The 129,004-nt window shown below is 42.4% G+C and overlaps 3 protein-coding genes and 1 pseudogene across 5 annotated transcripts; 3 read left to right on the top strand and 1 right to left on the bottom strand.

The window, feature by feature from the left end:
• Positions 1-29,712: 29,712 nt before the first annotated feature.
• On the bottom strand, positions 29,713-52,103 carry LOC110509856 (hamartin). Of its 3 annotated transcripts, none has more exons than XM_021591017.2 (22): positions 51,841-52,103; positions 46,017-46,230; positions 45,749-45,852; positions 45,439-45,591; positions 45,130-45,274; positions 44,821-44,975; positions 44,609-44,682; positions 44,282-44,460; positions 43,847-43,965; positions 43,031-43,196; positions 38,251-38,369; positions 38,037-38,127; positions 37,806-37,898; positions 35,822-36,455; positions 35,136-35,179; positions 33,890-34,056; positions 33,372-33,554; positions 33,165-33,275; positions 32,873-32,998; positions 32,413-32,600; positions 32,085-32,261; positions 29,713-31,936 (listed from the first exon to the last, which is right to left on the bottom strand). In XM_021591017.2, exons 2-22 carry the CDS (start codon positions 46,123-46,125, stop codon positions 31,252-31,254), a joined length of 3,822 nt encoding a protein of 1,273 aa, XP_021446692.2. In that variant the 5' UTR covers positions 46,126-46,230; positions 51,841-52,103; the 3' UTR covers positions 29,713-31,251. The 3 variants fall into 3 exon arrangements, with proteins under 3 accessions (XP_021446692.2, XP_021446690.2, XP_021446694.2); XM_021591015.2 differs by having other exon boundaries at positions 51,863-52,103; XM_021591019.2 differs by having other exon boundaries at positions 38,251-38,366; positions 51,863-52,101.
• A 3,184-nt stretch (positions 52,104-55,287) lies between these two features.
• Positions 55,288-61,646, top strand: LOC110509347 (annotated as a pseudogene).
• A 4,958-nt stretch (positions 61,647-66,604) lies between these two features.
• Positions 66,605-79,093, top strand: LOC110509855 (general transcription factor IIIC, polypeptide 5). The gene is made up of 11 exons (XM_021591014.2): positions 66,605-67,544; positions 67,823-68,021; positions 68,351-68,549; positions 68,829-69,024; positions 70,800-70,904; positions 71,404-71,518; positions 71,646-71,726; positions 71,827-71,912; positions 72,038-72,120; positions 74,494-74,636; positions 78,817-79,093. The coding sequence occupies exons 1-11, from the start codon at positions 67,323-67,325 to the stop codon at positions 78,966-78,968; spliced, it is 1,581 nt and encodes a 526-aa protein (XP_021446689.1). The 5' UTR covers positions 66,605-67,322; the 3' UTR covers positions 78,969-79,093.
• A 28,631-nt stretch (positions 79,094-107,724) lies between these two features.
• On the top strand, positions 107,725-114,561 carry LOC110509852 (bile salt-activated lipase). The gene is made up of 11 exons (XM_021591012.2): positions 107,725-107,838; positions 108,394-108,544; positions 108,735-108,854; positions 109,302-109,499; positions 110,405-110,535; positions 111,100-111,207; positions 111,305-111,419; positions 111,599-111,785; positions 113,631-113,831; positions 113,944-114,153; positions 114,300-114,561. Exons 1-11 carry the CDS (start codon positions 107,767-107,769, stop codon positions 114,472-114,474), a joined length of 1,668 nt encoding a protein of 555 aa, XP_021446687.1. The 5' UTR covers positions 107,725-107,766; the 3' UTR covers positions 114,475-114,561.
• The last annotated feature ends 14,443 nt before the right edge of the window (positions 114,562-129,004 follow it).

The following is a 129,004-nucleotide window of genomic DNA, read 5'->3' as shown; positions in this document are numbered from 1 at the left end:
AGTTCATATTAATAAATTCACATCAAATTATCTATGGTCATTTACAGACATGAATTAAAAATGAATTTGTGTCTGCCTCTTAACTTGATGCATGTTTAAAGTACAGTATTCATGTGTGTGTGCAACCCATCGGCGTGTGTCTATTTGTGTGAGCGCACGTGTATTTACACACACACACACACACACACGTTTATAAAGTCCACTCTCTTTGACTATGTCTGTTATGGACTTGTACACCGCTGCCCCCTAACCCCTTCAACCTTCCAACCCTATGAGGATCAGAGGGGGCTGCCCCCTAACCCCTTCAACCTTCCAACCCTATGAGGATCAGAGGGGGCTGCCCCTTAACCCCTCCAACCTTCCAACCCTATGAGGATCAGAGGGGGCTGCCCCTTAACCCCTCCAACCTTCCAACCCTATGAGGATCAGAGGGGGCTGCTCCTTAACCCCTCCAACCCTATGAGGTGCAGATCAGAGGGGGCTGCCCCCTAACCCCTCCAACCCTATGAGGTGCAGATCAGAGGGGGCTGCCCCCTAACCCCTCCAAACCTATGAGGTGCAGATCAAATGGGGCTTCCCCCTAACCCCTCCAACCTTCCAACCCTATGAGGATCAGAGGGGGCTGCCCCCCTAACCCCTCCAACCCTATGAGGTGCAGATCAAATGGGGCTTCCCCCTAACCCCTTAAACCTTCCAACCCTATGAGGATCAGAGGGGGCTGCCCCCCTAACCCCTCCAACCCTATGAGGTGCAGATCAGAGGGGGCTGCCCCCTAACCCCTCCAAACCTATGAGGTGCAGATCAAATGGGGCTGCCCCCTAACCCCTCCAACCTTCCAACCCTATGAGGTGCAGACCAGAGGGGGCTGGCCCCTAACCCCTCCAACCCTATGAGGTGTAGATCAGAGGGGGCCCCAGCTCTCCTCTCCTGACTGGGCCCTGGATCTGTGTGTGGAAGTAGCGATGCGTGGGTTAAATCACTGGGGAAGCCAAGCCAGGAAGAATATCCATATTACAACCTATGTATTGTGAAAATTGCGTTGTTTGCTCTACAACTTGTTAGTTCATATGCCTTGCGACCATGATATATACCTAAGGCCGAGGCAATAAGAAGACACAGTGGCAGAATAAATTTAACCACACCTTAGTTTCACCATAAAACCGAAGAGCAACATCTTTCCAGTGAAGTCCATAAAACATATTGAATGTAACAAACAGTTACATGACCTACAGCAAAGAGTTACTGCAAGTCTCAAACAAACAGGAGCTGACTCCACTATTCCAGCACCATTTCAACTTCAACAGTTCAACATCATCGAATCACCGATGCTTTAGTCTAATACAGTGACAACTAAAAGATACCAAAAACAATTTAGTCAAATCAACATCAGCTAAATATGATGTTGCTGTCCATGGTAATGATTTATGTGTGTGTGTGTGTGTGTGTGTGTGTGTGTGTGTGTGTGCAAGTAGAAATAATATGTTGACTCACCCTACTTGTAGAGAAACGCCAATGTCCTCCTCCTGTCTTTCATGTTTCCTAAACGGTCTTTGACTCTGTCATATAGTACACTCTTTTAGTTTTTGTTGTTCTAGGCTACCTGGCTAAAATGCTTGATCATATTGAACTGTCATCTTCTTAGGCCAGGAGCACAATGTATGAATTTATGATTGGATCAGAAGACTCGTTATAATCATTGGCCAGTACGGAGAATTAAGTAAAACCACAAATCCAAATCCCTAATTTTTTTGTTGTCAGTAATGACGTTTGGCTTTTGATGCGATGTGATTGGTGTGAAGCAAAATCCAAACTGACTTCCCTTGACACCTTTTTTTGATGCGCCAGCACCATTCACAGCTCAAGCTCACTCAGTTTAGCTCAACGCTGATTGTCTATTATTTAAGATTTTTATCAAGGGAGGCCAAATTCCTGCTGGCTTCCTTTGCATTCAATGGTGCCGGTAGCAACAATATCATATTATTTTTGATCAGACAGCATCAGATAGATGGGCTACACATATAGAGATGCTCGGATGCTATCAGCCTCTTGTGAAATGAAGGAAAATTATGAAACACAGGGAGAAAAAAAGGAAGATTGTTTTATGTTGTTTTTATTGGTCCATTTTTTAGGAGGCCTTGCTTCCCTTGGCATCCATGGATACACACCACTGGTGTGTGGCGCCTCTGGCATGACTCTCAGCAGGGGAAAACTACCTCCTTATCACTGCTGCTCAAACATTCATTACACCGCTCTCGTGCAGTGTGTTCCAAAGGGAGACAATGCTGCCTCTCCAGCTTTCAGCCTCTCTCACTTAAGCACCCTATTTACACAGAGATGGCAGGAAGGAAACCTCAAAGTTAGGGCCCCGGGTTCAGGTCCACATACATCACAGTGGAGGGACACACCGGGAGCAGCACTCTCTATTCAGCTGGGAGGTCATTACCGGGCTATGTTTACGTCTAAGCACTGATGTCTGTTGCTGTTTTAACATTTGGAATTCCCTGCTTCCATATACATCCCTTGCAGTCAAAATACCTTATGTTGTGGTGTGTGTTGTTGCTATAGCTGTGGTTTTTGTTGGTAGTATTGAGTGAGCCATCGTAGACACAGAGGATGACTGTGTGAGAGATGATTATGGTTTTTCCTCATGCAGGGCAGAGCAGTGGAGTGTCCATTCATGGAGAGTCAGGCTAAATGTCTCAAAGTTAGTGAGAATTGTACTTGAACAATGTCATACTATACAATGAAATGCAGGTATGGTAGTATTGCTCGATTAGGGATGCTATACACAGATCATTTACATCAATTAAATAGAGCCATTATTCTACAAGACACTTCAAATGGCGTATTTATCACAGACTTTCATCAAATACCTCCAATGTGTTTTAAGCGTGGTTGTGGACCTAGACCATCAAATGTTTATCTTTTTTCTATACAAAAAAAGTGTGATTTTGAGAGTGTAAATCTGAAAAATGTATAGGAAAACTAATAACAAACCAAAGGAAAACATGATTTTTGACACAGGTTGCCTTTGCTTTGCTGGGCAGGCCGTTTGGTAACTTTCTGGCAAAATTATAGTATACCCACTTCTCCAGGCACCACTAAACCACTCCATATGGCCGATGGAAAGACAGCAGTCACACACAGCATGGTGTTAAAGGATAAGCAGTTCATAAACTCTAACATAATGTAATGAGCCAGTAGGTCCCAATCATAAGAATACAAAAACACAACCATTAAGCATTTCCCAAATGAAATGTACAACTATTACTTCCTATTGCAAAAAAAACACTTCACGTTTAGCACAACAAGTAACCTGTGACCTAAAGTTTAAAGTGAAACTGACAGCGTTTTAACATACTTTGAGGATATGAAACAAACAGACAATCTTAATATCAATAAAAATATAAAATTCCCAGTTTATGCTAAAAAGAAAACTAATTTATAAGAGGGTTTAAAAATAGGTTATATTTGATTCAACATTCCATGACATACACTAAAGCATTGCTGGCAGAATAGATGGATGCAGTTCAATACATGATTAATATAATTCACCAATACATTTCTTGGCAGACCAATAAATATTACTATCAGGTTGTAAATCACAGCTGGCCTGGTACATTGTTTGCTGCCTCCATTTGGGATTCACTGTTTCAGTTTCAATTACTCAATATTCTGGACAAATACGGACGAATGTAACTAAGGCTGGGAATGTCAATACAATCAAACTAGCAAGAGCAATGATCACAAGTCAGCCATGATCACAAGTCAGCCGTGGCTAATAGGCTAGTATATATTTATATATTTATGCAGCAAGTTAAAAACACTGAACCTAATGTTAGCTGGCTAGCTGCTAGAAGGATGTCATGTCATGCCATTGAAGGGTGAGTGACTGACTTTTCCCCTCATATCGTTTTTTGGTGGCTACACAGCTAGAGATGCAGGTGTCATTTTATTAGCTAGTAAGAACTTGAACAACTGTTATCTAGTTAACATATCTCTTGCGTTTGCAAATTCAGTATGGCTATCTACCCCCGACATCAGAGCACTCTCGTCTGAGTGTGCCAGAGTGCAAAACAACTTGAATTTACAAACGTGCAACACCAGCTGAATATTTACAGTGTCAGTAAACGAAGGCAAAAAAAAGTACTAGTTAGTCAAGAACGCTCTAGATAACATGTAAACAGTCTAACCAGCTCTGTTACTGCGAGTAAAATGGTCAGAGTGAGGCGTTCTCTTATTTGTGTCTGAAAGTAACTAGCTAGAAAGCTAGGCAACTTTAGCCAGTTAGCTTGGGTGCTTGGTTGGGACAAGCATGCATTGGCAGGCAAGCTGCAGAAGGATAAGGAAGCTTCAATTCCCCATCATTTATCAATGCAATTTTGACGACCAACTAGCTGAAAAAGTTTCAGAGGTTCTTTCGTTAGATTTGAGCTCATCTTGCTCTGGCTAGCATTAGTTGTTCATCTTGTTGTTCCTGATGTGCATACTGTAACTGAGGGAGAGAGAGCCTACATTTTCATGTTTTGTAAGATGACCGTGGTGTTTACATATTTGCAGAAATCCATACAGGTTTATTTTGTGGCTTTTGTCAATTGCGTTCTAATGATCTAAAGTATTTAAGTGTCATATTCTTCCTGGGGGTGTATATGAACAGATTTGAATAATATTGCATGTTTCTAAAAAAGCTGCCAGTTAAATGCTACCATGTTTCACACACATAGGTAATTTTCAAAGAGATGGCTAACAACAGCAAGCGCACTGCATTTAAAAACAAAGTTTCACTCATGATGATCATTTGATGATGATCATTTGAAACTTAACTTCTTGTTGAAAGTTATTCTTGAAAAGGGAGAAGCTAACAAATTAGCAACAATATCCTTTGATAACTCCTGCTGCAGCTGCTACAAACAACCTGACAACAAAAGCTAGCTAGCTAGACCGTAGGAAAACTACTGACCTGTTGGCCTTCAAGAAGGCAATAGTTTCTGGGAGTCGAGGCAGCAGGCAGGGCACTCTGTCGTCAACCCAGGTGAGTCTGCACCACTCTCATCCAGAGTCCTCTGTTGTCCAACTGTTTGTACCTGTTTGTTTTCCTGATTTTTCCCCACATTACCAGCATAAGGTGCTAGTCGATTCAGGTGCAGCTGGGAATTTTATTGACAGAGCGCTCGCTTGTAGTCTTATGATCTTATGCTCTGGATAGTCAACCATTGGGGTCCGGGCTAATCTGGGAAGCCACCATCTCCCTGGCCATGGTGACGCAGGGGGGTCACGAGGAGAGAATCAGTCTCTTCCTCATTGACTCTCCTGCGTTTCCTGTGGTACTAGGCCTTCCCTGGTTAGCTCGTCATGACCCCACCATTTCATGGCAACAGAGGGCTCTCACAGGGTGGTCGCGAGAGTGTTCGGGGAGGTGTGTCCACCTGAGAGCTCTGTTTACCTAGGCTCCCGTGCTGGCCCATCCGGATCCCTCTTTGGCGTTCATGGTGGAGGTGGACGCGTCCGAGGCTGGGATAGGAGCCATGCTCCCTCAGTGCCTTGTGCTTTCTTCTCGAATAAACTCAGCCCGGCGGAGTGGAACTATGATGTGGGGGACCGGGAGCTGTTGGCTGTGGTTAAGGCTTTGAAGGCGTGGAGACATTGGCTTGAGGGGGCTAAACATCCTTTCCTCATCTGGACTGACCACCGCAACCTGGAGTACATCCAGGCAGTGAGGAGACTGAATCCTCGTCAGGCAAGGTGGGCCATGTTTTGTTTTTTTTACCCGTTTTGTGTTTACTCTGTCCTACAGACCAGGTTCCCAGAATATGAAGGCAGATGCATTGTCCCGGCTGTATGACACAGAGTAGCGGCCCATGAGTCAGACTCCCATACTCCCCGGCTTCCTGCCTGGTAGAGCCGGTCGCGTGGGAGCTGGATGCGGACATTGAGCAGGCGTTGCGTACAGAGCCCGCTCCCCTCCAGTGTCCCGTCGTGCATCTGTACGTTCCATCTGCTGTCCGTGACCAGTTGATCTATTGGGCCCACACGTCACCCTCCTCTGGTCATCAGGGGATCAATCGGACGGTGCGCTGTCTGACTGGGAAGTACTGGTGGCGTGAGGGTTTATGTTTCCTCCTGCTCGGTGTGCGCCCAGTGTAAGGCTCCTAGACACCTGCCCAGAGGTAAGCTACATCCCTTACCCGTTTCACAACGGCCTTGGTCACACCTGTTGGTGGATTTTCTGATGGATCTTCCTCCCTCACATGGAAACAACACGATCCTGGTCGTTGTGGATCGTTTCTCTAAGTTCTGTCATCTCCTCCCTCTGCCCGGTCTCCCTACGGCCCAACAGACTGCGGAGGCCCTGGCACTACGGGGTGCCTGAGGATATAGTGTCTGATCGAGGTCCCCAGTTCACTTCGAGAGTCTGGAGGGCGTTCATGGAACGTCTTGGGGTCTCGATCAGCCTCACCTCAGGTTTTCACCCCGAGAGTAATGGGCAGTTGGAAAGAGTGAACCAGGATGTGGGCAGGTTTCTGCGATCCTATTGCCAGGACTGGCCTAGGGAGTGGGCTGCATTCGTGCCCTGGGCAGAGATGGTGCAGAATTCGCTCCGCCACTCCTCCACTAACCTCTCTCCCTTTCAGTGTGTATTGGGGTACCAGCTGGTTCTTGCACCGTGGCATCAGAGTCAGACCGAGGCTCCTGCGGTGGACGATTGGTTCAGGCCGCCCATGGTCACTTCCAGCAGGCCGAGCTGCGCCAAAAGACAAGTTCGTACCGTCACCGCAGTGGAGTCTGCGAACACCGCAGGGGAACGGGTATGGCTCTCGACCCGAAACCTGGCCCGCCGCCTGCCCTGCCGGAAGCTAGGCCTGCAGTTTGTGGGGCCATTCAAAGTCCTGAGGAGAGTGAACGAGGTGTGTTACAGGTTACATCTTCCCCCTGATTACCATATTAACCCCTCGTTCCATGTGTCTCTCCTCAGGCCGGTGGTGGTTGGTCCACTCCAGGAGTCTGAGGTGCAGGAGGTTCCTCCGCACCCTCTGGGCGTCGAGGGGGCCCCAGCGTACTCCATCCATTCCATCCTGGACTCGAGGCGTCGGGCGAGGGGCCTTCAGTACCTTGTGGAGTGGGAGGGGTACGGTCCGGAGGAGAGGTGCTGGGTTCCGGTGGTGGATGTGTTGGACCCTGAACTGCTGAGGGAGTTCCACCATCGCCTGCCGGATCACCCTGCGCCTCGCCCTCCGGATCGTCCCCGAGGCCGGTGTTGGCGCGCCGCTGGAGCCGTGCGTCAAGGGGGGATACTGTCACGACTTCCGCCGAAGTCGGCTCCTCCCCTTGTTCGGGCGGCATTCGGTGGTCAACGTCACTTGCTTTCTAGCTAACGCTGCTCCATGTTTCATTGATCCATTTGGTTTGTCTTGTTCCCTGCGCACCTTGGTTTACATTCCCCAATCACACTGCATGTATTTATTCCTCTGTTCCCCCTCATGTCTTTGTGTGATATTGTTTGTGTTACGTGTTATTTTGTGACGCGCCAGACTGGTGTTCTTATATTCCGTGTTGTTCACGAGGTATGTTGATTTGTTAAACATATATTTTGTGACTGTTTGCTCATTTTTGCACTTTTGCCAATTGGCTGGAGGTTTTGATTCAGTTGTGTCCGTCTGTTGGGTTCTCCTGTTTCAATAAAGTGTGCGCCTGTTCACAACCCTCTGCTCTCCTGCACCTGACTTTGCTACCAGTGCGCTGACAGTGGCTCTATTTTCCTTCAGCATGCATTTATTCTGAATGTCTAAAGAATCCACATGTTGTTCTGAAATCTGAACACAGAAATAGTGGACATTTTGAACTATTATTGTGGTGGTGATTTGACAAAATAACAATCATCATCTTAGATTGGACTCGCATTTTCTGGTCTTGGTCTTGACCCGGTCTCGCATCCCTTGTCCCCCTCCCGATCTCGGTATAGACTCAGACCCCCCCCCCCCCCGATTTGCGAACACTGGACCTATGGGTTCAATCTCAGAAATCTTCCATTTCAACCCCAACAATAATATAGACAAACAATGACAAACTGTAATGATAATGACAACCTTATGCACTCACAGAGAAGACAGGATGCGAGTTAAATGAACAAAACCTAGTCTAATTCTCTAGCTCCTTCCTCAATTCTTGCAGTTACCCTTAGAAAGTACACAAGAAAAATGAAAATTGCATGCATATCATTCATTAGCAGCAAATAAAATAAATTCTTTCTAATAGTGTCCCCCAAATCCCCAACCTCCCTGCAACATGGAGTGGGAGATAAAGAAATGGGGGAGAAAGATGCAGAAGGAAACCGTCTCCCTCAAGTGCTTGTTAGGCCCAAATTATTATGGCGATGAATAACTTTAAAAATAAATAAGGGAATAAATAAAAAATAAAAAAAACATTTATAGATCTAAGTATTATCAGAGGAGCTGCAGGTTTGTTTCCAAGCTCTCCAGGCCCGTTTGAAATCTGCCTTTGTTTTTCACTTTGATATTTAACTCCTAACCTACCCATCGTTTCACCTGATCCCCTGATAACGCTTCACCCACTTCCTCCTATATCCAACTTTTTAGCATTGCTGCCCTAATTGGTAATCATTATCATCATCATTAACATTATTATTTTCCTTGCTTCAAAATTCATTAGCATACTGTATGTAGACCCAGGGAGATGCTGTTCTGCGTGTACAGACAGAAGAGGAGAGAGATGGAAGAGAAAGACTTCGGAGAGTCAGAGATGAAGAGCTCGAGAGAAGTAGAGTGGTGGCCAGCTCCTCTCCTCACACCTCTCTCTCGTCTTCTCCAGGGGGACCCAGGATCCTGACCTGCAGTGCAGGGACATCCCGACCCTGATTCCTAGTTTCAGTATCCCTCTACATCCCCATGTACCCCCGTCTCTCTCGCACAATTTCAACATGACTCTACACCCCCCACAGCTCCCTGAGCCTCTGAGCGGCTCGCTACATTCCGTTTCATCACACATCAAACAGGCCTGACGCTCTTTGCGCCGTGCGGGCCGGACCCAGGGACAACAACATCTGCACAGGGAGGTGTGTGGGGGACACCGGCCTCTGAAGGGGGGGTACGACGAGTGCAGAGCAGATGTCACAGGGACCTGAACAGCAGGTTAGGGGTAGGCCACAGGGACAGCAAGAGGGACTGTCACCACCCACCCACCTCTAGCTAAGTCTAGAGAAAGAGAGAGGAGAGAGAGAGGGGTAGAGCGAAACCCCCCAGTCCTGTCACATACACCCCTCCCCTACTGGCCCTCCAGCAAGGCCCCCCTCCCTCTGCCCCCTTTGACAGTCCAATTAGGTAATTAGTCACCCCAGTGATAATAAGCTAATCATTATCAGTGTGTTTTTTCTATTACAAAAGCCTTGTCCTCCATGGGTGCTCCCTGAGGGTGGGGGTCCTTTCCTTTTCCCATCGCGGAGCTGCGTTTTGGGGACACAGAGGTGGTGGGGTTCCTGTCGCAGAGCTGCACTGTGGGGACACAGAGGTGGTTGGGTTCCTGTCGCAGAGCTGCGGTGTGGGGACACAGAGGTAGCAGAGCAGAGATTGAGGTATGCAGGGCCTTTGTCTCAGCACTTCCTGTGGCACAGAGAGAGCCAGCACTCTGCTCCACCAGCACATATAAAGGCCACCCTTTAATTGTGACAGAGAGACTCATCTTTGGAAAGGGTCAGAGTGGCTCTCACATCCATTAACACCAGAACTGTTTCCTCTTCCTGGACTCAGCCCCAGAGCTGAGGTGGGTTGAATATGATCTGCCCTGTGCAACACTGGCGTTTCCCCAATTAGAACAAGTGGCAATCAGGAGCGCTCACTGTCAATGAGTCATCAAAGGGCTCTGTTGAAAATACAGTCAGTTCCAAAATTATTGGAACCCTTGATAAAGATGAGCAAAAAAGACTAGAAAATAAACAATACAAATACTGAGCTATATTGTATGCTCCAAAAAATGGAATTTGAAAAAGCTTGTTTTCCTTTTGAAGGCAACACTGTAGGCTTTACATTGGTTCAGATATATGACCAAATGTCGAACTTAAAAAACATTTTTTTTTTTACATTGTGTGTTCTTGGTCTTGCTGGAAGATCCACTTGCAGCTAAGTTTCTGTCTCCTGGCAGGCAACCAGGATTTGGGCAAAGATGTCCTAGTACTGGGTAAAGTCTTTTAGCAAACTCCAGGCATTTACATTTGTTGGATGACATGAAAAGATAGCTCTTATCCATGCACACCAGTGGTGAGTTTGACATTGTCAGTGCTAGTAAGAAAAGACAAGTGCAAGTGTTAGAGGAAGAAAGGCAAAGGTAGGTTCTAAGAGGTAGGCTTTCAGCCGTTTTGGGAAGATTGGCAGGGACTTCAGCTGTCCTGACGTTAGGGGAAAGCTTGTTCCACCATTTGGGACCCAGGACAGAGAAGACGTTTGACTGAGATGAGCGGGGGGTTTTGTTTTCAGAAATAACCACAAGCCTTTGGCCTGGAGTGAGTTTTTCTTTCTCTGCCTCTTCTACTGAACGAGTTCCCAAAATGTTCACACTTCTATAGCTGAACTAAATCTTTCGCAGCTACCATTTCTGGGCTCATGGTGGGAGTGCTCTGAGCCCACTTGTTTACAGAGGATAGTAGGCTACTGTATCTAATCCTGAAAGTTTGGGAAGCCTGGGCCAGGTTGCTCAATGGGAATGAAGGGCAAACCTGCTTGACTGACCTTTCCCCAAAGGTCTGAGCCAGAGAGACCAGCCAAATATCCCCCCTTCCCTTCTCTTTCCTCTATCCCTCCATCTCTCCTCATCTCTCCACCACAGATGAAATTACAAAGAATGTTCAACTTTGCCACAACACCATCCTCTATCCTCCTCTCTCGATTCTGTTCGTTTTGTTTTCTGTATTTGTCTGGGGGAGTTGTGGCCCCCCACGGCGCACGCAGAGACAGCCGTTGTGTTGTCCTCATTACCATTCACATTTATTTTGTCATACAGTGAAGCGCTGGCTCCAAACAGCTGTTTTCCGTGGCAGAATAAATAAGGGTTTGTTCTTCTCACACAGAGGAGAGGGATAGGAGGAGGACAGAGGTCTAGCATTTCCTCAGGTGAGATAACATATCAACAAGAGGACAGAGCACAGAGCACAATACTCGTGGTTGAAAGTACGGTGGTTGTTTGTCAAAAACATTGTTTCAGAGGAGGTTTAATTAGGAAAGATTGGCATGCAGTAAGGGTCTATATGCGTACACATTTGTATACATATTACATTTACCATTGAACCATGAATAAAACATTGAAGCAGTGATTCTTAACTATCTAGAAAAGCGTCAAACCTCAGAGAGAGATAATTCATGATAATTAATAGACACTATCTTTCTCCTCGATAACAAGCCAGCACATATGGTGAACAAGTGCAAGTAGATGTTTATTGTGGGCAGCAACCTTTATTAGAGACAGCAACATATAGCTAATAAGGGCACTAGGGCACATTATTGCAGTGTGGGTAATGAGAGATAACTTCCTCACAATGGAGGTAGCGAGTGCATTGCGAGTCAGTCCACCACCACTCCATGCGTTTTGTATCAGTCGCAATTACTCAGAGGCTGTTGATATTTCCCATTCACTTTATTTGTAAAAATGTACATTAAATTACCAGAGGCCAGCTGTAGGGGATAGTGGCTTGAAGCACCACACTAAATAACAGGTCCCTGACAACATTCTGGGGATTTACTAATAACTAGGCTGCTTGGGGCGGCAGGGTAGCCTAGTGGTTAGAGCGTTGGACTAGTAACCGGAAGGTTGCGAGTTCAAACCCCCGAGCTGACAAGGTACAAATCTGTCGTTCTGCCCCTGAACAGGCAGTTAACCCACTGTTCCCAGGCCGTCATTGAAAATAAGAATTTGTTCTTAACTGACTTGCCTGGTTAAATAAAGGTAAAAAAATAAAAAAATAAAATTGTCAGGAAGGAGGGCTAGTCAGTTACATTTAAGCTAATGTAAATCCTCCCCACTCCTCCTCATGTCGGAAGTTGGAAGACTTTCCTCAGTCAATATGTTCTCTAAGAGAGATTGACATTTACACAATAGTTACCTGTAGGAAAATGGGGGAGGGTGTAGTTTTTTAGTCCAGGGAGGTTCATGTAATTTGTCTCAACCGGTCTCAACCTTTAAGTCTTTACTGAAGACTCATCTCTTCAGTGGGTCATATGATTGAGTGTAGTCTGGCCCAGTAGTGTGAAGGTGAACGGAAAGGCTCTGGAGCAACGAACCGCCCTTGCTTTCTCTGCCTGGCCGGTTCCTCTCTCCACTGGGATTCTCTGCCTCTAACCCTATTACAGGGGCTGAGTCACTGGCTTACTGGGGCTCTCTCATACCGTCCCTGGAAGGGGTGCGTCACCTGAGTGGGTTGAGTCAATGACGTGATCTTCCTGTCTGGGTTGCCCCCCCCCCCCCCCCCCCCCCCCCCCCTTGGGTTGTGCCGTGGCGGAGATCTTTGTGGGCTATACTTGGCTTTGTCTCAGGATGGTAAGTTGGTGGTTGGAGATATCCCTCTAGTGGTGTGGGGGCTGTGCTTTGGCAAAGTGGGTGGGGTTATATCCTGCCTCTTTGGCCCTGTCCGGGGGTATCATTGGATGGGGCCACAGTGTCTCCTGACCCCTCCTGTCTCAGCCTCCAGTATTTATGCTGCAGTAGTTTATGTGTCGGGGAGCTAGGGTCAGTCTGTTATATCTGGAGTACTTCTCCTGTCTTATCCGGTGTCCTGTGTAAATTTAAGTGTGCTCTCTCTAATTCTCTCTTTCTCTCTCTTTCTTTCTTTCTTTCTCTCTCTCTCTGAGGACCTTAGCCCTAGGACCATGCCTCAGGACTACCTGGCATGATGACTCCTTGCTGTCCCCAGTCCACCTGGCCGTGCTGCTGCTCCAGTTTCAACTGTTCTGCCTGCGGCCATGGAACCCTGACCTGTTCACCGGACGTGCTACCTGTCCCAGCCCTGCTGTTTGCAATTCTCTAGAGACAGCAGGAGCGGTAGAGATACTCTTAATGATCGGCTATGAAAAGCCAACTGACATTTACTCCTGAGGTGCTGACCTGTTGCACCCTCGACAACTACTGTGATTATTATTATTTGACCATGCTGGTCATTTATGAACATTTGAACATCTTGGCCATGTTCCGTTATAATCTCCACCCGACACAGCCAGAAGAGGACTGGCCACCCCTCATAGCCTGGTTCCTCTCTAGGTTTCTTCCTAGGTTCTGGCCTTTCTAGGGAGGTTTTCCTAGCCACCGTGCTTCTACACCTGCATTGCTTGCTGTTTGGGGTTTTAGGCTGATGTAAGAAGGGCTATATAAATACATTTGATTTGATGTAATTTGTGATCGATTAAATATCATATTGATCCATAGCCTATACTACAGGCTATAGGTCTAGTTTATATGAAGAGCATGCTTGGAGAAGCATAGGGCAAAGTTAGATTTCTAAGAAAGATTATTCATACAGCACTTTTATTCGAATGGAAGTCTTTTCACCCCCCTTGTCTGCAGTGGTCTGCGAATCCACAACCTTCTGGTTACTTACAAAATGAAGAACAGTTTCTAAACTGCATATCTAAGGCTCTGGTCAGTCCTAAGAGTGAGGGTAAATGGTAGGCATGTTCTCTGCTATCCACTTTACGTTCTAATGGTTATTTTGGGTATGGGGGGATTGTCACTTTTTTTTAAAGCGTTCAGGGAGGGTTGGGTAAAAATACACTTTACTGGAGGGAGGGCCATCCATTTTAATTCCAGAGAGATTAGATTTTCTCCAGGTATCCCTCATTATAAATAATATACATTCCCTCAACTGAACATTGCTAAGAGCTTCTCTTAGATTCAGTTACTGGTACTTGTAGTGTATTAAGGTTGATTTATTGTGATAAGTTGGTGTTCAATCTCTCCCTCAGTGTGTGATAGGAAAGGGAGGAGGTGGATGGGTACTGTCAGGCAGACCTCTGCTCTGATAAGGCGATAACAGGTCAGATTCAGCCATCGCTCTGAGAGTTGCCTGTTGTGATTGACAAGTACAAAGAGACATCAGAGAGGTTTCCTGGTGGAGCTCCATGCTTTTATGTAGATAAAGACTTTAAAATGAAATAAACAGATAACTACTATCAGGCTTTTAGCCTGAGGCAATAGCATCACTACTAGATTTAACAAAACAACCATCTTCAAAAGTAGAAAAAGTCAATTGTCTTAACCGTCTTAATTATTTAACTCTGGGACAAAGCAATTCCCTGAATTCATTAGGGAACCACGAAAAGCATCATGGGCAGATTTGAATGACAGCAAATTCTTTAAACAGAAACAGTTAGACGCCAGACGGATGATGATTATTCTTGATGACAGATTAGTGCTACTGACAGAATACCTATCCATCATGCCATTACTGTGGTTTCAGGCGAGTCATATTTGAGGGGTGGACTACAAAACCTGCCCAAAACCTACCCACAAGGACAGCCCTTATTCCCTGAGCAGCCTACCAGTGAAGAAACCAGAGGTAGTATTCTGGAGGGAATTCTACAGAAGAATGCAAGAGAAAACAGACAGGGAATAAATTGAATCCCATACAGTGCGCAACATGTTCAAATAAAACCCATTTTCTTTGAAATTCAAATGAGCCGATAGTCTTCCATCCAATAACTAAGAGGTGTAGTAATCAAAACCAACTGAACTGCCGTTGGACTGCACTCGGATTGTAGTCCTTTCACACATGTTTTGCCTTTGAAACAGATCATGTATTGCAGTGAACGGCAGGACAGCGAGCCCAAGTCGCTGGCATGAAAGGAAAACAACACCACTGTCACGGCAACCCAGTTGGTGGGAATTGTAACGTGGCTTTTATAGCAAGGATTGCTACATTGCCCTCTGCGAACGGGAAGGCACGTCCCTGTGTTTTGACCTACCAAAGCCCCATCAGATGTCCAGACCGTACATTCCGATGGCCTCACGGCCGCCATCCCATTTCTGACACCAATGTAGTGAACAAAGTGGAAGGGAAGTGAACCTGGGTTGTTTTATTTTTATTTATTTATTTTTTTAACCCTTTTTCTCCCCAATTTCGTGGTATCCAATTGTTGTAGTAGCTACTATCTTGTCTCATTGCTACAACTCCCATACGGGCTCGGGAGAGACGAAGGCTGAATGTCATGCATCCTCCGATACACAACCCAACCAGCCGTACTGCTTCTTAACACAGCGCGCATCCAACCCGGAAGCCAGCCGCACCAATGTGTCGGAGGCTACACCGTGCACCTGGTAACCTTGGCTAGCGCGCACTGCGCCCGGCCCGCCACAGGAGTCGCTGGTGCGCGATGAGACAAGGAGATCCCTACCGACCAATCCCTCCCTAACCCAGACGACGCTAGGCCAATTGTGCGTCGCCCCACGGACCTCCCGGTTGCGGCCGGTTACGACAGAGCCTGGGCGAAAAACCCAGGGACACTGATGGCACAGCTGGCGCTGCAGTACAGCGCCCTTAACCACTGCACCACCCGGGAGGACAAACCTGGGTTGTTAACGTGAAAGGAAAACACCCTGCGCATCGCGCCATTAGAGTTAATCCACTTGGTGGAAACTGTAACGTGGTAGCTCGTATATATTTTTTCCCGCAATAAAGTGATCAGGAAAGCTTCAACTCTCCTATCTCTAAACCCAGTGCAGTTTCACTTAAACACATAACTCCCCCTAAATTGACTAGCAAATTGCCCTGGGCCTCCAGCCCTCTCCCCCCTCCCCTTTTGACCTTCACCCTTACTGCGGTCCCAAACATCCCATATTGATTCTGATAACTATCTGTTTACTCCTCGTAGGCCTCCACTACCTCCCAGCTGCAGGAGAGGAGCATTGTTTGCCCCGAGGCAATCAGCGGGGCCCAGCTTGTTCCAGACTTTGATCATCGTTCAGTCAGAGGATTAACATATGCACACTCTCTTCCTCCAGTTTGTCACCGTGCCTGATCATAAATCTATGGGCTCCCCTCTTTCCCTCCAATATGGGATGAGCCCCATGAATCAATGGCCGTAGTTTACGTCTCTTGCTCAACATAGATCCTAATGGTGGATGAATGTCTGTAGGTAAAACTGTGTTTATTCCAACTCCATGACTGATTCAGTATGCCGCCTCTCATCCACAAGCATGCCAGGTAGTAGAAAATCAAATCACGGATATGAATATTATCAAAATGTATATGGGGGACGATGAGAGAGAACAATCTGAAATGATTTCTGAGAACACAGCGTACTTTCAAAACAGACAAAGCAAAAAGCGAATTAAGTCAATGATTTTCTAAGTGTTCATGCTGGCTAAAATGGGACTACTATAAAAGACACTGTAGTGCAGGGGTGCATCTGGCTCTCTGTCATGCCAGCCCTAGCTGTGAAGTAAGTGTACTAATTGCAGTGATATGGGCCTGCTACAGTCTCCACTGTTTGTCTGCACTAGCTAGAGGAACTAATTTAAGGGCTGGGGAAGAGCTGAGAATGCAGCCTGATAGGCTGAATGGCTGTGGAAGTGGGACACGGTGCCCTAACGGGGCGGGGGGGGGGGGGGGGGGGGGGGGGGGGGGGTCTCCATTGGCCACTGTTGTGCTGTTGAGCTGGTATACCTACACTCCCAACTAACTGAGCCAATGTCACCACGCTTATTATGACCTAATTAGACATTAGCTAATAATATGCCCATCATCCTGCCCCAAATACCATAAATTATCTCATGGTCAACCTTTTGGTTATCATGTGAAAAGGCGGTCTCTATAGTCATGGGCAGATTGGCCATCTGGCATTTCGGTCAAATGTGTTAGAAATACCAGGGCCAATTTCCGGTCCCAGTCCGCCCCCGTCTATAGGTCATAACACAATTAACCATGGCTATTGATTCACATGAGCATCACTTCCATTGAGCCTTGCAATGGAGCCTCAAAAAATGCAATGAAATAAGAATTTCCAGGTAGCTGAGCTGCATGCAGTGAATAAAAACACAGTAATGACACGAGCCAAGGTTTGGCTGCAGATTCCAGGTTACAAGCAGCCCAAACTGTACAAGCTCTCATCCTCATCAACCTGCAGGTCTGAACTGAGCAATGAGCAGAGCGACCTGCAAGGTGTTGGAGCCCAGGCCCTAATAAACCTGGAGCGCAGCTTGCCGTAAGGATACATCTTTTCCTGTCATGGAAAAACCAATCCACCCGCCCCGACAGTAATACCATCAGCCGTGCTCTGGGCGGCGTGACACAGGGATGACCCGCTGTTTCCTGCGTGAGGCCGGCTCTACAGACTGATGAGCACAAACATCAAACAGGCTGTGACAGACCTCCCAGCGACGTCTCTCCACTGCCCTGTCTCATGCTCTCCCATTTTATTTGGGGTTGATGTAGGAGGACGGATCGTCAAATATCGATCATGGTGTGCTCCGTAAAATTCTCTCTCCAGGTTTGAGAGGTGATTATAGACCCAGGCCCAGCTGATGCAGACAGTGGTGTGTGTGTGTGTCTCTCTCAGATGCTGCTACCCAATATGTTCCAATCATCCAGACACAGACACCCCAAAGAGAATGACTAGAGGGAAATATATCTAAAATAGGCCATGGAAATACTGAGAATAATGCATATGAAATCCAATCATAAAAAGTATAATGATTTGGAGCCATCCCTCCAACCATCCCCCTTTCCCTTGCCTGCCTTCTGTTGAAGAGGCTCCAGAATTCCCAATAAGATGCAGCTAGATTCCAAGTGTTTGCAATAGGAATGGGCTGTTATTAATTAAGGTTGTGGGTAGAGTTTTTGACAGGGGCTCCAGAGTGCAAAGCGGTGTGATTCTTGGCGCTGACCTAGCCCAGCGGGGGTACTCGCTGCGTCTTTGAGGAGGGGGGAAGATAGAGGGTGGCAGAAAGGAGAGAGGCAAAGTCATGGGGGCTGGCTCCATGCCGGCAACCAGGCCTGCCACGTCTGTGTTCCTGCTTTGAAGTGTCACCTTGAGGGAAGAGCCGATGGCCGGGAAGCAGGGAGGGCGGGAGCCGTGGAAAGGAGTGGCACTGTTGGCATTGCTAGACACGGCGTTTTAATATTCCATGGGCTCCCGTCCATCTCTCTACACACATAGAAAATTCCTTCTGCTTGATTTAGTTTGAAAGTAGAACTTTGGGGTTTTTCTCCTCACCGTGCTGTGGCTCAACACCTGTGCTGGTTCTGTGTCCACCCTGGCCTGAACAAATGTCAAGCTCTCAAAACGGAATATATTTATTAAGGCAAAATATCATTCAGCATAACACCAAATGGTCAATAATGTATGACTAGGTGCTTATATTCTGATCAATTTGATGTACAGTATTTCTACAAGAAAGTAGGCTTGAACCAAACATGTAAGTTGGCAGCAGAGGCAATATAACGGACTATAAAACTATACTGAACAAAAATGTAAACACAACATCAATTCAAATCAAATCAAATGTTATTTGTCACATGCGCCGAATACAACAGGTATAGGTAGACCTTACCGTGAAATGCTTACTTACAAGCTCTTAACCAACAATGCAGTTCAATAAATAGAGTTAAGAAAATATTTACTAAATAAACTAAAGTATATATATTTTTAAGTAACACAAGAAAATTACATAACAATAAGAAGGTGATGCGGACACCAAGGAACTTGAAACTCTACCCGCTCCACTCTCTACCTGCTCCACTCTCTACCCGCTCCACTCTCTACCTGCCCCACTCTACCCGCTCCACTCTCTACCTGCCCCACTCTACCCGCCCCACTCTCTACCTGCTCCACTCTACCCGCTCCACTCTCTACCTGCCCCACTCTACCCGCTCCACTCTCTACCTGCCCCACTCTACCCGCTCCACTCTCTACCTGCCCCACTCTACCCTCTCCACTCTTTACTTGCCCCACTCTACCCGCTCCACTCTCTACCTGCTCCACTCTACCCTCTCCACTCTTTACTTGCCCCACTCTACCCGCTCCACTCTCTACCTGCCCCACTCTACCCTCTCCACTCTTTACTTGCCCCACTCTACCCGCTCCACTCTCTACCTGCCCCACTCTACCCTCTCCACTCTTTACTTGCCCCACTCTACCCGCTCCACTCTTTACCTGCCCCACTCTACCCTCTCCACTCTTTACTTGCCCCACTCTACCCTCTCCACTCTCTACCTGCCCCACTCTACCCTCTCCACTCTTTACTTGCCCCACTCTACCCGCTCCACTCTCTACCTGCTCCACTCTACCCTCTCCACTCTTTACTTGCCCCACTCTACCCGCTCCACTCTCTACCTGCCCCACTCTACCCGCTCCACTCTCTACCTGCCCCACTCTACCCTCTCCACTCTTTACTTGCCCCACTCTACCCGCTCCACTCTCTACCTGCCCCACTCTACCCGCTCCACTCTTTACTTGCCCCACTCTACCCGCTCCACTCTCTACCTGCCCCACTCTACCCGCTCCACTCTTTACTTGCCCCACTCTACCCGCTCCACTCTCTACCTGCCCCGTTTATGTTAATGGTGTCTGCTTGGTCCATGCAACAATTTCAAAGATTTTACTGAGTTACAGTTCATATAAGGAAATTAGTCAATTTAAATACATGTTTTAGGCCCTAATCAATGGATTTCAGATGACTGGGAATACAGATATGCATCTGTTTAATTTACCCTTTATTTAACCAGGAAGGGCTCATTGAGATTTAAAATCTCTTTTTCAAGAGCATCCTGGCCAAATTAGGCAGCACCAAGTCATTACAAAAATTACAGACAAACAACATGAAAAACTACAAGTAATCTAGTAAAAACCATAGAATTCACAAGAGTATAACAAAATCAAAAACAGGTCAGGGAATCAGTCTCAAAATCATTCATCAGTGATTTAAAAATACCAACCGGGACAAGTTCTTCCAGTTTAAAAGTATTTTGTAAGGCTTTCCAAGACGATGGCGCAGAGTACATAAAAGCCCTTTTACCAAATTCAGTTGGGACATTTGGAACAGTTAGCAGGATAAAGTCCAGCGAACGAAGAGAGTACCCACCACATTTCTGAACAATAGAAATGCCCAAATAAAAATGTAGTAAACCCAAAATGGCTTTGTAAATAAAAGTATACCAGTGACTGAGCCTACAAGTGACTAGAGAAGCCCAGCCAACCCTGGTATACAAAGTGCAGTGGTGAGTAAGGGTTTTGCAGTTTAAAATAAATCACAAAGTGCCATGGTAAAGGGTGTCAATTGATCTCAAACATTGAGGGGAAGCATTCATATATAAAATATCCCCATAGTCTAGTAAAGGCATAAATGTAGCTGGTACTAGCCTCCTTCTGGCTTCAAAAGAAAAACAGGCCTTATTCCTAAAATAAAATCTCAATTTCAGCTTCAATTTTTCTGTAAGTTGTTGAATATGCAATTTAAAAGAGGCCGTCATGAATTAAAATTCCAAGATATTTATATGAAGTTACAACCTCAATCTCCTTTCCCTGACAGGTAGTAATAGGTGAAATGTTCAGAGGTCTATTTTTTGCTTTAGAAAACACCATTAGTTTAGTTTTGTCAGTATTGAGGATAATCTTCAATTGACACAAGGTGTGTTGAACAGTATAAAAAGCAGTTTTCAAGTTCTGGAAAGCTTTTGTAAGAGACGAGGCACAACAGTAAATAACAGTATCATCAGCATAAAAATGAAGTTGCGCATTTTGGACATTTTGTTTATAAATAGTGAATAAGAGAGGACCAAGTACAGAGCCTTGGGGCACACCATTAAAGACATACAATTTAACAGACATAAGCCCATCAAATTGAGTGCACTGAGTTCTATCAGACAGATAGTTAGCAAACCATGCAACTGCATGCTCTGAAAGACCTACCCTCAACAATCTCTGCCTTAGCACAGCATGATCAACTGTATCAAAAGCCTTAGAGAGATCAATAAAAAGTGAGACACAATGCTGTTTTTTGTCAAGGGCTTCAGTGATATCATTTAAAACCTTCATGACTGCTGTAATTGTGCTATGCTTCTTCCTGAAGCCCGATTGGTACATGGATAAAATAGAGTTAGTAAATAAAAACTCTTTTAGCTGTTCACTCACAAGGGTTTCAAGTATTTTCACCAGGGGTGACAGCTTTGAGATTGGCCTATAATTTTTTTAAAGAGTTGGATCTCCCCCTTTTAAAAGTGGTAGGACAAATGCTGATTTCCAGATTTTCGGGATTTCATTACATTCCAAGGTTAAATTGAACAGATATGTAAGTGGTTCAGCGATGAAATCAGCTGCCAGATTTAAAACGCAGAGATCCAAAAGATCAAGACCTCTAGGCTTTCTCTGATCTAAGGATTTCAGGGCTTTTATGTACCACCTGCACTGAGAATGGCAAAAAGCTAAAAGTTTGACCAGCTCTCACTGGTTCATCCACACAGGGTTGTAGAGACAGAGGACACTGAATCAAACAGCCTACCAGATGATACAAAGTGCTCGTTGAAGCAATTCAGCATTTCAGTTTTGTCATATGCAGCAACAGAGTCCTTCAAAACACATGACGGTAATTCATTAACATTACTGTTACCAGACATAGACTTAATAGCCTTCTAAAACTTTCTAGGGTCATTCAGGTTATCAGTGGTAACAGACATAAAATATTCAGACTTGGCCTTCCTGAGAAGAAAATAACACTTGTTTCGTAACTGCCTAAAAATAAGCCAATCAGCATCAGAACATGATTTCCTTGCTTTAGCCCAGGCTAGATTACAGGTCGTGAATAATACAAGACAGCTCAGAAGAAAACCATAGATTATCCCGCCCTTTAACCCTGAATCTGCGGAATGGGGCATGTTTGTTTACTATTTGGAAAAAATCATCATGAAAGAATTTCCAGGCAGTTTCCACATCAGGGATAAACTCAATCTTGAAACAAAGCCTGCTCATTAAAACACTTCAAATTTCTCTTAAGAATTAAATGTGGGTTTGTCTTAGGAACCTTAATATTTCTAACAGCAACAACAACACAATGGTCATTTAAATCATTATAAAAAAAACACCAACCGCAGAATATTTATGTGGAACATTTGTCAATATCAAATCAATCAGGGTAGATTTATCTGGGCATTTCAGATTTGGGCGAGTGGGTGAGTTAATCAACTGGGTAAGATTCATAGAATTACAAAACATTTTTAAATCATCAGACACCAGCTTTAACCAACACCAGTTGAGATCACCAATCAAGATCATTTCACTGTAAAGAAGTTTAGACATGAGGTGCGTCAAAGAATAAAATGCATCACCGAGAGCAGAGGGGGGTCTATAACAGCCAATCACAGTTATAGAGCGCAGAGGGGGGTCTATAACAGCCAATCACAGTTATAGAGAGCAGAGGGGGGTCTATAACAGCCAATCACAGTTATAGAGAGGCCCATTGAAACCTCAATATTCAAAGCAAGAAATTCCAACTGTTTACAAATAGTTTCAGACTTTGCCACACTTACAGGGAATTTAGTTTTTACATATACAGCCACACCCCCACCTTTCTTAACTTGATCAGTGCGATAAATATTGTAACGACTTATGCAAATATCCTTATCAAAAACAGACTTGCTGAGCCAGGTTTCAGAAGACACAATTACATCAGCATCAGTTGATTTAGGCCAAATCCTAACCTCATCAATTTTTTGACAACAGGCTGCGTACATTTAAATGAAAAATACCAAAACCAGATCTTGATTTAAAATCAGAGGGGGTTTGGAGACATTGCATATCAGGGCCAGGGTTAGGTGGCACGTTACCTGATATCAACAAAAGAAGAATAACTAGGCACCTATGTTTAAAAACCTTGCACGGCTTCTCTTTTTTAAGAGACCTACTGCAAGCGAATTCTACAAGTGAGTTTCCAGACAATACAAAACATTCATTTAAAACCATTAGACTTTGGTAGTGACACAAATTCGTACTGTTCACATCATGCCACAAATACATCGGCACTTGGACGAGTGGACCGATTGAAAAAGAGCTATCTGTTGGTCACAGATACCTTAAAAAAAAGGTAGGGGCGTGGATAAAAAAAACAGTCCGTATCTGGTGTGCCCAAGCAGCGAGACATCTCCTTCTCATAGAGTTGATCAGGCTGTTGATTGTGGCATGTGGAATGTGGTCCCAATCCTCTTCAATGGCTGTACGAAGTTACTGAATATTGGCAGGAACTGGAACACGCTGTCAAACACGTTGATCCAGAGCATCCCAAACATGCTCAAAGGGTGACATGTCTGGTGAGTATGCAGGCCATGGAAGAACTGGGACATTTTCAGCTCCATGAATTGTGTACAGATCCTTGCGACGTGGGGTCATGCATTATCATGCTGAAACATGAGGTGATGGGGGCAAATTAATAGCACGACAATGGGCCTCAGGATTTCGTCAGGGTATCTCTGTGACATTGAAATTGCCATCGATAAAATGCAATTGTGTTCGTTGTCCGTAGCTTATGCCTGCCCATACCATAACCCCACCGCCACCATGGGGCACTCTGTTCACAACGTTGACATCAGCAAACCGCTCAACAACACAACGCCGCACACGTAGTCTGCGGTTGTGAGGCCGGTCGGACCTAATACCAAAAACTCTAAAACGATGTTGGAGGCGGCTTACGGTAGATAAATTAACATTCAATTATCTGGCAAAAGCTTTGGTGGACAGTCAGTATGCAGTCAGCATACGAATTGCACATTCCCTCAAAACTTGAGACATTTGTGGCATTGTGTTGTGTAACAAAACTGCACATTTTAGAGTGGCCAATAATTGTACCCAGCACAAGGTGCACCTGTGTAGTGATCATGCTGTTTAATCAGCTTCTTCATATGCCATACATGTCAGGTGAATGGATTATCTTGGCAAAGTAAAAATGCTCAGTAACAGAGATGTAAACACATTTTTGCACAAAATTTGAGAGAAATAAGCTTTTTGTGTGTTTATAAAATGTATTTTTTTTCAGCTCATGAAACACGGGACCAACACTTTACATGTTGCGTTTATATTTTTGTTCAGTGTACTTATTAGTTGGAGATTGAATTAAGGGGTGTACACTCCATTTGATAGTACTGCTATCATAAACTAAATCTATTTCAGTGATGCTAATTGCTAAGCTAATGTTACTCACTTGCCCATATAATTGCTTTTTTAATGAAAAGTCAGTATCATTAGGGGAAAAACACATCCTATCAAAATCTTTTAGCAATCTTCCCATGTCCCTCCCTCCTGCCAAGACTCAGTGTTGTAGAGCACACCAGAATATCAAGCACTGTGTCAGTCATTTCACTGGCAGTGTGCTGCGAGAGAATGAAGAGAGCTTCTCGGGTATGAGGGAAGTGTAACAGAGAATGAGGAAGGAGGTGTTTTGAAGTGAGGAAATAAAATAAAAAATCTTTCTACCCACTTTAAAAACCGTCCCAGTTCACAAATAGCAGTTTTAACTCCCCTGATTAGCTCTGACATCTACAGCCTTTCATCTTTCCCTCCATCTTGTTTTTTAAAATCACATTAACCCAAACGGGCATCCTTTAATGGCCTCTTTTTTAGGAAAGCTGAAAGAGGAAAGATAATTAAAATAATTAAACCATAGGGATTGGCCTGTGCATGCTCCTCTTCTCTCTCTCTCTCTCTTTTCTTTTCTTCTCTCATTTTTTAAGTTTTGAATCTGCTTTGCTTACTGATTCAAGAGAGAGAGAGAGAGAGAGAGCGAGTGAGACTCACCACCCTCATTTAATTGCATTAACTCTCCTCTCAGAGGTCCAATTTTTTCATCCAAAAACAGCAACCAATATAGTCTGATGTGGAGGTGCATGTCAGCTGTCTAAATGTGATAGTGGGGGAAGGGCACATGTTCTAAACAGACTTTATAGTGCATATTTATTTAGTCTATTTTAGGGTGTTTTGCATAAGGCCTCGTATTAAAAAAAGGAAAAAGTATATTCTTTAATGATTATTTATTCATGGACTTTTAAGCTTTTAATGAGGACAAATGAAGTCGTTTTCCACAGTGTCAGTATGTAGTATGCTTACCAAAAATGTTCTTGTTTTGCATTTTTCATCCAGTGTGTGACCATGTGGAATAAACACAAACATTTAAATAGAACTAGGCTTTTGAAAGGGAGACTTAGATAATCATGATTTTAACTTGATCCTGCAGAAATGCCTTATCTTAAATATTTCTCCCATAAATTCTTATCAAATTCAAATCATGATACTTAACAGCTGCACAGTATTTTCTGCCTCTAAATTAGATTTCAATTCATGTAGATTATTGCAATAATTTAAGGGAACATCTTGAATGAATAAAACTTTGAGTTTGATGTCCAGTGCAATGGACAGAAAGAACTATTTCAAACTCATTATATTAATGGGATAGAACGTTGTCAAGTGCCTATAGACTTTCAAACAAAGTCTTACTTCAGGAAACCCTTCTTCTGGGCAACTTCAAAGAACATTTCCTGGTCATTAAATATGTCATTATGATATTATTAGGAAAAGGAGGACATTAAGAATAAGGAGGACATTAAGTTTAAAACTTTACTGGCCACATGAATGTAACAGTTCATTGGAAAACGTGGATATTATTCAGGAGATAGTTGCTGTAAAAGAGAGGGATGTGTTCGCCTGTATTAAAATATTTTTTTTTCTTCTCACTAATACTTTTGACCAATCAGATCAGCTCTGAAAAAGATCTGATATGAAAAAATACCAACTAGTGGAAAAAATATCAGAATTGGGCTTCCCGTGTAAATGCAACTACGTCTGCTTGCAATTTTATACATAAATATCTTCTGTTGCTTAAACTAGCACCCCTGTATTAACCTATTTAGAAACATCTGTAATGTAGTGTATTAATTGAGGTTTGGAAATTAAGGGTGGCAGGTAGCCTAGCGGTTAAGTGCGTTGGGCCAGAAACCGAAAGGTCGCTGGTTACAATCCCCGAGCTGGCTAGCGGGAAAAACTGATGATGTACCCATGAGCAAGGCACTTAACCCTAATTGCTTTTGAAAGTCATTCTGGATAAGAGTGTCTGCTAAATGACTAAAATGTAACTGTGTAAGAATCAATGTAGCAAAGTAATATTCTGCATTACAGGTGTATTTCTGAAAATTGTTATGAAATAATTCAAACTTTACTATTTTTGTCTCTCAAAAAAAAATATTATCCACAGGGCTTTACTGTTGGTAAGAGATAGACATTCTCCTTAGAGCCCAATTCTAACTTTAACTTTTCCTCATTCAGATCATTTTCACAGGGCTTCATTTCAAGTTGGCAAAAAGAGAAGAATCCCTTTGCTGGAAATACTTTAGATGTATATTAAAATGTTCATGGAATCTATGAGAACATTGAGGAGCAATTTCACATTTGCACTGACATCGAATTTCTCAAGAAATGTTAAATCACAAATTGCCAAGGATTCCCTCTGTGCCCAATTATCCTGCATCAATTTCCCTGACCCCGTGGAGGACTGGTGAATTAATCATACCATCTTTTTTTTTTACTCACTCATGAAATACATAGGCACATGTTTGATAAACTAATCATACTTGCTCAGTTATACCCACAATGATTCCTTTCCTTTCACAGGCTGATATAGAACCAAGTAGTATTAACCCAGGGAACTCAGCTTTGTCGACGACACACACACACACACACACACACACACACACACACACACACACACACACACACACACACACACACACACACACACACACAAAAAAAAAAATATATCGGCATAAATCGGTCGCTATTCATTTTATGGCTTTGCCCAATATATTCATATATGATTAGAAATGTACTAAATAAAAACAGTTTCAGGTAATAGGAAGGAGAGGAATTTAGAATTATTTGATGCTTAGGAAATAGTCAGAATGGACAGACTACACTGAACAAAAATATAAACGCAACAAAATGTTGTTCCCATGATTCATGAGCTGAAATAAAAGAAACCAGAAATGTTCCACAAACACAAAAGCTTATTTCTCTTACATTTTGTGAACAAATTTGTTTACATCCCTGTTACTGAACATTTATACTTTGCCAAGATAATCCATCCACCTGACAAGTGTGGCATATGAAGAAGCTGATTAAAAAGCATGATCACTACACAGGTGCACCTTGTGCTGGGTACAATTAAAGGCCACTCTAAAATGTGCAGTTTTGTTACACAACACCACAGATGTCTCAAGTTGAGGGAGTGGGCAATTGGCATGCTGACTGCAAGAATGTCCACCAGAGCTGTTGCCAGATAATTGAATGTTAATTTATCTACCATAAGCTGCCTCCAACGTCATTTTAGAGAATTTGGCAGTACTTCCAAACGGCCTCACAACCGCAGACCATGTGTACAGCTTTGTGTGTTCGAGCGGTTTGCTTATGTCAAAGTTGTGAACAGAGTGCCGCATGGTGGCGGTAGGGTTATGGTATGGGCAGGCATAAGCTACGCACAACGAACACAATTGTGTTTTATCAATGGCAATTTGAATGCACAAAAATACCGTGATGAGACCCTGACACAAATTTTTTTTTTAAAGATATCTGTGCCCAACAAATGCATATCTGTATTCCCAGTCATTTGAAGTCAATAGATTAGGGCCTAATGAATGTATTTCATTTGACAGATTTTCTCAAACTGTAACCCAGTAAAAAAAGATTTGAAAAGTTGCATGTTGCATTTATATTTTTGATCAGTATATTTCAGCAAGGTTGAAGTGTTATGATTGAGCTAGTTTGATACATGACTATTACATTCTATGCTGTCTTTTTGTACCTCTAACCATTTCATATAGTTGACGAGTAATAATGCAACAGATGACATAATTGCATATATATATATATATACACACACAGTGAGGGAAAAAAGTATTTGATCCCCTGCTGATTTTGTACGTTTGCCTACTGACCAAGAAATGATCAGTCTATAATTTTAATGGTAGGTTTATTTGAACAAACAGAATAACAAAAAAATCCAGAACAACGCATGTCAAAAATGTTACAAACTGATTTGCCTTATGAGGGAAATAAGTATTTGACCCCTCTGCAACACGTTACTTAGTACTTGGTGGCAAAACCCTTGTTGGCAATCACAGAGTCATTCGTTTCTCGTAGTTGGCCACCAGGTTTGCACACATCTCAGGAGGGATTTTGTCCCACTCCTCTTTGCAGATCTTCTCCAAGTCATTAAGGTTGAGGTTGACGTTTGGCAACTTGAACCTTCAGCTACCTCCGCAGATTTTCTATGGAATTAAGGTCTGGAGACTGGCTAGGCCTCTCCAGGACCTTAATGTGCTTATTCTTGAGCCACTTCTTTGTTGCCTTGGCCTTGTGTTTGGGGTCATTGTCATGCTGGAATACCCATCCACGACCCATTTTCAATGCCCTGGCTGGGGGAAGGAGGTTCTCACCCAAGATTTGACGGTACATGGCCCCGTCCATTGTCCCTTTGATACGGTGAAGTTGTCCTTTCCCCTTAGCAGAAAAACACCCCCAAAGCATAATAATGTTTCCACCTCCATGTTTGACGTTGGGGACGATTCTTGGGGTCATAGGCAGCATTCCTCCTCCAAACACGGCGAGTTGAGTTGATGCCAAAGAGCTCCATTTTGGTCTCATCTGACCACAACACTTTCACCCAGTTGTCCTCTGAATCATTCAGATGTTCATTGGCAAACTTCAGACGGGCATGTATATGTGCTTTCTTGAGCAGGGGGACCTTGCGGGTGCTGCAGGATTTCAGTCCTTCACTTCTTTCATGTTTTCTTGGTGACTATGGTCCCAGCTGCCTTGAGATCATTGACAAGATCCTCCCGTGTAGTTCTGGGCTGATTCCTCAGCGTTCTCATGATCATTGCAACTCCACGAGGTGAGATCTTGCATGGAGCCCCAGGCCGAAGGAGATTGACAATTCTTGTGCGTTTTTCATTTGCGAATGGATTTGCAAATCGCTGTTGTCACTTTCTCACCAAGCTGCTTGGCGATGGTCTTGTAGCCCATTCCAGCCTTGTGTAGGTCTACAATCTTGTCCCTGACATCCTTGGAGAGCTCTTGGCCATGGTGGAGAGTTTGGAATCTGATTGATTGCTTCTGTGGACAGGTGTCTTTTATACAGGTAACAAACTGAGATTAGGAGCACTCCCTTTAAGAGTGTGCTCTTGATCTCAGCTCGTTACCTGTATAAAAGACACCTGGGGGCCAGAAATCTTTCTGATTGAGAGGGGGTCAAATACTTATTTCCCCTCATTAAAATGCAAATCAATTTAACATTTTTGACATGTGTTTTTCTGGATCTCTCACTGTTACAATAAACCTACCATTAAAATGATACTGATCATTTCTTTGTCAGTGGGCAAACGTACAAAATCAGCAGGGGATCCAATACTTTTTCCGCCTCGCATATACAAAAAAGTATATATAGTATTTACACAAATACATCCTGTAGCTCCCACTGACAGTATTTGACATTAACAATAATTGTCTATGGACTTGTTCGCTCCAATCTACCAGACTGGTTTACCTGTTGATTGAACCACTGCAGGAAAAGGCTGAGTATTTAGAACAACAGTGCTATCTAGTGGGGAATGAGACAAAAAAAATGTTTAGGGGTCAGTTTGAGCCTTGAAGTGGAGTTGTGTGACTATAGAAAATGAAAAACATTCAGAGGATCTGTAGTGCAAAACATTGAAGACGATTTTTATTGGTTCACAGTTAAACACAAGCAACTGCTTTTAAGAACTTAGTTTTTTCAAAATCTCCAGCTCCAAAAGGAATCCCAGTTCAAGCTTTACATTCAGTCCACGCTTGATTGTACCTTCTATCTTGGGTTTGTTGTAGCCCCTACTACTATACTGTTGGCATTAAAGTGGATTGTTGAACATGCTTTAGATAGCAAGGCAGAGGAAATAACAGCTGAAGTTCACAGTGGACAACAGGATTTATGACCATTTAAACACATGGAAGAACCCAAAAGAAAGAGGCAATTCTGACTGTCATTGGTCAGTAGGACCAATAAGAATCAATTGGCAGAGACTTGTTTTTTCTTTTCAGACTCACTGTAGCTATGACAAGAGGATGACACATGCAAACCTTTTATACAGCAATCAGCCCTTTTGAGAGACACCCAGATACCGAACTAGAATAGGAGCACTTGGTGAGGTCAATGAGTCATTTTGAAATGGTTGTATTCTATATCTGGTAAATGTTTGGCACCATCTTTCTGTACACTTTCGGTTAGTGAACTCAAACAGAAAATACTGCTGCACACAGGTTGATGTACTGCAAATGATTTGTCAGAATTAACATAACAAGTCTGATTTAAAGTCAAGATAAGTGGTTATCAGCAACATTAGTTGCAGAAAGTTACAAGTACTTTAAGTATCATATTTGTCACTACTCATAAAAAAACATTTCTAAATGATTGCAACATGACTTAAACAAACTTGCATGCATGCATACACACTCTCCCTCTTCAACGCATACTCAAGGTCATTTCTGTCAGGAACATAATGAAACCAGCATGGAAAAAAAGCAATCCTCCTCCTATATTTTATCTACAATGAAACAGTCAAACTCCCACGTTCCTCCCCAAGCATAGCAGAGGAGTTGGACTCATTGACAACAATCTCATACTTGGCACAGCTCCTCCCCAAGCCTGGAGGATCACACCACCCCAACCCACCTCCTTCACACATCATCAGTACAGGTGCTCAAGACAATAGCCAACCAAAACCAGGCTTTCATAACCATCCCTTTCTCACACTCTACAAGACTAATACATACGAATGAAAAGGCCCTCTCATACTTTTCTTAGTGTTTTATACTCGTCTAACTTGTTTTGAACCCAATATGGTGTATTCTTATAACTTCAAACAACAAATTTGGAACTAGGGTCTCTATTTATATGAAATTGTTTCCGGAAAAAATAACTCCCAGCTGTCTAAGTATATAAAATGCCTAAGTATAACTGCAGTCAGACCAGATAGATAATGTGGTCTCTGCTGGTAGATTGTAAAATGATCTTATTTAAACCTTCCTTCATTCCCATCTTTACATCTGGGATTAAATCAATCAGTGGTTCAAATCCTGTTGTCCACTTGAGGGAATGGGATAACACTGAATTTAACAGAGCTTTGTCTTCAACTCTTACGGTTCTACTGCTTGTAGCTCTTGCTCCAGACAACCTCTTCTCTCGCAGTTTGGTGTCTCTTTAACTGTGCTCTTGTTGTGTTTCGTTGTAGTCCATGATCCTAAATTGCTGTTGCTGTCTGGTTTGTGCTTCGCTGGCCACTGCCCCTCCCCTTGCTCCTCCCATTTCCCTCGTAGGACTCTCCTGCTTGATAGCCCTTTGCCTGGTTTCAGGTGGGTGCTCCTTGGCAGGCACAGTGAGAGGGGCCCCTACTATAGAGGCAGGGACAAGGGTAGGGGTAGGGGTTGGGACAGGGGCAGAGACAGGACATGTCAGAGCATTCCCCAGTGGGGGAAATAAGGGCTCCACACACAGCTCAGTCTTCAGGCCCTGTGAAAGGCCGGCCAGGTGGGGGGGCTTCTCGTCACACTGGCTTTCGCTCTTGTTCCGGAACAGCTCCCGCGCCCTCATGCCCAGGAAGCTGTTGGCGCTGGGGTAGGAGCCAACGGTGAGGGGGACGGCGCCAGGGGGCAGCGGGGTGGCCAGCGGGGCATGGGGATGGGAAAAAGAGGGCTCCACAAGGAGAGGCGGGGGGATGTCCTGGGTGCTGCTGGCAGAGTTGACAGGGGGAGCTTTAGGAGGGTTGTTCGCCTTTGGTTGCCCTGGCAATAAAGTGCTGCCGTTGCCCCGTGGGGACTGATATGGTCTGCTGTCATCAGACCACTCATTGGTCCCCAATGTGACAGGTCCATCTGGTTCCATGATACTGCCATTACCATAGCGACAGAGGAAAACATGGAGGGTGATTACTTTAATATACATTTGGCTTCCAATGGCACAAATACACATTTCTGCATGTGAATTCACAGCAATAAAATAAGAAAATGTAACTAACAGTTTGACTGCCATCTTACCAAGAGTCTATAGGAGGGCCAGGATCGGAACTGCTGCCCCCTGCTGCTGAGGGTGTGGCAAGGCAGGCATGACCCTCCATCTCTAGTCTGCTATAGAGGTGCAGCAGCTCCGTTTGCAGGAGCTGCGTCGCTCTCCTCTGGGCCTGGTACCTGCTCTCTGACGCCTGCAGCTCGCCCCTGCACAGACCGATGGATATGTTCATATCACACACTTACAGAGACAAGCTGCTATGCTAACACACACATTTGTACAGAAAAACACAATCCAACTGCTTTGATGCAAATAAGTCTGAGGCCTTTTCCACCTCTAAACCCAGAGCGCACATACTTGGCCTGGCCCTTGACATCCTCCAGGAACTTCTTCTGCTCCACGATGAGGTGTTCCTTCTTGGTGAGCTGAGTCTCCAGCTCGCCCACTCTCTGCTGCGCTGCCTCCAGCTTCTGGCCCTGCTGCAGCAGGCTTTGCCTCAGCCGCTCAACCTCCTTCCCCCAGGACGCCTGCACCATCTGGGCCTCCTGCAGGGATAAAGAGATGGTGGTGGCGACAGGGGACTGTAAACTAGTTTGGTATCTATAAGTTGTTGGTCTTTTCCAAATACATACATATGGGAACAGGCCTCAGACAACTTTTACTACAATGGAACACAATATGGAAGACAGGTATTCTCACATGGTGGTTACAGAAAGAGAAATCCATAGCAACTTTTCACTGATTCAGATTCTACACATGCTCTACTATCGAGTCGGTTATTTCCCCCCCCCCGTCGGTGGCCCTTGGCCCCCCCTACCTTGGTGTTGTCTGATCCCGTGTGCTGCTGCTGCTGCAGTACATCCAGCTTGTGGGCCTCCCCCAGGAGCAGCAGCTGCTTGTTCAAGAAACTCATCTGCTGCTGGGTGCTCTCACTGGTGCTCAGCTGAAGGACACACATAACCAATCAGAAGGGCGACAAACCCCACAAAGCCCTCTGTTTGGTTGATTTATGGAAACCAAAACACCAAGCTTCTTAGTCCTTTAATCTATGCACATAAAGACTGATACTTTACAGAGCAGAGCAAGTAGAGCTAGGTGAAGTGCCTCACCTTGATGGTCATCTGGTTGAGAAGGTGCCCTGTGTGACACACCTTGTTGTTGGCTCTCTGTAGATCTGCCTCCAGGTCATTCATCTTCTTCTGATACTCATTCAACAGACTCTGGAGAGGACATTCCAGAGCAGAGATAATTCAACACAGTGCATGGAAGACTTGATATACGGTATTGTGTGTGTGTAAATGTGGTCATGCGTCTACCTGCAGCTCCTGGTTCTTGGTGTAGTAGTCGTCCCGGCCCTGTTGTAGCTGGCGGACCTGGCTGTGTAGTCTGGTGACCACGGTCTCTCGGTCGTCCCACAGCTGTCTGCAGCGCTGCTGCTCCACCTGCAGACTCTCCTTCAGAGTCACCACGTCCACACGCTGCAGGTTTAGCTGGTCCTTCTGCAGGCATACACACAAAACAGGGAGCCAGGATGACACACCACTCACTGTTTCTGAAGTAATCTACAATGTCATATGATTTAATAAAACAGGTTCTCTCTCCACCATATGCAACAGAGGAAAACCTACAATACTCTACTGAACCCTCACATGCATGTGTGAGTGAGTATAACCAAGTCAGCGAGTGAAATGGGTCAAGAGCAGGCGCCTGATTCTTTCGGATTCTTTGAATGATAACCACTTTGGCAGTCAGGGAGGTTGGAATCTCCAAACAGATTTGTGCTGGTTCTGAGAAGCTACGGGACGAATCCAGGGAAGGGAGGAGTGTTCATTACCATAGCGTTGTTCTGCTCTTCCAGTGCAGTGGCGTTGATGACGCGGCGCAGTAGACGTCGGTTGCGGACGGCGTGCTGCTCCCTCTTGTAGCGCTCGTACAGCAGCTGGCTGTGCAGCAGGAGCAGCTGGCTACGCAACGTGTGCAGCTCGTCCAGCGGAGCAGAGCCTGGGGCAGGGAGGACAGGCACACAGAGGGTTAATGACCAGGAAAATGGTGTGGTCATAGACAGATAAATCAGGATAATAGACTATTTACACGGAGTGTACCAAACATTACGAACACTTAATATTGAGTTGCTTGATTGTATTGCTGAACTTATTTCTGATTATTCCTACTCACAGTTCCATCTCTCCCTCTACTGCTATTATGGGCTAAAATATCTTGGACATTGATTATTCATCATCTTTTAGTAAAGCTGTATGAGAAGTGCACTCTATGTAGTCAAACGAACAGAGGAAAGAGGGGACTGAGTAGGTGTACATAAAATAAACTGCCAGATAACATTATGAGAATTTTACACCGAGGCCTCAGTCCTCCCGGGAGCTCTTGGTGGAGTTGACTTCACAATCACTTATACATTACTTCTAGAAGTTGTATAACCAGGGGATCTTATTCAATTCCAATATTTGGCAAGCGGAGAGGTAGTTTTGGCCCAGACAAGGCTGTTATACAGTGATCAGCAGCTGGAGATGGTTAAGACAAAGCCCCTTGTACCCATCCAGGGAGGATCGGATTCTCATTTAGCATCATGTGAACTCTGCTTGTCTTTATTATTGCTATTCTACCTCCAAGGTACTTAATGAGTCCAGGTTTTTTCCAGGATCCAGGAAAAGGGGCTTAGCTGGATAGCGTGTTTTTGGAATATTTTATACAAAAATTCTCCATGACTGTCCAGCTTTTACTTTGGTGATTGTTAGTTCTCAAAGATGATATTAGAGAAGAAAAAAAAATGTCCATATCCTTTCTACATACTTTATATCAGGTTTTAGTGTTTAAGTTTACTGAAAGCGTTTCCATCCCGAAAATGTATAATAATAAAACAAACGTTTCAGAAGCCCACCAAAGGATTTCAATGGCAGAAAAGTGTGAGCATATTGTCAAATGCCCTCGGTTTCTGCATGATGTAGGAAAACTACATTGTAGTCATTGTATGGTAAACACATCATGAGGCCTAAATAGCCTGAAAGCTTTCAGAGATCCCCTGTTGCATTAGCTAGTCCAGTGCTCTGGTGCTGGTTCTATACCTCCAAAATGTGTCCAGTCAGCTGACTTGCTTGGCAAAGGTAATCTGTAAGAGAAAAAAAACAGGGGCAGCTCAACAGGGGCAGCATTGGGACAGTACATCAGACCCCATATAAAAAGACCCGAATGGTAGATCCCAGCCTTCTCGACCCATCTGGGCTTGGACACACTTGTGTGTGTGTGTGTGTGTGTGTGTAGGCCCTCTGTCCCAGTGAATTACATCCCTCAAACAGGGTATGGCCAGCCATTCATCTTTGGGGAAGATACTAAAGAGGTGGGGGGGGGAAACGTGCAAAGCCAGATAGTTCTGCACAGAACGCCAACTCTGCTGACACGGTCTCTGCTGTTGTATTATTGGTTTAGGAGCGAGGACTGTGTGTGTGTGTGTGTGTGTGTGTGTAGGAGGGGAGTGGAGTGTGTCAGACAAAGCCTGTAGTTCTCCACTGAGCATTTCCTGTGGGCTAGGGCAGTGGACTGGAAAGAACCCAGCCCAATTCCACACAGTGAGGTTCACATCACATCACATACACTCCATCTTCCCCTTGCGTCCAACACATACAGCACACAGAAACCCATGTTCTTGGACTAGGTACTAAGACAACCCATTAATGGTTTTGATAGAGACTGATTGGCATAAAATTGATCAGACAGTTGTGACCGGATAGATATTAAAAGCTGGGCCCCTCACCTCTTGAGCACCTTGTCGTGGGTGTCGCTGCCCTGCTGAACAAGGTGATCTAGCACCTCCAGGGGGGAAGCATTCACCATCCCCTCGCCCTCCTCCTCCTCCCTGTCCTCCAGTCCCTCCTGCTGCTGGCACATCCTCTCCAGGGCAGCTCTGCCCCGGGCTTCCGACGTCCTCCTCCCAACGAAGAGGGATGCAGCCCGGGGCAGAGCTAGGTCAAACAGGGCCTCGTAGGGCAGGGAGGGGTTCTTCATTGGGCGGCTTGGCGAGAAAAGGCCACTGAACTTGGCCACCTCGTCCTCCAGGGCAGAGAGGCTCTGGTGGAGAGGGTGTTGGATAGGGCTGAAAGGACACACGGGTTCAATAGACCAGGACTGGTCCAGGGCCGAGCCCCTACTACTGTCCCCACCTCCACCAATAGCCCCCTGGGTATTCTCCAATGCATTGTCTGAGGTCGACACAGCATTGTGGGGATCCTGGGGCGGCACGGGGCCGCCCAGTGGGGGGTTGGGCAGGGGCTTCTCCTGGGTACCTGTCAGGGTCTCGGTGGTGTGGTAGAACGGGGAATCAAAGACCCTCAGGCCGGCCAAGTCCTGCATGTCCTCCGTGATTTTCAGGAGCTCCTCTGAGATGGCAGCTGGTGAGTTTTTGGAGAAGTAAAACGGGAGACATGAGGCTTGTAGTGGAACAGGCTTTTGAGTCATTGGTGACTATTTCTATGAAATGTACACACACAAAAGTATATGGACACAGCTTCAAATTAGTGGATTCGGCTAGTTAAGCCACACCCGTTACTGACAGGTGTATAAAATCGAGCACACAGGCACGCAATCTCCATAGACAAACATTGGCAATAGAATGGCCTCACTGAAGAGCTTAGTGACTTTCAACATGACACCGTCATAGGATTCCACCTTTCCAACAGGTCAGTTCGTCAAATGTCTGCCCTGCTAGTGCTGCCCCGGTCAACTGTAAGTGCCGTTATTGTGAAGTGGAAATATCTAGAGGCAACAACGGCTCAGCCGCGAATTTGTTGGCCACACAAGCTCACAGAACGGGACCGCCGAGTGCTGAAGCGTGTAAAAATTGTCTGTCCTTGGTTACAACACACACACGAGTTCCAAAAGGCATCTGGAAGCAACGTCAGCACAAGAACTGCTCAAGAACTGCTCGTTGGGAGCAGACACACACAAGCCTAAGATAACCATGTGCAATGCCAAGCGTCAGCTGGAGTGGTGTAAAGCTTGGACTCTGGAGCAGTGAAAACGCGTTCTCTGGAGTGATGAATCACACTTCACCATCTGGCAGTCCAACAGATGAATCTGGGTTTGGCAGATGCCAGGAGAACGCTACCTTCCCCAATGCATAGTGCCAACTGTCAAGTTTGGTGGAGGAGGAATAATGGTCTGGGGCTGTTTTTCCAGGCCCCTTAGTTCCGGTAAAGAAAAATCTTAGCGCTACAGCACACAATGCCATTCTAGAAGATTGGACTCTGGAGCAACTTGGTGACAAAAGTTTGGGGAAGATTCTTTCCTGTTTCAGTATGACAATTCCCCTGTGCACGAAGCGAGTTCCATACAGAAATGGTTTGTTGAGTTCGGTGTGGAAGAACTTGACTGGCCTGCACAGAGTCCTGACCTTGGCTGCTTCTACAGGGTGGCCCCATCGAACATGGGGCCACCCATGAATTGGAATGCTAACTGCAAGCCAGGCCTAATATCAGTGCCCGACCTCATGACTGAATGGAAGCAAGTCCCCGCAGCAATGTCCCAACATCTAGTGGAAAGCCTTCCCATAAGAGTGGAGGCTGTTATAGCAAAGGGGAACGTCTCCATATCAATGCCCATGATTTTGGAATGAGATGGTCGACGAGCAGTGTCCACATACTTTTGGTCATGTAGTGTATATGGTTCACTCTCATTCAACTGAAATGTTATGTCAACCTCATTTAGACCAGCTCACTCCCATTCTCAATCATTGTACTCACTCTCTTCCCTCTCCTTCTCTGTCCTCTGCTGAAGCTCCTGATCCTTCATAAAGACTGACAGCGTCTTGGAAACGGTCTCACCACCACCACCATCTAGTATGCAAAAGACAGCCAATAAAAATAGTTTTATGTAAAACAGAGAACATGGACTGACAATGTTTAAAAACCAAGGACTTTGTAAAAAGCATACAAATTGTAATATCCATTTCCATTTTTTTCATGACGACTGACCTCTGTTGATGACTTCTCCCCCCTTTTCAGGATCTCTGATTGGTTCCTGCCTCACCAGGCTGGGTTTGGCTGCTTCTACAGGGTGACCATCCTGAAAATGAACAGTTGTGTTATTCAGAAGTTTTTATTTAACAAGGAAGTCCTCCCAAGTTCTCTACTTACTACACTACAAAAGGCCAGAATGCCCATTGTGGGAATTGATGTCATACTGTACCTTCTGTGGTGGACTGGTGGTGTTGGAGAGCAGGGGAGCAGGGATAGGGAAATCAGAGGGGGTGTGGTGCGGAGAGGAGGTGGCAGGAGTGCTGGAGGCAGGCGTGCCTTTGCCACCTGCTGACAGAGCCCAGCAATTAGAAGAAAATAACAACCAGAATGTCATGTAGGATTAACACTAGAACTGTTAAAGCAGTCATTTTCACTGCTCATTAATATATATATTTAACACTGTCATTTTTTAAGTTCCCCTCCATCCTGGACTTTTCCTGAATAAGTCTACATACGGTCAGTGTTAGAATATTAATATCAAAGTTAGAACCAGTTTTAGGACGGCATGCAATTTTTATTAAATGGTTTTCCCACGTTGACCCTGCAAAAAAAAGTTACAAAATAAAATAGGGCCTGCCCAGCTGATAATCGGCCCGTTAACGGCCTCGAAACTATAACGAAAATAATTTCACACATAACAGATGAAAAATATGAAGTAAAGTATGATGGGGGAGAATGGGTGACTTGATGAGAGAGAGAAAGCGAACAATGCCTAATTATGTAATCACCAATTGTGAATGAACAGGGCGGGCCATTCTATTGTATTGATCCATTGAAATTACACTGAACAAATATAAAACGCAACATGTTACAATAAAGACTTCTGAGTTACAGTTCATATGAAAGGAAATCAGTCAATTGACAAATTTATTGGGCCCTAATCTATGGATTTCACATGAATAAGAAACACAGATATGCATATGTTTTTTTTTGTTTTAAGTAGGGGCGTAAATCAGAAAAACAGTCAGTATTTGGTGTGACCACCATTTGCCTCATGCAGCATGACACATCACCTTCGCAGAGTTGATCAGGCTGTTGATTGTGGCCTGTGGAATGTTGTCCCACTCCTCTTCAAATGGCTGTGCGAAGTTGCTGGATATTGGCGGGAACAGGAACACGCTGTCGTACACGTCGATCCAGAGCATCCCAAACATGGTCAATGGGTGACATGTCTGGTGAGTATGCCAGGCCATGCAATAACTAACATTTTCAGCTTCCAGGAATTCTATACAGATCCTTGAAATGGGGTTATGCATTATCACGCTGAAACATGTGATGGCGGCAGATGAATGGCACAACAATGGGCCTCAGGATCTTGTCATGTGCATTGATTTTTATGTATTTGTTGTCCGTAGCTTATGCCTGCCCAGATCACAACCTCACCATGGGGCACTCGGTTCACAACGTTGACATCAGCAAACCGCTGGCCCACATGATGCCATTCACGCTGCCACAGTCAATAACCGGGATTCATCTGTGAAGAGCATACTTCACCCACGTGCCATCGAAGGTGAGCCTTAGCCCACTGAAGTTGGTTGTGATGCTGAACTGCAGTCAGGTAAAGACCCTGGTTAGGATGACGAGCACGCAGATGAGCTTCCCCGAGACGGTTTCTGACAGTTTGTACAGAAATTCTTTGATTGGGCAAACAGTTTCCTCAGCTGTCCGGGTGGCTGGTCTCAGACGATCCGCAGGTGAAGAAAGCCGGATGTGAAGGTCCTGGGCTGGCATGGTTATATGTGGTCTGCGCTTGTGAGGCCGGTTGGATATACTGCCAAATTCTCTAAAACAACATTGGGAGGTAGCTTATGGTAAAGAAATTAATATTCAATCCTTTGGACCGTTCATTTTGGTGTTTGGGGTATTTTATTTATAAAAAAAGTGTTACCGTGTTCCAACACCTATGCTTTCAAGTTGTAACTAAACACAGTCCACAGAAATGTTTTATTGAACACCTGATTAAAACTGTTTAGTTTTTACATAATCCTACTGTATTACTTTAAAAACAAATAAATGTATTCTAATGTTACCCAAGGCCTTCATAAACACAACCAAATTATTAATTTTGCAATAGCATATATGAAATATATTAATTACACTGTTAGAATGGTGCAGTCAGAATGACTGCTCATTAGCTTAGGGGGGGGGGGGGTCCAATCGAGGCGCAGCAGTTCTAGTGTTAATAACAAAAAAATCCCCCCCTATCAAATCTATTTAAAGCACACATGCGGTAATATGCCTTTTAGACTATTCCAGCTTTAAATCGGTTTAATAGAGAAACTGGTTCCACAACACATTTTTGAAGTGTAAAGAGACATTTCTGGTATCAAATCTGACATTCCCAAGCCACTTCGAGGTAGTGTGGGACACTTCTTCACCACATTACCCCCGCTGACTGGTATAGTATAAAGGCAATTGCTTTCCAATGCCAGTCTATTTCTATGGTGCAGACACGCATAAAGTGTGAAGGTGGCTAATTTAAGAGTACTGTCTAACAAAACAGAGGGTGTTATTTAATGGAAGCCAGGTAGAGTCTGGAATTCCCCTGGGCAGCCGTCTAGGCCCCTTACTTTTTTCAAACTTAACTAAATACATACCACTGGCATTGAGTAAATCCAGTGTGTCTACGTATGTAGATTACTACACAGCGAGTGAAATCACTGGAACACTTAAGAGCTGCAGTTAGTTTTAGAATGAGTGGCAAGGAATAAGTTAAACCTAAATATAAAAAAAATAAAAGCATTGTATTTGGGACAAATCATTCACTAAACCACAACAATCTTGTAATAAATCATTTGGAAATTGAGCAAGATGAGGTGACTGAACCACTTGGAGTAACCCTGGATTGTGTACTGTCATGGTCAAAACATGTTGATACAACAGTACCTGAGATGGGGAGAAATCTGTCCATATAAAGCCCTGCTCTGCCTTTTTAACGAGGCAGGACCAACAGGCTCTAGTTGTCACACCTGAACTACTGTTCAGTCGTGTGGTCAGGTGCCACAAAGAGGGACCTCGGAAAATTACAATTGGCTCAGAACAGGGCAGCATGGCTGGCCCTTAAATGTACACGGAAAGCTAACAATAATATACATTTAAAATCCCTCATGGCTCAAAGTGGCAGAGGGATTAACTTCATCACTACTTGTTTTTTGTAAGAAGTGTTGACATGCTGAATGCACTGAGGTGTCTGTATAAACTACTAGCACACAGCCATGCATACCCCACAAGACATGCCACCAGAGGTCTCTTCATAATCCCCAAGTCCAGAACAGACTATGGGAGGCACAGAGTACTACATAGAGCCATGACTACATGGAACTCTATTTCACATCAGGTAACTGATGCAAGCAGTAGAATCAGATTTTTTTTTAAACATAAAAATATACCTTATGGAAAAGCGGGAACTGTGGACACACACACACACGGATGTTGTATTGTAAATATGTGATCGTGGAGTATTTTATTTGACCTTTAACTAGATAAGAACAAATTCTTATTTTCAATGACGGCCTAGGAACAGTGAGTTAACTGCGTTGTTCAGGGGCAGAACGACAGATTTTTACCTCGTCAGCTCGGGGATTCAATCTTGCAACCTTTCGGTTACTAGTCCAATGCTCTAACCACTAGGCTACCTGCCACCCTATAGTAGTGGCCTGAGGGAACACATTAAATGTATTGGGTAAAATGTTAAAGTTTAAACTATTACGACATTTCATAACTGCCTTAACGTTGCAGAGTAGGTGCTGCCATGGCAGGAACTAATGGGGATCCATAATAAAACCCAGGAAGAGTGGGTGCTGCCATGGCAGGAACTAATGGGGATCCATAATAAAACCCAGGAAGAGTAGGTGCTGCCATGGCAGGAACTAATGGGGATCCATAATAAAATCCAGGAAGAGTAGGTGCTGCCATGGCAGGAACTAATGGGGATCCTTAATAAACCCCAGGAAGAGTAGGTGCTGCCATGGCAGGAACTAATGGGGATCCTTAATAAACCCCAGGAAGAGTAGGTGCTGCCATGGAAGGAACTAATGGGGATCCTTAATAAACCCCAGGAAGAGTAGGTGCTGCCATGGAAGGAACTAATGGGGATCCTTAATCAATAGAAATAGTGTAAACAGAAAAGACAGATTGTACGTCATAGTATAAAGCTGTAAAGACACATGTTGGGATCATTTTCTACAGCATATCATACAAATCAATATTGTTTATTCAATCTATATCAATCCCACAACACTTAATTCAGTCAAGGGAACCATTAGTTATCGACCTGATAAAGATCAGCAAAAAATAAATACTGAGCTATTTTGTATGCAAAAAAAGGGGGGGGAAATTATATTTTATGCTAACACAACTGCTCAGAGAAATATTTTGTAGTCAAACTTATTGGCACCCCTGTTTTCAACACACCCTGCGAGGGTAAAGACAAACCTTTTCTCAAATCTTTTATGAGATTGGAGAACACATTGGGAGGGATATTAGACTATTGGTCCTGCAGGGGCCCTTGTTAAGGTCAACAGCATCATGAACTTTACCAAGTAGCCAAAAAGCTGGTTGCCTCTTCCAGGAGGATGACACTTGGCCGCAAGTGAATCTTTCAACAAGACAATCATCCCAAGCACTAATCAAAATCCAAAGAAATGGTTAATTGTCCATAAAAAAATTAAATCTCAGTCTCCGGACTTGAACCCCATTGTAAACCTGTGGTTTGAATTGAAGAGGGCAGTCCATAAGAACAGAAGAAGGATATCAAGGATCTGGAAAGATTCTGTATGGAGGAATGGTCTAAGATCCCTCCCAATGTGTTCTCATATCTAATAAAACATTTATCGCAAGGGGAGGGTGTTAGTTTACTGAAAGCAGGAGAGGCAATCATTTCAACCCATATATTTTGTATTACTTGTTAATGGACCTGACTATGTTGTAGTTGAATGATCCCTTGTCACCTGATGTGCTGTGGACACGGGGGCCTGGGAGGTGAGAGGCACTGTGGGAGAGCTCTTGGTTGGGTGACATGCCCCTAGAGGAAGGGGGCGTGGCCATGCCACACTGGGAGGAAGGGCTCCAAAGTTCCTTTACCCCACAGGTGGAGTCGAGTTCACAGCTAGAGTTCTATAGGAAGACATTCAATGTTACAGGTTAAGTGATAATTACACATAATTATACTGAAATGTTTGATAATGACAGATGTAGTATACTACAAAATTGTATCTGTAAATTAGGTTAGTGTTTTCCAGGATCTCAGTTTCCTACCGACGAATCCTCAGACAGACCCAGAGGGCTGAACACCAGAACCCCCTGCGTGGGTGGCTCACAAAGAGAGGGACAGACAGTGTCGCCAGGGCAACCAGCTCCTGTGACAGACCATAGTAGAGTGGCAGGGCGGGGGCATGTTTTCCGCTTTCTAAGGCCTGACACCACCGCCCGCGCCGATGATTCAAAGCCCCACCCACCCACCCAGAAGCACTCCCTCCCACCACTCCTCTCTGAAATAAAGGGGGCGATTCATAGGCCCAGAGAGGGGGGGGGGGTGCAGTGGGATCAGGGACAATTGACTAACCAGCATCTGACACAGCCAATATATCAAGTGTAAACAAACTCTGCAAACCAAGAAGTGAATTAGAGAAGAAGCAGCAGATAGCAGTGGCTACCCACTCAGGCTGACAGTCTCCAACAAATCCTGTTTCCATCTAGGGACTAATCTGGACATAGGTCAGTGCAGTGAAATATTGTGCAACAGAAATGCTGTGTGACTTTGTTACCTGACTTCTGGAGGTCTGGGGGCTGCGATACAAGGACTGTGTCCCTGGGAGAGGGGCCAGGGACAGGGGAGGTGGCAGTGGCTGGCGGGGGGTAGAGAAAGGGGTTGAAGAGGAGCTTCCTGTGGGGAGGAGAGGAAAATAATAAAATCAGTCTGACTCACTGACTACCATATCCATGTGTTAAATCTTCCATTCATTCACCATTATTATCAACAACACCATCACCTCATGACAAGTCATAATTACACTCCAACTAACACGTCTGGCAGCCAAACAACATTAGACACATTTCAGATGATTAATAGTCTGAGCATTCACGTGACTCAGAAAAACAGAACACATTTTAGACATGAACAATGAACAGTGAGAACACCAATCAAACTTATGACATTCCTATCCACCAATGGGAGGTGAGGGAGGGGGGTGTGTTCTCACCGTAGCTGTTGTGGAAGTCTGTGTAGGGGCTGGAGACGGACTCTTGTGGCCGAAGCTCTGGGTGGGGGTAGAAGTTCCCGGGCATGGTCGCATAGCCCTCCTCACACGACGCCTCCTTGGGGTCCAGAGACACTTTGGCACACTCTATAACGATGTCATGAATCTCAAACTTTTTCCACCTGCAGAGGTCCAGCATGGTCAATCACATTGAGGAAAACTATGTAATAATATTAATCTCTAATTTGTCAGCAGATAAGATATTTTTTGGGTTGACAGAATATGGTGCAAAAACAAGTGAGTGAAGCTGGAGAGCTGTGATTGACTGACCTGGTGGGATCAAGCTCATGGTCTTTAGTTCCAGTCACTAGTTCTGGATGTATACGGACATGTTCCAGCATTGGCTGCAAAATACATTAAAAAAATATTGGGGAAAACACAAAGGATTAGATCAATTTCTATGGGTAGAACATCTTCCTGAAGCCAAAATCAATAGAATACAAATCTAAATTAAAGATTGCTCAAAATCTCAACTCTTTCACCTTCACCACTTCCTCAAAGGTGTCCACGTTCTCCTTCATGTTGTAGTGGGAGCGCAGGTAGGACACAAAGTTGCAGGGGTACATGCCGTAGAGACGGTGGAAGAGCGAGTAGATACTGGCGTGTAGGTGGATGAGGTACACCTCGGAGATGTGCCCTGGGGGAAGCAAGAGTAACATGATGTCAGGTCAGAGGCAGTGTGAACCAAAACAGTCCATCTAAAACCATGCCTGGCTCTCAACCATTTTCAATATTTTTATTGTCTTCTATCTTAATAAAATAGCTCCTCGGAGTCTTTTCTCAGGGATTACCTGGGTTCTTCAGGTTCCAGGAAGCTAGGCGACCAAAGATGTCAAAGAACTCATACAGGTGTTGTTTGCCAGCGTGGGGGATCATGGGGAGCAGAGTGATCAAGACCAGGACTCCAGTTATGAGGACCACCACGTCTAAATCCGTCTGTACACAACGGGAAGAAAAACACTCAACATTAGCATACATATGAAAGATGTCCAGGACACTCGATTTAATAAGCTTGTGCTTCCAGGTATTTTTTAAAATTTTTAACAAAAGCCATCTATATAGGAGACCTCTGTGGCCAATGGCCCATCTGTCCCTCTTACCTTGAGGCATTTAAGCAGTGAGAGAAGCAGCGGGTAGCGGGCGATCTTGTGGATCCAGGACGGCTGCTTGCGGACCACATGGCCTAGCAGGGTGAGGGTAGGCAGCCGGCAGGCCTGTTTGGTCATACACTCGTTCATCTTGTCCAGTAGGTGCTGTGGTGGGTAAATTAAAAACATTGAGCTATAAGACAATCATATGTATTCATTGTTTCACAATGCATGAGTTTAAGTTATTGAATTAACATCTGATGAAAAATGGGGTTACAGTCTCTTGCAATATAAGGTGATGGTGGGGTTCGGCAGATCTCACCTTATCATGTGGCTCTCTGACTGAGGAGAGAATATGAATGGCCTGGGCCGAATTAGTCTCCAGGAAGTAGTCCACCAGTCCATTCAGCAGCATGGCCCCTCGCTCTGCACAGAGAGGGAATAATTAACATAGTCCCAACATCCACATTATGGTCCACAATATGGCTGCATAATTGAAATGACCAGAGCCCTCTAAAACAATCAGAGTACAGGATACAAGGTTGACTGACCAAGTCCAAAAACAACTTATTAAAAAGCCAAGTTCTCACCAGTGCTGAGATGCTCATTGATAAGGCCTTTAATCTCCTCCAATTGGTGGATGTCGGAGGACTCCAGGAGAGGGAGGAGGTCCCCTACGTTGGGCTGCTCTCTCGCCATGGTGACAGTGGTGGAGGGGGAGGTGGTGGTAGGAGGGGGTGTCTCTCACAGTGTCCTGCCTGGAGGGCTCCCTGAGCCTCCGGCCAATACAGTCTCCAGGCACCACTACAGGACAGGGCAAGCAACAGGACAGGGTCAAACCTGACTCAACACAAGTCAGAGAACTTCAGTGATATGGAGGTTATTAGATACAACTTCACACTGCCGGGATTCTAGAAAAGCATCAATTGTATTAACATATGATTATGACCCTTGTAAAGCCTAAATCAAAAAAAAGTCACAGCGCACAGACAAAATTAAGGAAAATGTCAATGTTATTTATGACACTTATCCTACTGTAGCTAGATACATAATGGTATCATTAGGCTTGTTACAATGCATCTCCCAATTGCTAAGGGTATATACGTAAAAGGCCACCGATAGGTACACAGTGTGCTTTTGATATTGCCATGAGAAATCTAGCACAATAGTTGTTTCAAAGCAGTGAAACACTGACAAATTCTAATACATTTCTCAGACCCCACTTGGCCCAATGGAACAGACAAAAACACAATCTTAGTCATCTCTGTGCCCACAACTTAAACAACCATGCTTAATACAAGAGTCAGAGAAAATAATCTCCTCTCCAGCTAACAGCGGTTTGTCATAATATTCTGAGCGTTCACAGAATCTCTCTCCGTCTCAGTGACTCAACCTTTCAAAGGAAAAGAGGCCAAAGGAGGCATCCAAATCTCCAGCTGCAAGTGGGCATAAATATTTATGATAGGCAGGTCAATATCACCCGGATGTCAATCACCCATTAAAAGGTTGCTGGATCGAATCCCCGAGCTGACAAGGTACAAATCTGTTATTCTGCCCCTGAGCAAGGCAGTTAACCCACTGTTCCCCGGGCGCTGAAGATGTGGATGTCGATTAAGGCAGCCACCGCACCTCTGATTCCGAGGGGTTGGGTTAAATGCGGAAGACACAATTCAGTTGAAAAACAGCAAGCATGTTATTGTTTTCTTAAATCCTAGTCCCATTCCAATGCCTAGCCTATTTCTGACACTCCATCTTGAAACTAGGCTACTCCGTTTTAATCTTTATGGTGTCAGTGTGTGGCCCTGCTGAGAAGAAAGTTTGACAGGCAGGCACAACTGTTAGCCTATAGACTACTCTGTTACTGAGGCTCTCCCCCACTAGTCTCCAAAGGTATCAATTAGCTCCTTGGTCTTAGCATTGATCTAGGGTTTTAATATTTGTTTTACTTTATTTAACTAGGCAAGCCAATTAAGAACAAATTATTATTTATGTTGGCCTACACCGGCCAACTATGGGACTCCCAATCACAGCCGGTTGTGATAAAGCCTGGATTTGAACCAGGGTGTCTGTAGTGACGCCTCTAGCACAGAGATGCAGTGCCTTAGACCGCTGCACCACTCGGGAGCCTAACGGGTGTGTTGAATTGAATTAGGGTGTTTTCAGTCAGTGGCACAACCAGGAACAACCCTCGGAGTGACCTCAAGCAGCAGCAGCTCTGGAGAACACAAAGAGCCTTTATGCAGCCCCATGCACTTCCATGTAAACACTGGAAATTACATTTGGCTGTGTGCAAGCCGTTAAGCGCCACCCTCATTCTCTCACAAATCATTTCACAAACAAAATCAATTTGAAGCCTTAGGCTAGATCTATGGACTCAACTGGACTAGGATTTTATAATAATTCTGTCATTGATCCCTAGTCCTAACCACAATCTGCAACAATGGACCTGATTTTTTAAAATGTCACCTTTATTTAAACAGGTAGGAGAGTTGAGAACAAGTCCTCATTTACAACTGCGACCTGGCCAAGATAAAGCAAAGCAGTGTGACAAAAACAACACCGAGTTACACATGGAATTAACAAACGTACAGTCAATAACACAATAGAAAAATCTGTATACAGTGTTTGCAAATGAAGTAAGGAGGTAAAGCAATAAAATAGGCCATAGTGGCAAAGTAATTACAATTTAGCAATTTACACTGGAGTGATATGTGCAGATGAGGATGTGCAAGTAGATATACTGGTGTGCAAAAGAGCAGAACAACTAAAACAAATATGGGGATGAGGTAGGTAGTTGGATGGGCTATTTACAGATTGCAGCTGTACACAGCCAGCGATCGGTAAGCTGCTCAGGTCGCAGTGGTATATGGGGCTTTGGTGACAAAATGGATGGCACTGTGATAGCCTACATCCAATTTGCTGAATAGAGTGTTGGAGGCTATTTTGTAAATGACGTCGCCGAAGTCAAGGATCGGTAGGATAGTCAGTTTTACGAGGGTGTGTTTGGCAGCATGAGTGAAGGAGGCTTTGTTGCGGAATAGGAAGCAGAATCTGTTTAATTTTGGATGTCTGGAAGGAGAGTTTACAGTCTAACCAGTCACCTAGGTATTTGTAGTTGTCCACATATTCTAAGTCAGAACCGTCCAGAGTAGTGATGCTAGTCGGGCGGGTGCAGGCAGTGATCGGTTGAAGAGGATGCATTTCATTTTACTAGCATTTAAGAGCAGTTTGAGGCCCTCGGAAGGAATGTTGAATGGCATTGTAGCTTGTCTGGAGGTTTGTTAACAGTGTCCAAAGAAGGGCCAGATCTATATAGACTAGATGTCGACCGATTATGATTTTTCAACGCCGACACCGATTATTGGAGGACCAAAAAAGGCCGATATCCATTAAATCGGCCGATGTTTTGTATTTGTAATAATGACAATTACAACAATATTGAATGAACACTTATTTTAACTTAATATAATACATCAATAACATCAATTTAGCCTCAAATAAATAATGAAAAATGTTCAATTTGGTTTAAATAATGCAAAAACAAAGTGTTGGAGAAGAAAGTAAAAGTGCAATATGTGCTATGTAAGAAAGCTAACGTTTCAGTTCCTTGCTCAGAACATATGAAAGCTGGTGGTTCCTTTTAACATGAGTCTTCAATATTCCCAGGTAAGACGTTTTAGGTTGTAGTTATTATAGGACTACTTCCCTCTATACCATTTGTATTTCATTAACCTTTGACTATTGGATGTTCTTATAGGCACTTTAGTATTGCCAGTATAACAGTATAGCTTCCGTCCCTCTCCTCGCTCCTCCCTGGGCTCGAACCAGGAACACAACAGCCACCCTCGAAGCAGCGTTACCCATGCAGAGCAAGGGGAACAACCACTCCAAGTCTAAGAGCGACTGATGTTTGAAATGCTATTAGCGTGCACCACGGTAACTAGCTAGCCATTTCACATCGGTTACACCAGCCTCATCTCAGGAGTTGATAGGCTTGAAGTCATAAGCAGCGCAATGCTTGACGCACAACGAAGAGCTGCTGGCAAAATGCACAAAAGTGCTGTTTGAATGAATGCTTACGAGCCTGTGGCTGCCTACCACCACTCAGTCAGATACTTGTATGCTCAGTCAGATTATATGCAATGCAGGACACGCTAGATAAACTAGTAATATCATCAACCATGTGTAGTTAACTACTGATTATGATTGATTTTTATAAGTTAGGTTTAATGCTAGCTAGCAACTTACCTTGGCTTACTGCATTCGCGTAACAGGCAGTCTCCTTGTGGAGTGCAACAAGAGGCAGGTGGTTATAGCGTTGGACTAGTTAACTGTAAGGTTGCAAGATTGGATCCCCTGAGCTGACAAGGTGAAAATCTGTCGTTCTGCCCCTGAACGAGGCAGTTAGCCCACCATTCCGAGGCCGTCATTGAAAATAAGAATGTGTTCTTAACTGACTTGCCTAGTTAAATAAAGATTAAATAAGTGTTTAAAATAAAATAAACATTTTTTTTTTAAAGTCTGTGTCCAAAAATACCGATTGTTATGAAAACTTTGGCCCTAATTAATAGGCCATTCCGATTAATCGGTCAACCTCTAATACAGAATGGTGTCGTCTGCGTAGAGGTGGATCAAGGAATCATCCGCAGCAAGAGCGACATCATTGATGTATACAGAGAAGAGTCGGCCTGAGAATTGAACCCTGTGGCACCCCCAGAGACTGCCAGAGGTCCGGACAACAGGCCCACCGATTTGACACACTGAACTCAATTTGAGAAGTAGTTAGTGAACCAGACGAGGCAGTCATTAGATAAACCACGGTTGTTGAGTCTGCCAATAAGAATACGGGGATTGACCGAGTCGAAAGCCTTGGCCAGGTCGATGAAGACGGCTGCACAGTACTATCTTTTATCGATGGCAGTTATGATATCGGTTAGGACCTTGAGAGTGGATGAGGTGCACCCGTGACCAGCTCGGAAACTGGATTTGCATAGCGGAGAAGGTACGGAGGGATTTGAAATGATCAGTGATCTGTTTGTTCACTTGGCTTTCGAAGAATTTAGAAAAGGCAGGGCAGGATAGATATAGGTCTGTAACAGTTTGAGTCTAAAGTGTCTCCCCCTTTGAAGAGGGGGGGTGACTGCAGCCGCTTTCCAATCTTGAAAGTCTCAGACGATACAAAAGAAAGGATGGACAGACTAGTAATAGGAGTTGCAACAATGGCAGTGGATAATTTTAGGAAGAGAGGGTCCAGGTTGTCTAGCCCAGCTGATTTGTACAGGTCCAGGCTTTGCAGCTTTCTTAGAACATCAGCTGTCTGGATTTGGGTGAAGGGGGGGGGGGGGGGCTTAGGCCAGTTTATGCAGCGGGTGGACTTTAGTGTCCCAAAACTTTTGTAATTAGTGCTGCAGGATGCAAATTTCTGTTTGAAAAAGCTAGCCTTTGCTTTCCTAACTGACTGTGTATATTGGTTCCTGACTTCCCTGAAAAGTTGCATTGCAGGAACTATTCGATGCCAGTGCTCAGGAAGGAGGATAATGAGTTAGTCTATTGCACTAAATAGCCAACTGCAAAGGGACACCCTATCTAGCCTAGTAATGCAACTTGTATCATAATTTAGAGGTGTATAGTAGCTACATACCAAATACACTATGATATTCATTTTTATTTACGGTTGCATATGATGAATTACCTATGACCATCTAGTTATACAACAGAATATGCCTACAAGTAGGAATGTGCTGTAATATAAAATGCAATGAGATATAACGTTAGCTAGCTAAATTAGTACCTGACGCCTACGCCCCAAGCTTTTCTCAAAATGTGATACTGAAAGCAGCTGCAAGATTGCAAGAAGTTGCAGCTGAATACAACAAATATATCTAGCTAGCGAACGTTACATCATTCACCTGTAACTGGCCATGTAAAAATCACTCTGCAGTCAAAAGCAAACTAGCCAAGAATTCTCAACTACAGTATCGAGGAGTTGAGTATTATTGGCTAAACGCTAGCTAGTTGCGTCGCCAGCAAGCAGACTACTGTAGCTAGCTAACGTTATCTGGAATGACCACTTACTGTCGTAAACAACTCAGGGGGAACAATGGGCAGGGCTCGGTTTGTTGTATCCGAGTATCTTACATTAGTTAATCTTGGCAAGCTGAAAACTATTTCAAAAGATGCATGGTCATGAAAGTAGCTAACTAGCTATGACTCAAACCATTATTGTCATAGTCTACAGAAATAGAATTAACGTTAGCTGACAGTCCAAAAAAAGTCATTATAAACAGCTACGGCGAAGGGAAACTAAACATGCATTTGACAGTCATGAAAGAACATCAGAAACACATAATAATACCCACGCCTTATATTAATGACATTTTAACATCTGAAATTCAGCATTATATATTTAAGTACCTCAATACATGGACCTGTTTACCTGTCAGAGTCGCTGCACTCCACAGGGCGCCGCCATCTTGAACACCTCACAGCCCCTTCCTCTGCAAGCAGCCTCCGCTGACTCGCACGCAAAGTAATCCCTGAGACATTCAGACTCTGCAGTTGCACACTATTTATCTAAATAACGCTACAGCTACGCTTATTCAAATTGTTCCATTCTGCTGTAATCATATTTTAGTGCACCAAACGACTAATTTCCTCACTCTACGAGAAATTAAGCATTGTTTTTCTCAGGTGGAGGGATGAGTTTATATGTAATGCGTTTTCGCGTGACTCAGGTAGTGAGCGCATGCGCTCAACAGAATGGACACATTAGGCGTTATCTGTAGCACTATATTGAATAACTCCCATATCCCATACTCACCTCACAAATTGAAATATGCAACACAGAAATATTTTCTAAATGTTAGCTGATAGTGTTATTAGCCTACATAGGCATATTTATACAGATCAAACATTACCCAACATAAACCAAGCATTCCACTCAAAGCAGTTTAAACTACTTTTTGGGGCCCATCATTAGGATTTCCTTGACTACAGTTACTACAGATATGATTAAGAAAGACTTGTGAACATCAATCTAGTTCAGGAGTTCCCAACCTATTTCACACAGGGTCCCCTATTTCACAACCCAAAAAATAGCTGGAAAGAGAGAAGACATGGTTTTATGTTTAACTAGGCAAGTCAGTTAAGAACAAATTCTTATTTACAATGACAGCCTACCAGGGAACAGTAGGTTAACTGCCTTGTTCAGGGGGAGAAGGGCAGATTTTTATCTTGTCAGCTCTGGGATTCAATCCAGGAACCTTTTGGTTACTGGCACAACGCTCTAACCACTAGGCTACCTGCCGCCCGTAAACCATGCCTCCCCTCTTTCTATTAGCTTTTTATAGACACTTCATTTTATTAACTAAATTGTGTCCTGAAAAGTGCAAAGTAGGCAAGGGATAAAATACACAGTCCTGTTTACCTATTAGAGTTTCTGCAGTCCACACGTGTTATGGAACGAACAATGGCAGTATGAGATGACAGGTAGCCTAGCAGTTAGAGCTTTGGGCCAGTGATCGAAAGGTTATATATCCTAGCCGACAAGGTGAAAAATCTTTTGAGCTGCTCTTGGCCCTTTGAGCAACGCACTTAATCCAAATTTCTTCAGGTAGACTCTGGCTTTGACCCCACTGGGATATGTATAATACGTATATGTGTGATGTAGGAAAAACATAAGCAACCACAAACATTTTTGCTTGTAACCGTTGGGCAAGTAACCAAAAGGTTGCTGGTTCAAATCCTGGTGCTGACAAGATGAAAAAAATATGTCACTGTGCCCTTGAGCAAGGCATTAAACCCCAATTGCTCCAGGGGTGGTGGACAATGGGGACCCTGGCTGTGACCCCACTCTCTTTTGGTATCTCTGGGGGAGTTGGGATATGCAAGAAAGACATTTCCACTACACAATTATGTGTAACAAGACAAATGTAAGCACCCCCCAAATTATTATCATCATCTTAGGTACATTTTGTGGGGCCGTAATTGGATGACTTTTATTTTGATGATTTTTATTTTGATAGCGGATGCTGTTGAACCGGGACTGACCACAGGCACAACAGTCTCTTGCACTGACTCCCTGCATTTTACACACATGCACTCCCTCACATAAGCACGAACACACACACACCACATGAATGCTGCAACTGGACACCTATTTATTTTACAAAACTATGTCTATTTAATATCGCACAATCTATTACACAATTCCCTGGCACGTGTAAATATCTTAAATTCGTTTGAGTGCCATCTGGTATTATATTTGAGCTCATTTTAATCCTATTTCTATCCATTGAGCTTTAATTTTTTGTACTCTTTTATTCACTTAATTAGTCTACTACTCTACTGTTGCTGCATTGTCAAGAGGTAAAGATGCAAGTAAGCATTTCGTTGCACTGTGTATTCTACATATATCATATATGATTAATAATCCATCTTGAACTTGAACTGTTGCTTTGGCTATACATCGCAGGGGTTGCTGGGATAGCCCTTCAGTCTAGAGTTTGGTGCCATAGCTCTGCTGATTTTATTTCTCTTTATGTTTAATTTGTCCCCTGAAGTTGAGTGGTTGCTCTAATCAAACCATGATCTATATCGGAGTGCATTTACCCTGCCTGGGCTTATATTGGGTGGCAGCTGGCTGTTCTTTCAAGAATGAAAGCTAACAAACTATCACCACTGGTGATCTAGACGCTAGACTAGAGACTTGTGAAGGCTCTATAGAGTTAGATAGAGGACTTTAGATTAATAAAACCTATTCTGGCATAAACGTCGCCATTGAGGGCTTCAAAAATTGTAAAGTAGTTAAGTGGGTGGGACTTCCTTTGGGTTAAGGCAGGATCACATGATTCCATCCGGGTCATTAGGAGGGATTAGCCAATTAATTATACTAGTCAGCAAACACTAGGCACTCTTTTAGTTTATTTGCCAAATCAGAAGTAGTACAAAATTGACTAATTCGACATAGTGGGACAAAAACAAACATGATATCTGTGTAATTCTCTGTGAGGGTCCTGCATGAGAAAAATGTATTGACTAGAAACTGCCACGTGATGTCGCAAGTGTGCCTCTGCACTTCATTGCGGTGTGAGTTCATGCACTTAAATACTCGTCTTGGCAAGATTCAGTATATTAGTGTCGTTTACAAATCTTACATCCATTGTTTTACTGTTATTGTAACACAAAATAACTTCATTGTATTTGTTTTATTCAAAATAATATTTTCATTATTTTCAACGCACTGATCCATTAATATACATATTTATGACAGTTTGGATAGAGTAGACCTACTGTCTGACAAAAGTTATGAGAAACAAATCTAAGCTATGTCAGTAACTGATGGACAGGTACACCAAATACAGTCCAGTGCAAACAAGACTGTGTAAACATGAATAATCGGAGACTGGTTTGGTGTGTGTATCTATGGAGGAGCTGGTGTCTAGTTTTGCTTATTTAAATCTTAAATCACCCAAGACAATGTATTGCCAATTTTATTTACACAACACAGAGAATGTAACGACTACTGTAAATCTTGTAAATCAAATATTACAAGTTGTAGGCTAATGTGTTAAACTTTTGGATTGGATTTATTTTTATTTCTCTAATCGATTTTAATAGCTGTAAAGTATTCTGTAATTGGTGAAATTACCTTTGTTCCTTCCAATTTGAAAACCATTATATGCCAAACAAAATATAATCACGTGGGAGACATGATGTTCAATAATTATTTCAATTTATTTGTGAACTGTTTGAAACTTAAAATCGTTTGTAACAGTTTGAGGAGCTGTGTCTACGTTCATATGTGTTTTTCTACGCAAATTTCCACCTGTGAGTGGGGCTCTCATTGGTTGAAACCACAGTCAGATTCCACCACAACACTATCTGATTGAAAATCAGGGAGGGGAGGAAAAGAAAAGAGCAAAAAGTGCGATGTCTTACAGTGGTTTGGATTCTGAGTTTTGCGAAAGGATTTTAGGAAATATTTACAGTATATATACAGTAATATACAGTAATACGACCACTATCCTACCTAGCCTACTTGTTATGAACTAACGGTAAGTGCAGCAAGTGCATATTATTATAACGATTTTTTTCCTGTAGCATATCATTTATGTACATTTGTATTGATAATTCGAAAAAATAAAATTACGATAGATTAATTTAGGTTATAAATAAATTAATGCATTTTACAATTAGCCTATCCAAGTCAGTAATGTATTATTATTATTTAAACATCACAAGCCTATCTATCACATGCTTTTATTTCAGTCTTTTACAGCGTTATTTCATGATAAGCCTACATACTTAAATAGGTAACTCAAATACTGATTGATCATTCTGTTGTATTCGACTTGACAGCATATTTATTTGTGGCATATTCTGGGAATGAGTTGGTATCGCTTGGTAATTTAAATGTACAATTCATGTAGGACTACAGTTTATTTAGCCTACATTTAAAACATTCGTGTCAGCATAAAGTCAAACAACCTACCTAAACATATAATAATTTATTTAGCCCATTGTTTCCCTCGCTCAAACTCGCTCCTTCAAAATGTTTATATCAGCCCACCTAAAAATTGTGAAAGTTCACAGACTCGTAAACTGCATTATAACATGTTAGGCCTAGGCCTTCATAATACCTCAAATATTTGGAGTTGCCTATAAGCATTTGCCATAATTATTTTTTCCAACAGCGTTGTCATGCCACGATCCTTTTTGGTGAAAAACAAGAGGTGCTCATCTTATAATGTGCACCAATCTTACGAAGATGAAGCCGAACCGAGGGACCCTGCATTTACAGGTTAGTTAGAATGCCAAGATTATCATGGAGACACATCAATACCTTTACACGTGTATTTTGAGAAGTGTATAATTATTTGCCAGTTATTTCATGCATTGCCACAGTTTATAATTCATCAATTGACAATGACAAGTTTACATTTCCTTTACTCACATGTGCATCACAGACATCAGTATTTTTTTTAAATTATCTGCACCACTATAGGCTATTGCAAAAAAATGAAAAACAAATTACATTTATTTGACTTGAGGAAAATGAATCCATAATTATGAGTTGCAGCATGCAGTGGGACTTATATAAATGTATGTTTCATTAACATCATCATAGAAAATACATAAAATTGAGGACAGAGGCGAAGTATCGTCCAATTGAAACTGAGCGGTTAGGGCTGGTTTCACGGATATGCAAAATATACATTATTCTGAAGAATAGCCGTCAGAGTTTGCACTGTACATGTAACTGCCAAAATAAAGGAAACACAACATAAAGCGTTTTAATAGTGCGTTGGGCCACCACGAACCGCCAGAACAGCTTCAATGCGCCTTGGCATAGATGGTACACGTGTCTGGATCTCTATTGGAGGGATGCGACACCATTCCTTCACGAGAAATAACATAATTTTGTATTTTGTTTGTTGGTCTGTCTCAGGCGCCACTTCAGAATCTCCCATAGTGTTCCATTAGCTTGAGATCTGGCAACACACACACACACTTTAAACCCTTTGAGACCCCTGTTTCAAAGTCACTTGCCGTGTCCGAATACCCATACTAGTGTACTATATTGAAGAAAAAATATAAACGCAACATTTTCAAATGTTTTACTGAGTTTGTTAGTGTTCAAATACTGGAGAGTTGAGACCAAATCACGGACGCTGGACAGAGTGGATTTCAGTTGTAACGAAAGACAGTTTTAATGAGTCAGAGATATCTTGTCCCGCAGTTTTACGTGCACGGACCTAGTTCACATAACTCGGCAAGGAGCCAGGTGAAAAAGAGGCCTATACAATGGTTACATACATTTTTATACATAGAATAAAGTAGGTGGAGTCTTGTCGTTTCGGTCTTCTTGACTGGTCGGAGGGTTGGAGGCGGGCCTTGCTCTAGCCAGAGCGGGCCCCATTGGTGCACAGCAAAAGTTCTTTGCTCTTGGGACCGGCCAGTTAGAGGGAGATGAGATGTGTGTTTATATAAGGAAGAGGGGGTCAGTCTTATGGCTGGGTGTATGTGTTCTTACGACGGAATGTCTTTGTTTATATGAGCTATGTGTATGAATATTTATATAACAAATTACAGTTCATATAAGGAAATCAGTTCATTGAAATAATTTTCTAAATTTCGCACACTATAAAATTATTTTATTTTGCATACTATTTAGTATGCTAGTATGGTTATTAGGACATGACCACTGAGATGTCTTCTTCTAGCCATGATTGCCAACATAATGGGAAACTGGGAATTTGTATACATGAACGTAAGCATAATGGGATGTTTTAATTGCTCAATTAACTCCGGAACCACAGCCACATCTGTGTGGAAGAACCTGTTTTTAATATACCTTCTATCCATCACTTACTCAAGTGGTTCCTTTATTTTCGCAGTTACCTGTACATTTATGTACATTTTCACAGATAAACGTTTTTCATATAAAACATTTTATTGTATTACTTTTTAACTCTCCATTGTTGGAAAAGGGCTCCATGCCTGTTGTATTCGGTCCATGTGACAAAAAAAATACATTATATTTGATTTGATCTTGTCAGAACCAAAAAGTCCAGAGTCTCCAGTCAGGCCTCAGTCACTGGGTCAGCCCACTCATCCCGACCCTATTCTTACATGAAAAATGAACAGGAGCCTGAACGGCCAGTCCCCTTTCACCCTAACCCAACAGGACAACCTGTTACCCGTGCTCCACCACCATACTACTTATCAGGTGAGAGACCCTCCAACTGGGCTGGGATGTTGTGAAGAGACAAAAATCGTTGGGAATATAATATAATAGAACCTTATTGGTCCTAAATGGGACAACATATGATTCGGAATGTTTTTTCAGAGGAAGTGTTCATTGAGTCAATTTTCTTATTACTTCTACCCTCAGAGGCTCACATGGCAGAGCTCCCTGCATACTACAAGCCCTCCTACACCTGGGACTCTGTACCTATGACCTTTGTCCGATGGGTTTCCCCCACTCCCTCCTGCAGCACTCCAGCAGCCTGTTTGGGGCTAAAGTCAGCCAAAGCCCTGAACCCCAGCAACCTCTGGACTGCAGCACACACTACTACCCCACCTCGGGAACTTATCACTGCATCACCTGTGACAAGGTACAGTGCCTTGCGAAAGTATTCGGCCCCCTTGAACTTTGCGACCTTTTGCCACATTTCAGGCTTCAAACATAAAGATATAAAACTGTATTTTTTTGTGAAGAATCAACAACAAGTGGGACACAATCATGAAGTGGAACGACATTTATTGGATATTTCAAACTTTTTTAACAAATCAAAAACTGAAAAATTGGGCGTGCAAAATTATTCAGCCCCCTTAAGTTAATACTTTGTAGCGCCACCTTTTGCTGCGATTACAGCTGTAAGTCGCTTGGGGTATGTCTCTATCAGTTTTGCACATCGAGAGACTGACATTTTTTCCCATTCCTCCTTGCAAAACAGCTCGAGCTCAGTGAGGTTGGATGGAGAGCATTTGTGAACAGCAGTTTTCAGTTCTTTCCACAGATTCTTGATTGGATTCAGGTCTGGACTTTGACTTGGCCATTCTAACACCTGGATATGTTTATTTTTGGACGGCTCTGACTTAGAATACGTGGACAACTACAAAATACTTAGGTGTCTGGTTAGACTGTAAACTCTCCTTCCAGACCCATATCAAACATCTCCAATCCAAAGTTAAATCTAGAATTGGCTTCCTATTTCGCAACAAAGCATCCTTCACTCATGCTGCCAAACATACCCTTGTAAAACTGACCATCCTACCAATCCTCGACTTTGGCGATGTCATTTACAAAATAGCCTCCAATACCCTACTCAACAAATTGGATGCAGTCTATCACAGTGCAATCCGTTTTGTCACCAAAGCCCCATATACTACCCACCATTGCGACCTGTACGCTCTCGTTGGCTGGCCCTCGCTTCATACTCGTCGCCAAACCCACTGGCTCCATGTCATCAACAAGACCCTGCTAGGTAAAGTTCCCCCTTATCTCAGCTCGCTGGTCACCATTGCATCTCCCACCTGTAGCACACGCTCCAGCAGGTATATCTCTCTAGTCACCCCCAAAACCAATTCTTTCTTTGGCCGCCTCTCCTTCCAGTTCTCTGCTGCCAATGACTGGAACGAACTACAAAAATCTCTGAAACTGGAAACACTTATCTCCCTCACTGGCTTTAAGCACCAACTGTCAGAGCAGCTCACAGATTACTGCACCTGTACATAGCCCACCTATAATTTAGCCCAAACAACTACCTCTTTCCCTACTGTATTTTATTTATTTATTTATTTTGCTCCTTTGCACCCCCATTATTTTTATTTCTACTTTGCACATTCTCCCATTGCAAATCTACCATTCCAGTGTTTTACTTGCTATATTGTATCTACTTTGCCACCATGGCCTTTTTGCCTTTACCTCCCTTATCTCACCTCATTTGCTCACATCGTATATAGACTTGTTTATACTGTATTATTGACTGTATGTTTGTTTTACTCCATGTGTAACTCTGTGTCGTTGTATGTGTCGAACTGCTTTGCTTTATCTTGGCCAGGTCGCAATTGTAAATGAGAACTTGTTCTCAACTTGCCTACCTGGTTAAATAAAGGTGAAATAAAAATAAAATAAATAAATAAATAAAAGACTACACATTGACATTGTGACTTCATGGTAAGCTCCTCCTAGCCCTGTCCTCCTCTGCCACGGCAGGTGTTCTCAACCCCTCATGGTTTGGAGGTGCATGTCAGACGCTCCCACAGCGGGACCAGACCATTCGGCTGCAGCATCTGCAGGAAAACCTTTGGTCATGCTGTCAGTCTGGAGCAACACATGAACGTTCACTCACAGGTACCCACAATGCACAGTCTCCTGTTGGAGATGGTTAAGGAGACAAGACAGACAACCAGAGATGTGTACTCTGGCACATTGTCCAAATTGCCCTAAGTTATGTGTATACTTCCATAGAAAAGTAGCCTAAGGTACATACTTTCATGACAATGATATTTTAGAGGAGATGATAAATTAAGTACATGTTTCCTTAAACAAAGAAAATACGTTTTGAATGCAAGATGTGTGGAAAGACATTCAAGCGCTCCTCCACCCTCTCTACTCATCCACTCCGACACCAGGCCCTACCCCTGTCAGTACTGTGGAAAGAGGTTCCACCAGAAGTCGGACATGAAGAAACACACCTACATCCACACAGGTGAGGAGACAAGAGCATCCACAGAGCATCAACGTTAGGGATCCAACCACTGATTTGATTGTACTGTAATTTCTCAGAAAACTAAAAAGCAATGTTAGTGATTGCCTCACACTGTATTTCTCTGCTTTCTAGGTGCTGTTAACATGAATGGTTTCCTAGAGTAATATAACTGCCGACGAATCAGAAAAATAAACTTAAACAAATGTCCATCTGATTTGCATATCTGGTTTTCCTACTTTGCCAAGGCCTCTGTGAAAGGAGCTCTGTGCAGGTGGAATATGTCTACAATGAATGTTTGACAAATCTTAACAATGGCACGATTCTTTCCTCCCAGTCACTGATACTGACTTTACAGCACAGATATATGCATAACATGTACAGATATATACTACATGTACAGCAAGAGCATCAATACAAAATGAAACTGTGATATTTGATTCTGATAGATTTGATAATGCCACTGTTTAAACATGTCTTTGTATGTGTCTATTTAGGTGAGAAGCCCCACAAATGCCAGGTGTGCGGCAAGGCATTTAGCCAGAGCTCCAACCTCATCACACACAGTCGTAAACACACAGGCTTTAAGTCCTTTGGCTGTGAGATCTGTGCCAAGGGCTTCCAACGCAAGGTGGACCTCCGCAGACACCATGAGAGCCAGCATGGCCTGAAGTGACGAGGTTGAGAACAATGGATAGAGAAGAAGAGGAAAGAGTGCCTTAGCAAAACAACATAGCAAAGAAAGGGAAAGAAAGACCAAACATGTGCCTTAGTGGTGAGCATCATGGTGCATCATGACACAAAATGGCCACTACGGACACAATCATTTTGTTTTACACATATCGTATTGAATCTTATCCTTCTTGTGAAAATACATTTTTAAGTCAATCAGAGCCAGCAGCTAACCAGCATAAATTGGACAAGGCAAATTATGAAGATATTTTTTTCATAAAGTATTTGCTATCACTTGAGGAACAGCCCTTTGGAATAAAATATAATTCAACTGATATCCTTTGGGTGCATTATGATGTTGTATACTTATGACAGAGGCCTTTAAAGTCAAATGTGAAGAGAGATAGGTCTCGTGAATTTGTTGCATAATGTATTTAAGAAAAAGCTTCATATGTTCACAAAGAGTGCGTTTGCCATTCATACTATAGTTATAAATGAATCTTGTGTCAAATAAAAGGAAGCAATGGTACGAATGAACAAATGCTCTCCAAATAACGGTGAGATTTTATTATAATCCTCGTAATCACTGTGGTTTGCGGAGAAAAGACAACTCGCACTCCGCCCATATTTAACATAATCATGCATTCACTGTCGTGTGACAAGTTGACGAACATTGTGAAGAAAAGGGCAAAAAACAGTCAAAAGGTCAAATGCAAGCAGCATGTTAGCTTAGTAAGATGAGATGGCTCATGGTAAAGCCTTTATGTGTGACCGTTTACTCATGGCGCAGATTGCATGCAGACTGTCTTCCAACTGGCTCTGTAGCAGTCCTCTGCAAGGCTGAGCTCATGTTGTCTGGGGCTGAAATCTCTAGCATGACCAGTCAGAGATCATTCCAATCTATACCTGGAAAACCATGCAAATCTCAAGTCCACCGGGTTTTCAAATGTCACACAGAGGAATGGACTGTCCATGCATGCCATCATGCTCACCAAAGAGCGGAGAGGGAGGATCAATCCCCCTAATCCTTCCATAATCTCAATCACTAATATACAAACTGCTTAGGCCTTCCCCATGTATGATGCAGTTCTTCACACCCGTAAGCAAAGGTCTGCACATTCAACTTCATCTCTAGTTAGTCACACTGTTGGTCTTCAAGTGGGAAGAAGTGTATTCCCTCTGTGTTATGATATTGGATATACTGTATGACAACAGACAGACAGAGGATGGAGTACTCAGACAGCCTGTCCCCATACTGTACCACACCCATCCATTCTGACAGGTTTGCTTTGACATGCACATTGCACTTCTCATGAAGACACAACACCTTCCTCAAACACCAAATTCAGTTAGGCCATTTAAACTGTTACAGTCAAATCAGACCATTTCTTAGTAAAAATCTGTCATCAAATACTGTATACGTAGCTGGCCAAGTACAACTATGGGTTAAATCAGGTTGAGGTTTTAGACCTACCACTGTTTTCTAATTTCTAACAAAAATATATTCAATTCCCACTTTATGCTGCAGGGTAGCAGAATTCCATGAACTTCCAATAAATTCCCTGGTGTTCCGGAAATCCTGTTTGGAGGGTTCCAGATTTGAACCACCAAATTAACACTCACAGAGAAATTGGCAGGAAAGTCATTTCAGGGGGTGAAAAATACAACACCCATACATGGTCACAGCAGCAGTATGAGTTTGTTACAGAAATCAGTGTCTAGGTGCGGAATGAAACATACAGCCTGTCCACTGTCTGGTACAGTTGGTAAACAAATCTGTGGTGCCATGCAAATTAGTGTTTATATAACCCAGGCAACAGGTTCCGTTGTGCTCAGGAGAAACAGTTATGGTTGCATCCTGGTGTGAGGGTACAGAGCAAATCAAAATGCTGTACAGGCAGCCAATGGCAGAGAGAGGAGCAGGACGAGCGGGCCTAAACAAACAGGACATGGGTCCTGCATTGGAGGGGTGGAGCCCAGACTGTAGCCTGGGGGGAAACTGGGACAATTAGGGGACCAGGTCCACCCACACACACCTGAGCTGAACTTCCCTTTTCAACATTCGCATACAGGTGTGTGTGAGTGCTTTTTATCATTTAGTACAACACAACGCAGGGTTTTAATTAAAACAACACAATATAGTAACGTCTCAATAGCATATATTAATTATTGTATGCTTTTATGCTCTCTCTCTCCTCCCCCTCTTCATTTGCATCTCCTGTGCCGGCCTGGGGCACAGTGGCATCCTAATCCTTCAAAGCACTAAACTGTACGTTTCTCTGGAACTTCCATGTAAAACTGTCCACTCTAAGTAAAGCTAAAATTAACATCGTTAAACACTTCCAGCTCAACAACAAACTTAAGCTAAATCAAGACAAATTATTTTCCCCTCGTTTGATTTCTTTTTTTTTTAACTAAAAGATAATGAAACAAAAGGTGAAATCAACAAAGCAAACTACTTTCTTTTCAATTGTGCAGCACTAATTTGTCTAACGGCCCATGCCTACTGCCTTGCCAGCAAGCTTATGGAGGAATCAGATACCAGAAACCGACTTAACACTGACAAACACATTAACAGAAAACAAGAAAAAAACTCAAAATCTGTTCCACCCAGCCAAGAAAGACCCTGTAAAACACAAGAAAATCATGGCACACATCTGCACACACTCTTAACCTAACCACACACACACACACACACACACACACACAAACACACACACACACACACACACACACAGGTGGAGAGCCAGAAGATTAATTAAATTTGTCTTGCAAATGAGTATGCAAAATATCCCTGGTCTGTGCCCTGGTAAAGGGTTGGAAGGTGGAAAGGTGTGCGCGAAGAACGGATATCTTAAAAAATATGTACTATTTTATGTACTACTTTAATTAGCATACACTGAGTATTTACTCTGTTTCAAGCAATGGAAGCCATAACATCGATGTACAGTCATATAGTATTATATTTACAGTTAGCAATGCTTGACATAGAAAGTCCATGGAAAGTATGAATTGACAATATATATATATTTTTAAGTTACACATCCCTAGCTACATGAACTTCCCCACTCCAAATCAACTGAAGGACAAAGAACCCTATCATCCATGTTTATGACCTCAGAGCCAGGTACTGGATGATATGAGATAGAGAAGAGACAGAGAAGGAGAGGAGTGACCAGGCCAAGTCTAACACATGCAGATTACCAAAGAAGAGAAGATAAAAGGCAACCATTATTTAAATCCAGGGAGTGGATTATTTGTTTGTGTAAAGCATCAAATGAAGGTAAAGTCATGCTCTTCTCCAGAACCCAGCTGGGAAAGCTGAAGAGGTAAAACATTGAAGAGGCATGAAGTTTGATTTGATCTACTTTTGCTAATACAACATTCATATCATCCTTTTGCTAAATTTATTTGACTTGTACATGTTTATGTTTAGCCTTGACTCTCAATGCTATTGTACTAGTGTACTAAAGAATAAGCCAAACTGAGGCAGCTTTCTTCCATTTGCCTAGACACAGAACGTAGGTCTCTGATCATGAGAGTGGCGGACGGGTGATACCATTTGAATGACAGTTAGCAGGGGGAAGAGTGCAGTGGATCAGAATGACAATAATGGCAGCAGCCATCTTCGATGCAGCTCTGAGGCAGTTCATCATCCAAAAATGGCTTTGCCTTTCCAACCGCCACACAATCAGCTGCAAGGCATGGGCTTCTGACTGCACATGATGCATTGAGAGAGAGAAGATGAAAAAGGAGTGAGGACTGAGCAGGGTCAACAAGGAAAGAGTGAAAATTTAAAAGAGATAGAGAAAGAGGTGGAAAGAGAGAGGGTGAAATCTGGGGCTATGCAGCAGGCCTTGCTGGGCAATGGTGGGTGTGGGATAGTCTTATCATGGCTGCCCCACACTGTAACGGTCGGAAACATGCCAGCGGCTCGACAGGGAGGAATGCAGTCCCTCCACAGAGATAGCACCCAACACAGCCGTAATCTGGGAGACACAGGAGCACGGACCAATAGACAGAGGTGCTAGATCCCACTCCGTGTGACACCCCGGCTCCACCACACCACATGCCAAATTGTTTCTCCCAGCATGACCTCTTCTACCGTCTCATCTCACGCAAAGCACAGAACTTCATAATACGTCCTGACGCAGGAAGTACAAATGCCTTATCTGGCTCAACTCTAGAAAAGCATGGCACTAGGGTTCTTATTCAAACAGCCGTTACACACCAAAATCATCTCCATTTCAGGGGATGGAGTGAAATATAGTTATTTGTAATATACACTGTGACTGTGTTGGAATGAATCTGAAGTGGTAAAACTGAAACAGGACGTCAAAACAAAAGTTTCACGACTTGAATATCTATCAGAAGGCCACCAGCCATCATCAAGCCTACAAAAAAAACAAGAAGCCAATGGAAAACATATACTGTTTATCTTGAGTCACATCATATTAGCTTATATTGCCCTTAAGGCACAGAAGTCGGATTTTAAAAAAGTAAACAGAAATGTCTATCACTAAATAGAACATTGCTAAATTGTAGGCCTTTCCAACATATTTTAACACAACTTGCTTTGCTGATCTAATATTACTTCTCCTCTGTAGAATCAGATTCTCTCTTTCTGATGGAGGATGTGGGATTATACAGATTACACCACACTTGAGGGAGGAGGACATGAAACAAATGCACAAACCACTGTTTCAAAGTTTCTAACAGCAAGACCAGATCACTCCTTTTCTAAATAACAAGAAAACTCTGGGGGCAGGATCCCAAATTGGAGTTTAGCGTAAAGTAAACTTTTAAAATGGTGATACAACTGATATAGCATTTCAAGTTGGCAAGAGAAAATGTATCAATAGGGTGAGGAAAATTACAAGTGGCTTTATCAATCTGAGACAATATCCAAACATTTCAATTTTATGTGTAAGACCGAAGTATACATTAAAGGGAGATTTCAGGATTTTGACAGTGAGGCCCTTTATCTACTTCCCCAGAGTCAAATGAACTTGTGGATACCATTTTTACATCAGTGTTGCAAACGGAACCTTATTTGTCTTTTTACCAAAGTACAGTACTTGACACCGGAAGTGAGTACCAGATGGCCCACCTAAACACGAAAAAAAGTCACTTAATGGCAAAGTTGGGTTGGAGCTCGTAAGATATCGCCTTTCTCTGTCCGCGCCATCTTCTGTCCGAGGAATAGTGCAGTATGACTAACTCTTTAGCGCATATATATTAAAAGCATAATAACTGTTTATAAAGTGGTGGAAATGTCCGTTCGACTTGTAGCTAGTGTAACGCAATTAAGAACGTGCCATAAACTCACTCCACAGCCAACGTTAGCTTGAAATGTCCTGGATGGAGCCATCCAGTTGATAGCTTTCAGGTGGTTCAACCTGTTGGAATGTCAAGTAGAGGATCACTAGTTTAAGCCCAGTATGGGGAAGTTGGTAGGTGAAGGAAAGTTAGCAGCACGAGAGAGACCACAAGGACACACCTGATGCTTAAACCAAAACCTGACCTTAACTTAATTGTATAGCCTTTTTTCTTGCAGTACAGACTGACAATCGTTACACTAGTCTGTCTCTCTCCTGCCCCCTTCTGGCTTGAAATTGCTTAGACTTCAGATCTAATTTGAAAGTCTGTGCTATCAGGATACTTGGGCTGTTCCAAGGATCACGCATAATACTGACCGTAGTGAGAATTATTAGACCTGGCTGAATATAGCCTAAGAGGTTTATAGGGATAAACTAAATATTGGAGCTGACATCAAACATGCTTCTTCCATAGCCGATATTCGTCAAGTCTAATCATTCTCTCTGGTCGGAACGATAAACACGTCCGATTGTTTCCACCCGTAGGGATTTATTGGTCGAAATGTTTGAGCTTTTTACGAATCAGAAAACCACACTTCAATCTGTAAATTGTTTAGCTATTTAGTCAACTTAAAGGCATTCAAATAACGCAATCAACTCAAACTGTGACAGTTATTTATCCAAAGGTGAGATGGCAGCATCGGGGTTGGACGATTTGAATTTTACAATGAAAGAGATAACTGGCTCCGGCAGCACAAGTGATGAGACGTTCACTGCCAGTGTTGTGCCTGAGAGTTCGTCGACTCTTTCCCTATCAGAGGACAATAAACTCGTCTGTGTGGAATATCCAGGTATTATCTCCAATGTGGACAAGATGCTGGAAAGTATTGGGGGTATACAAGGGATGTCCAAGGTGAGCAAGCAATTCTAGCTAGCTACACACGCCGATCAGCGCATGCGCGACTTGTCACTAGCTTGCTACGTTACTCTGCTTGCAATGTTTATATAGCTAGCGACATATTTTAATGACACATTTTATAATTCACACCATATTAGTTTACTGTAGGTAACTGGTGTTAGCTATTTCAGACATACATACCTACTCACATGTTGTTGTTCCCATAATCACCACCACTATTTGTGTTGTTCATAATATTGATGATGAACTAAAAAGGAAGTGCTTCTCCACAGACCTATGCTGACCCCAGCAGACGGTTGGAACTTCGCTTTCGTCCCCAGGACCCGTTCTGTCACCCTGTCTGTGGAAACCGTTACCCCTCCACCAACCTGCTGCTGCGCATGAAAAGGAGGGTGCGTAAAGGCAACCCCAAGGAAGCCCAAATCAGCATGGACATCCTGGGTGTCATTGGGACAACATACAAATTCCAAGGTTCAACTTCTTAAACTTCAAACACTTGAGTGTCTGTGACCCCTTTATATCCCATTGCCTCCCTACTCTGCTCTGTGCTGTTATTACTCTTAATTGTGTATTTGTTGACATTAAGAACACCTGCTCTTTCCATGGCAGACTGACCAGGTGAATCCAGGCTAAAGCTATGATCCCTTATTGATGTCACTTGTTAAATCCACTTCAGTGAGTGTAGATGAAGAGGAGGAGATGGATTAAAGAAGGGTTCTTAATCCTTGATACTGCTGCTCAATATTAGGAAGGTGTTCTTAATGTTTTGTATACTCAGTGTATATTGTGAATTGTTGCAGGGATGGCAGACTTCCAGTATCTTGCGGTGCATTCAGCAAAGGACGGCTCACACACATCTCTCTACGATAAGATCATCTTGCGTAAACCAGAGAATAATGAGTTCTTTGAGCAGCCTGTGCCCCTCTTCCTTCCTCCACCCATCTTCTCTCGCCTGGACAGTGCTGTGGACTATAACTACCGACCTGAAATCCAACACAAGTAAGCAGGGGCATTGGAGCAGTGTTACACTACACAGTTTCACCCTCATCAGAGGAAGTGTGTTCAGCTCAGAAACAAATATGCCAATGGAAGTCAACATGTGTGTCAGAAATTATGCATAATAATTCCCAACAACAACAAAATGGTGTGTTCCACAACAGGAGCAAGACAGGAAGCCCCTTATTTAGTTATAAAGATGCAGGTGCTAATAGATTTGGCCATTGGCCAACCCGTAGGGGTTATTAGCTAAACCATTGTGGTCTTGTGTCTTCCGTGCAGAGAAGGCCATTGTCCCCCAACAGTCTCCAGGGATAATCTGATTGGTTTGAGTCGAGCCCGTCGGCCTCATAATGCCATCTTCCTCACTTTTAATGACCAGAACATCCCCACTGAGCCCCTGGAGGCTGCCAAGGTCAACTGGAAGAGAGTGTGTGTTCACCCCAGTGACATAAAGGCAGAGGAACAACTGAAGGAGGTTAGTATACTTTGCATTGGGCTACTGAGGTTTATTCACAAGCCATTGTGAAGACTGCATGAAGTCAAAAGCAGGGGGGCATGTTTTCATGTTTGAAACAATTTTTTATTATGTTAATCACATATGCATAGGAACATAGCTTTTTTTCAGTTTGAGCCTTTGTTTTTTTTATTCTACTGCTATTTCAAGACAGAAGTGTTTACTTAAGTGTTATTAGTCTGTAGGGTAGTTCGTATTTGGTCTCTCTGATTTAGATGCAATTACAATGGACACTCTCAGACCTTGATGACGATACCCAGTGTGCTAGTGGAGGGTGAACACAGTTGACCCAGTTTTTTGTTGTTGTTGCCCAACAGTTTACCCACCTTTTTGTTGAGAAATACAGTACCAGTCCAAAGTTTGGACACACCTACTGATTCAAGGGTTTTTCTTTATTTTTACTGTTTTCTACATTGTAGAATAATAATAATTTTTTATTTGTCAGTTAAGTCAGTTAAGAACACATTCTTATTTTCAATGATGGCCTAGGAACAGTGGGTTAACTGCCTGTTCAGGGGCAGAACAACAGATTTGTACCTTGTCAGCTCGGGGGTTTGAACTTGCAACCTTCCGGTTACTAGTCCAACGCTCTTAACAACTAGGCTACCCTGCCGCCCCTAATAACACACATGGAATCATGTAGTAACCAAAAAAGTGTTAAACAAATGTATTTTATGTTTAGATTCTCCAAAGTAGCCACCCGTTGCCTTGATGACAGCTTTGCATCTCTCAACCAGCTTCATGAGGTAGTCACCTGGAATGCATTTCAATTAACAGGTGTGCCTTATGTTCATTTGTGCAATTTCTTTCCTTAATGCGCTTGAGCCAATTAGTTGTGTTGTGACAAGGTAGGGGTGGTATACAGAAGATAGCCCTATTTGGTAAAAGACCATGTCCATATTATGGCAAGAACAGCTCAAATAAGCAAAGAGAAATAACAGTCCATCATCAAGAACATTGAGTTACTTCAAGTGCAGTCGCAAACACCATCAAGCACTATGATGAAACTGGCTCTCATGAGGACCGCCACAGGAAAGGAAGACCCAGAGTTACCTCTGCTGCAGAGGATACGTTCGTTAAAGTTACCAGCCTCTGAAATTTCAGCCCAAGTAAATGCTTCATAGAGTTCAAGTAACAGACACATCTCAATATTAACTGTTCAGAGGAGACTGCGTGAATCAGGCCTTTATGGTCTAATTGCTGCAAAGAAACCACTGCTAAAGGACACCAATAAGAAGAGACTTGCTTGGGCCAGGTAATAAGAACAATGGTCATTAGACCAGTGGAAATCTGTCCTTTGGTCTGATTTTTGGTTCAAACCATCGTGTCTTTGTGAGACGCAGAGTAGGTGAACGGATGATCTCCGCATGTGTAGTTTTGATGCTTCACTATTCTACAATGTAGAAAATACTAAAAATAAAGAAACCCTTGAATGAGTAGGTGTGTCAACTTTTGACTGGTACTGTACATTGAAAGTATAGGGAGCGTTACTTTTTTCACCACGACCGGTGATCAGAGTTTACCCGCTTATTTTCATTTTTACAACTACATCACTGGCATTACCTGTCCACCTATTTTTTTTAAAACTTTTTTTTTACAATTTTTTTTACACATCACCATGTATAAAGGATGTTCCTATGTGTACAATTTCCATAGAAAAATACCATCGGAAATGTTAAGTCTATTGCTTTGATATCCCATCTGTGTTAACTTTTCCCAAACCACACTGTGTGTAGATGTTTGAGAGCCGGCCCATCTGGTCCGGGTACGCGGTCAAGGCCAACCTGGACCTCCACCCTGATAAACTGAAGCTGCTGCTCCCTATCATGGCCTACTATATGGTGAGGAGACCTAGACCAGCCAATGGAAAAAGCAACAGGAAACACACCTCCACAAATAGCATATGTCTGCTATCTAACTGTCACCATGGATACTACAGCCCAAGCTCAAGGTCACATACCTGTATACCATTCATCAGGATGCCAATTGTTTGGCTGTCTGCATATTCTCTGACACCTAACTAATCTATATGGTGAGCAGACCCAGACCAGCAGGGGGTCAATAAAGGGAAATAGGGCATCTCTCTATTTACATGCCATGTCCTATTCAATTCACTTGACTTGAAATGAACCTCTTGAGAGAAGTAGAAGTGGATGGTGGCAAGAGAGAAAGAAGACGCAAACATGAACATCTATTTGGTCAATAGAATATTAAATAAAAGTGTAGTGGGAAAAACAGAACGAGTCCTCGCAATATAATCATTGAGTGAGTCAACAGAACAGCCCATTGTTCTTATTTGCCATACAAATTCCATTGAAATCTGATATGTGTATCCTCTAGGTGACAGGCCCCTGGAGGAGCCTCTGGGTGAGATTTGGCTACGACCCTTGCAAGACACCAGAGGCCAAGAAATACCAGGTGCTGGATTTCAGGATCCGCTGCAGTACCAAGCACGGTGAGGAGTGGGGGCAGGGTGGAGGTTTGGTTCAATCTAATCTGGAGGGACAATTTAATTCCACAGCCTTTGTTAATCATGCGTTGTTTTATGAGACTGTGTTTTCCCCCCCTGTGACTGTCTTCAGGATATACTATAAATGACATGCCAGTGAAGGCCAAGAGGAGCACTTTCAACTATACCCTGCCAATCACACTTAACAAAGCAGGTGGGTAACTGGGTATATGTCTGGTGTGTCTGTGCTTGCGTGTGTGTGTCCGTGTGTATTAGTGAGGATTGTCTCACTAATGTCCCTCTTTGCTGTTCAGTGCCCCAGGCTGCTAATGTGACAGATTTACCTCCTGAGGGCCCTGCTGGTGGACGTAGTGCAAATATAACCAGGTACCAGCTCAAGGTAAGAGACTATAGACTTCCCCACAACTTACTCACTCTATAAATATTATACTGTACTAACAAGAATGTCACAGTAATAAGACCTCAGAGACCGACCTCCTTTTACCCTGTCTCCTGTTTGTCCAGGATTCCTCATACATATTCCGAGATGGGACCCTGCCCCCCCACAGGCAGATGTTCTACCAGCTCTGTGATCTGGATGTGGAGAGGTAAAATCTAACATAGTATACGGGCGATTCCATTAGAGATTGGCCCAAATACATTTGTTTTCGATCTTCCTGAAATAGAATCAATAGAAAGGTCCTTTGGGGGAAGGATGTTTGGCATACCTTTTAAAAAATGATGTATAACATTTTAGCCTTACCAGGTCTTCTTTAAGACACTACAACAATGAGTCAGTAGATGCTACAAAGCCAGACGTAGTGTCATTTTAAACAGTACTGTGTGCTCTGAAATATGACTAGTGTTGAGATTAAGAATACCATTTCTGTACATTCGTTTATGGTTCTTTAAAAATATAAACCTACATTTCTTAAGTACCCTTTTTGATGTTCATTATTTGGCATATTGTTTTAAACAATATACTCTACAAGTACATAACATTTCCAGAGTTGGTGCTCTGCTACTTTTCAAGTTATGATACATTTTATGAGCAACACCAATATATTGAATGGGAAAATGGATTCAAAGGAACTCCTTCTGCTGGTGACTTACTAAATATGCAATCCTAAAGGAGGGCTGTGATTGGCCTTTCATTTCAATAATTAAACGGGTCAGAGCACACAGTAAGGTTTAACATGACACCAATAATGGCTTTTTAGCATCTATAGAGTCATTGTTGTAGTGTCTAAAATAAGGTGTGTGTGTAAGGCCAAAATGTGGAAAAATTGCCTAACTTTATTAATTATTCTAAGGTATGCCAAACATCCTTCCCCCAAGGGACCTTTCTTTGGATTTATTTAATAATACAGTCTAAACATAACTACAGTGCTTTCAGAAAGTAATCATACCCCTTGAATTATTCCACATTTTGTTGTTTTACAGCCTGAATTCAAAATGAATTAAATGTATTATTTTTCTCACCCATGTACACACAATACCCCATAATGACAGTCATACATTTTTTTTTTTTTTGAAAAATACAGAAATATCTCATTTACATAAGTATTCACAATTCTGGGTCTGTACTCTGTAGAAGCTTCTTTGGCATTGATTAATGCTGTGAGTCTTTCTGGGTAAGTCTCTAAGTGCTTTCCACACCTGGATTGTGCAACATTTCCTGATTTTATTGTTTTCAAAATTCTTCAAGCTCTGTCAAATTGGTTGTTGATTATTGCTAGATAAACATTTTCAGGTGTTGTCATAGATTTTCATGTAGATTTAAGTAAAAACTGTAACTCGGCCACACCATTCACATTCTTCTTGGGAAGCAACTCCAGTGTAGATTTGGCGTTGTGTTTTAGGTTATTGCCCTGTTGAAAGGTGATTTCATTTCCCACATGCCTCCTCCTTTTCACTCTGTCAATTAGGTTAGAATTGTAGAGTAACAACAATGTTGATCCATCTTCAGTTTTCTCGGAACACAGCCATTAAAACCTGTAAGTGTTTTAAAGTCACAATTGTCCACATGGTCAAATCCCTAAGCAGTTTCCTTCCCCTCTGGCAACTGAGTTAGGAACAATGCCTGTATCCTTGTAGTGACTGGGTGTTTTGATACACCATCAAAAGTGTAATTCATAACTTCACCATGCTCAAAAGGATATTCATTGTCTGCTTTTTTATTTTTTTTACCCATCTACCAATAGGTGCCCTTCCTCGAGAGGCTTTGGAAAACCTCCCTGATCTTTGTGGTTGAATCTGTTTGAAATTCACTGCTCGACTGAGGGACCTTACAATTATCTGTATGTTTTTTTATTTTTTTTATTTAACCTTTATTTAACTAGGCAAGTCAGTTAAGAACACATTTTTATTTACAATGACGGCCTACCCCGGCCAAACCCTAGCCCGAATGACGCTGGGCCAATTGTGTGTCCCCCTATGGGACTCCCAATCACGGCCAGTTGTGATACAGCCTGGAATCAAACCAGGGTATGTAGTGAAACCTCTAGCACTAAGATGCAGTGCCTTAGACCGCTGCGCCACTCGGGAGTGTGTGGGGTACAGAGATGAGGTAGTCATTAAAAAATCATGTTGAACACTATTACTGCACACAGTGAGTCCATGCTACTTATGTGACTTGTTAAACAAATGTTTACTCCTGAACTTATTTAGGCTTGCCATAACAAAGGGGTTGAATACTTATTGACTCAAGACATTTCAACTTTTCATTTGTAAACATTTTGAAAAACATAGTTCCACTTTGACATTATGGGTTTTGGTGTGTAGGCCAGTGACAAAAAACATCTTAAGCTTAATCAATTTTAAATTCCAGCTGTAACAACAAAATGTGGAAAAAGTCAAGGGGTGAGAATACTTTCTGAAGTCACTGTATATTTGGACCAATCTCCTTTGCAATTGCAGTGGCAAAGGTCTCTGCATGTTGTCTGTTTGTGTCAAATGTTATGACCCTGCTCCTGGCTCAGCATAAGGAACGTGATCAGTCGGAACGATGGCCAGGAGGAGGAGTGTGACGAGAGGGATGGCTGGTGTCTGTCCCACACCTCTGATGACCTCCGAGATATCATGTCCTCCATGATCAAGCAGGTTATCCGTGCCAAGAGGTCAGGTGAGACCTCTCTCTCTCTAACACTGGTGCAGCATTCACCTATGATCGACCTGGCAGAGTTTGACTTCATGGTGTTTAGGGGGTTTTGAGTGTGTGTGTTGAATTGCAGTTCTTTCATAAGAGTTGAAGGAGAACCCCCTGGTCAGGGATAGAACTGTTACTAAACACAACAAGTGATGACTACAGTCCTTCCCATAGGTCAAGCTGCTTTTTATTAATGTTCAGATGTTGTGCATGAAAAAATAGTTGCTATTCCTATACTTTTTACATATAATTTCCAACATTTGGTAGGCAATTTTGTTATTCAAAATGTCCAAAGAACCTCAGTTTGACTGGTTTTAAGGAAATGAAAGGCTGCGAAAATGATCTAACTTGTTTCTGGTAATATTGCAGTTCTTCTTGGATGCATATTTTATGTGGTTGGTTGGAATACTGTCAGCTTTTATATTGCTGAAAAAGATAGCATTTCTACACTCCTGTTCCCGAGACAAAATTAACATTTGGTTTATGAATTTACTGCAAGAAATGCATAATTCAGCAGGAGTTAATATTATATTATGCTTCATGTGAGAGGTTATAGGCCTACAGTTGATGTCTATTTCGCCCATCTGACCAGGGGGTTCGGCCACACCTTCAGCAACCCTACTTCCCCTATCCCTGATGTGAAGTGAACTAGTGTGGTCCAAGATTAACCATGCTGTAGGCCCAGTCACCATGAGAATACTTTACTCTAGCTCTGGACACAACAGTCTGTCTGTTTGAGGTTTTGGTTACTTCCCCACTGCCGGTGTGCAAGTGTGGGAACAATGAGTGCATCTATACTGAAGAAAAATATAAACGCAACGGGCAACTTCAAACAGTTTCAAATCAGTCAATTGAAATACATTCATTAGACCCTAATCGATGGATTTCACATAACTGGGAATACATAAACTCATCAAAATAAAAAAACATCCCTTTTTCAGGACCCTGTCCTTCAAAGATAATTCGTAAAAATCCAAATAACTTCACAGATCTTCATTGTAAAGGGTTTAAACACTGTTTCCCATGCTTGTTCGATGAAACAATTAATGAACATGCATCTGTGGAACGGTCATTAAGATACTAACAGTTTATAGACGGTAGGCAATTAAGGTCACAGTTATGAAAACTTAGGACACTAAAGAGACCTTTCTACTGACTCTGAAAAACACCAAAAGAAAGATGCCCAGGGTCCCTGCTCATCTGCATGAACGTGCCTTAGGCATGCTGCAAGGAGGCATGAGGACTGCAGATGTGGCCAGAGCAATAAATTGCAATGTCCGTCCTGTGAGATGCCTAAGACAGCGCTACAGGGAGACAGGACGGACAGCAGATCGACCTCGCAGCGGCAGACCACGTGTAACAACACCTGCACAGGATTGGTACATCCGAACATCACACCTGCAGGACAGGTACAGAATGGCAACAACAACTGCCTGAGTTACACCAGGAACACACAATCCCTCCATCAGTGCTCAGACTGTCCGCAAATAGGCTGAGAGAGGCTGGACTGGGGGCTTGTAGGCCTGTTGTAAGGCAGGTCCTCACCAGACATCACCGGCAACAACGTCACCTATGGTCACAACCACACCGTCGCTGGACCAGACAGGACTGGCAAAAAGTGCTCTTCACTGATGAGTCACGGTTTTGTCTCACCAGGGATCAAATTCACGTTTATCGTCGAAATAATGATTGTTACGAGGCCTGTACTCTGGAGCGGGATCAATTTGGAGGTGGAGGGTCCGTCATAGTCTGAGGCGGTGTGTCACAGCATCATCGGACTGAGCTTGTTGTCATTGCAGGCAATCTCAACGCTGTTCGTTACAGGGATGACATCCTCCTCCCTCATGTGGTACCCTTCCTGCAGGCTCATCCTGACATGACCCTCCAGCATGACAATGCCACCAGCCATACTGCTCGTTCTGTGCGTGATTTCCTGCAAGACATGAATGTCAGTGTTCTGCCATGGCCAGCGAAGAGCCCGGATCTCAATCCCATTGAGCACGGCCGGGACCTGTTGGATTGGAGGGTGAGGGCTAGGACCATTCCCCCCCAGAAATGTCCGGGAACTTGCAGGTGCCTTGGTGGAAGAGTGGGGTAACATCTCACAGCAAGAACTGGTAAATCTGGTGCAGTCCATGAGGAGGAGATGCACTGCAGTACTTAATGCAGCTGGTGGCCACACCAGATACTGACTGTTACTTTTGACCCCCCCCCCCCCTCCCCCCCTTTGTTCAGGGACACATTATTCCATTTGTATTAGTCACATGTCTGTGGAACTTGTTCAGTATGTCTCAGTTCCAGAAAGCTGATGTTCTGAAAGAGCTGCAAAACCTGGACCCCTACAAATCAGCCGGGCAAACGCTCCCGCAGGTATATTTCACTAGTCACCCCCAAAGCCAATTCCTCCTTCGGCCGCATTTCCTTCCAGTTCTCTGCTACCAATGACTGGAAAGAACTGCAGAAATCACTGATGCTGGAGACTCATATCTCCCTCACTAGCTTTAAGCACCAGCTGTCAGAGCAGCTCACTGCACCTGTACATAGCCTATCTGTAAATAGCCCATCCAACTACCCCATCCCCGTACTGTTATCTATTTGATTTATTTTTGCTCCTTTGCACCCCAGTATCTCTACTTGTACACTCATCTTCTGCACATCGATCACTCCAGTGTTTAATTACTGTATTATAATTATTTTGCCACTACGGCCTATTTATTGCCTTACCTCTGTTATCCTACCTCAGTTGCACACACTGTATATAGACTTTTTCTACTGTATTATTGACTTTGTTTGTTTCCTGTGTAACTCTGTTGTTTGTGTTGCTTTGCTTTATCTTGGCCAGGTCACAGTTGTAAATGAGAACTTGTTCTCAACTAGCCTACCTGGTTAAATAAAGGTGAAATAAAAAATTTGTTGAGTCTTCTGTTCATACAAATATTTACACATGTTAAGTTTGCTGAAAATAAACGCAGTTAACAGTGGGATGACGTTTCTATTTTTGCTGAATTTGTGTGCATCTGTTGGTCATAGATACCTTAGGGGCATGGATCAGACAACCAGTCTGTATCTGATGTGACCACCATTTGCCTCATGCAGCACGACACATCTCCTTTGCATAGAGTTGATCAGGCTGTTGATTGTGGCCTGTACCATGTTGTCCCACTCCTCTTTAATGGCTGTACGAAGTTGCTGGATATTGACGGGAACTGGAACACGCTGTCGTACACGTCTCAAACATGCTCAATGGGTAAAATGTCTGAGTATGCAGGTCATGGAAGAACTGGGACATTTTGCGCTTCCAGGAATTGTGTACAGTTCCTTGCGACATGGGTCTGTGCATTATCATGCTGAAGCACGCAGTGATGGCGGCGGATAAGTGGCACAATAATGGGCTTCAGGATCTTGTTATGGTTGCTGTGTATTCAAATTGCCATTGCTAAAATGCAGTTGTGTTCATTGTCCATAGCTTAGGCCGAGCCCATACCATTACTTCACCGCCACCATGGGGCACTCTGTTCACAATGTTGACATCAGCAAAATACTCGCCCACTTGACGCCATACACGTGGTCTGCTGTTGTGAGGCCAGTTGGACGTACTGCAAATTCTCTAAAATGACATTGTAGAGAAATTAATATTACAATTTCTGGCAACAGCTCTGGTGGACATTCCTGCAGTCAGCATGCCGATTTCACACACCCTCAACTTGAGACATCTGTGGCGTTATGTGATAAACGGCACATTTCCGAGTGGCCTTTTGTCCCCAGCACAAGGTGCACCTGTGTAATGATCGTGCTGTTTAATCAGCTTCTTGACATGCCACACCTGTCAGGTTGATGGATTAACTTGGCAATAGAGAAATGTTAACAGGGATTTAAACAAATTTGTGCACAGCATTTGAGAGTAATAACTTTTTGTACGAATGGAACATTTCTGGGATCTTTTATTTCAGCTCATGAAACATGGGTCCAACACTTTACATGTTGCTTTTTATATTTTTGTTCAGTATAGCATGTTAGATAACGTGTGCATAAATTAATTGTCCATTAAATAAGTGAGTTTGTGTGTATCTTTTGACTTGTTGCTGTAAGATTTGAATCAATTATGGGGACATTGAATGTTTTAGTCCATCATACAGTATATCTTTGCTTTCTGCAGCTCCATACTCTTCTGGGCCTGAGAGTTCTATTACCAGGCGAAAGACTCCAGAAAGTGGAGAGGATGATGAAGAGGATAATGAGGAAGATGAGTTTCATCCCTCAGAGGGGAGTGACAATGAGATGCAGACAGAGATGCTGGATTATATGTGAGGATGGACACGGTCTATCCCTGCCCTGAGAAATGGACTGGAATTGTACAAACTTGCTTCGTTCTCTATACAAACATACACAAAAAAGTATTTGCAAATTAGTGTGAATAAATGTGTTTAAGTTGAGGAGTGATCTTTCCTTATTGTCCACAATGGAAAAATGTATTCAGGAGAAGTGTATCAGTTATCAATAAGCTATCAGTTGGTGAGGTTCTGGCTGTACACATAACAATAACCAATGGGAAAAGTGACAAGAAACACTGCATATGTCATCACTACTTACATGTTGAAATAGCATGTGTCTGTGTAACTCTGTCACCATGCATACTGCTGCCCATACCCACCCAGGATGCCATTTGTTTTGCTGCCTGTCTGCATATTCTCTTGACACCTAACTAATCTCTAAACTGTATAGATTAAGTTACATGAGCTGCAAAATATTTAGTAACGAGATGAGCTCTGATTTGTATTTATTATGGATTCCTGGGGTCCAGCAAAATTGTCAGTTATACAATTTTTAAAACATTACAATACATTGACAACACATTGTGTGCCCTTAGGCCACTCCTACCACAGATCTACGACTCAAAATCTACGTGTGTGCAAGTGCCTGTGTTTGTGTCTCTTCACAGTCCCCGCTGTTCCATAATGTGTATTTTTATTTTAAAATAATTTTACTGCTTGCATGAGTTATTTGATGTGGGAGAGTTTCATGTAGTCATGACTCAATGTAGCACTGTGCGCCTCCCATAGTCTTTTCTGGCCTTGGGGACAATGAAAAGACCTATGGAGGCATTTCTTGTGGGGTATGCATGGGTGTCTGAACAGTGTGCCAGTAGTTCAAACAGACAGCTTGGTGCATTCAACATGTAAGTAGTGATGAAGTCAATCTCCTCCACTTTGAGCCAGGAGAGATTGACATGCATATTATTATTGTTAGCTTTCTGTGTACATCCAAGGACCAGTCATGCTACCTTGTTCTGAGCCAAGTCCCTCTTTGTGGCACCATGACCACACAACTGAACAGTAGTCCAGGTGCAACAAAACTAGGGCCTGTAGTGCCTTGTTGATAGTGTTGTAAAAAAAACAGACAAGTGCTATATTATGGACAGGCTTCTCCACATCTTAACTACTATTGTATCAATATGTTTAGATAATAACAGTTTACAATCCAGGGTTACTCCAAGCAGTTTAGTCACCTCAACTTGCTCAATTTCCACATTATTCATTACAAGATTTAGTTGAGATTAGGGTTTAGTGAATAATTTGTCCCATATACAATGCTTTTAGTTTTTTGAAATATTTAGGATGAACGTATTCCTTGCCACCCATTCTGAAACTAACTGCAGCTCTTTGTTAAACGTTGCAGTCATTTCAGTTGCTGTAGTAGCTGACGTGTACAGTGTTGAGTCATCCGGTAGACCCACTATATTGTGGATAAGGAGTTACCTATCTAAGGGAACACAGAGGGTGTTCTTTAATGGAAGCCTCTCCCAACATAATCCAGGTAGAATCAGGAATTCCCCAGGGCAGCTGTCTAGGCCCCTTTACTTTTTTCAATCTTTACTAACGACATGCCACTGGCTTTGAGTAAAGCCAATATTGCTATGTATGTAGATGACTCAACACTATACACGTCAGCTACTGCAGCAACTGAAATTACTAACATTTCGCAAAGAGCTGCAGTTTGTTAAGGAATGGCTGGCAAGGAATAAGTTAGTCCTAAATATGTTTTTCCAATAGTAGACTATGATCGATAATGTCAAAAGCCGCACTGAAGTCTAATAAAACAGCCCCCACAATATTTTTTTGCATCGATTTCTCTCAGCCAATCATCAGTCATTTGTTTAGGTGCTGTGCTTGTTGAATGTACTTCCCTACAAGCGTGCTGAAAGTCTGTTGTCAATTTGTTTACAGTAAAATAGCATTGTATCTGGTCAAACACAATTATTTCCAAAAGTTTGCTCAGGGTTGATAACAGGCTGATTGGTTGGGAATTTGAGCCAGTAAAAGGGGGCTTTATTATTCTTAGGTAGCGTAATAACTTTTGCTTCTTCCAGGCCTGAGGGCACTCACTTTCTAGTAGGCTTAAATTGAAGATATTGTCCACTATTATCCTCAGTAATTTTCCATTTAAATTGTCAGACCCAGGTGGCTTGTCATTGTTGATAGACAACAATAATATGTTCACCTCTTCCTTTTTATGGAATTGAAAATTGCAATGCTTGTCTTTCATAATTTGGTCAAATATACTTGGATGTATAGTGTCATCGTTTTGTTGCTGGCATGTCATGCCTAACTTTGCTAATCTTGACAATGAAAAAAACATGAAAGTAGTTGGCAATATCAGTGGGTTTTGTCATAAATGAGCCACCTGATTCAATGAATGATGGCACGGAGTTTGCCTTTATGCCCAAAATGTAATTAAAGGTGTTCCAAAGCTTTTTACTATCATTCGTTATATAATTTATATTTGTTTCATCGTATAGTTTCTTATTTTTATTCAGTTTAGTCACATAATTTCTAAATTTGCAGTACTTTTGAAAATCGGTTGTGCAGCCAGCCTTACAGTGCATTCGGGAAGTTTTCAGACCATATTTGCCACATTTTGTTACGTTACAGCCTTATTCTAAAATTGGTTACATACATTTTCCCCTCATCAATCTACACACAATATACCATAATGACAAATAGAACACTTTAAAAAAATGTTTTACAAGTTTTAGGTAATTTATTAAAAATAAAAAACATACCTTATTTACATAATTATTCTGGTGCATCCTGTTTCCATTGGTTATCCTTGATATGTTTCTACAACTTGATTGGAGTCCACCTGTGGTAAATTCAATTGATTGGACATGATTTGGAAAGGCACACACCTGTCTATATAAGGTCCCACAGTTGACAGTACATGTCAGAGCAAAAACCAAGCCATGAGGTCGAAGGAATTGTCCCTAGAGCGCCAAGACAGGAGTGTTGTGGCACAGAGGGTATTAAAACATTTCTGCAGCATTGAAGGTCCCTAAGAACACAGTGGCCACCATCATTCTTAAATGGAATAAGTTTGGAACCACCAAGACTCTTCCTAGTGCTGGCTGCATGGCCAAACTTAGCAATTAGGGGAGAAGGGCCTTTTTCAGGGACCTCCAGATTTCCTCTATGGAGATGGGAGAACCTTCCAGAAGGACAACCATCTCTTCAGCACTCCATCAATTAGGCCTTTATGGTAGAGTGGGCAGATGGAAGCCACTCCTCAGTAAAAGGCACATACAGCTTGCTTTGAGTTTGCAAAAGGGCACCCTAAATGACTCAGACCATGATAAACAAGATTCTCTGGCCTGATGAAACCAAGATTGAACTTTTTGGCCTTCATGCCAAGGGTCACATCTGGAGGAAACCTGGCACCATCCCTACGGTGAAGCATGGTGGTGGCAGAATCATGCTAAGGTTTTTTTTTCTTCAGTGGCAGGGACTGGGGAAAGAGGGAAAGATGAACAGAGCAAAGTACAGAGAGATGCTTTGATGAAAATCTGCTCCAGAGTGCTCAGGACCTCAGACTGGGGCAAAGGTTCACTTTCCAGCAAGACAACGACCCTAAGCACACAGCCATGACAATGCAGGAGTGGCTTCGGCACAAGTCTCTGAATGTCCTTGAATGGTCCAGCCAGAGCCCGGACTTGAACCTGGTCGAACATCTCTGGAGAGATCTGAAAATAGCTGTGTAGTGACGCTCCCCATCCAACCTGACGGAGCTTGAGAGGATTTGCAGAAAAGAATGGGAGAAACTCAACAAATACAGGTGTGCCAACTGTCATACCCAAGAAGACTCGATGCTGTAATCGCTGCCAAAGGTGATCCAACAAAGTACAGAGTAAAGGGTCTGAATAATTATGTAAATGTGATATTTCAGTTGTTTAATTTGAATACATTTCCAAAATGTCTAAACCTGTTTTTGTTCTGTCGTTATGGGGTATTGTGTGTAGATTGGGGAGGGAAACAATGTAATCCATTTCAGAATAAGGCTGTAACGTAACACAATGTGGAAATAATCAAGGGGTCTGAATACTTTCCGTATGCACTGTATTTGCCATACCTTTTGCCTCATCCATCTCAACCATTACATTTTTCAATTCCTCATCAATCCAAGTGGATTCAAAAGTTTTTTTTGTCATTTTCTTAATACAGTAGGTTCATGTTTTAGTAACTAATAAGCAATTTCATAAATGTGTCAAGTGCAGTGTCTGGTTGCTCCTCATTACACACCACAGACCAGCAAATAGTATTTACATCATCAACATAAGAATCGCTACAAAACTTATTTAACGACCTCTTATACACTATATTAGGCCCAGCCTTTGGAAATGTGGTTTTCCTAGATATGGCTACTATATTGTGATCACTACATCCGATCTATATGTTTCTGCCATTTCTGCAGTATTAGTAAACGTGATCAATACATGTTGATGATTTCATTCCTGTGCTGTTTGTAACTACCCTGGGAGGTTGACTGAATCTCTAGAGAGTTGAAAACAGCAGGTCTGGGACCGGTAGCACGTCCGGTGAACAGGTCAGGATTTTTTCTTTTTTTTAACAATTAATTGACCAACATTGGGTTCAATTATTTAAATTCCATTTCGTATTTTTTTTTCTGTGAGCTCAATGTGTAGTTTCTCTAGATATAAATCAGATCAAGCCCGACCTGTGCAATATAGTAGGGAGTAGCGAGAGAAAAAAACATGGTTATTAACTACAATGACCATAAGTAGTTGTGCTCTTACTTGTTCTGTATGTGTGGAGGCAGACACACAATAGACAGCAGTTGCTTCGTGAATTCTCTACCTGAAAATACATGATCTAAGTGATTGATAGTTTTTATTCAGCTGTCATAAAAGTATGCCTTATTTACTTCGGAAAAACAACTAAAATAGTGATTTTTGTCAGACAGCATAGGCAGCAAAAAAAAGTAGGAGGTATTTTAACCCAAGTTACTCTACAATTGACCCCTGTTTCGACCCACTCTCCCCTATGCACTCACAACCATGCTGCTGCTGACAACTCCTACTTTAAGATGGTGCAGTTCCAGCTTATTTATGAGTTGAGAAATAAATCAAGTAGGAATGGAAAGCTGGTATCCCCCTCCTTTCAACAAAGGCTGTTAAAACTGCTGTTTTTTCCTCCGCTATTTCAAGAATTGTTGTGCATTGACTGCTTGTAAGAATGCATGTCTCCCTCCCTGTGGCACTCCTGAATGCGCCTCGAGAGGAATATTTACCTTGAATAAAACACACCACAACAAGCTGACTAGGTAAATACAGTGAGCTCCAAAAGTATTGGGAGAGTGACTACTTTTTTCATTGTTTTGGCTCTGGATTTAAAATGATCCCATATTCCTAGTACACAATGATCATGTCAAGCTTTTTGGATGCATTTACTGTTTATTTTGGTTGTGTTTCATATCATTTTGTGCCCAATAGAAATGAATGGTAAATAATGTGTTGTGTAATTTTGGAGTCACTTTTATTCAAGTTAAGAATGTAATATGTTTCTAAACACTTCTACATTAATGTGGATGCTGCCATAATTACAGATAATACTGAGTAAATGAGAGCTGTTCTAGCATCTTCAATGTGCACCTCTGCAGAAATATTTTTTTATGTTCCATATTTACTTTGCCGCGACGGCAATCATTTTCCCGTGGTGCAATGCCACAATGCCACATATAAATGCCTGCAGCAGAAACACTGGGCAGTAGCTCTATAGAAATGAGATGATGACTTGGAATGAAATAATATTCATACAATTCAATAAAATGTCATATACACAACTGAAATATGTTATTAAAGTGAAGTCATTTAAAGTCATGTGAATAAATGATTGTTAACTCGCATAATGCATAGTGCATTTAATAAAAAATGTTTAAAGGATTGATATCGAAAACCGTGCTAACTTTTTCTTAATCGAACCGAAAACAAACTCAAAAAGCACTAATTGCTCTGCACTAGCGAGCACAGATGTTCACTTTCGCTTCGTCGAGTTCTGCTACAAGCAGTAAGAACCTAATCTGCACGCGCCTTTATGGACATTGTGAAAGTCTGTCTGGAACAGAACATGCTCTGTGATGGTGTAATATGGCTAGAGAGATGGGAGTGGCCTCCTCCTGTATAAAAGGTGTGCTGACAGGTGTCTTTGGATGACTGTTATGAAGACACTGGGGATTTTGGTTTCTGCTGCCCTGTTCCTGGGGTCCGCCTCTGCTGCCACTGTAAGTTCATTTTAGTTGATTTGGTTTTTATCAATTGATCTTTACTGTAATTATTATTATTATTTTTTTTGTGTGTGAAACAAATGTCCAAATATCATATTTGTTAATGTAGCTGTTTTAATGTAGCCATGTTTTTTCTTACTATCTGTGGTTTTGATCAGCTCGTTGAGGTGAAGAAGATGCTATAGAAATGTAGTTGGACAAAAAAGGTCTACTAAGTATAAATTTAGCATCAGGCTAATGTAAATAATGTATTGTGTAATTTTGGAGTCACTTTTATTCAAGATAAAAAATATAATATGTTTCTTAACACTGTTAAAGGGATGTCTCATCCCCCTTTCTGTCTCTTTAGGTTGCTGAGAAATGGTGGGCTGCCCCAAGGATGATCAGATGATGGCCTGCCTGAAACTTATTGACGCTAATGTTCTCACTCTGGCCGGTACCACGGCCCTGGGTGTTTCTCCCTCCAGTGAGTATTCACTGAGATTAATGTACGGGGCTGTGGCACGCTGTGAGAAAGACACTGAGGAGGATGTGATTTGTATGCATTGATGCCTGTAATGATACCTGTATAGATGAGCATTAGCCGGATGCTCACGTCTCCTCAGCCCACCATTTTACACAGTAATTTGGTGATGACCATGTCCTGCTGAGAGCATCAAGAGGTATGTCTGTCTCTGCCTGCCTTCTCTAGCCCCCATGGTAGACAACCTGGTCCCTCTCCCCTGTGATCGATGGGGACTTCCTGCCAGATCACCCAGGCAACCTTTTCCACAATGCCGTTGACAGCGACCACCTCACTGGGGTCAACAGCATGGATGCCCACCTCTTCACTGGCCCTGACATTATTTACCTGGTAGGAAGAGGGCTGATTGGTTACCTGGGAGGAAGATGGCACTCTGTTCGGTGTTGGCCATGTGCATGGTGTAGCTGAAATGGAACTGCAGATTTTACAGAACCAACTGAGTCTAACAAGTAGAAGTAGAATCAAATAATAAAGGACAGGGTTATCAGTTCAGCCAGGTCCCTAACACAGTGAGATTCAGAAGGGGTTGATATATCTGTTGGGCCTTATCTCTAGGGTATCCAATCAGAAATGCATATTTTGACCAATGGGTAAAATAATGTGTCAATTTTGTAGAAACTCCTCTAAGAAAACCAATGGTCCAAACCATCATCCATTCAAAAGTCATTGATGTTTTTACCCTTGTAGGATGGCCAAAAATAGGATGACTAAATCAAGGGAGGAAAGAGAAGAAAAAAAATATAAAAAATAAGGAATATTGCACAGCATCGCATTAGCTAGGCTGGGTGCTATGTATGAATGAAGGCTACCTGACAGGGTCACTTTCCCGGTTAACTCGTCATATTTCTTCACGAATCCCATAGGACATAAAACAATATAGAGATTCACTATGACCAAAAGTATGTGGACACCAGCTCGTCGAACATCTCATTCCAAAATCATAGGCATTAAAATGGAGTTGGTCTCCCCTTTGCTGCTATAACAGCCTCCAGTAAATGCCAGTCAAGTACTTCCACACCAATTTCGACAAACCAGTTCTGTATGGACTTCGCTTTGTGCATGGGGGCATTGTCATGCGTAAACAGGAAAGAGCCTTCCCCAAACTGTTGCCACCAAGTTGGAAGCACAGAATCTTCTAGTATGTCATTTTTTAAATGTAGTATTACAATTTCCCTTCGCTGGAAATTAGGGGCCTAGCCCAAACCATGAAAAACAGCCCAGACCGTTATTCCTCTTTCACCAAACTTTACAGTTGACACTATGCATTCGGGCAGGTAGCGTTCTCCTGGCATCTGCCAAACCCAGATTCATCCGTTGGACTGCCAGATGGTGAAGCGTGATTCATCACACGTTTCTGCTGCTCCAGAGTCCAATGGCGGCGAGCTCCACACCGCTCTAGCCGACGCTTGGCATTGCGCATGGGAATCTTAGGCTGCTCGGCCATGGAAACCCATTTTCATGAAGCTCCCGATAAACAGTTCTTGTGCTGACGTTACTTCCAGAGGCAGTTTGGAACTCGGTAGACCGTTTTTACGCACCATGCACTGCAGCAGTCGGCTGTCCTGTTCTGTGAGATTGTGTGGCCTACCACTTCGAGGCTGAGCCGTTGTTGCTCTTAGACGTTTCCACTTCACAATAACAGCACTTACAGTTGAACGGTGCAGCTCTAGCAGGGCATACATTTTGATGAACTGACTAGTTGGAAAGGTGGCATCCTGTAACTGTGCCACAATGAAAGTCACTGAGCTCTTCAGTAAGGTCATTCTACTGCAAATGTTTTTGTGCTCGATTTAATACACCTGTCAGCAACTAGTGTAGCTGAAATGGCCAAATTCAGTAATATGAATGGGTGTCCACATACTTTTGTATATATAGTGCATCTTTCAAAAGAATAAAACTTATATTTAGGCAAGTTTGCTGACTAACTCATTGATCCTGCTTGCTAGTATACCACTCTGTCCACCAGTGAAAAGTATTTTGTTTGTATTTGTCAAGACATTATCTTATATAGACATTATAAACTCTTACCAGGTAATATACACAAGCCCGATGGTGAAAGAAACAGTATGTTGGGGTAAACTTATACATCAAAGTTCTGTCATCAGAATTTACATTGGTGTTGTTTTTCTCTGATTAGTTGCATTAAATCGTTTTGCCACTAGAGATCACTGACGCGACAGGTAACTCCCAAAATAAAGGATACAGTTGAGTAAATTAGGGATACAAAGTTTGTTGAAAGCAGGTGCGGTTCCTGAGTAAATTAAACAATTAACATCCCATCATGCTTAGGGTCGGTGGTATAAAGTACTTATGTAAAATTACTGGAAAGTACTAAATATGTAGTTTTTTGGGGTATCTGTACTTTACTATTTATATTTTTGACAACGTTTACTTCACTAACTGGCTGTCAAAAAAAATACTATTATTATTATAAAATATTATTGTAAGGATTTGGATGTATAGCATTTACTTTTATTCAAGTGTGACAATTTAGTACTTTTTGTACTTAAGTACATTTAAAACCAGATACTTTTAGACTTTTACACAAGTAGTATTTTACTGGGTGACTTTCACTTTTACTTGAGTTATTTTATATTAAGTTATCTTTACTTTTACTCAAGTATGACAATTGAGTACTTTTTCCACCTCTGCTTAGGGTAATGTGTAAAAATACCCATGTACTGATTGTTTTGGCTACTACCATGGCTAGAAGAAGAGCGCTAAGTGACTTTGAAAAAGGGGTCTCAAAGGAGCATAGGGGGTTTAACGTATGTGTCAGTCAATCACCAGATCTCAACCCAATTGAATAGCTTTGGGAGATTCTGGAGTGGCGACTGAAACAGAGTTTTCCATCAACAAAACACCAAATCATGGAATTTATCATGGAAGAATGGTGTTGCATCCCTCCAATAGTGTGCCAGACATTAGATGAGTAGCTCACAGTCACCAGGAGCAGGTTGACATTTGTTGGGATGAAGGATCAGGTAGAACCTGAGCCTAGAAACTGAGAAAAGCTGCAACTATTGCATAGGAACTTTACCAGTGGCATCTTTATAGCCTACTTCAGACAACCACTCACACATCAGAGTTTAGATCCATGTATCAATAAGAAGCACCCACCAATGCTGAGTATAGAAAGGAGAGATGAAAGCAGAAAGTAAAAGCAATGTTGTAAAGACGATTGTGTTGCACTCATCCCAAGCTTGACTTCTCACTTGTCGGAGGCGTGGCCCATCTCCCAAGTGTTGCAGCTTGTTTCCAAGGCACTCTGCCTCAAGACCTATAGAACATGTATGCCACATCTGACGAAAAGCCTGCAAACTATTACATCAGTAGGATTTGTTTTACCGTGGTTAAGTGAGCCCACCAGATACAGATTTGTTTTTATACCACACAATTGACTGAAATGAGTGGCTACTCTGACAATGACAAACTGAGATCAATCTGGTATTGAATTCAAACAATAGCACGGGCCAATGAAGCAACAGATGTGATATATAGGGTAACAGTCAAAACTTTGGACACACCTACTCATTCCAGGGTTTCTCTTTATTTTTACTATTTTCTACATTGCAGAATAGAAGTGAAGACATCAAAACTATGAAATAATACATGGAATCGTGTAGTAACCAAAAAGGTGTTAAACGAATAAAAATATATTTGAGATTATTCAAAGTAGCCACCCTTTGCCTTGAGGACAGCTTTGCACACTCTTGGCACTCTCAACCAGCTTCATTAGGTAGTCACCTGGAATGTATTTAAATTAAAAAATGTGCCTTGTTATAAGTTAATTTGTGGAATTTCACATTTTTGATAATTTAGTACAAATAAAAAACAGAAATACCTTATTTACATGGCCCTTCGTTGGAGCAAAGTACAGAGAGATCCTTCATGAAAACCTGCTCCAGAGCGCTCAGGACCTGAGACTGGGGCAAAGGTTCTCTTTCCAACTGGACAAAAACCCTACGCATACAGCCAAGACAACGTAGGAATGGCTTCGGGACAAGTCTCTGAATGTCCTTGAGTGGCCCAGCCAGAGCCCGGACTTGAACCCGATCGAACATCCCTGGAGAGACCTGAAAATAGCTGTGCAGCGACACTCCTTATCCAACATGACAGAGTTTTAGTGGATCTACAGAGAAGAAAGGGAGAAACTACCGAAATACAGGTGTGCCAAGCTTGTAGCATCATACGCAAGAAGACTCGAGGCTGGATCAAAATGATCACAATAACAAAAATCCCAGAACTACACGGGGGGACCTAGTGAATGACCTGCAGAGAGCTGGGACCAAAGTAACAAAGCCTACCATCAGTAACACACTACGCCGCCAAGCACTCAAATCCTGCAGTGCCAGACGTGTCCCCCTGCTTAAGCCAGTACATGTCCAGGCCCGTCTGAAGTTTGCTAGAGAGCATTTGGATGATCCAGAAGAAGATTGGGAGAATGTCGTATGGTCAGATGAAACCAAAATATAACTTTTTGGTAAAAACTCAACTCGTCGTGTTTGGAGGACAAAGAATGCTGAGTTGCATCCAAAGAACAGCATACCTACTGTGAAGCATGGGGGTGGAAACATCATGCTTTGGGGCTGTTTTTCTGCAAAGGGACCAGGGCGACTGATCCGTGTAAAGGAAAGAATGAATGGGGCCATGTAGCGTGAGATTTTGAGTGAAAACCTCCTTCCATCAGCAAGGGCATTGAAGATGAAACGTGACTGGGTCTTTCAGCATGACAATTATCCCAAACACACTTGCCCGGGCAACGAAGGAGTGCCTTCGTAAGAAGCATTTCAAGGTCCTGGAGTGGCCTAGCCAGTCTCCAGATTTCAACCCCATAGAAAATCTTTTGAGGGACTTGAAAGTCTGTGTTGCCCAGCAACAAGAGGAGATCTGCATGGAGGAATGGGCCAAAATACCAGCAACAGTGTGTGAAAACCTTGTGAAGACTTACAGAAAACGTTTGACCTCTGTCATTGCCAACAAAGGGTATATAACAAAGTATTGAGATAAACTTTTGTTATTGACCAAATACTTATTTTCCAACATCATTTGCAACATAATTTGCAAATAAATTCATTAAAAATCTTACAATGTGATTTTCTGGATTTTTTTCCTCTCTGGATTTTGTCTGTCATAGTTGAAGTGTACCTATGATGAAAATTACAGGCCTCTCTCATCTTTTTAAGTGGGAGAACTTGCACAATTGGTGGCTGACTAAATACTTTTTTGCCCCACTGTATGTATGAGATGAGTAATGCAAAATATGTAAACATTATTAAAGTGACTAGTGTTCCAATTATTAAAGTGGCCAGTGTTTTCAACTCTATCTATAGGGCAGCAGCCTCTAATGTGCTAGTGATGGCTATTACAGTCTGATGGCCTTGAGATAGAAGCTGTTTTTCAGTCTCTTGGTCCCAGCTTTGATGCACCTGAGCAACTCTTGGTCCCAGCTTTGATGCACCTGACTTCTCCTACTGGATGATAGCGGAGTGAACAGGCAGTGGCTCGGTAGGTTGTTGTCCGTGATGATATTTTTGGCTTTCCTGTGACAAGTGCTGTAGGTGTCCTGGAGGGCAGGTAGTTGGTCCCCGATGATGCGTTGGGCAGACTGCACTACCCTCTGGAGAGCCCTGCGGTTGCGGGCGGTGCAGTTGCCGTACCAGGCGGTGATACAGCCCGACAGGATGCTCTCAATTGTGCATCTGTAAAATGTTGTGAGGTTTTAGGTGACAAGCCAAATTTCTTCTGCCTCCTGAGGTTCCAGAGGCTCTGAGGTGCCTTCTTCACCACACTGTCTGTGAGGGTGGGCCATTTCAATTTGTCAATGATGTGTACACTGAGGAACTTGAAGCTTTCCACCTTCTCCACTGCTGTCCCATTGATGTGAATAGGAGGGTGCTCCCTCTGCTGTTTCCTGAAGTCCACAATCATCTCCTTTGTTTTGTTGACGTTGGGTTAGAGGTTGTTTTCCTGGCACCACACTTCCAGGGCCCTCACCTCCTCCCTGTAGGGTGTCTTGTCATTGTTGGTAATCAGGCCTACTACTGTTGTGTCGTCTGCAAACTTGATGATTGAGTTGGAGTCGTGAGTGGCCACACAGTCATTGGTGAACAGCGAGTACAGGAGAGGGCTGAGGACACATCCTTGTGGGGCCCCAGTGTTGAGGATCAGCAAAGTGAAGATGTTGTTTCCTACCTTCATCACCTGGGGACGGCTTGTCAGGAAGTCCAGGACCCAGTCACACAGGGCGGGGTTCAGATCCAGGGCTTTGAGCTTAATGATGATTTTGGAGGGTACTATGGTGTTGAATGCTGAGCTGTAGTCAGTGAACAGCATTCTTACATAGGTATTCCTCTTGTCCGGATAGGATAGTGCAGTGTACAGTGTGATGGCGATTGCATCGTCTGTGGATCTGTTGGGGCAGTAAGCAAATTAAAGTGGGTCTAGGTTGTCAGGTAAGGTGGAGGTGATATGATCCTTGACTAGTCTCTCAAAGCACCTCATGATGACAGAAGTGAGTGCTACGGGGCGATAGTCATTTAGTTCAGTTAGCTTTGCTTTCTTGGGTACAGGAACAATGGTGGACATCTTGAAGCATGTGGGGACAACTGACTGGGATACGGAGAGATTGACTATGTCCTTAAACACTCCAGACAGCTGGTCTGCGTATGCTCTGAGGACTCGGCTAGAGATGCTGTCAGGGCTGGCAGCCTTGCGAGGGTTAACACGCTTAAATCTCTTACTAACGTCGACCACGGAGAAGGATAGCCCACAGTCCTTTGTAGTGGGCCGCGTCGGTGGCACTCTGTTATCCTCAAAGCGGGCAAAGAAGGTGTTTAGCTTGTCCGGAAGCAAGAAGTCGGTGTCCGCGACGTGGCCTGATTTCCCTTTGTAGTCTGTGAATGTCTGTAGATCCTGCCACATAAGTCTTGTTTCTGAGCCGTTGAATTGCGACTCCACTTTGTCTTTATACTGACTATTTGCCTGTTTGATTGCCTTGCGGAGGAAATAACTACACTGCCATATTCCCAGTCACCTTGCAATATCTTGCGCTTTCAGTTTTGCCCGAATGCTGCCCTCTGTCAATGGTTTCTGGTTAGGGTAGGTTTTAATAGTCACAGTGGATACAACATCTCCTATCCACTTCCTTACAAACTCAGTCACCATATCAGTATATTCATCTATATTGTTCTCGGAGTCTACCCGGGACATATCCCAGTTCACGTGATCAAAACAAGCGTGGATTCCGATTGGTCAGGCAAAATCGAGTCGTGATCAGATTTGTCTAAGGGAGGGCGGGAGTGGGCCTTGTAGGCATCCTGGAAGTTGGAGTGGCAGTAGTCGAGTGTTTTAGCAGCGATAGTACTACTGTCAATGTGTTGATAAAACTTCGGTAATGTTTTCCTAAAATTTGCTGTGTTAAAATCCCCAGCTACAATAATAATAATACAGCCTCAGGAAATGTGGTTTCCAGTTTGATTGTGAGGTATTCTAGGTCAGGTGAACAATAGGACTTGTTCCTGTATGGTATCACAATCACACCATGTGTAGTTAATCATGAAACATACACCCCTGGCCTTCTTCTTCCCAGAGAGATATTTATTCCTGTCTGTGCGATGAACTGAGAACCCAACTGGTTGAACGGACTCAGACAGTATATCCCGAGAGAGCCATGTTTCTGTGAAACAGAGTATGTTACAATCCATGATGGCTCTCTGGAAGGAAATCCTTGCCCTGAGCTCGTCTACTTTATTATCCAGAGACTGAACATTAGCGAGTAATATACTTGGAAGCTGTTGGTGGTGTGCCCGCCTCCTGAGTCGGACTAAAAGTCAGCTCTGAGTCTGTCTTTTCTGCTGGCGAAGTTTTGGAACAGCCTCTGGGATCAGTTTAATTGCCCTGGGGGATACAAATGGTTCTGGGAAATTTGTATTCCTGGTCGCATTGCTGGTAATGCTGGTGAGTTACCGTCGCTCTGATATTCAAAAGTTCTTCCTGGCTGTATGTAATAACACAAAACATTTCCTGGGCTAATAATGTAAGCAATAACACATAAAAACAAAATATTGCAAAGTTTACTTAGTGCTTGAAACATGGCAGCCCTATCCGTTGATGCCATTATCATCAGAATTAAAATATATTTAATAAATTTTAGAATAAGCTGTAATGTAACAAATTGTGGAAAAAGTCACAGGGTCTGAATACTTTCCGAATTCCCTGTATACAGTATATATTTCCTTTATTATTATTATTATTATTATTTTTTGCCTCTTGGTCCCCCCACAGGCTTGGGCCTAGCGGTTCTGCCCCGGTAAGTCCCTGCATTAAACCGGCACTGGCAGTCAAGCTATCCATGCCTCAGTCCCCTCCTGAATTTGTGTGTGTTTTCTGGTGGGGAAATTGAGTTGTAGCACAGATAGAGAAGATATGCACAGATAGAGATGATAACTGCAAATAATTCCAAGCAAACAGTTTGAAGCACACTTATTCAATCTTAAATGATAACAAAGCTTTTTTCCTTTTCACACCTTATCATTTTAATTCACCAGTAGAGTGAGCATAGACTAGAAGCTGTAGTAAACTACACAGGGTTCTGCTTAGCAAATGTTAAATTGTGTTTATATGTGTTTACTCTCATGACATACAAACACACACACACACACACAGCTTGACAGCAAGATAAGTCAGCTTGATAGGTTTTCTATGTTTTCTTTGTATTTCATTAAAGAAATAAAGAACATTTGAAGTAAATGATTGTAAAATAACAAAATTTTACTATCTCCACGTTCCTTACATTTAAAAAAAATCTAGTTATTACCATTAAAGTGAATGTTGACGAGCCTTAAATAAAAAATGGCACTGTCAAAATGGCTGGTAGACATTTTGTGAGATGTGTGGGAGAAGGTAGATCAATAATCCATTGTCATTACCATGGCACACCATAATATTGCCATATTATGCCAGCTCAAAGAATGGAAAGAAACTTTTCTCTTCCTATTGCTGTGAACTTTGAGGGAACATAAGTTTTAAACAGTAAAAATGCATGGTAAATACTTGTGGCATGTGTGCCACGAGTATATCAATAATCTTGTGTCATTGCCATGTCACACCATAAGATGCCCATGCTATGCCAATTCAAAGATGGAGAAAAGGCTTTTGGGTATCTTATGGTCGATAAGCATTCAAGCCCTTTGTTATGGCAAGCCTAAATATGTTCAGGAGTAAAAATGTGCCTAACAAGTCACATAATAAGACTCACTCTGTGTGCAATAATAATGTTAAACATGACTTTTGAATGACTACCTCACCTCTGTACCCCACACATACAATTATCTGTAAGGTGTCTCAGTCGAGCAGGGATTTTCAAACACAGATTGAACCACAAAGACCAGGGAGGTTTTCTAATGCCTTGCAAAAAAGGGCACCTACTGGTAGATTTGTAAAAATAAAAAAATCTGACCTTGAATATCTCTGCCTTTGAACGGGTATGGTAGTAGGTGCCAGGCGCACCGGTTTGTGTCAAGAACGGCAACGCAGCTTCCCGTGTGTATCAAGAATGGTCCACCACCCAAAGGACATCAAGCCAACTGGACACAACTGTGGGACGCATTGGAGTCAAACATGGGCCAGCATCCCTGTGGAATGCTTTCGAAAACATTGTTGAGTCCATGCCACAACAAACTGAGGCTGTTCTGAGGGCAAGGGGGGGAGTGCAATTCTATATTGTTAATTGTTGCAGGGGTGACAGACTTCCAGTATCTTGCGGTGCATTCAGCAAAGGACGGCTCACACACATCCCTCTACGATAAGATCATCTTGCGTAAACCAGAGAATAATGAGTTCTTTGAGCAGCCTGTGCCCCTCTTCCTTCCTCCACCCATCTTCTCTCGCCTGGACAGTGCTGTGGACTATAACTACCGACCTGAAATCCAACACAAGTAAGCAGGGGCATTGGAGCAGTGTTACACTACACAGTTTCACCCTCATCAGAGGAAGTGTGTTCAGCTCAGAAACAAATATGCCAATGGAAGTCAACATGTGTGTCAGCAATTATGCATAAGAATTCCCAACAACAACTTTACAAAATGGTGTGTTCAACAACAGGAGCAAGACAGGAAGCCCCTTATTTAGTTATAAAGATGCAGGTGCTAATATATTTGGCCATTGGCCAACCTGTAGGAATTATTAGCTAAACCATTGTGGTCTTGTGTCTTCCGTGCAGAGAAGGCCATTGTCCCCCAACAGTCTCCAGGGATAATCTGATTGGTTTGAGTCGAGACCGTCGGCCTCATAATAACATCTTCCTCACTTTTAACGACCAGAACATCCCCACTGAGCCCCTGGAGGCTGCCAAGGTCAACTAGAAGATAGTGTGTTTTCACCCCAGTGACATAAAGGCAGAGGAACAACTGAAGGAGGTTAGTATACTTTGCATTGGGCTACTGAGGTTATTGTGAAGACTGCAGGAAGTCACACACAGCGGGTGATGTTTTATACAATTTGTATTATTGTTAATCACAGACGTGTTAATTGCATATGCATAGGAACATAGCTTTTTTCAGTTTGAGCCTTTGTTTTTTAATCCTAATGCTATTTCAAGACTGAAACATTTACTTGGGTGTTAGGCAATAGCAGGGTTCCCCGACTGGTGGCCCGTGGGACGAATTTGGCCAGTAGGTGATTTTATTTGGCCCCCAAAGTTTTCTGACATAAAACATTGTAAAAACACCAGCAAATCATCTGTGATTTTAATTTTGGAAATCTGTTACAAAGTATTCCCCACACATAATAGAGAGATACAGTATATGTGATCATATACACATGTAAACAAGGTTTTAAATGATTATGTTTTAGTCAAATATTATATTTGGAGTCCACAAATGATTTGTCATTATCTTTCTGCCCTCTGACGAACAGCTGAAGATAAAAATCCACCTACGGCTGAATTTAGTTGATGATCCCTAGCCTATAGGCTAGTTTGTATTTTATCTCTAGGATTTAGAGGGAACTACAATGGATGCTTTCAGGCCTTGAGGAGGTTTTCTGTGGGGAAAAAATGCATTGAAAATAAAGGGAGCGTTTACCCACCTAATTGTTTTACCACTACAGCACTGACATTACCTGCCCACCTAGACTATATTTTTTACATCACCATATCCAGAGACTGTTCCTAAGACAAATGTCTGCACATATGAGAAATGTGTTGCTCAATAAGGTATTTTTCTGATCTCCTGAGATAAATTGGATATATTTTGAATCATGTAGCTCTCGTTCATGTCTGACTTCTCTCTCATAAAGGCTCCTTAAGAGAAATAGAAATATGTCAAAGAGAAGCTGTTGTTGAGACATGTGATATGGAAAATATGCACATGGGAAATGTTAAGTCTATTGCTTTGATATCCCATCTGTGTTAACTTTTCCCAAACCACACTGTGTGTAGATGTTTGAGAGCCGGCCCATCTGGTCCGGGTACGCGGTCAAGGCCAACCTGGACCTCCACCCTGATAAACTGAAGCTGCTGCTCCCTATCATGGCCTACTATATGGTGAGGAGACCTAGACCAGCCAATGGAAAAAGCAACAGGAAACACACCTCCACAAATAGCGTATGTCTGCTATCTAACTGTCACCATGGATACTACAGCCCAAGCTCAAGGTCACGCACCTGTATACCATTCATCAGGATGCCAATTGTTTGGCTGTCTGCATATTCTCTGACACCTAACTAATCTATATGGTGAGCAGACCCAGACCAGCAGGGGGTCAATAAAGGGAAATAGGGCATCTCTCTATTTACATGCCATGTCCTATTCAATTCATTTGACTTGAAATGAACCTCTTGAGAGAAGTAGAAGTGGATGGTGGCAAGAGAGAAAGAAGACGCAAACATGAAAATCTATTTGATCAATACACTCTTTGACCAAACGTATGTGGACACCTGCTTGTCGAACATCTTATTCCAAAATCATTAGAATTTATATGGAGTTGGTCCCCCCCCTTTGCTGCTGTAACAGCCTCCACTCATCTGGGAGGGCTTTCCACTAGATGTTGGAACATTGCTGTGGGGACTTGCTTCCATTCAGCCACAATAGCATTAGTGAGGTTGGGCACTGATGTTTGGGTCGACATCAAGATTGAGTCAACGGAACACGTCATTGTTCTTATTTGCCATTCAAAATACATCGAAAACCTCCCCTGGAGGAGCCTCTAGGTGAGATATGACTATGACACCAGAGGCCAAGAAATACCAGGTGCTGGACTTCAGGATCCGCTGCAGTACCAAGCACGGTGAGGAGTGGGGGCATGGTGGAGGTTTGGTTCAATCTAATCTGGAGGGACAATTTATTCCACAGCCTTTGTTAATCATGCGTTGTTTTATGAGACTGTGTTTTCCCCCCCTGTGACTGTCTTCAGGATATACTATTAATGACATGCCAGTGAAGGCCAAGAGGAGAACTTTCAAATATATCATATACTGGGTATATGTCTGGTGTGTGTGACTGGGTTTGTGCTTGCGTGTGTGTGTCCGTGTGTATTAGTGAGGATTGTCTCACTAATGTCCCTCTTTGTTGTTCAGTGCCCCAGGCTGCTAATGTGACAGATTTACCTCCTGAGGGCCCTGCTGGTGGACATAGTGCAAATATAACCAGATACCAGCTCAAGGTAAGAGACTATAGACTTCTCCACAACTTTTTCACATTCTACACGATACACTGTACTCACAAGAATAATGTCACAGTAATAAGACATCATATGCTAACCCCCCTCTACCATGTCTCTTGTTTGTCCAGGATTCCTCATGCAAATTCTGAGATGGGACCCTGCCCCCCCACAGGCAGATGTTCTACCAGCTCTGTGATCTGGACGTGGATAGGTAAGATCCAACATGGTATATGGGTGATTCCAGACAAGATTGGCCAAAAAATATTTATTCTGTTTTGGATCTTCCTGAAATAAAATCTGTTGAAAGATCCTTTGTGGGATGTATGTTTGGCGTACCTTTTGAAATCTGTATCCAAAATAACGATTGCGAAATAACTAATTCAAGTTGGGACATTTTTTACCTTTTGGATTTACCCAGGTCTTCTTTAAGACACTACAACAATGAGTCAGTAGATGCTACAAAGCCAGACGTAGTGTCATTTTAAACAGTACTGTGTGCTCTGAAATATGACTAGTGTTGAGATTAAGAATACAATTTCTGTACATTAGTTTATGGTTCTTTAAAAATATAAACCTACATTTCTTAAGTACCCTTTTTGATGTTCATTATTTGGCATATTGTTTTAAACAATATACTCTACAAGTACATAACATTTCCAGAGTTGGTGCTCTGCTACTTTTCAAGTTATGAGGGGGTATGCATGGGTGTCCGAGCTGTGTGCCAGTAGTTTGACAGCTCGGTGCATTCAACATGTCAATACCTCTCACAAATACAAGTAGTGATGAAGTCAATCTCTCCTCTACTTTGAGCCAGGAGAGATTGACATGCACTTTATTATTGTTAGCTCTCTGTGTACATCCAAGGGACAGCCGTGCTGCCCTGTTCTGAGCCAAGTCCCTCTTTGTGGCACCTGACACATAACTGAACAGTAGTCCAGGTGCAACAAAACTAGGGTCTGTAGGACTTGCCTTGTTGATAGTGCTGTTAAGAACACCTTACTGTGGACAGACTTCTCATCATCTTAGTTACTGTTGTATCAATATGTTTGGACCATGACAGTTACTCCAAGCAGTTTAGTCTCCTCAACTTGCTCAATTTCCATATTATTCATCACGAGACGTATTTCAGGTTAAGGATTTAGTGAATGATTTGTCACAAATACAATGCTTTTAGTTGTTTAAATATTTAGGACTAACTTATTATTTGCCACCCATTCTGAAACTAACTGCAGCTCTTTGTTAAATGTTGCAGTAATTTCAGTCGCTGTGGTAGCTGACATGTATAGTGTTGAGTCATCCGAATACATAGACACACTGGCTTTACTCAACGCTAGTGGCATGTCGTCAATAAAGATCGAAAAAAGTAGACAGCTGCCCTGGGGAATTCCTGATTCTACATGGATTTTGTTGGTGTCACGACTTCCGCCGAAATCGGTCCCTCTCCTTGTTCGGGCGGTGTTCGGCGGTCGACGTCACCGGCTTTCTAGCTACCGCCGATCCACTTCATTTTCCATTTGTTTTGTCTTTGTTTCACACACCTGTTTTCAATCCCACAATCACCTGTTCATTATTTAACCCTCTGTTCCCCCCATGGTTTTTGTGAGTGATTGTTTATTTGTACGTTTGATTACTCATATCTGCTGTCCTGCGCCTGACTCTCTACACCAGCTACACCTAGGGCCATTACAGTTGGGGAGGCTTCCATTCAAGAACACCCTCTGTGTTGTGTGACAGGTAACTCTTTATCCACAATATAGCAGGGTGTGTAAAGCCATAACACATATGTTTTTCAAGCAACAGACTTTGATCAATAATGTCAAAAGCCGCACTGAAGTCTAACAAAACAGCCCCCACAATCTTTTTAACAATCAATTTCTCTCAGCCAATCATCAGTCATTTTTGTAAGTGCTGTGCTTGTTGAATGTCCTTGCCTATAAGAGTGCTGAACGTCTGTTGTCAATTTGTTTACTGTAAAATAACATTGTATCTGGTATGTGTGGGGTACAGAGATGAGGTAGTCATTAAAAATAATTATTTGGGATCGGTATCCCATTCATGGGATGGTTGAGCTAACATAAGCTAATGCGATTAGCATGAGGTTGTAAGTAACAAGAAAATTTCCCAGGACATAGACATATCTGATATTGGCAGAAAGCTTAAATTCTTCTTGATCTAACCGCACTGTCCAATTTACAGTAGCTATTACAGTGAAATAATACCATACTATTGTTTGAGGAGAGTGCACAATTTTTAACATAAAAAGTTATTAATATACAAATTAGGCACATTTGGGCAGTCTTGATACAACATTTAGAACATAAATGCAATGGTTCATTTGATCAGTCTAAAACTTTGCACATACACTGCTGTCATCTAGTGGCCACAGTCTAAATTGCACCTGTGCTGGAATAATACATTATGGCCTTTCTCTTGCATTTCAAAGATGATGGTACAAAAATGTATAAAAGAACGGTTGGTTATTTATTTTGTATTATCTTTTACCAGATCTAATGTGCTATATTCTCCTACATTCCTTTCACATTTCCACAACCTTCAAAGTGTTTCCTTTCAAATGGTACCAAGAATATGCATATTCTTGCATCAGGGCCTGAGCTACAAGCAGTTAGATTTGGGTATGTCATTCTAGGCAAAATTCTTAAACACAAAAGGGCAGATTCTTAAACACCATTATTGCACAGAGAGTGAGTCCATGCAACTTATTATGTGACATGTTAAGGGAAAGTTTACTACTGAACTTCTTTAGGCTTTCCAATGTAATACTTATTGAATCAAGACATTTCAGCTTTTCATTTTTAATTAAATATATATATATATATTTTTACATAATTACACTGACATTATGGGGTATTGGGTGAAGGCCAGGGACAAATATATATATATATTTAATCCAGGTGAGACCTCTCTCTGTAACACTGGTGCAGCATTCACATATGATCGACCTGGCAGAGTTTGACTTCATGGTGTTTAGGTGGTTTTGAGTGTGTGTTGAATTGCAGTTCTTTCATAAGAGTTGAAGGAGAACCCCCTGGGGAGGGATACAACTGTTACAATACACAACAAGTGATGACTACAGTCTTTCTCATAGGTCAAGCTGCTTTTTATTAATGTTCAGATGTAGTGCAGGAAAAATTGTTGTTATGCCTAATTTAGATGTTTTTTTGCATATCATTTCCGACATTTGGTAGGATTTTTTTTTACTCAACTTGCCTCTATTTAAATAGATGCAGCTTCTCTTCTACCATTTCTCTCTGTGCTGGACGAGTTTCTTAAACTCAGCCCCCTCTATTTAAATAGATGCAGCTTCTCTTCTACCATTTCTCTCTGTGCTGGACCAGAGTTTCTTAAACTCAGCCCCCTCTATTTAAATAGATGCAGCTTCTCTTCTACCATTTCTCTCTGTGCTGGACCAGAGTTTCTTAAACTCAGCCCCCTCTATTTAAATAGATGCAGCTTCTCATGTACCATTTCTCTCTGTGCTAGACCAGAGTTTCTTAAACTCAGCCCCCCCTATTTAAATAGATGCAGCTTCTCTTCTACCATTTCTCTCTGTGCTGGATGAGTTTCTTAAACTCAGCCCCCCCTATTTAAACAGATGCAGCTTCTCTTCTACCATTTCTCTCTGTGCTGGACCAGAGTTTCTTAAACTCAGCGCCCTCTATTTAAATAGATGCAGCTTCTCATGTACCATTTCTCTCTGTGCTGGACGAGTTTCTTAAACTCAGCCCCCCCTATTTAAATAGATGCAGCTTCTCTACCATTTCTCTCTGTGCTGGACCAGAGTTTCTTAAACTCAGCCCCCTCTATTTAAATAGATGCAGCTTCTCTACCATTTCTCTCTGTACTGGACCGGAGTTTCTTAAACTCAGCCCCCCAACCCACAATAAAAAAACCCAGGACCGATAATGTAAAATAGATTGGATTCTCTTAAATTTCTGCTTCTCTCACGGAGCGAGGGAATTAAGTGATTGGGGGGGAAATGCAATAACTCTAAAACAGCGGAAAGATTCTGTTCAAAATTTCCAAAGAACCTCAGTTTGACTGGTTAAGGAAATTAAAGGCTGGGAAAACGATCCAACTTGTTTCTGATAATATTAAGTTCTTCTTGGATGCATATTTTATGTGGTTGGTTGGAATACTGTCAGCTTTTATATTGCTGAAAAACATTTATACACAGTCCCTATGTCACGGTCTTCCTCCTCTTCATCTGAAGAGGAGAGGCGAGAAGGATCAGAGGACCAAACTGCAGCGTGGTATGTGTTCATAGTGAATTTTAATAAAGAAAACACTGAACACTGCAACACTATACAAAAACAATAAACCAATGACGACCGTGAAGCTACAAATGAGACCTGTGCTGAACACAAGCCACTAACATAGACAATCACCCACAAACAAACAGTGCAACCCAGGCTACCTAAGTATGATTCTCAATCAGAGACAATTAATGACACCTGCCTCTGATTGAGAACCATACTAGGCTGAAACATAGAAATCCCCAAATCATAGAAAATCAAACATAGACTGCCCACCCAACTCACGCCCTGACCATACTAAATAAATACAAAACAAAGGAAATAAAGGTCAGAACGTGACACCCTAACCGCAGAGTCACATTCTCTCAAGATGCTGAAAGAACTAAATCATATTTCTCCACTCCTGTTCCCTAGGTAAAATTATAATTTGCTATATGAATTTACTGCAAGAAAGACTTAAATCAGGAGGAGTTAATTAATATTATATTATTCTACATGTGAGAGGTTATAGGCCTACAGTTGATGTCCTGACTTCACTTTATTTTCTGAACTTTCTGAACAACGGTTCGCTGACCAGGGGGTTCGGCCACACCTTCAGCAACCCTACTTCCGCTATCCCTGATGTGAAGTGAACTAGTGTGGTCCAAGATTAACCATACTGTAGGCCCAGTCACCATGAGAATACTTTCCTCTAGCTCTGGACACAACAGTCTGTCTGTCTGAGGTTTTGGTTACTTCCCCACTGCCGGTGTGCAGGTGTGGGCACAATAAGGAGTGCAATCTAGTATATTAGATGACATGTGGATCAATGAATTGTACATGAAATAAGTGTGTTTGTGTGAGTATACAGTGTTTGTTTTGTTGACTTGTTGATGTAAGATTTAAATCAAATATGAGGACACAGTGAATGTTTTAGTTGTTTCTATGTCAATCATACAGTATATCTGTGCTTTCTGCAGCATCATAGTCTTCTGGGCCTGAGAGTTCTATTATCAGGAGAAAGACCCTAGAGAGTTGAGAGGATGATTTTATTTATTTATTTATTTTACCTTTATTTAACCAGGTAGGAGCGTTGAGAACAAGTTCTCATTCACAATTGCGACCTGGCCAAGATAAAGCAAAGCAGTTCGACAGATACAACGACACATGGAGTAAAACAAACATACAGTCAATAATACAGTATAAACAAGTCTATATACAATGTGAGCAAATGAGGTGAGAAGGGAGGTAAAGGCAAAAAAGGCCATGGTGGCGAAGTAAATACAATATAGCAAGTAAAACACTGGAATGGTAGTTTTGCAATGGAAAAATGTGCAAAGTAGAAATAAAAATAATTGGGTGCAAAGGAGCAAAATAAATCAATATATTAAATACAGTTGGGAAAGAGGTAGTTGTTTGGGCTAAATTATAGGTGGGCTATGTACAGGTGCAGTAATCTGTGAGCTGCTCTGACAGTTGGTGCTTAAAGCTAGTGAGGGAGATAAGTGTTTCCAGTTTCAGAGATTTTTGCAGTTCGTTCCAGTCATTGGCAGCAGAGAACTTGAAGGAGAGGCGGCCAAAGAAAGAATTGGTTTTGGGGGTGACTAGAGAGATATACCTGCTGGAGCGTGTGCTACAGGTGGGAGATGCTATGGTGACCAGCGAGCTGAGATAAGGGGGGACTTTACCTAGCAGGGTCTTGTAGATGACATGGAGCCAGTGGGTTTGGCGACGAGTATGAAGCGAGGGCCAGCCAACGAGAGCGTACAGGTCACAATGGTGGGTAGTATATGGGGCTTTGGTGACAAAACGGATTGCACTGTGATAGACTGCATCCAATTTGTTGAGTAGGGTATTGGAGGCTATTTTGTAAATGACATCGCCAAAGTCGAGGATTGGTAGGATGGTCAGTTTTACAAGGGTATGTTTGGCAGCATGAGTGAAGGATGCTTTGTTGCGAAATAGGAAGCCAATTCTAGATTTAACTTTGGATTGGAGATGTTTGATATGGGTCTGGAAGGAGAGTTTACAGTCTAACCAGACACCTAAGTATTTGTAGTTGTCCACGTATTCTAAGTCAGAGCCGTCCATGATGATGAAGAGGAGTGACAATGAGATGCAGACAGAGATGTTGGATTATATGTGAGGAAGGACACGGTCTACCCCTGCCCTGAGAAATGGACTAGAATTGTACAAACTTGCTTCGTTCACTGCAAAAACTTACATTTTTGTGTATTTGCAAATTAGTGTGAATAAATGTATTTAAGTTGAGGAGTGATCTTTCCTCCTTTATTGTACACATAACAATAACCAATGGAAAAAGTGACAAGAAACACTTTCAACACACCTCCAAAAATAGCATGTCTGCTATCTAATTCTGTCACCATGCATACTGCTGCCCATACCCAAGGTCACATACCAGTACACCATCCACCAGGATGCCATTTGTTTTGCTGTCTGTATATTCTCTGACACCTAACTAATCTATCGATTGTAAAGATTGAGTTACATGAGCTGCAAAATATTTAGTAATGTGATTGAACATCTTATAGACCAGGGGTAAGCAAATCCTACCCTGAGGTTTTTCTGTTCTACCTGATCATTTTTGCCACCATCTGGTATCCCAGGTCTAAATCTGTCCCTGGTTAATTAAAAAATGCCTTCAAGGTCAAGATTTGAACTTGTGGGTAGACTCTAGTATGAATTGTCATCTTGAACCAGTTGAAAATAAACATGTCATATACCAGGGCCCACCATGGAAGCTACAATGACAACGTCCCTCCCATATTTATGTTACTCTGTTCCCAACTCTCTGGGTAGAGGGGACGATACCGTATGCCTCCCAGTCAAAACAGTTGGCACATATATTATGGCAACATTTTGTGACGTTTTTGTTAGTTTTGGTCTTAGGCGGGTTTCTTTTCGGCGGTTTGTGCACACACATTTTTTTCTTGAAGCAAGTTTATTGTTTTCAACAGTACAACGACCCGAACACACCTCCAGGCTGTGTAATGGCTATTTGACCAAGAAGGGGAGTGATGGAGTGCTGCATCAGATGACCTGGACTCCACAATCACCAGACCTTAACCAAATTGAGATGGTTTGGGATGAGTTGGACTGCAGAGTGAAGCAAAAGCAGCCAACAAGTGCTCAGCATATGTGGGAACTCCTTCAAGGCTGTTGGAAAAGCATTCGTCATGAAGCTGGTTGAGAGAATGCCAAGAGTATGCAAAGCTGTCATCAAGACAAAGGGTGGCTACTTTGAAGAATCTGAAATATAAAATATATTTTGATTTGTTATCACTTTTTTGGTTACAACATGATTCCATATGTGTTATTTCATAGTTTTCATGTCTTCACTATTATTCTACAATGTAGAAAATAGTACAAATACAGACAAACCCTGGAATAAGTAGATGTGTCCACAATCTTTTTTTTCCGTTATGCTCTTCAGCAGGTTTTTTTTCCAGCTGTTCGTGCACACAAAATGTTTTCATGATGCAAGTGGAAGTTCGGTAGCTGAAGTCTATGCCCCTTCGTCGGTGATTGGTCAACACCACTACTCCTAGTAGGAGTAGGAACTATGGACGGGATTTCTCAATTAAGTGTTTGCTGTCAGTCAACGAAGGACTTCTAGTCTTGCACATTTTTTCACTTCAGAAATAACATTTACATATCTTACATTACTCATATCACATGTATTATACTGTATTTTATACCATGTATTGCACCTTGCCTATGCTGCTCGGTCATCGATCATCTTTATACTTATATGTACATATTTTCATTCACCCCTTTTAGATTTGTGTGCAATAGGTAGTTGTTGGGGAATTGTTAGATTACTTGTTAGATATTACTGGACTGTCGGAACTAGAAGCACAAGCATTTCTCTACACTCGCATTAACATCTGCAAAGCATGTGTATGTGACAAATAACATTTTATTTGATTTGATTTGAGAAAGTGGAAAGTTTAGAGTTCCTCGGCGTACACATCACAGACAAACTGAAATGGCCCACCCACACAGACAGTGTGGTGAAGAAGGCACAACAGTGCCTATTCAACCTCATTAAGCTGAAGAAATTTGGCTTGTCACCTAAAACCCTCACAAACTTTTATAGATGCACAATTGAGAGCATCCTGTTTCACCGCTGTTTCACAACTTATCACCGGTGGCAAACTACCTGCCCTACAGTACACCTACAGTACCCGATGTCACAGGAAGGCCAAAAAGATCATCAAAGACAACAACCACCTGAGCCACTACCTGTTCACCCCGCTACCATCCAGAAGGCGATGTCAGTACAGGTGCATCGAAGCTGGGACCGAGAGACTGAAAAACAGCTTCTATCTCAAGTCCATCAGACTGTTAAACAGTCATCACTAACACAGAGACTGCTGCCTACATACAGACTCAAATCATTGGCCACTTTAATAAATGGATCACTAGTCACTTAATACAATGCACTTTAAAAAATGCCACTTTAGTAATGTTTACATATGTTACATTACTCATCTCATATGTATATACTGTATTTTATACCATCTACTGCATCTTGCCTATGCCGCTCGGTCATCGCTCATCCATATATTTAGATTTACATATTCTTATTCCATCCCTTTAGATCTGTGTGTATTAGGTAGTTGTTGTGGAATTGTTGGATTACTTGTTAGATATTACTGCACTGTCGGAACTAGAAGCACAAGCATTTCGCTACACTCACAATAACATCTGCTAACCATGCGTATGTGACCAATAAAATGTTTAAACATTTATTATTTTAATCTGGGTTACAACATTCAACCCACATAATGCATAACACATTTAATTTTCAAAATAATAATTAAAAAAATATATAATTGAAATTGAAAACTGTGAAAAGAATGTCATAATCAAACCGAAACAATCTCAAAAAGCGCTAATCGCTCAGCTCTAGCGAGCACAAACGTTCACTTTTGCCTCAACGAGTTCTGCTAGGAGCAGTAAAAACTTCACCTTTATGGACTTGAACAAAACTCAACAAACAAAGCTCTGTGATGGTATAATATGGGAGGGGCCTCCTCCTGTATAAAAGGTGTGCTGACAGGTGTCTTTGGATGACCGTTATGAAGACACTGGGGATTTTGGTTTCTGCTGCCCTGTTCCTGGGGTCCGCCTCTGCTGCCACTGTAAGTCCATTTTAGTTGATTTGGTTTTTATCAATTGATCTTTACTGTAATTAAATTAATTATTGTTTTTTTTAGTGAAACAAATGTCCAAATAGTATATTTGTTAATGTAGCTGTTTTAATGTAGCCATGTTTTTTCTTACTATCTGTGGTTTTGATCAGCTCGTTGAGGTGAAGAAGATACTATAGAAATGTAGTTGGACAAAAAAAAGGTCTACTAAGTATAAAATAGTTTATACTGAGAAGGTAAACAATAGTAAAACACAAAGGCTTAAAACATCAGAGTTAAGAACATCTCCTGCGTTTCTACTCACGCTGCAGGTTTTTTCACATGTTTATCAGCAATGGGTTGACAAGCAGTGTGAATTCAACAGCTGAACATCTTTTTTGCAACAGTTTGTACTAATAAACAACAAAAAACAATGACACTACATCCATAAAACAGCATCACTGAATAGATTGGTGCCTATTATAAAAACAGTTTCACACTTTACACATGCACATTTTACTGAATGCTTAATGAGTTAGTATCTGCCCTTTGGGTGTGGATGTGTAGCTTGGAGTGGTGTACACTGAGGGAGGCATGGTGCAGGGGAAGAACATCAATTCTGATGGACTGTTCCGCACCATGGACGTCTTCAAAGGAATTCCCTTTGCTGACAAGCCCGGCAAGTTTGAGAAGCCCAAGCGTCACCCTGGATGGGATGGTGGGTACCAAAAAACGAAATGCCTCAGATGTCTATCCATTCAGCAAGAAATATCATATTATTTGTACAAAACAATGTGGTAATACTGAAGCAGATTGTAAAATAAATATTGGACAGGCATGTATCAGACCGTACTCTTACTAACACGCATCTCAGTTGACTGACTGCTTCTCCCTGTGTCTCCTTCCAGGTGTTCTCAAGGCCACTAAGTTCAAACCGAGGTGTATGCAGCTGAACCTGCTCCAGTCAGACACCCGTGGCCAAGAGGACTGCCTCTACCTGAACATATGGGTCCCTCAGGGCAGCAGCGGTATGTATTATGTACAAATGTAGGATCTTAATTTGATCACCCAGTTGTAGTGAACTTAAACTTGTAATCCATTTGAGGTTAAAAAAGCTTCTCAAGTTTGTAATTTCCACTTTGAAATTTCAGACTTGATTTTCTCTTTTGAAAATTGTATAAACCTCAACGAAAATGTCCATTGACTATAATCCACATAAGAATTTACATTTGCTGTTGCTGCAGGATTATTTTCCTGCTTAAGCAAACTGGCTCAAATTAAGATCCTACACCTGTTCCTGTGTCTTTACCTGTCACTAGAGTAGGACACCAGATAATAAGGCGTCAGCCCTAGTCTTTCATCCATATATCAAGACATCATACAGTATGACCTGCTGATGTGTAGTAATACTAATAATGATATGAACATATGGTGTAATTCTTCAAATGTATTGAAATATCCCTCCTTTCTTTCAGTCTCCACTGGTCTGCCAGTAATGGTGTGGCTCTATGGAGGTGGTTTCCAGGTTGGTGGCTCTATGGGCGCAAACTTCCTGGATAACTATCTGTATGACGGGGAGGAGATTGCTAACAGAGGCAATGTAATCGTGGTGACCCTGGGTTATCGTGTGGGCACCCTGGGCTTCCTCAGCTCTGGAGATGCCAGCGGACCTGGTAGGTGTCAACCAAGGCTTTGCCTGGCTGGCTGGCTGGCTGGCTGGCTAGGTGGGTGGGTAAATGGCCGTGGCACAATCGGTGTCACATCAGCTGATGTATGACATTGATCTTTTCTTCATGTACTGATTCTCAGGTGACTGAATCCACTTTATGAGAATAATGTTTAAGAATACTGTGTTTGTTTAACTTTTAGTAATCAACTGGCTCTTTCAGAAACTTGAGCCATTCTGTTGGAGGCAGATGTACAGTATGTTAGTAGGTAGATAATCTCTCTTAACCCAGAAGTAAAATCTTGAGTAATTTGGCCAGCGTCGTGATTGCTTTAACTTCGTGTCCATACTGTATGTGTTAGAAATGGAAACTTCCATCAAAAACAAAGTCTCCAACCTCGCAAAAGGTAACTCAAAAAGAAACTCTACCCATTTGGCCATGGTGTGGAGAGACTTTTTTTCCCAGTTTTAATTAACATTTCCTGAATTTCTACACATTTAGCCAAAACTTAATTTATTTAATGATATCTGAGTGAGAGCGACAAACAAAATCAATGGGGGCCCCCTGAAGGTCAAGTCCCCTGGGCACATGCCCTGCATGCCTAATCAGTATTCGGCAATGATAGCTGTCTAGACTAACTTACCAATCAATACATTCTTAGCTGACATGGCTAATTGAGTGACTGTCAGTAACTGACATAACAAGAGAAAAATTGCTGAGGCACATCAATATTTTGAAATCACACCTCATGTATTCTACTAATCAAACTCTCAACAGTAAGTTAAGACCCCAGACTGAGTTCCATAAGCGACTGATTATGCCTGGAGCCGGCCCTGACATGCAGAATCTGCCCATGGGAAATTAGTAGGTAGAGTACTGCTGCTGGCTCACAGAGCTGTCTTCCATGTCAGGTAACTATGGTTTGTGGGACCAGCACGCTGCCATTGCTTGGGTAAACAGGAACATCCGTGCCTTCGGAGGAGACCCCAACAACCTCACCATCTTCGGGGAGTCTGCCGGCGCTGTTAGCTCCAGCTTCCAGGTGTGGGACTAAAAAAGGAGAGTAACAGTTCTAATACAGAGCTCTCAGGGCGAAGATAGTGATGTCAAAATACAAAGGAAGTCTAGTAGAATGATGTTTCTTCAGTCTCAATGTTATAAACTCTTCATTAAAATGTCATGATTATTCAGGGTCTTCCTGCCATAAAGCATACCTTAATTGTCAAAGTGTCTAGTTTCTGTTAACTGTTGTGTCTATGAAGTTAGTTGATAGGGTGGTGATACATTTAACAATGAGAACAGTGAGATTTCTGCTTCTTTATTTTGGACCATGATGTCCTGTACGCTACATAGTCAGCTGTTTGTCACAAGTTCCTGAGACCTCGGAGAACTCCTGTGTCTAAAAAGGTTGAAGGAAAACACTTGTATTTCAGACCTTTTTAACGTTGGACTTTTTAGATAGTTAGATATGTTTAAGCATTAAGCAGGGTTCTCCTGTTATGATTGTAAGCAAATATAGGTACAGATGTACTATGTACTAATGTACTAATTTGAGTTTGATTGCAATGTACTAATTTGAGTTTGAATGTACTTTACCGCCACACAGACACTCTCTCCCCATAACAAAGGGCTGATCCGCAGGGCAATCTCCCAGAGTGGTGTTGCTCTCTGCCCCTGGGCTATCAACAGGAACCCCCGTGCCTTTGCAGAGAACGTATGTGTACTTCTGTAACAATGAGGTAGAATATGGACTGACAGAGAGGGATATTGGCTGTTAAAGGGATGTCTCATCCCCCTTTCTGTCTCTTTAGGTTGCTGAGAAGGTGGGCTGCCCCAAGGATGATCAGATGATGGCCTGCCTGAAACTTGTTGACGCTAATGTTCTCACTCTGGCCGGTACCACGGCCCTGGGTGGTTCTCCCTCCAGTGAGTATTCACTGAGATTAATGTACGGGGCTGTGGCACGCTGTGAGAAAGACACTGAAGAGGATGTGATTTGCATGCGTTGATGCCTGTAATGATACCTGTATAGATGACAATTACACAGTCATTTGGTGATGGCCATGTCCTGCCGATAGCATCAAGAGGTATGTCTGTCTCTCTAGCCCCCATGGTAGACAACCTGGTCCTCTCCCCTGTGATCGATGGGGACTTCCTGCCTGATCACCCAGGTAACCTGTTCCACAACGCCGCTGACATTGATTACCTCGCCGGGGTCAACAGCATGGATGCCCACCTCTTCGCTGGCCAGGACATCCCCAATATCAACAATCCAAGCGCAAACGTCCCCGTGTGAGTGGCTATGCTATGGGCTGGGAGGAAGAGGGCTGATTGGTTACCTGGGAGGAAGAGGGCACTCTGTTCGGTGTTGGCCATGTGGATGGTGTAGCTTAAATGGGACTGCAGATTTTACAGAACCAACTGAGTCTAACAAGTAGAAGTAGAATCAAATAATAAAGGACAGGGTTATCAGTTCAGCCAGGTCCCTAACACAGTGAGATTCAGAAGGGGTTGATATATCTGTTGGGCCTTATCTCTAGGGTATCCAATCAAAAATGCATATTTTGACCAATGGGTAAAATAATGTGTCAATTTTGTAGAAACTCCTCTAAGAAAACCAATGGTCCAAACCATCATCCATTCAAAAGTCATTGATGTTTTTACCCTTGTAGGATGGCCAAAATTAGGATCAAATCAAGGGAGGAAAGAGAAAAAAAATATATAAAAAATAAGGAATATTGCACAGCATCGCATTAGCTAGGCTGGGTGCTATGTATGAATGAAAGCTACCTGGCAGGGTCACATTCCTGTTTAATTTTTCATATTTCTTCACGAATCCGTGGGACATAAAACAATATAGAGATACACCACACGACCAAAAGTATGTTGACATCTGCTCGTCGAACATCTTATTTGGGGCGGCAGGGTAGCCTAGTGGTTAGAGCGTTAGACTAGTAACCGGAAGGTTGCAAGTTCAAACCCCCGAGCTGACAAGGCACAAATCTGTTATTCTAACCCACTGTTCCTAGGCTGACTGACTTGCCTAGTTATATAAAGGTAAAATATTTATTGGAGATATGGAGTTGGTTTCCCCTTTGCTGCTATAATAGCCGCCAATCAAGTTTTTCCAACTAGATCTCGACAAACCATTTATGTTTTTTCGGAGCCCGCATGGCCGGGATAGTCCAACCTCACTTTGTGCACAGGGGTATTGTCATGAAGCAGGAAGGGGCCTTCTCCAAAATGTTGCCAAAAATTTGGAAGCACAGAATTATCTAGAATGTCATTGTATAATGTAGCGTTAAGATTTCCCTTCACTGGAACTAAGGGTTTTTGCCCCGAACCATGAAAAACAGACACAGACCATCATTCCTCATCCACCAAACTTTACAGTTGGCACTATGCATAGAGGCGGGTAGCGTTCTCCTGGCATCCATCAAACCCAGATTCTTCCGTCGAACTGCCAGATGGTGAAGCGTGATTCATCACTCAAGAGAACGGATTTCCAGTGCTCAAGAGTCCAATGGCAGCGATCTTTACACCACTCCAGACGACGCTTGGCATTGCGCATGGGGATCTTAGGTTTGTGTGTGGCTGCTCGGCCATGGAAACCCATTTCAAGAAGCCCCGGATTAACCATTTCTCGTCCTGACATTGCATCTAGAGCCAGTTTGGAACTCAGTAGTGAGTGTTGCAACTAAGGACAGACAGTTTTTACACGCTGCGGGCTGCAGCACTCGGCGGTCCTGTTCTGTGAGATTGTGTGGCCTACCACTTCGTGGCTGAGCAGACGTTGCTCTTAGACGTTTACACTTCATAATAACAGCACTGACAGTTGAACGGGGCAGGTCTATCAGGGCATACATTTGATGAACTGACTAGTTGGAAAGGTGGCATCCTATCTCCATAGACAAACATTGACAATAGAATGGCTGTGCCACAATGGAAGTCACTAAGCTCTTCAGTAAGGCCATTCTACTGTCAATGTTTGTGTATGGAGACTGCATGGCAGCGTGCTCGATTTTATACACCTGTCAGCCACTAGTGTGGCTGAAATAGCCAAATCCAGTAATATCATGGGGTCTCCACATACTTTTTTTATATATATTGCATCTCTCTTCCCCTTTATCACTACAGGTCAGACGTGAAACTGCTCTTGAGTTCTTTGACTAAGAAGGGAGAGGCCGCTACAAACAACGCTTTCACAGAGTACACGGCTGACTGGGGAGATGAGCCTAGCCAGAAGACAATCAAGAAGACCGTTGTTATGATCGAAACTGACTACATCTTCCTGGTTCCTACCCAGGTTGCTCTCTACCTGCACGCCTCTAATGCCCAGTTAGTCTTCCTCATTGTTACTGTAGCACAGCCCTTCTCACCCAGTTTGTTTCCCAACCTAGCATTACATATCTGATATCTAGTAATTTCTTCTGTCCTTGCCCTACTCCAGATCTGCACGCACCTACTCCTACCTCTTTTCGGAGCCCAGCCGCATGGCCGGGATAGTCCAACCTTACCCCAGCTGGATGGAGGCTGACCATGCTGATGACCTGCAGTATGTGTTCGGCAAGCCCTTCACAACGCCCCTGGCATACTGGCCCAGCCACCGTGACGTCTCCAGATACTTGATTGCCTACTGGACCAACTTCGCCAGGACTGGGTAAAAAAGAGCTGCAATGCAATCATGTTTTTGTCTCCCCCACTGGATGGGATTACTGTATAAGGGATGTTATCCTCACGAAAACTATATATATCTAATGTCCTCACCATTATGTTTTTCTTACCATCAACCCCTTCCCACCACAGAGACCCCAACAACGGGGAGTCGAAGGTGCCTGTGACCTGGCCTGCATACACCACCTCTGGGCAAAAATACCTGGAGATCAATGCCCAAATGAACAAGAACTACGTCCATGAGAAGATGAGGGTGCGCTTTGTGAACTGGTGGTCTAACATTTTTCCCAGCCTGCCCTCCGTCTGAGAAAGCTCTCACTGAGCACAGGCTCCCTGATGCATCATTCACAGCTATACAAATTGGTCTTGTCATGTCACAAATGCAAGGTTACCAGTATCACCAGATGCATTTCTGATTGTATTTTTTTTTTATTGACAAATTAAATTAATGCAATTAAGAAGTCTACCCTGTTTTCTGTTTTTAATACTGTCCAGAGTATTTTGTTTGTATTTATCAAGAAATGATCTTATATGGACATTATGAACTCCTACCAAGTAATATACACATTTTTTTCACATCCCGATGGTGAAAGAAACAGTATGTTGGTGTAGACCTATTCCTCAAAGCTGTATCATCAGAATTTACCTAGAGTTATATATATATACATATATATATATATACTTTGTATGTATATATATATATATATATATACATACAAAGTATGTGGACACCCCTTGGTGGCATACCACTGCTGGTCAGTCCCTGGATGGGAGACCTGATGCTGCTGGAAGTGGTGTTGGAGGGCCAGTAGGAGGCACTCTTTCCTCTGGTCTAAAAAAATATCCCAATGTCCCAGGGCAGTGATTGGGGACACTGCCCTGTGTAGGGTGCTGTCTTTCGGATGGGACGTTAAACGGGTGTCCTGACTCTCTGAAGTCATTAAAGATCCCATGGCACTTATTGTAAGAGTAGGGGTGTTATCCCCGGTGTCCTGGCTAAATTCCCAATCTTGCCCTCAAACCATCATGGTCACCTAATAATCCCCAGTTTACAATTGGCTCATTCATCCCCCTCCTCTCCCCTGTAGCTATTCCCCAGGTTGTTGCTGTAAATGAGAATGTGTTCTCAGTCAACTTACCTGGTAAAATAACAAATAAATAAATATAATTATGTGTATGCCTACTGCAGCTAGGGCAACATTTCAGATACATGTTATAGCGGGGCACATATCTTTCTTGTGTTTTTATATAAACCAATGGTTGAAGTGCACGGCTACATTTCACATACATTTAAAAAAAAACAATTGAACAGTTATAGGACCAATCTACCTTGTGTTATTAGGGATCTAAAGCAATACTAGTTGTTTTCCCCCCCATGGATTTAAAATGCCTCCTCAGGCATCCCAGAGGCGGGCGGGCGGGCGGGCGGGCGGGCGGGCGGGCGGACGGACACACACACACACACACACACACACACACACACACACACACACACACACACACACACACACACACACACACACACACACACACACCCACCCACCCACCCACCCACCAGGCGTCCTTAACGGGACGGCTGTAAATCATTCAGCGCCTTGTGTCACCATCGCAGATTTTAGAGAAACAATAAATGTCGGTACATATAAGTGTCTTATATTGGCAGAAAGCTTAAATTCTTGTTAATATAATTGCACTGTCCAATTTACAGTAGTATTACTGCAAACAAATGCCATACTATTGTTTGAGGAGAGCTCCTAACATCAAAACACTTTTTTCACTGCAATAGGTTTGATAAATTCACCTCTGAAGGTGAAGTGTGTACTTACATTCTGAAATCTTCCTCTGTTTTTTCATACAAAGGGTCCTAGAGATAACATCAAGTGTCGTTTTGTTAGATAAAATCATTTTTTCATATCCTAAAAAGGTCCATATAGTATGCATGATCGATTTTGTATTTCCACTCGTTCAATTTGCAAAGAAAAGAGTCTGTGGAAATCTAACCCTAAACATTGTTTCAACAACTCAAATCACATTCGTATGTATTCCTCAGAGATCCTAGAACATAAACCAGACTTCACTATATCATTAGGAGTGTAGTATATCCTATAGGATGCAAATTTGGTCAGAGAGCAACGCTTTCATGGCACACCGATGACGATCTTCATTTGTTCAACTGTATCTTTGTCAAATAAGCACCAATTGGGTTCAAACAAAGCTAGCTAGATAGCCAATGAGCTGGGTTTTATGGGGGTATCCGGTAAAACCCTGTATCTGTCGCAAAATGTTGGTGCTAACCTTTTGCGACAGCATGCCTCTTCCTTTTGGACAAAAATTATAAGACTATTCAGAGTTATGAAGTTATGAAAACTGATTGTTTTGCAAATGTTGAACTTATAATATGGCTACTAATACTGGAAAAGCTAAATCAAAGTCCAAGTATACAGATTTGACGATATTCTTGCAGAAAAATGTAATATGAATGCAAATGCCTCCTTCACGATTTGCCCAAATGTACCTGGGTGACTTCACACTTAATGTCATGTAGTTAACTCATACTTCAAGTTATCCATATGAAACTTTGCACATACACTGCTGCCATCTTATGGACACCATCGGAATTGCAACCAGAGTGTGATGGCTAGAACTGGGACCTTTCTCTTGCATTTCAAAGATAGTGGTAGAAAAATAACGTTTAGTTTTTTCTTTGTATTTTCTTCTACCAGATCTATTGTGTTATATTCTCCTACATACACATTTCCACAAACTTCAAAGTGTTTCCTTTCAAATGGTACCAAGAATATGCATATCCTTGTTTCAGGGCCTGAGCTACAGGCAGTTAGATTTGGTATGTCATTTTAAGCGAAAATTGAAAAAAAAGGGGCTATCCCTAAGAAGTTTTTTAAAACTATAGGCTACATTTCTGTTGAATTTGTGACACTATGCAATGTGTATAACCAAGCTGCTACTTCTCCAGTTGCGCAATATTTTCTGTGCTGGAGAGCTTCAGAAAAGCAAACTAAATCAAACTAAGTGCATATTCTATAGTCATAGCTGTTGTGAAATGTCCTACATGGCAGTAGGTAATTTGAATCTGCCGTGAATAAGAGTAAATGCCTATTCTGAGAGCAACACACACACGCTATAGCAAGAGAGCAGGCAGGGGGTGAACAAGTAGTGTCATTTTCATCGTATTGACATTCCTTTTACAGTAGCCTATCATACAATAACTGTGTAATGCAAATGAATGATAACAGAGTTAAAGTTTGTCTACACACGGTATTGGTCCTACATACAACATTTACAAAAACGTAGGCCTATCTGAAATGCATCATATTGACAACAACTCTCATTTTGCACATAAGAAAGCATTCAATGTTGAAGAGAAGCCCCACGATGACTGGTAGCCCAAGATGCGCTCATTAAAACAGCATACACCTTAACCATCAATTCAGGACCAAGGACAGAAGGCCAGTCAGCGCGATGAAAGGATAACATGAGAGGAACTTCCAATTTCAGGTCTCCTCAGAGCACAAAACATAGGCTACATTGTCCCTATACTCGTCAAATAACGCAAAGCTGTACATCTATCAGTAACATTTAGACCCACAAAAGCAAGCAATGACATAAATAATCAGCGATAAATAAAAGATTAATTGAAGTAAAAAGCGAAGGCCTAAACTGTGCATTATTCAAAAATAAGCCAAACAACCAGTGGGCTTACATGAGAGAAAACCAATGAATGAATCATTCTGACAGGCTGTCAGGGACATAAAGGTTGTAGTTTACCATTTAGACGAGTTGCAGCCTCCTCCAAGCTGTGTTAAACCTCATGAAAAGTTTGATTATATTCCCCTTCCTGGCTAATTTGACTTGTAAGGTCAGATGCCAGCTGGACAAGCTGTAACATGTTGAGTCGGTCTGTGTTCACTGAATACGTTCTTCAGAGTGGAGAAGGAATTTTCACACATTGCTGTTAATCCAAATCCATGTTTCAGTACCAACAGCACAGTCGGCATTGCTGACAAATGGTCCATTTGTTGTTGATGGCTGTGGTTCCGATTTCACTTTGCAAGAATCAATAAACTCTGCTTCCACTGGTTCACTGGTTCAGTTTTGGTTAGATCCAACAGGTCGTCAGGTGCTAGTGGCTGGGGTAATGGAAGTGCAGGTGCTTGTTGTTATGTTACCCTCGTGCTGTTGGTGTTAGGCCCTGGATCTCCTCAATCTTGTTGGTCAGCCGAGTCTGCTTCTCTAAAATAGATAGGTAGAACATTCCATGAAAATAGATGGTGTTAATACACAATAATTTTGGATGCCAGCCGCCGATAAACCCCACAGAAGAAGGGGCGGGAGCCGTACACCGGTAGACACTGTCCTTTCCCGCAGTTCTGTTAACGACGGCAAGTGGGGTCTGCCACTAGCACAGTCAGTGTAGTCAGCTCAGTTATCCCCATTGGCGACTGTGTCTATGCCTCGATCTAGGTTAGGCAAAACTGAACATGGCGGTCTTCGCCTTAGCAATCTCATTGGAATAAAGACCTCCTCCATTCCTGTCATTGTTGAAAGAGATTTAGATATCTCACATCTCAAAATATGGCTACTTAATGTTAGATCCCTCACTTCCAAGGAAGTCATAGTAAATTAACTAATCACTGATCATAATCTTGATGTGATTGGCCTGACTGAAACATGACTCAAGCTTGATGAATTTACTGTGTTAAATGAGGCCTCTCCTCCAGGTTACACTAGTGACCATATCCCCTGCGCATCCTGCAAAGGCGGAGGTGTTGCTAACATTTACAACAGCAAATGTAAATTTACCCCCCCAAAATGACTGTGTTTTTGTGTTTTGAGCTTGTAATCATGAAATCTATACAGCCTACTCAATCACTTTTTATAGGTACTTTTTACTGGCCTCCTGAGCTGTATACAGCATTCCTCACTGAGTTCCCTGAATTCCTATTGGACCTTGTAGTCATGGCAGATATTTATTTTTTTAAATGGTGACTTCAATATTCACTTTGAAAAGTCCATAGTCTCACTCCGAAAGGCTTTAGGAGCCATCATCGACTCAGTGGGTTTTGTTCAAACATCTCTCCAGACCTTCTCAATTCCACAGTCATACTAATATAGAATATTACTTCTGTCCCGTGGAATAAATATTGTGGATCTAAATGTTTTTCCTCATAATCCTGGACTATCAGACCATAATTTTATTACCTTTGCAATCGCAACAAATAATCTGCTCAGACCCCAACCAAGGATCATCAAAAGCTATGCTATACATTCTGAGACAACCCAAATACCCAATGATGTTGGAGTACAAAAATCAGTTAACCACCTAACTGAGGATCTAAATGTAACCTTGCATAATACCCTAGATGTAGTCGCACCCCTAAAAACAAAAATCCCAAGAAATTAGCTCCCTGGTATACAGAAAATACCCGAGCCCTGAAGCAAGCTTTCAGAAAATTGGAACGGAATTGTCACTCCACCAAACTAGAAGTCTTCCGACTAGCTTGGAAAGATAGTTCTGTACAATATCGAAGAGGCCTCACTGAACCTCAATCATCCTATTTTTCCAACCTAATTGAGGAGAATAAGAACAATTCAAAATGTATTTTTGATACTGTTGCAAAGCTAACTAAAAAGCAGCATTCCCCAAGAGAGGATGGTTTTCACTTGTGCAGTGACTAATTAATGAACTTCGTTGACAAAAAGATCATTATCATTAGAAAGCAAATTACAGATTTGTCTTTGAATCTGCATATTTATCCAAAGCTCAGTTGTCCTGAGTCTGCACAGAACTGCCAGGACCTAGGATCAATGGAGAAAATCAAGTTTTGGAATCCTGTATCTCTTGACACATTCATGAATATAGTCATCATGGCATCTAAACCAACTAAACCAAGCTGCGTACTGGACCCTATTCCAACTAAACTACAGAAAGAACTACTTCCTTTAGACCCTATCATAGCACTGAGACTGCACTCGTGAAGACCAAGGCTCTGGCGTCAGACCAAGGCTCTGCATCTGTCCTCGTGCTCCTAGACCTTACTGATGCTTTTCACACCATAGAGCATCACATTCTGTTGGAGATATTGGAAACCTTAATTGGTCTACATGGACAAGTTATTGCCTGGTTTAGATCTTATCTGACAGAAAAGATATCAGTTCGTCTTTGTGAATGGACTGTTCTTTGACCACTCAATTGTATGTTTCGGTGTTCCACAAAGTTCCATGTTAGGACCACGATTGTTTCCATTATATACTCTACCTCTTGAAAATGTCATTCGGAAACACAATGTCAACTTTCACTGCTATGTGGACAACACACAGCTGTACAATTAATGAAGTCCCAAAATTGCCTACCCTGGAAGCCTTTGTTTCCGACATAAGGAAGTGGATTGTGGCAAATGTTTTACTTTTAAACTGGGACAAAACAGAGATGCTAGTTCTAGGTCCGAAGAAACAAAGAGATCTGCTGTTGGATCTGACTATTAATCTTGATGGTTGTGCAATCATTTCAAACTGTGAAGGACCTCAGCGTTACTCTGGACCCTGATCTCTCTTTTGAGGAACATATAAAAAATATTTCAAAGACAGCTTTTTCCCCCATCTTCGTAACATTGCAAAAATCAGAAACGTTTTTTCCCAAAATTATGCAGAAAAACGAATCCATGCTTCTAGATTAGACTACTGCGATGCTCTACTCTCCGACTATAAAGAGAAAGCACTAAATAAACTTCAGTTAGTGTTAAACAGGAATGCTAGTGTCACGACTTCCACCGAAGGTGGCTCCTCTCCCTGTTCGGGTGGTGCTCGGCAGTCGTCGTCGCTGGCCTACTAGCTGCCACCCATCCATTTTTCCTTTTTGTTTTTGTCTGTTTCATTGATTACACCTGTGTCTTATTAGTTGCTTTCGGTTGGTATATTTACCTAAGTTCTGTTATACTCACAGACATGATTCAAACAGTTTTAGAAACTTCAGAGTGTTTTCTATCCAAATCTACTAATAATATTCATATTGTATATTCTTGGCATGAGTAGCAGGAAGTTGAAATTGGGCACGCTATTTATTCAAAGGTGAAAATGCTGCCTTGATGATGATGATATGATACCTTAAGAAGTTAAACAAATCAAAATATATTTTATCTTTGAGATTTTTCATAATAGTCACCCTTTGCCTTGATGACAGCTTTACACACTCTTGGCATTCTCTCAACCAGCTTCATGAGGTAGTCACATGGAATGCATTTCAATTAACAGGTGAGCCTTGTTACAAGTTAATTTGTGGAATTTCTTTCCTTCTTTATCCGTTTGAGCCAATCAGTTGTGTTGTGACAAGGTAGGGGTGGTATTAATGATGCTATTGTTTGCCACAGTGGGTCCATGCAGCTTACTCCTGAATTTATTTAGGCTTGCCATAACAAAGGGGTTGAATAGTTATTGCCTCAAGACACTTCAGCATTTCATTTATGTAAACATTTCTAAACACATATTTCCACGTTGACATTATGGGGAATTGTGTTTAGTCCAGTAACACAATTTCTACGTAATACATGTTAAATTCAGGATGTAACAGAAAAATTGTGGAACATGTCATACTATATTAGTCACAGAAGTAGGTACATTAATGCAGAACTGTGCTGCAATATTTGTGCAAACATGGTTTGACACAGAATATTATGGTTGGATTTCAAAATGATTAGCTGATAGGAAACATTTAATCTGAAAACCCAACCTCATCATTGTTCACTGGGACATGATCACCAACAATGTGTTTTTCCTTCATTATCCTGGAGGTGGATGCCATGGTCACTAATGTTTGTCTTAGTTACTCAATTATTTTGGTTTTACCTTACAAGTGGGAAATGTCTAGTTGTACATCTCTTGTGGTCATTGAGCTGCCTTGGAGACTCTGTCACCCGGAACCCTGCTGTGTGTCTCTGTGGTCTCTGCTGACCTGTGACAGCAGTGACTCAGTCCGTAAATCAGTAAATGCTGACTTCTGGGTGATGCTGATGAAGCAGTGTTTCAGTAAGAAAAGCAGACGGACAGGAGGCGGAGGGCGGTGTTTTGTCAGGACTAGTCTTGGTTGCCCAAGTGTTGGGTTGGTTGCCCAAGCCTCTACTGTGGGTCAAGTCTGACAACACACCTTAGCTGCCCAATCCTATATGTCTAATGCTCTTCACACAGCAATTCATTGTGAATCTGACATACTTCTATTCAAGGGGCCGAGATTAGGTCAATTGAGGTGAGTGGGTGGCATTAATTAAAGTCACAACCTGTCAAACAGACCCACTGAGTCGTTAAATCAACTGTTTTAGTTATCTTGCAAGGTTTTCGTTCTGCAGGCATAGGATGACCAACCAAAGGTCATCTAGCTAACTTGACACAACTGTGGGAAGCATTGGAGTCAACATGGGCCAGCATCCTTGTGGAACACTTTTGACACCTTGTAGAGTCCATGCCCTGACGAATTGAGGTTGTTCTGAGGGCCAAAGGGGGTGCAACAAACATTTTTATTGTTGTATTTAACCTTTATTTAACTAGGCAAGTCAATTACGGTAAGAACTAATTCTTATTTACAATGACAGCCTACCCCGGCCAAACCCGGATGACGCTGGGCTAATTGTGCTCCGCCCTATTGGACTCCCAATCACGGCCAGATGTGATACAGCCTGGATACGAACTAGGGACTGTAGTGACTATGGGAATCCCAATCACAGCTGGATATGATACAGCCTGGATACAAACCAGGGACTTTAGTGACTATGGGAAACCCAATCACAGCCGGAAGTGATTCAGCCTGGATACAAACCAGGGACTGTAGTGACTATGGACTCCCAATCACAGCCGGATATGACTCAGCCTGGATACAAACCAGGGACTGTAGTGACTAGGAAGGTGTTCCTAATGTTTGGTATACACAGTGTAAATGAAGTTTAAAAGGATCCCAGTAATTGTTAAAGTTTTGGCCACACAGCTCCTTTAAAGAAAAAAGAAGACATTTGGATAGTCCTCCATCTCTCTCTCTTTGTATTGACAGGGTATGCTGCCATACTTGACTCAAATCATGTCAGTGAATGTTAGATAAATCTCCCCCTGTTACATTTGCAGTGGTGTCGGCACAATATACATTTTTTCATGAGTACATGTTATTGTATGGGACAATATACAACCTTCTTTGAGAAACGTAGAAGGAAAAAAAATGATTGGGGCGGCAGGTGGTTAGAGCGTTGGGCCAGTAACCGAAAAGTTGCTAGATTGAATCCCCAAACTGACAAGGTAAAAATCTGTCATTCTGCCCCTGAACAAGGCAGTTAACCCACCGTTCCTAGGCCGTCATTGTAAATAAGAATTTGTTCTTAACTGACTTGCCTAGTTAAATAAAGGGTAAAATTGTGAAAATGTATGTATTGGTTCTCCTAATTTTGTTTGTTTGTTTATTAGGATCTCCATTATCTGTTGCTCATGCAGTAGCTACTCTTCTTTTAGCTTCACACAAAACATAAAACATAACATAATACAACACATTGATAACAACAGCTCAAGGACCGAGCTACATGTATTTAAAATAAGAATAGTTATTTTAAGAGATGGAAATTGAATGAATTGGGGTCATTTGTTGACGAAAAAATCGTAATTTACAGATTTGAAAGTTGTGTCATTAGATTTGGGGTGGGGTCCAAAATGGGGTCTCTGCTGAAAATGTTTGAATACCACTAGTTTACAGGATATTTGATTGAGGTATTGTATCCTCTTTGCGAAATGCTCTTTAAACCACTGCATTCATAACTGCGAATGCATTACATTTACCTAACATATCAAATGAATGATGGTTTGTTCTTGTAAGATTTGTCTCAGCTTTTTGAAAAAGATTCTTACTGCATTTATATTTCAAAATGTCCTTGTCTAAAATGATTTATGAACCCCCCCCCAATTTTTTTTTTTACTGTCATTGGGCAAAAGAATTATGAAATTCCCTTACATTGATGACTTTTTGCATATCCAATCAGTTTTCCTTGTTGATTCATCTGTGCCAGTTATCCAGGCAACAGTAAGAGCCTGTCCCAGATTCTGCTGTCCCAAACCAATGTTTGACATGTTCCGTTGTGGTCTATACATTTAGCCCTGAAATCTGTCAGTCCACTCAAGTTTTATACAGTTTTATTCAGTACACAGTCAGTCTAGGACACTCTTCTCAATCTATCTCAGCCAACTTTTGCAGGCTGTCTAATTCTGTTCTGCAGCGAGTGTATTTACAGTCATGGTGTGCTCTACTTAGCTGCTCTCCTTGGGGCGACAGGGCGTTAACCAGAAGTGCCTTCTCACTGCCAAGCATTCCCAGGGCCACTGTATCTTAACCTTAGTGACGGTCCGGTGGCTTTTTAAAATGATTTATTTATTTTAATCTGAAGGTAATCTTAGCTACCTGGGGTCACGGTCGGGGTCTGAGCCAGATGGGTTGCGACTTGGCTTTTGGTTCTGCCTCCAATCCTGCACTGTCTCAATCTGATTGCTCACTACGCAGGGCAGGGCAATGGCTTAATGTGGTATTGTGCCTAACGCTTCCTGATCTGTTTACTGGTGACATCCTGTGGATTTAAAGAGAAATGCAGCCTTTTCACATATTTTGAGCTGTCCATCAAAGAGTATAACGCTGACTCAATAACTTAGGTGTCTGAACTGACTTCAAGAGGATATTTCAAGTATTTTATTGTAGTAGTCATTTCATTTGAAGTCTCAACTCCTCACAGGTTACTTTTGACCTCCTTTCCCAAATCTGTTTTCCTCCCAGATGAGCAGGTGGCAGTGTTCGGGGGCACAGAAGGCAAAGCCTGCGTGGTGGATGCCTACTGCCCCCACCTGGGTGCCAATCTGGCAGTAGGGGGGCATGTGGTGGGACAGAGCATAGTGTGCCCGTTCCACAGCTGGCAGTGCCGGAGGGAAGACGGGAACTGTGTGAGGATCCCTATGCAGAGAAAGGTGAGAAGCCATGACTAAATCAATGTAATTTAACTATGTTTATAATGTATCCAGCAAACAAAATGGGATTCGACGTCTGTCAACTATGTAATCTTTCGTGACAGCCTTAACATTATTAGTTGATTTGGTTCTTTGCGCCAAGATTATAAACAGTGTAATGTCTTAAATGACATTTTAAAATAGATTGATGTGTCATTTAGAGAAATATAATAATATGTTTTTTCCCTCAGTTGATCCTTGTTGATCCAAGATGCGCTGCTGTCCCAGTATGGAGACCAGCAATCAGGTTCTGGTGTGGTTCCACTGTGACGGAGAGGAACCCGGCTGGATGGTACCAAAGCTCACACAGGGGGAATAGGTCTACCGGGGATGCGCTGAGCACTTCATCAACGCAAACATAGAGGTTTGTTTTCTGTTGTAGATATGTGTTTGATAAGGAAAAAGTACTTATTTTATACTTGTTTTGTTTTTTGTTTTACCATATGATTACTCTAGGTGTGTGCAGTGGCGACCCGTCATTCAGCGGGCTGGTTGCCTGTTTTGCATGTTATTTTGGCATTAATACGTGTCACATATTAGTTTGCAAACAATGTAAAAACAAATACAAAATAATTGAGTTAATTAAGCTGCATACAAACACGGTCTCTTTTTGCATTCTTGAGTAAGGCAGCTCCGAAATGAGTAAAAGTCCAAAACTATTTGGTTTTAAATATCCTTAAGTATCAAAAGTAAAAGTAAAAATACAAATAATTTCAAATTCCTTATATCAAGCAAACCAGACGGCACAATGTTCTTTACATTTTTGTTACGGATAGCCAGGGGCACACTCCAACACTCATCATTTGCAAACAAAGCATTTGTATTTAGTGAGTCCGCCAGATCAGATGCAGTAGGGATGGTCAGGGATTGTCTCTTTAAGTGTGTGAATTAGAAAATGTTCCTGTCCTGCTAAGCATTCAAAATGTAATGAGTACTTTTGGGTGTCAGGGAAAATGTATGGAGTAGAAAGTACATTATTTTCTTTAGGAATGTAGTGGAGTAAAAGTAAAAATTGTAAAAAAGTATATATATATATATAAATAGTAATGTAAAGTACAGAAAACTACTGAAGTAGTACTTTCAAGTATTTTTACTTAAGTACTTTACACCACTGCTCACAGACAGGCAGGCAGACAGACAGGAAGACAGACTGCCCCCAGGGCAGCACTAGATAGTGTTTAGAAAATGATGTCACTGGGGTGATGCATTCAGTCATAAAACACAGCTGAAGTGTGTCAGCCAAGGCCACCCAGTGCAAAGACTGCTCTTGGTTTTAGCCTCTCCGTCAGCTTAGATATATGTCACTGTCTCCAAGGAATAAACTGGCCATTCAGACAGCTTTTCCACCTCTTGTTTTCGCTTGACTGTGCTTTGGACCTGTGTACATGGCTGCTTCCAAACAAGCTGCCTCAGCCAGTATGATGATGCTGAACAAGCCCTTTGGCAGTGTGGAGATGACCTAGAACTCTGTCTTAGGTCATCTGGGGTTGGAGAGTGTGGTCCCTGGTTGCTGTAGAGACAGAACAAGGAATAGTATTCAAACACTCATCATAGAAAGCAATTAACATTCACCTTAGTTTAGTATCAATAACAGTGTTTCAGTCTGATGTGCCCAGCAATATAAGCCAATTAAATGTGTTGATGAAAGGTCCATTTAGCTCCACCCAGAATTGTGTACATTTGTGACACCCGTGGAGCCTCTACTGCACTGTGTCCCACTCCATCTTCTACCAGAGCAGCCAATGGTCCAACCGTTCTCAATGTGATAAATCATATTACAAACAAGACGAATATCATATGCATGTCAATTCATACACCTCATTAGTATCCTTAACCTCCCAGAGTCTAAGCCCTAAGCTATATGGAATTGTTTTAATGAATTCATATCGAGGATCATTTAGCTATTTGATTTAGAATTTTAATACCCCTTGAAGTATAAAAAATATATATATAATTTTTGGGGTGTCCTTACTGCTATTAGCCCATACATTGAATAACAGATTTACTACATAGTACAACAGATAGTCCCAAAATAATATCAAAAGGAAGTTTGTTCTGAAGTGTCTCTCCTATATCTGAGAGATATAAAACAGATCAGGAAACATTTGTTTGTTTTTTAACTGCATATGTTGGGCATTATTCATATTCAATTTTGTGAACATATGGTTGAAAATATGAAGATTTTATTTCCAAAACGCTATATCCACCAATTCTTCACTGTTATGGGTACCTTTATGTTTGTGTAAAATATTACTGTCCTCAGATTTGTAATTAATTGATTTGGTTGAAAAACGCCACGCCCGTTGTTTAGCTGAATGGAACGTTCGTACCCTGTATATTTAACATACTGTTTAAATTCAACACATCATAAATCTAGTCTCATGATATAGTGTTTGGTTAGAGTTAGGGTCTTGTCCCAAATGGCAACCTATTCCCTATATGGTGCACTACTTTTGACCAGAGCCCAGATCTCATATTGTATTGATTAATTTTTTTCTAGCAATTTTTTAAATATTGATGTCACAAATCATTTGTACGGTTCTTTATCATAAATGCCATTATTTGTCACATTTGACTGTGTAATCCAATGCAATGATACTTTATTCTCTGAGAGTGAGGTGGATATATCTCCTTTTGCATCAAAATGTGATTGTCTCTGAAATGAGTGAAAGGTTTCAAACAAATACATGTCTGTCATTTAACAACCCCATGCCATGATGAGATGGGGGAACACACCAGTCTCTTCCATAAGTTCATTAAACTGTTGGATTCTAGCTTGAAATATACTTATTCATGTTACCCTACCAGAACTTAGTGATTCCTTTAATATGTATAAGGAATGTATATGTTAGGGGTCAAGGAAGGGTAATGAGGAACTTTGTGTATGGAAGTGAGTGAGAAAAGGGGAAGTGCATAAAGTTAATATTCTGTATGTTATTGTTGAATGTGAATGTTCCTAAGGGGGAGACAAAGAGCAACAGTCTAGTTTAAATTCTTGACGAGGCAGGTCAGCTGCTGAGGAACTAGGACCATGAGGGATGTGGAACTCAACTCGAGATAAGGTCAACAGTTGAAGAGAGAAGACACTGCTGGGAGGGGTCCACTCCGAAGACCATCTGATTACAGTCCTATCTCACACACACACACACACACATTTCCATGCCCATAAGGGTACTAGATTTAGGCAGGGCCATGACAATACCAATAAGATGAACCTACTGTGTTTCTGCCTAACAACAGAGAAGCAGTGTTTTTCTTAGACATGCAAGGAGGTACAGGAACTCTGCCTAGTCGCAAGGTATAAATATGTGCTTGTGTGACTTGTGTGTTGTGTTCGTAGCTGAAGCACCTAGTGGGTTGAATAAACTTCTTGGGTTTGAGCTTTTTCTAGTTGTCTGTTTGAGTTTTCACTCTGTTTGTTCAGAACCTAACAAAACAAAAAATAGAATTTACCAACATTTCTGAAAATGGATAAAAACTTAAAAAGTCACTAATTAGCAATTTTTTGCTTTTTATGTGAACATTCTTTTCAAATTCATCACTCTTTACTGAAGGTTTTGATGTGTAACTAACCATTTTTTGTTCTGACTGTTTGTGTTCCAGTTTGAGTGAGACGTGATGATCTGGAACAATAAGAAGGACATCTCTAAACCCCTGAAGGTGGAGAACTCTACCATCCAGAAACACTACCAGTGGAAGCAGAAGAAATCCAACAGAGGCAATGGCCCAAAAAGACATTAAATCTCCAAAATGCATTAAAACATAAAAAAGAAGAGGACACCCTTGGAGAAAATGAACACCAGAAA

Source organism: Oncorhynchus mykiss, chromosome Y (assembly GCF_013265735.2).
Source record: "Oncorhynchus mykiss isolate Arlee chromosome Y, USDA_OmykA_1.1, whole genome shotgun sequence".
In the NCBI taxonomy this organism is placed as follows: Eukaryota; Metazoa; Chordata; class Actinopteri; order Salmoniformes; family Salmonidae; genus Oncorhynchus; species Oncorhynchus mykiss.
Note: the sequence above shows the minus strand (reverse complement) of the source record. Positions and strands in the feature narration are given on the sequence as shown.

Coding starts and splice junctions, on each gene's coding strand:
- LOC110509856 (XM_021591017.2), bottom strand. CDS start 46,125: ATGGCGAGAGAGCAGCCCAACGTAGGGGACCTCCTCCCTCTCCTGGAG. Junction 45,275..45,438: donor CACTGCTTAAATGCCTCAAG/GTAAGAGGGACA, acceptor CGTTGTGTACAG/ACGGATTTAGACGTGGTGGT. Junction 38,128..38,250: donor CCACCAGTCCACCACAGAAG/GTACAGTATGAC, acceptor GTTCATTTTCAG/GATGGTCACCCTGTAGAAGC.
- LOC110509855 (XM_021591014.2), top strand. CDS start 67,323: ATGGCAGCATCGGGGTTGGACGATTTGAATTTTACAATGAAAGAGATA. Junction 68,022..68,350: donor GACAACATACAAATTCCAAG/GTTCAACTTCTT, acceptor GAATTGTTGCAG/GGATGGCAGACTTCCAGTAT. Junction 68,550..68,828: donor CGACCTGAAATCCAACACAA/GTAAGCAGGGGC, acceptor TCTTCCGTGCAG/AGAAGGCCATTGTCCCCCAA.
- LOC110509852 (XM_021591012.2), top strand. CDS start 107,767: ATGACCGTTATGAAGACACTGGGGATTTTGGTTTCTGCTGCCCTGTTC. Junction 111,420..111,598: donor CCTGGGTGGTTCTCCCTCCA/GTGAGTATTCAC, acceptor CTGTCTCTCTAG/CCCCCATGGTAGACAACCTG. Junction 111,786..113,630: donor CCAAGCGCAAACGTCCCCGT/GTGAGTGGCTAT, acceptor TTATCACTACAG/GTCAGACGTGAAACTGCTCT.